Genomic DNA, 144179 nt, shown 5'->3' with positions numbered 1-144179 from the left:
ATTGGAGCAGTGAGTTTGAGATCTTGGTCAAAGGAGGGAGAGGAGAGTTAGTTTTCTAGGCTTGTTGGCAGTTAGTTTCCCCAAGAAAGAGGTCACACAGCTCCATGACATTGGTTGTGGTGGGGAGGTCAGCAAAAGAGCTTGGCCAACCTTGAGAAACAATTGGATAATTTCCTCTTCTTGGGGCAAAGAGTTTAGGGGGGGCTTCTTCAACTAGCCTCCCCCCAAAAACCCGTCTCACACAGTTAACATTTTAAAATCCAAGGCCTGGAGAGAAGAATACAAAAAGCAATATTTTTCATCACATGCCAAAAAATAAGATAGAGAGGAATGGCAGGCCTACACCCCTCCGATTGTCCCTTGGGAGTTACCCCTTAGCCCACCTCAATATGGTGCTGGATAGAGCAGATACCTGGATTCTAACCTCTAAATAAGGGAGACCCCAGCCTCTAGATGGAGGCCCTTTTATTTTATTTTATTTTGACTGAGACAGAGAGAGGGACTGATAGGGACACACAGACAGAAAGGGAGAGAGATGAGAAGCATCAATTCTTCGTTGCGGCTCCTTAGTCACCTTAGTTGTTCATTGACTGCTTTCTCATATGTGCCTTGAGTGGGAGGCTAACAATAGAGTGAGTGGCCCCTTGCTCAAGCCAGCGACCTTTGGGCTCAAGCCAGTGCCATGGGGTCATGTTTATGATCCCACGCTCAAGCCAGCGACCCCGTGCTCAAGCCAGTGACCTCAGGGTTTCGAACCTGGGTCCTCCGTGTCCCAGTCCAGTGCTTTATCCACTGTGCCACCACCTGGTCAGGCAGAGGCCCTTTTGTTTTTTATTCTGATTAGCCATTTTAAACCAACAAGGAATAAAAGGAAACCCTGATCTAATCAGCTCCCCCTGACTTATGTTACCTTGTCTGGTTAAGGTAGGGTGAATCTCTGGTGGGGAGTTACAAAGAAACCTCCTAGGCTTCTCTGGTCCTGACCCATCTTTAGGCAGGACTAGAGTGAAAATAACCACTTAAAACAGCAGGGCCTGGGTTATTTTCTTTTTTCTTTTTCCTGATGATTTAATTCAAAAATTCCTGAAAAAAATTGTTTGCAGCCACTAAAGCTTGTCATCTTGAAGCTTAGGCAACTCTTGACTTGTGTCACACTTGTTCCTTAATACAGAACTGTCTCTGGAAAATAAAGTTCGTTTTGGATGTAGCCAAAGGGGAGACAGGGGATGAGCCAAGTATGAAAACCCTGTTAAAAGTCACCTGTGCATATGGGTGGCAGTTCAATTTGATATCTCTTATTTTCTGTTTGTGAAAGCAAAAGGCTGTGCCCTAATTTTAATAGGCATCCTGAGACACGAAATCTCAGAAAGCTGGCCAGAACTCTTTCTTTTCACTGTCTATAACTTAAGTATATAAGCTCTTGCTCTGAAATTCTAGATTAAAACTGGAGCTAAGTGAGGAGTTTTCCACCTACTACTAATTAGGAACAACCTTGGCTCTTAGTAACAGATTTTAACTGTTCTGTCACATTTAGCTTCCAGTCAGATTACATTAGACTGGGTTTTCTCAGTTACCTGGCCTGCTGCAAAGATTGAAGGGACTTAATTTTACATTTTTTGGTAGGTTAGGCTGCCTTTTTGTTGCTCTTAGAAGTTTTGAATTGTTTTCATATCAGCCAAATATTTTAATTGTCTTGACTGAGGAATGAGGCAGGTTGAAAATTCTTAGTATAAGATAAGAGAAACATTTATCTTTCTTTCCTTGCCAGATACTCCAAAAAAAATCATGGCATTGACCAAGAATCAACCTGTGGAAGAACAATGATGACTGTGGGAGCTTTTTCATTTGGTTATTCTGTTTCAACACAAAATTGAGCTAGAATACAGTTGAGCCCTAACTTGACCAGCACTTCCAGTGGAGCCTGAAAATCATGCAAGTGTCTGGTTCTCAATGCTGTGGATGGGGTGTTAAGTGTCTGCTGTGGAAACATATAACAAGCTCTGCCTAATTTATGGACCACTGTTCCTCAATTTCACTTTGGTTGTTTCCCTGCCTTACTGATGAGACAATGTAACATAAGACCCAAATCCCCCCAGATCTCAGTATGCCTTCGCTTAAACCCTGACTGGTACAGAAAGGCACTTACCTGGTAACAGGCAGCCATACTTCAGCCAGTTTGAGATACAATTTAAAAAAAGAAAGAAAGAAAAGAAAACCCTAACAAATTGGATAAATTCCTAAGTCAGATAAACAAAAGAGATGAAAAGAAAGCTTTCCAGGAAAGAAAGAGATGTCCATGAGAGAGCTGGGCTGAGCCTTACAAAAAGTATGGCCCTTCTCTCTTACAATGCATTACTCTTTTTCATTAATTATTTTTTCTTTCCAGAACCCAATGGCAGCTACCTCAGTGTCTCTCGTGTTCTTAGGAAGACAGGCTAGTTGGCTACAACATTCCTCCTCTTCGGAGGGTTCTCACCTCCTCCCCTGCCCTGCATCCTGTACAGCCATTCTCCACCAAAATCCTCCATTGCAGGCCTCTCGGGCCAGAGCCTGGGCTAATTGTTAATGCGTGCTTTATGTAAAAGCCATACACTGCATTCTCAGAGATCCATCATGTGAGACAATGCATTACTCTTAACTGAGCTCAGTAGGACTGGCTTTTCTGGTGAGCCCAGGAGATGCTCCTAAAGCAGCGTCCACGAGCCAGGCAGGCAGCTCTGACAGCAGGTTCAGTACAGCAGGCAAAGTCATTCTGGCAGAGGCCAGGTGTCACATTAGCAGAGGCTGCTGCTGCTGAGAATTGCCCATATGCCCAAACCAGGGTGGTCTGGATTCTGTCGGTTCTTCTTTTTCTTCTCTTTCTTCTTCCTTTTCCATTCAGAATCCTCTTCTTTTTTCTCTTTTTCTTGGGATCTGAATCAGATGGTGTCTGAGGGGACAGGTTCCTGGGTATGGCTCTGTTTGTGCTTGTGCTTATTCTTCTTCTTGGGAGGCTGAACATGCATCAGAGGGCAGTGCTGGCATTAGGCAGAAGGGGCCACAACCAGCTGCTGACTTGTTGGCACTAGGAGGGGCCATGGCCACAGTGGAGGGTGGAGCTGTGTGGGGTCCCTGCCTGGAGGAGGGGGTGGTAAGGGTGCTGTGTTTCCTGGTCCAAAGTTGAGAAGTTGAGTGCCGTTAGGGGCAGTGGTGGGTCAGCCTGAGCACCAAACAGCGCTGTCAAATTCTCCATCTAAAAGTACCTTCTTGATGGAATTAAAGAAATCCAACCTGGCCAGTGGCTCAGTGGATGGAGCGTCAGCCTGGCATATGGATGTCTCTGGTTCAATTCACAGTCAGGACATACAAGAGAAGGGACCATATGCTTCTCTCTCCCTCCCTCTTCCCCTTCTCTCCCCCTTCCCCTCCTGCAGCCTCTGGCTCAATTGGTTTAAGCAGTTCCTCAGGTGCTAAGGATAGCTCAGTTGTCTGAGTACATCAGCCTCAGGCACTAAAAATAGCTCAGTTGAATCATGCATTAGCCCTAGATGTGGTTGTTGGGTGGATACTGGTTGGGGCACATTTGGGAGTCTGTCTCACTATCTCCCCTTCTTTCACTTGAAAGGAGAAATAAATAAGTAAATCTAAATTAAAACATCATTAAAGTATGTAAAAGATTAATTGTATTGATAGCCCAATTACTGGAATCCTCATATATGCTTTTTGCCCCATAATTTCTTAATGCCTTAACACAGAGTCCAGGTGCAGCCACGTGGCTTGTTTTGGCCAATGGAACAAAAACAAACTTGACACAGACTTTAAAAAGGCTGTGCAGGCCCTGGCCGGTTGGCTCAGTGGTAGAGCATCGGCCTGGCGTGCGGGGGACCCGGTTTCGATTCCCGGCCAGGGCACACAGGAGAAGCGCCCATTTGCTTCTCCAACCTCCCCCCCCCTTCCTCTCTGTCTCTCTCTTCCCCTCCTGCAGCCAAGGCTCCATTGGAGCAAAGATGGCCCGGGTGCTGGGGATGGCTCCTTGGCCTCTGCCCCAGGTGCTAGAGTGGCTCTGGTCGCAGCAGAGCGACGCCCTGGAGGGGCAGAGCATCCCCTCCTGGTGGGCAGAGCCTCGCCCCTGGTGGGCATGTCGGGTGGATCCCGGTCCAGCGCATGCGGGAGTCTGTCTGACTGTCTCTCCCCGTTTCCAGCTTCAGAAAAATACAAAAAAAAAAAAAAAAAGGCTGTGCATTTCTGCTTTTCTTTTGGACCCAGCCACTCCCATGAGAGTATGCCCAGGTTAACCTACTTCAGGAATCTGGGAAAAGAATGTGGGAGATGTGTGAAGTAGTGTAGAATCTCCCCTTCCAGGGTCTTCTGGACTAGTCAGTCCCCAGGCAGCCAGACAAGTAACCACAGATGCATGAGCACATGGGTTCCAGGGAGCTCTGCCCTGGTCAGCCAAATGTCCCTCAACCACTATCCTGTCATGAAATTAATTAATAACTAGTTGGGTTACTTTTTAGTTTTGGCCTTTACCCCAGCTCTATTACCCTGGCCAGGTGCCTCAATGGATAAAGCATCAACCTGGCACACCAGAGGTTGTGGGTTTGACACCAGGTCAGGGCATGTAGAAGTACACAAATAAATGGAACAACTAAGTGAAATAACTAGTTAATTCTTCATTCTCCCCTCTCCCAAACTTCCTCTGAAAAAACCAAAAACCGCCCTGGCCGGTGGCTCAGTGGTAGAGCGTCGGCCTGGCGTGCAGGAGTCCCAGATTTGATTCCCAGCCAGGGCACACAGGAGAAGCACCCATCTGCTTCTCCACCCCTCCCCCTCTCCCCTCTCTGTCTCTCTCTTCCCCTCCCACAGCCAAGGCTCCATTGGAGCAAAGTTGGCCCAGGCGCTGAGGATGGCTCTATGGCCTCTGCCTCAGGCGCTAGAATGGCTCTGATTGCAACGGAACAATGGCCCAGATGGGCAGAGCATCGCTCTCGCTCCCTGGTGGGCATGCCAGGTGGATCCCGGTCAGGCGCATGCAGGAGTCTCTCTGACTGCCTCTCTGTTTCCAACTTCAGAAAAATACAAAAAAAAAACAAAAAAAAAAAACACCAAAAACCATGCTCTTTATTGAGGGTTAACTGACATACAAGAAACTGTACTCATTTAAAGCATATAATTTGATAAGCTTTTACATTGTGTATACACCCAGGAAAGCATCAGCAGTCAAAATACTGAACATGTCCATCACTTGCAAATGTTTCTTCCTAACCCTTTGTAATCTCCCCTCCTATCCCAGATCCTTAATGGACACTTTCTCAGGAAGGCCTCACTCAGTCAGGAAACAGTTGGCATGGCTTTGGGCACTGGGTCAGGGTCTCTGAGGACATACGTGTCATACTTTAAGGATATTCCTTTACCCACAACGAGGTAGGTACATAAAGCCATTGTGAATGTGTCTTTTTAAAATAAAGCCCAGTTACACTACCTAATCCGTCAGACTGTTCATCTTCCCAAAACACTCCAAAGCTGTCAATGGCTTCTCATAGAGAACGAGTCCAAATATCTTAGTCTGGAAGCCTAATCTGCAATCTATGCCCACACTACATTTCTAATCTCACTTCTCTTGTATTATCTCCAAATCAGGCCCTCTGATCCAGTCAACCACTGAGGCCCATCGGAACTCAGCACTGAACACCTCGCACCTGATGTCTGCTCTTGGCTCCCTTCCAAACCTGCTCCACCAGCCTCCCCTGGCACCCTGCCAACACCAGTCCAGGGCACACTGATCTAGTCCTCCCAGAACTCCTGTCTGTGTTATTCACGTGCATATTCCTCTTTACAATGGCAGTTATTTAAAAATGTGATTTTATTTGGTCTTCTGTCTTAGAGGGCTAAGAATTGTACCTATCACAATGACAGAGCTTTGCCCATCATCCACATTCAGAATCTTGTTGGAGATAGGACCTAGGAGATCACCTGCAATAAATAAAATGTAATCAAATAAAAAAATGTTTAAAATAAAAAAAAATGTTTAAAATTACATTGAGTAGCATTCACAAACCACCTGCCAGTGGCCTTAGGCTCCTCTTGGAAAGATTGGTTGGCTCCCTTCCTAGGCAAAAAGCTTTGCATAGTGAAGCTATGTTATAAATAAAAATTGTTATTATGTAATAATAACAATTACTATTAGGTATCAGGGCAATAGGGTCTACCCACTACATTTACATAACTAAAGGAAACTTCTCAAATTATTTGTTACAAAACATAGATGATCCTCTTGGAGGCAATATCTCAATCCCAAAAGATAACTAGAAACTTCTCTCATTCAAAAAGAAATATGTATTAGTTCTCTTTGTTAGTAAATACTAAATAGGAAGATACTAGAAGCAGCAGAGCATAATAATATCAACAAACATATCCTTTTTGTTTTTAGTTCTTCTACTTCCACTATAAAAACATATCTTTGTTTAATTGGAATAAGACCATGAGGACAAGGACTGTTAGCTCTTCTAAGTTCTATTTAATGATAGTACCATTACTTGAATCATAATTGATCCTTTGGAAGTCCTTAATTAGTAAGTCTGTTTTAAATTGGGGGAAATTAACTAATATGGGGAGCACCACAAATCATATAAGCTAATCAAAGATGTTAGTTTTGGCTGACCAGGCAGTGGCACAGTGGATAGAGCCTCGAACTGGGATGCGGAGGACCCAGGTTCGAGACCCCGAAGTCGCCAACTTGAGCACGGGCTCATCTGGTTTGAGCAATGCTCGCCAGCTTGGACCCACAGTCGCTGGCTTGAGCAAGGGGTTACTTGGTCTGCTGTAGCCCCACGGTCAAGGCACATATGAGAAAGCAATCAATGAACTACTAAGGTGTTGCAATGAAAAACTGATGATTGATGCTTCTCATCTCTCTCCGTTCCTGTCTGTCTATCCCCCTCTCTGACTCTAAAAAAAAAAAGAAAGAAAAGGATGTTAGTTTTGTTATCTACTTCTTACTACCAAGAATGTAAAATAGTGGAACTAAATATTCTATACGAGTGAATTTGGTTTGTTGGAATGTTTTAACTAAAATAGTAGTCATCTTTGGTTACTTGATAAAAATTTAAAAAGTATCATATCAAAGAATAGGAAAACAAAGCAAAACCTATTCTCTGAATTTTACATCTATAACTAAAGTATACTTTATAAAGCAAAGGCATAATCAAATACATAAAAGATTTTGCAAACTACCTTCAACAAATATCTTAATATTTTCTAGAAATCAGAGATTTTTGTATACTATTTAATCATACAAAGTCCAGAATATGGTTACCCTGATTTTCAGATATGGAGCTTTCTGATAAAGAGTTTTTTTTGGTTGTTTTTTTTTAAACAGTAGTCGTCTTTTTTTTTTTAATTCTTTTTATTTTATTTATTCATTTCAGAGAAGAGAGAGAGAGAGAGAAGGTAGGGAAGGAGCAGGAGGCATCAACTCCCATATGTGCCTTGACCAGGCAAGCCCAGGGTTTCAAACCGGCAACCTCAGCATTCCAGGTCAAGGCTTTATCCACTGCGCCACCACAGGTCAGGCTGATAAAGAGTTTTTTATTGCAGGGGAGGAAAAATATTTTTTTCCTGTACCCTTAATGTTAAGTTCTTGACTGAGACCCTATAATGAAAGATAAGTTAACAAGAGAAAAGCAAACAAATTTCTTTAATACAAGTTTTATGTGCACATGTGTCAGGGACCGAAAAATCAACAGGGTTTTTCAAGTTTGGATTTCTGGGGGACAGAGGTGTGGGGAACTGGCCTAAGCTGACAGTCTGCCCAACCCTCCACCTTGCTTGCAAAAAGCTGTGCCCTTCCCCACACCTCCATGTTAGCTCTGATGCTCATCCTGCCCCCCACCATGTTCCCTGGAAGGAAAGACTGGCTTCTTTGTGTAAAGTTAGGATGTTTATGTATTCGTGGGGGTTTTCTGCACTTGGTAGAATTCTTGGGTTGCCTTGGAAACTGTAATCATAAAAGTCATTGATTTGCTAATGTCCCACTTTGTCCTGTAAATAAAGGAAGATGGTATTTTGAGGGCGGCCATGTTTTCTGCTAGGAGGGGCGGACTGTTTCTGTCAGCAGTAATTGCAGAACCCTCCCGTCCCCATCTTTTATTCTTTAATTCTTTAAGTGTATTTTTCTTAATTCTGCACCGATCTCGCTCGGGACCTGAATATACTAGTCACGCAGGTTCGCGACACACATGCTCAAAAAGAAATGAAGAGCCTGACCAGACGATGGCAGAGTAGATAGTGTGTTAGCCTGGATGACTTGATGCTTCTCTCTCTCTCTTCCGGTCTGTCCTTGTCTGTCTGTCTCTCTCCCTCTCTCTCTGTCTCTCTTGCTTTAAAAAAAAAAGGGGGGGAAAAGAAATGAAGAATTGAAGAAAGCACCAGTTAAGTAACTGCTGGTTAGAGCATTGTCCCGGGATGCCAAGGTTGTGGGTTCGATTCCTGATCAGGTCACATACAAGATTCAACCAATGAGTGCATTAGCAAGTGGAACAACTTTCTCTCTCTCTCTCTCTCTAAAATCAATCAATAAAGTTTTTTAAAAAGAATTGAAATAATACTTAATCCTAAATGTTTTTATGCTAGATTTGATGAAGAATGGAAAGCTGTGTAAAGATATAACAGGACAGCCTGACCAGGTGGTGGCACAGTGAATAAAGCATTGGACTGGGATGGGGAGGACCCAGGTTCAAAACCCCAAGGTCTCTGTTTAGAGTGTGGGCTCATCTGATCTGAGCAAGGCTCACCAGCTTGAGCCCAAGGTTGCTGGCTTGAGCAAGGGGGTGACTTGGTCTCCTGTAGCCCCCCTGGCCAAGTAACATATAAGAAAGCAATCAGTGAACAATTAAGGTGCCACAACAAAGAATTGATTAAAAAAAAAGATGTAACAGGACAAAGGGTATAAGGTAAGTATAGTAAATTGGGGAAATCTTAGCAAAGCTACAGTTCATTAGGTTTCTGTGTCTTGAGAGATGAGGCTGCTCCTTCCCTTTTGGTATGGGGAGAGGGCGTAAATTTCTCACAAAAGGGTTTTTCGACCTGCTTTGAGGAAGAGCCAGAAAGTTCTTCCTGCACATGCCATCTCTCAAATTCCTCTGCTTGAAATATTCAATATGCCAAGGAGCCATGTTTTGGGGTGGCATGTCCTGCACTCCATTGTTATCATTATTAATTCTTTTCACAGAACTACTTTTATCCTTTGACTATATAATTACCTTTCATACCAACTAGCAGATTTGTGTAAGGGATGTTTATAGCTACTGCCAGGGTCATATTTCGTTCCAGGTCAAATACAGCCCAATATATCTTTCTGTAAATAAAGTTTCATTGCAATACAACCACTTGCATTTGTTTCGGTGTTATCTGTGGCTGCTTTGTACAGCAGACAAGTTGAGAAACACAGATCACATGGCCCTCTGAGCCTAAAATATTTCCTCTCTGGCTCTCTGCAGACAAACTTTGTTGACCCATGATCTACAGAATAAAGAGCAATAAATAGATATGTTAAGGGATTATTACCAAAAAAGTTATCACTTTAAAAGTCTCAAAGGATGTCACCCTAAGCCAATATACCTTTGTACCACAAAGCCAACAGTGTTCTATTCATAAATTCTGTCAGTAAGTCTTTCTGATTGTTAGGGGAGGGTAGCAGATGGGATTATATAATAAAGTGACCATAATCCATTTATATCCATCAATATCATATAAATCAGCCCATATAAATAGACTGTTTAGCAAAGCTTATTCCTTGCTCCAGCCCACCATCATCCCAGCAGCTGTTCAAGAAAACATTAATCAGATAATAAATACATTCATATATAGTACACAAAACTACTAAATAAATGCATAAATAGTAAATCCCTGGTGCTACTTACCCCAGACAGATTACTTAGAAGGGCCCAGGTGAAATGTAACCTAGGCATAAAATTTTGGAACATTCTTCTCTTGTGAATTTCATTTCAAGCTCCAATCTTTTGAAATATGTTATAGTGCAGGGGTCCCCAAACTTTTTACACAGGGGGCCAGTTCACTGTCCCTCAGACCGTTGGAGGGCCGGACTATAAAAAAAAAACTATGGCCCTGGCCGGTTGGCTCAGCGGTAGAGCGTCAGCCTAGCGTGCGGAGGACCCGGGTTTGATTCCCGGCCAGGGCACACAGGAGAAGCGCCCATTTGCTTCTCCACCCCTCCGCCGCGCCTTCCTCTCTGTCTCTCTCTTCCCCTCCCGCAACCAAGGCTCCATTGGAGCAAAGATGGCCCAGGCGCTGGGGATGGCTCCTTGGCCTCTGCCCCAGGCGCTAGAGTGGCTCTGGTTGCGGCAGAGTGACGCCCAGGATGGGCAGACCATCGCCCCTGGTGGGCAGAGCGTGGCCCCATGGTGGGCGTGCCGGGTGGATCCTGGTCAGGCACATGCGGGAGTCTGTCTGACTGTCTCTCCCTGTTTCCAGCTTCAGAAAAATGCAAAAAAAGAAAAAGAAAAAAAAAAAAACTATGAACAAATCCTTATGCACACTGCACGTATCTTATTTTAAAGTAAAAAAACAAAACGGGAACAAATACAATATTTAAAATAAAGAACAAGTAAATTTAAATCAACAAACTGACCAGTATTTCAATGGGAACTATGCTCCTCTCACTGACCACCAATGAAAGAGGTGCCCCTTCTGGAAGTGCAGTGGGGGCCGGATAAATGGCCTCAGGGGGCTGCATGCGGCCCGCGGGCCGTAGTTTGGGGACCGCTGTTATAGTGGAAAGTATTGAAACAGATTTGAAAGAATTTTACAGTGAATTCCCATAAACCCAAATCTATATTCAGACATTTTCATTCTCTTTTAAAATACGGATTAGCCTGACCTGTGGTGGCGCAGTGGATAAAGCGTCGACCTGGAAACACTGCTGAGGTTGCCGATTCAAAACCCTGGGCTTGGCCCTGGCCGGTTGGCTCAGCGGTAGAGCGTCAGCCTGGCGTGCGGGGGACCCGGGTTCGATTCCCGGCCAGGGCACACAGGAGAAGCGCCCATTTGCTTCTCCACCCCCCACCCCCCCTTCCTCTCTGTCTCTTTTCCCCTCCCGCAGCCAAGGCTCCATTGGAGCAAAGATGGCCCGGGCACTGGGGATGGCTCCTTGGCCTCTGCCCCAGGTGCTAGAGTGGCTCTGGTCGCGGCAGAGCGACGCCCCAGAGGGGCAGAGCATCCCCCCCTGGTGGGCAGAGCGTCGCCCCTGGTGGGCGTGCGGGGTGGACCCCGGTCGGGCGCATGTGGGTGTCTGTCTGACTGTCTCTCCCCGTTTCCAGCTTCAGAAAAATACAAAAAAAAAAACAAAAAAAAAACAAAAAAAAAACCCTGGGCTTGCCTGGTCAAGGCACATATGGGAGTTGATGCTTCATGCTCCTCCCCTCTTCTCTCTCTCTCTCTCTCTCTCTCTCCCTTCCCTCTACAGTGAATAAATAAAATCTTTAAAAAAATAAAGTGTGGATTAATGAGGTATAAAATACATAACAGTTTTAGGTGTATAATTTGAAGAGTTTTGACAATTAGGTAACCACCACCACAATCATGATATATACTGTACAGTCTCATCACTCCGAGAAGTTCCCTCATGTCCCTCTGCGGTCAGTCCCTTTCCATATACCCAGTCTTTGGCAACTACTGATCTGCTGTTACTGTGATTTTGCCATTTCTTGACTTTCAGAAAATGGAATCATACAGTATGTAGTCTTTTGTGTATCTGCTTTCATTTAGCAAAATGCTTTTGAGATTCACCCATGGTGTTGCATGAAGAGTAGTTTGTTCCTTTTTATTACTAAATGACATTGTATGAATGTGGTTTATCCTTTCACCAGATGATGGGCTTTTGAGGTATTTCCAATTCTTTTTTTTTTTTTTTTTTGTATTTTTCTAAAGCTGGAAACAGGGAGGCAGTCAGACAGACTCCCGCATGTGCCCAACCGGGATCCACCCGACACACCCACCAGGGGGCAATGCTCTGCCCATCCGGGGCGTTGCTCTGTTGTGACCAGAGCCATTCTAGTGCCTGGGGCAGAGGCCAAGGAGCCATCCCCAGCGCCCGGGCCATCTTTTGCCCCAGTGAAGCCTCAGCTGTGGGAGGGGAAGAGAGAGACAGAGAGGAAGGAGAGGGGGAGGGGTGGAGAAGCAGATGGGCGCCTCTCCTGTGTGCCCTGGCCGGGAATTGAACCCGGGACTTCCGCAAGCCAGGCCGATGCTCTACCACTGAGCCAACCGGCCAGGGTGAGGTATTTCCAATTCTTGACTATTATAAAGTGCTTATAAACATTCATTGACACATTTTTGTGTGGACATGTTTTCATTTCTCTTGGTTAAAATTGAGAAGTGGAATTGCTGGGTCATCAAGTTAGTATAATATTAAGTTTATAAGAAACTGTCAAAACTGTTTTCTAAAGTGGTTGGACCTTTTTACCTTCCCATGAGCACTGTGTGTGTTCTACATTATTAACAACTGTGTGTGCTGCTCCACGTTATTGCTGACAATTGGCAATACCAGTCTATGTAACTTCCATCACTGTAATGAGCTATAGTGGTGTTACAATTTGCATTCCTTAATGAATCATAACTTTGAGCATTGGTGTTAGCTTGCCCCTTGTCTATCTTCCTTGGTGAAATGCTTGTTCAATTTTTCAATATTTTACCTCATCCTAAAATTTGTCTATTATAAATGCAAGTACTTTATCAGATATTTTGCCTAACATTTGCCTATTCATTTTCTTAAGTGTCTTTGAAGAGTAGTAGTTCTTATCTGAGCTTTGCCTCACCCAGGATGACAAAGATTTCCTCCAACGTCTGTATCTAGAAATTTTATAGCCTTCAAGTCTGCGATTCAAGTTTATTTTTGTGTGGCACGAGATAAGAGGGCCAGCTATGCATTCGTTCCAGACCCGTTTGTTGAAAAGACTTTCCTTTCCCCCACTGAACTGTGTCAAGTTTGTGAAAAATCAAAGGACTTGTAGGTGTTAACATACTTGCATTGACTATTCCTAGACCCTCTAGTATGTATACCTGGACACCAAAAGCACATTATCTGAGTTACGGCAGCTTTATAGCAATCCTTGTAATCAGGCAGTGTGAATCCTCCAACTTAATCCTCCTTTATCAATGTCATTTTGAATATCTAGGTCCACTTACCGCAATTCCCCATATATAAGATGCACATTTCCACCGAAAAACTTGGGGTCAAAAAACTGGGTGTGGAGAGAGACAAGATGGTGCTGGAGTAGGCAGACGTACCAACATCTACCTCCCAGAAACAAAGTGGAATACAAACTAATTTTATGAACTATCATCTGGAAAAGCCAACTTTGGACTAAACTAAGAGGACTCTTCAACCAAGGAACACTGAAGAAGCCACACCGAGACTGGTAGGAAAAGCGGAAACGCGGAGAGGGCTGCCCAGCTCCCCGGAGTGAACGGCAGCAAGGAGAGACTCGTGTGGCAGGAAGTAAGTTTAGCAGAGAGGGAAGGGTCCTGATTCCCAGGAACAAAGCCCCAACCTGCAGCCCCAGAGCCCAGAAGAGGAGTAAGGACAGTATTTAGCTGGAAACAAGTCAGGATACTGTTTGTGAGAAAGAGTCTGATTTCTCAGACCCAGGATCCTTCTTAAAGGGACCGCGCAGAACATCTCTCTCACAACCACTCACCCGGGGCTCCTGGGGACAGGGGGAGAGAGGAGAGGACCAGAGTAACAGGAAGAGAATGTAATCTAGGAGGCACAGGAAGAAACGTTTTGGGAGATAGCCACCCTAACCCCTGGGACTAGTCACTCCCCAAAGCTGAAGTGAATATTTCCCCCATAAACAGCAATACCAGCAAAGGGAAGCAGGAGAGCAGCCAAACAAGCTCCCCCACGGCATTCAGAGCAGAGTCGCACAGAAGGAGGGAGCTTTTGGGTCTACAGTAGTGAGTCTTAGGGTCCGAGCTGCAACGCCCCCACCCACGCGGCTGAGGGCGCGCCGGAGGGCGGGCGGCAGTGGGAGACAAAAGCGTGGTTCTGATGGCAGGGGCAGAAGCCAGCTGGCCACCACTGGGCACAGGTGTGAGCTCAATCTTGCCTGGCTGGGGAGAAGGGGGCGTGCAAAAGCGGTCAAGCTCAGCTGCCGGCAGCCTGTAATCCAGCCTGCGGGAGAAGGGCGGGAACCCTGGAAAGGGTGGAAACCAGGCCCTGAGCAAGGGCAGAGGAGCACAGCCTTGCCCCGCCTGTGCAACGCAGGCTTGCAGTCTGACTTGGTAGCCGGCTCCTCCTACGAGGGTGGAGCCAAAAGCCCAGAAGAGGTGGAGTTCCGCTACTGAGCTGAACTTGGGCATGCAGTCCTGCCCGGCGGTAGAGCCAAGGCTAGCAGCCATTCCTTGAGTGGGCTCCTCCTGCAAGGGCAGGGCGAAAGCCCGGAAACAGGCGGAGACCTGAAGCTGAGCAAAGGTGCTCGCCAGTGCCCTCAGGACCAAGTATAACATCACACATGGGGGCGGGGCAAAGGCCAAGGCCACCAACGCTTGTGCACCCGAGCGCGTGATCACAGCCACTCCTGTGAAGAGAAAATGCAGAGGCAGAGAAATACAACACAAATAAACCAAGAGAAATCCCCAGAAAAGGACCTAAGTGAATCAGATATAACCAAATTACCAGATGCAGAGTTTAAAATAATGATTATTAGGATGCTCAAAGATATTAGAACAACCATAGATGGCCATTACGAAAACCTAAATAAAGAGATAACAAATATAAAAAAGGACATTGAAATAATAAAAAAGAATCTGTCAGAAATGACAAATACAATATCTGAAATAAAGAATACAATGGAAGGAATTAAAAGCAGGATGGATGAAGGAGAGAATCGAATCAGTGAGTTAGAGGACACGATAAATAAAGGCACGGAAGCAGAGCAGAAAAAATAAAAGAGACTCAAAAAGTCTGAGGAAACTCTAAGAGTTTCCTGTGACAACATGAAGAGAAATAACATCCACATCATTGGGGTTCCTGAAGAAGAAGAGAAAGAACAAGGGATAGAGACTTTGTTCAAACATATTATAGTGGAAAACTTCCCCCAATTAAGGCAGGAAAACATTTCACATGTTCAAGAAGCACAGAGAACTCCATTAAGGAGAAACCCAAAGAAACCAACACCAAGACACATCATAATTAAAATACCAAAGCTAAATGATAAAGAGAAAATATTAAAAGCTGCTAGAGAAAAAAGACTATCACCTACAAAGGAGCCCCCATAAGGATGACTTCTGACTTCTCAACAGAAACACTTGAGGCCAGAAGGGAATGGCAAGAAATATTCAAAGTAATGCAGAACAAGAACCTACAACCAAGACTACTTTATCCAGCAAGGCTATCATTTAAAATTGAAGGAGAAATAAAAAGCTTTACAGATAAAAAAAACCTCAAGGAATTTACTGCAACCAAACCAAGGCTGCAGAAATGCTAAGGGACCTGTTGTGAACAGATCAAAGGAAAAAAAGAATATAGCAAAAGAGGAATACAGTTTTAAAGAAAAAAAATGGCAATAAACAATTACATATCAGTAATAACCTTAAATGTTAATGGATTAAATGATCCGATCAAGAGACATAGGGTAGCTGCGTGGATAAGAAAACAGGACCCATACATATGCTGTCTTCAAGAGACACACCTTACATCAAAAGATGCACACAGACTGAAGATAAAAGGATGGAAAAAAATATTTCACGCAAATGGAATGAAAAAAAAAGCTGGGGTAGCAATACTTATATCAGACAAAATGGACTTTAAAACAAAGACCATAGTTAGAGATAAAGAAGGTCACTACATAATGATAAAGGGAGCAATCCAAAAGGAAGATATAACCATTATAAATATCTACGCACCTAATATAGGAGAACCTAAATATATAAAGCAGACTTTGATGGACTTAAAGGGTGAGATCAACAGCAATACTATAATAGTAGGGGATTTCAATACCCCATTAACATCATTAGATAGATCCTCAAGAAAGAAAATTAACAAAGAAACAGCAGAATTAAAGGACATATTAGATGAACTCAATTTAATAGATATCTTCAGAACCTTTCACCCTAAAACAGCAGAATATACATTCTTTTCAAGTGCTCATGGTACATTCTCTAGAATAGACCACGTGTTAGGACACAAAAGCGGTCTCAACAAATTTAAGAAGATTGAAATCATATCGAGCACTTTCTCTGATCACAATGGCATTAAACTAGAAACCAACCACAATAGAAAAATTGAAAAACATTCAAACACTTGGAAACTAAATAGCACGTAATTAAATAATGAATGGGTTAACATTGAGATCAAAGAAGAAATTTAAAAATTCCTAGAAACAAACAATAATGAGCATACATCAACTCAAAATTTATGGGACACAGCAAAAGCAGTCCTGAGAGGGAAGTTTATAGCATTACAGGCATACCTCAAGAAGCTAGAAAAAGCTCAAATAAACAACTTAACCCTGCATCTAAAAGAACTAGAAAAAGAACAGCAAGTAAAGCCCAGACATAGTAGAAGGAAGGAAATAATAAAGATCAGAGCAGAAATAAATGACATAGAGGCTAAAGAAACAATACAGAGGATCATGAAACCAGGAGCTGGTTCTTTGAAAAGGTAAACAAGATCGATGAACCTATAACGAGACTCACCAAGAAAAAAAGAGAGAGGACTCAAATAAATAAAATTAGAAACGAGAGTGGAGAAATAACAACTGACACAACAGAAATACAAAATATTGTAAGAAAATACTATGAAGAACTGTACACCAAAAAACTAGACAACCTAGATGAAATGGACAAATTCCTTGAAACATATAATCTTCCCAAAATCAATCTGGAAGAATCACAAAACCTAAACAGACAAATTACAACAAATGAGATTGAAACAGCTATCAAAAAACTCCCAAAAAAGAAAAGTCCTGGGCCTGATGGCTTCACAAGTGAATTCTACCAAATATTCAAAGAAGAACTAACTCCTATCCTTCTCAAGCTATTTCAAAAAATTCAAGAGGAAGGAAGACTTCCAAACTCCTTTTATGAGGCGAGCATAATTCTGATTCCAAAGACAACACAAAAAAATAAAATTATAGGCCAATATCCCTGATGAACTTAGATGCAAAAATCCTCAACAAAATATTAGCAAACTGGATCCAGCAATATATGAAAAAAGTCATACAGCATGATCAAATAGGATTTATTCTTGGGAGGCAAGGCTGGTACAATATTCGCAAATCAATCAATGTGATTCATCACATAAACAAAAGAAAGGAGAAAAACCACATGATAATTTCAATAGATGCAGAAAAAGCATTTGATAAAGTCCAGCACCCATTCATGATCAAAACTCTCAGCAAAGTGGGAATACAGGGAACATACCTCAACATGATAAAGGCCATCTATGACAAACCCATAGCCAACATCATACTCAATGGGCAAAAATTAAAAGCAATCCCCTTAAGATCAGGAACAAGGCAGGGGTGCCCCCATTCACCATTCTTATTCAACATAGTTCTGGAAGTCCTAGCCACAGCAATCAGACAAGAAAAAGAAATAAAAGGCATCCGAATTGGAAAAGAAGAAGTAAAACTATCATTATTTGCAGATTATATGATATTGTATATAGAAAATCCTAAAGTCTCAGTCAAAAAACTACTAGACCTGATAAATGAATTCAGCAAGTTGGCAGGATATAAAATCAATACTCAGAAATCAGAGGCATTTTTATACACTAATAATGAACTGTCAGAAAGAGAAATCAAGGAATCAATCCCCTTTACCATTACAACCAAAAAAATAAAGTACCTAGGAATAAATCTAACCAAGGAGATTAAAGACTTGTACTCGGAAAATTATAAAACATTGATAAAAGAAATCAGGCAAGATACGAATAAGTGAAGGCATATACCGTGCTCATGGTTAGGAAGAATAAACATCATTAAAATGTCTATATTACCCAAAGCAATTTATAAATTCAATGCAATACCGATTAAAATACCAATGACTTACTTCAAAGATATAGAACACATATTCCAAAAATTTATATGGAACCAAAAGAGAACACGAATAGCTTCAGCAATCTTGAAAAGGAAGAATAAAGCGGGAGGTATCACACTTCCAGATATCAAGTTATATTATAAGGCCATTGTACACAAAACAGCATGGTACTGGCATAAGAACAGGCACACAGATCAATGGAACAGAACTGAGAACCCAGAAATAAACCCTCAGCTCTATGGACAACTGATATTTGACAAAGGAGGTAAGAAAATACAATGGAGTAAAGACAGCCTCTTCAACAAATGGTGTTGGGAAAATTGGACAGCTACCTGCAAAAAAAATGAAACTAGACCACCAACTTACAGCACTCACAAAAATAAACTCAAAATGGATAAAAGAATTAAATGTAAGCCATGAAACCATAAGCATCTTAGAAGAAAACATAGGCAGTAAGCTCTCTGACATTTCTCGCAGCAATATATTTGCTGATTTGTCTCCACAGGCAAGTGAAATAAAAGACAGGATAAACAAATGGGACTTTATCAAACTAAAAAGCTTCTGCACAGCTAAAGACAATAAGAACAGAATAAAAAGACAAACTACACAATGGGAGAATATATTTGACATTGCATCTGATAAGGGGTTAATAACCAAAATTTGTAAAGAACTTGCAAAACTTAATACCAGGGAGACAAACAATCCAATCCAAAAATGGGCAAAAGAAATGAATAGACACTTATCCAAAGAGGACACACAGATGGCCAATAGGCATATGAAAAATGTTCAACATCACTAATGATTAGAGAAATGCAAATTAAAACCACAATGAGATATCACCTCACACCAGTCAGAATGGCTCTCATCAATAAAACAACACAGAATAAGTGCTGGCAAGGATGTGGAGAAAAGGGAACCCTCCTGCACTGCTGGTGGGAATGCAGACTGGTGTAGCCACTGTGGAAAACAGTATGGAGATTCCTCAAGAAATTAAAAATCGAACTGCCTTTTGATCCAGCTATACCACTGTTAGGAATATACCCCAAGAACACCATAGCACTGTTTGAAAAGGAGAAATGCACCCCCATGTTTATGGCAGCATTGTTCACAATAGCAAAGATCTGGAAACAGCCCAAGTGTCCATCAGAGGACGAGTGGATTAAAAAACTTTGGTATATATATACTATGGAATACTACTCAGCCATAAGAAATGATGACATAGGATCTTTTACAACAACATGGATGGGCCTTGATAACATTATACTGAGCGAAAGAAGTAAATCAGAAAAAACTAAGAACTATATGATTGCATACATAGGTGGGACATAAAGATGAGACTCAGAGACATGGACAACAGTGTTGGGGTTACAGGGTGGGGGGAAGAGAGGGAGGGGGTTGGGGGAGAGGATGGGCACAAAGATCATGGCTTTTCAGCATTTGCCATATTCCCCCCTTAATCTATAGACAGACAGCAAATATTTACTTATGGTGTTTCCACTATAAAGACTGCTGTCTTAGGGACAAATGCTGATGAACTATTTCAGCAGTTCCTCCTTCTTCAAAGACTTATATGTCAACATAGAGCTCCATGTTTCATAGGACATACTCAAGCTCACTCCATGCTCCCTGGAGCTTTAGCACAAGGGAATGTCCCCCTTTTTTTTCTCTCTCTCTTTTCTTTTTTGTTGTATTTTTTTTCTTTATTTACTTTTTGTATTTTTCTGAAGATGGAAATGGGGAGGCAGTCAGACAGACTCCCGCATGCGCCTGACTGGGATCCACCTGGCATGCCTACCGGGGGGGGGCGGGGAATGCTCTGCCCATCTGGGGTGTTGCTCTGTTGCAACCAGAGCCATTCTAGCGCCTGAGGCAGAGGCAATGGGGCCATCCTTAGTGCCCGGGGTGGCTTTGCTCTGGTGGAGCTTGGCTGCGGGATGGGAAGAGAGAGACAGAGAGGAAAGAGAGGCGGAGGTGTGGAGAAGTAGATGGGCGCTTCTTCTGTGTGCTCTGACTGGGAATCGAACCCGGGAATCCTGCACACCAGGCCAATGCTCTACCACTGAGCCAACCGGCCAGGGCTTAGGAATGCCCTTGTTGAGCAAGCTACCCAAAAGAAAATTATATGGAGCAACCATGACAGACCGAGCAAGTCAGTCTCTTAACTATTCATCACCAGAATGCTGCAGCCCAGTGTAAACAGTTTCAACTTTCTTGGGAAGCAGCACGGCAGATTGGGAAATCCTGTCCAAGGGGTCCTATACTGCCCCTTCATTTGGAGTTAACCCTCAAGGACCCCTACCAGGACAACTTTGGCAGATGGATGTTACTCATATACCTTCATTTGGCAAACAGTTGTATGTCCACATTAGAGTGGTACATATTCCGGATCTATAGTAACCTCTGCCAGAACAGGAGAGGCTGCTAAGCATGTTATAGCTCATTGTCTGTATGCATTGTTCTATTATTGGATTTCCTAAACTGGCTAAACTGAAAATGCTCCTGCATACGGAGCAAAAGCATTTACTGTATTTTGTCATGCTTACAATCTTTAAAGTTAAGGTATTATTAAACTGTACTCAGCAAACATTTTAAGGTCAATTAAAAAAATTTTAAAGGGGTAAGTCATATCCTGGAACTCCTACAGGTCTACCATATCATGCTTCTTACTAAAAAAAATTTTTTTCATTTATTTTGATTGCTGATGAACAGGAGACACCAAATCTTTTTCGCCTGCAAACTACTACCTTCTTTATTAGATCCAGCTAATAACACTGTTTTGTCTTTTTCTAAATAGCTCCAGATATATGGAAAGATTTATATAGGCGGATGGGGATCCTCAAACCCCTCAGCGAGATCTTCTGAGCATGGCTTTTAAGATACCTAGAGGCAGAAAAAGCCCAATAGAGAGATCAGGGGAACTACCAGCTTTTAGGATACACCCTTAAAGGCTCCAACGCCCCAAAGGGGTCTCATAGGATGCCATCTGGGTCCTGTTTCAATAGTGGAAAGGAAGGTCATTGAGCTAAAGCCTGCCAGGCTTACATGCCTCTGCTGTGAGGAAACAGGGACACTGGAAGGTAGGATTCCCCCTCGCTCCTCTAAGGGAGGGTTCAGTCTCTTCCAGCCCTGCTCCAGCCACCTATGACCTAACCTTGCCCAGAATGCTGGGGTTAGCCACTGAAGGCTGAAGGTGCCCAGGGCCATCGGCCCCATCTGTGACACTGTGGACAAGCCTAGGGTATTTCTTCCAAGAAGCAGGTAAACTGATCTCATTTGCACAAGGGCCACTTAACTATGTTTTGCCTGAATAGTCAGGTTTTTTATTCTTCCCTCAAAGATCTCTGTTGTAGGTGTTGATAGTCCTATTTTCTGCTGCTTTGCTTAATATATAGTGTTTCCTTTATCCCTCCTACCTCAATGCCCCACTCATATTTCAGGCCGGGACCTACTCCTAATTTAGAGCTCTCTTTTCCCCTTTTGCCAACTTCTATTATGAATCTACCTTTGCCACCCAGCTTAGTGTATCCCAAGGTTCTCTTTACCATGCCACAGTCGCAGAGCTCCAGGGAAAAGCAACCTGGTCTCATCTCTCCAGGCAGAGGAGAACAGAAGCTCCATATCCACGCATGCTGCAAATGGCCTTTCCAGTATACCTGAATCATTACCAGCTAGAAGCAGCGGTCATTGGGACTTAGACACGAGCTGCAAAGTATAGAATGGTGACAACAATTCCAGTGCCATGAGGACTTTTCCTGGACTCCTGCTCCCTGTGACAGCTCCTAACAGACTGAACTGTGGTTGGGTTGCATTTTTCAGGGATTTGGCATGGTGATGGGGCCAACTTGGACTTGGTGAACATGTTAAGGACACTACTCTTTTATGGATTCTTGCTGTATTGGCCAAGAGTTTGCTTAAAGGCTTTTAATCACTGTAATAAAAAAAAAAAATAGAAGACTGGATAAAGAAGATGGGGCACATATACACCATGGTATACTATTCAGCTAGAAGAAATGATGACATCAGATCACTTACAGCAGAATGGTGGAATCTTGATAACATTATGTGGAGTGAAATAAGTGAATCAGAAAAAAAACAAGAACTGCAGGATTCCATACATTGGTGTGACATAAAAACGAGACTAAGAGACATGGACAGGCGTGGGGTGGTTACGGGGGGTGGGGGGAGGGGAGGAGGGAGAGAGGCAGGGGGAGGGGTACAAAGAAAACTGGACAGAGGATGACGGAGGACAATCTCTCTTTGGGTAATGGGGTATGCAAAAGAACTAAATTACAAGATAACCTGGAAATGTTTTCTTTGAATATATGTACCCTGATTTATTGATGTCACCCCATTAAAATAAAAATTTATTTATATAAAAAAACTAGGTGCGTCTTATACAGTGGTTGTAATTTCTTTACTTGCATTTCCCACTTGAATTGTTGTATAAATTTTATGATGAATAAAACGAGTTCAATAACTTCTATAATTTTTTTTTTCAAATTTCGGACCCTCAAATTAAGGAGCATCTTGGAAATATGGTATACTTCTGTATAAATTTTATATTTTGTCATCTACAAAAAAAATGGCTGCTAAGCATTTTGATTAGGGCTTCATTTAATCTATAAATTGAGACTGATATCCTAACCATATTGAATATTTCACCCAAGAACATAGTATTTTCCTTTATTTATTATTATTTTTATTATTTTTATTTTTTTGCATTTTTCTGAAGCTGGAAACAGGGAGAGACAGTCAGACTCCCGCATGCGCCCGACCGGGACCCACCCAGCATGCCCACCAGGGGGCGACGCTCTGCCCATCCTGGGCGTCGCCATGTTGCGACCAGAGCCACTCTAGCGCCTGGGGCAGAGGCCACAGAGCCATCCCCAGTGCCCGGGCCATCTTTGCTCCAATGGAGCCTTGGCTGCGGGAGGGGAAGAGAGAGACAGAGAGGAAGGCGCGGCGGAGGGGTGGAGAAGCAAATGGGCACTTCTCCTATGTGCCCTGGCCGGAAATCGAACCTGGGTCCTCCGCACGCTAGGCCGACGCTCTACCGCTGAGCCAACCGGCCAGGGTATTTATTTATTTATTATTTTTTTACAGGGACAGAGAGTCAGAGAGAAGGATAGATAGGGACAGACAGGAACGGAGATAGATGAGAAGCATCAATCATCAGTTTTTCGTTGCGGCACCTTAGTTGTTCATTGATTGCTTTCTCATATGTGCCTTGACCGCGGGGCTTGAGCAGACCGAGTAACCCTTTGCTCAAGCCAGCGACCTTGGGTCCAAGCTGGTGAGCTTTTTGCTCAAGCCAGATGAGCCTGCACTAAAGTTGGCGACCTCGGGGTCTCGAACCTGGCTTCTTCCGCATCCCAGTCCGAGGCTCTATCCACTGTGCCACCGCCTGGTCAGGCTCCTCCATTTCTTTAGGCCTTCTTTAATTTCTCTCAAAATGGCTTTATTAAATTTACCTTCGAGTGTTTCATGGTTTTTGATGCTCTTGTAAATGTTAACTTTTTTCCACTTCAATTTTCAATTGTTTTTCCTAGCATATAGAAATGTATTTTGATTTGACTTTGTATCCTTTGACCTTGCTAAGCTCATTTACTAGTTGCATTATCTTATGATTCCTTATCATTTTTGAATTATACAATCATGCTATCTGCAAATGCAGTTTTGTTTCCTTCCACTTTATTTTCAACTTCTTTTGGTCTTGTTGCCCTGGTTAAAACCTTCAGTGAATATTGAAGACAAGTGGTGAGATCAGACATTCTTGTTTAATGTGTTAGAGGGGACATGGTCAGTCCTTTACCATTAAGTGTGATATTAGGTGTTAGAGTTATATCTATCAGATTGAACAAGTTCCCTTTCATTTGTAGTTTGCTGAGAATTTCTATCATAAATGGGTCCTAAATTTTGTCAAGTACTTTTCTTTTAAATTTTTCTGGAGTGAGAAGCAGGGAGGCAGAGAGACAGACTCCCGCATGCGCCCCACGGGGGCCATTGCTCTGCTGCAATTGGAGCCATTCTAGAGCCTGAGGCAGAGGCCACGGAGCCATCCTCAGCGCCGGAACCTACTTTGCTCCAGTGGAGCCTTGGCTGTGGGAGGGGAAGAGAGGAAGTAGAGGGGAAGGGTGGAGAAACAAATGAGCACTTTTCCTGTGTGCCCTGGTCAGAAGTCGAACTCGGGACTTTCACACACTGGGCAGACGCGCTACCGCTGAGCCAACCGGGCAGGGCCAAGTGCTTTTCTTTTTAAATGTAATGAGATGATGTGGGTTTTCTTTTTTACTCCTAGTGTTGAATTCCATTGATTTTCAAGTTTCCCTCAAGGTGTATCATTGGCATAAAATGATTCATAATAATCTTTTTCTGTCTGTTGGATCCATGGTGATATTGATAAATTCTGTTTTCTTCTGATCAGTCTGGTTAGTAGTTTATCAATTTTATCAATATTTGCAAAGGATCAGATTTTGATTTGGTGATTTTTCTATTCTGTTTTCTATTTCATTGGTTTCTGTTCTTATCCTTATTGCTTCCCTCCTTTCTTGCACTTGTAGTAATTCCTAAGTAGGAAAGTTAAATTATTTTGAGACCTTAACTTCTTTCAAATAATAGTGTTTAAAGCTATAAATTTCCCTCTAAGTACTGCCTTAGCTGCAGCCTAAACATTTCCATATGTTGTAATTTTCATTTTCATTCTGTTAAAGATATTTCCTAATTTGTATTATAACTTATTTTTTGGTACATAATTATTTACATATTTGTTTTTCTTATTTTAAAGATTGATTTCTAGGTTAATTCCACCATAGATAGAAAATATGCCTTATATGATTTCAATCTCCCTTAAATTTAGTTATGTTATTAAGAAGCAGGAATATTTTTTTCCTTGCACTTTCCACTTCTGCTGCCTGGACACAGATACATATGGCCCTGGATGATGTTGTACCTACAGATGGAAAAAAGTCTCCGACTTGAATCACCACATGAAATAGAGAAGCAGACTTACCTGGAACACCCATCCTGTTCCATGAGGAAGAAATAAACCTCTATTTTTTGAACCATGATAGGTGTGGTTGTTTGTTGCATCAGTTTATCCTGATTAAAAAGCTGCTTATCTCTTTAAGCCCCTCCCCACACCACCCTGGAAGTGAGTTTCTCATAACCATTTACAATTCTACATTTTAGTTCACACTATCCAAAGCATACTCACCACATCTATTTATTTTCATGTGTTATATTAACAAAAACTTCAAATGAATATAAATATAAAGTTTACTGCATTGGCCATGATTCTTTTTTAAAATAAAATTTTATTGAAGTATAACATACACACAGAGATGTACACAAATATACTATCTATACACACATATAAAATACATGTATCTGCAGAACTTCACAAAGCTCTCTACATCTGGGGTATTTATTGTCTTCCCTCCCATTCTCTTTCTTTCTTGCTATTTTTTCAGCCCTGTTAATTGAGGAAGTCAAGAAAATGAGATAAAAGGGCATCCAGAGTATGTCACTGAGAGATCCTTCAATAAGTCTGAATTTAAGCTAGATGCCAAAGCTGGTCCTTTCCAACTGCCTACATGGGGCCCCATTTCTCCGCCACTCTCCTCCAGTGCCACCCTTTCCCATTTTTAAGAGAAACAGTCTACAATACAGGCAGGGTAGGACGTATAGAGAGGAGCTGCATATTTTCTTTCTCGCAAATGCATGACTCCAGGGCAATTAGTTGCTAATCAACTTGACATTTTTGGTAAATTTTAAAAATTCCTCCAATGGACTCCTTTCTTGAGTCACTTTACTTCTACCTGTCAGATATTTGTTGCAATATAGTTATACTTATTTTATTAGTAAGAACACTTTGCTACCACACTGCTGGAAAGTTGTGACAGCTAAGTCCCATTGCCTATGAGGTGAACTTCATCCTTTGGTGCGTGGCACTGTTCTGCTCTGTCCAGTACACGTGCTGCAGGTGGCCATAGGCTGCCGGCCAAGTTGTGGTTTTTCTTTTTTAATGCATAGGAGTTATTTTATAAAATACTTTACTAGTGAAGAATCATACACATATAGGATAAAATGGGGAGATGTATCAAAAAAGAACAAGAACCAAGAAGAAACCACCATTTCCACAGGAAGAACTGTTAAGTTCAGAATTTCAAAAATGTGTAAGTAGTACAAGAAACACCATAAGAAAAACAAATACCAGATGTTTGCAAGTACATACAGGAATAGGGTTAAAGTGAAAGCTCCAAATAAGTTAAGAAATACACAAGCAATAGGGCCAATAAGAATTTTATTTCCTATTTTTGGCTGATGGAAAACAAAATGATGATACTGGAAATCTAAGACTATTTTGGGGTGGCCCAGTCTTAAGATTTATGGAAGTGTAGAGAGGGGTATCAGCTTCAAACATCAGAAAGGGTAACTGTTGTTCTAATTTTGGGAAGAGATCAAAGATAGCGACAACTTGATACTGATCCAGGAAGGTCCTAGAATAGATCTATTATAATGATAATGATTCTTAAGTCTTTAGAAAACATCATTCACTAGGAATCAGTATGACTTTTAACTTCATAAACTTTTGGGGGCAGTTAATTGACTAACACTTGGGAAATGTAGGTCTTCAGCAAGAAATCCAAGATCCCACGATATCCTTAGAGATAACCTTTGGAGAAATATGGGCTGATCAGTAAAGCACCTAATGGGTGTTGATTAATACATAGGTCAGTCTGTTGTTATACTGAAGAGAAGTTTCTGAAGCCTACTGGAGGCCACTACTTCAGACTTGTTTCATTCAATATAGAAGGTCTATATATCAAATTCTGGAGTGACTGGAAAAAAAACAAAAACAAATATATCTGATGAATCCAAACACACCTCAAAAGATTAATGGCTCTAACATAAGAAAAGTTAAGAATAAATGAAATTTCTGCAAAGTAGGCTAAAAAACAAACCAACTGCAGCAGCGCAGGGTGGAGAAAGAATGCTAAACAGCAATAAAAATAACCACAAAAGATTCCAGTAGTACCATGGGGGTGTCAGCAAAGCTAGTCCAATATTTAGGTGTTAGATAGAACAGTATTAACCAGAACAAAGGACTTGACAGTTCTGCTACCTACAAACGTTCACTTCCACATTGTACACTTTAAGAAATAGATATATAGAAAACTAGAGTCTTTGGAGAAAAGGATATTGGGTGGTAAAGACAATGGAAGCCACAACAGACGGTGAGTGAAATAACTGGAGATAGAAAAGAGAGCCTGACCTGTGGTGACGTAGTGGATAAAGCGTCAACCTGGAATGCTGATGTCACCAGTTTGAAACCCCGGGCTTGCCTCATCAAGGCACATGAGAAACAACTACTCCGAGTTGATGCTCCTGTTCGTATCCCACCTTTCTCTCTCTCCTCTCTTTAAAATCAATAAATAAAATCTTAGAAAAATGAAAGAAAGAAAAGAGATGAGGCTGGAAGTCATCATAATAGCTGTGGCTAAATGTCCAGTCCTAAGAGTTAAGACAAATGAGGGGAAGAAACAGGGAACCACCTAGAACCAGCAGAGCTTCAAATAGATGGATTTAGATTCTGGTCCCTGGAGAGTCAGATCAGAGGCTGCTCAAACACCATCTGTATTAAGGTTTTTTCCAACTTAGTGATTCTATAAATATAATATATATTTAAAGATTTGTCTGGCTATAAAATTTATTACTGTATCTTTGAAGAACATACAAATGACAATTCTTCAGTACTGCTGTAAATTTTTGAGGATGTAAAACTAAGTATCACTGTTTCTTTTTTGGCCAGTCTTTTATCCCTCCAGTGGACAAACATTTATGTGTTGCTCTACCCTCCCCGACCCCCGTTTTATTGAGGTACAATTGAAATGTGTGTTGTTTTTTGGCGTGAAATCAGTCTAGAAAATGTGGTTTGTTTTGCCCCCTTCCCTACCAGTGTTAAAACAATCAGCATTGAAGTGTAAATTTGTGTGTGTGTGTGCACATGCATGAGAGAGACAGGAGAAGGCTCAACTTTAGTTGTACATTGTTTCTCATACATGCCTTGACTGCGGGGCTCAAGCTGAGCCAGTCATCCCTTGCTCCAGCCAACGATCATGGGATCATGTCCACGACCCCACCCTTAAGCTGGTAGCCCGTGCTCAAGCAGGCAACTTCGGGGTTTCAAACCTAGGTCCTCAATGTCCCAGGTCAACGCTCTATCCACTGCACCACTTCCAGTCAGTCTGATGTAAAATTTCTGATGTTGAAAGACATTTCACTAATACAGTGTAGTACAATGTTACACTATCAGAAAGAACACTCTTGTCTGCCAAATTCATGTGTCCCACCCTAAAAAAGCCAAAAGCCCTAAAATAATTATATATAAAGACAATACAAACAGGTTATTAGAAAGAAATTATTCCCTTTTCAAAGATAACTTTATATAGCCAATCTTCTAGGTGCATTTAACTTACGGTTTTATTGGAAATGTGTGGCATGAACCTAATTCTTTTCTTTTTTAATTGAATTTATTGAAATAAATTATAAACAAAATTATATAGGTTGCAAGTGTACAATCCTACAACATATCTCTGTACATTGTATTGTGTGTTCATCACCCCAAGTTGTCTCTGTCCACTAATTCTAATTAATTCCAATTCTGCCTTAGTTTAAGTTATGTCTTAGAACTACCAGCAAGCTCTAGGCACTACTACTATATAGTTCAGATGCCCATAAGTCTATTTCAATATTCATTCTCAGATATTACACAAACGATAAATAAATCCATACCACACTAAAGAAATGTGCTATTCTATATAACTGCATCAGAATTATCCAGAGCTGAAAAAAATAAAAGAAAAACTTTCCTAAAAGAAATTAACTACAATCTAAGACATGGAAACAACCAAAGCATCCTTTGGTGGATGACTGGATAAGGCAGATGTAGAACAAATACACAATGGGATATTACTCAGCAATAAGAAAAGATGAAATACTGCCATTTTTGACAACATGGATGGATCTTAAGAATATCATGCTGCCCGACCAGGTGGTGGTGCAGTGGATAAAGCGTCGGCCTGAGATGTTGAGGAACCAGGTTCAAAACCCAGATGTCACCGGCTTGAGCATGGGATCATAGACATGACCCCATAGTCACTGGCTTGAGCTGAAGGTCACTAGCTTGAGCATGGTGCCACCGGCTCAGCTGAAGCCTCCAGTCAAGGCACATCTGAGAAAACAATCAATGAACTAAGGTGCCACAACTATGAGTTGATACTGCTTCCTATCTGTCTCGGTCTGTCCCTATTTCTCTCTCTGGAAAAAAAAAATCATGCTAAGAAGTGAAATAAATCAGAAAAAGTCAAGAATGATATGATTTCATTCATTAGTAGAATATAAAACTGAAAGCAACAAATGAACAAACAAGACAAACAGTAACTCATAGACACAGACAAAAGTACAGTGGTTACCAGAAGGGAAAGGTGTGAGGGAGGACAGTAATAAAGGGTAAAAGGGGACAAAAATATGGTGACAGAAGATTTGACTTTGGGTGGCAAACACACAATTCAATAGACAGATGATATATCATAGCATTCTATACTTGAAATCTATCTATATAATAAAATGTTATTTTATTAATAAATTTAATAAAATTTTTAAAAATTAAAAGAAATCTGTCAAAATTTTTATTATTACCTTCCAGAATATTTACATCAATCTTCTTTGGAAAACCAAGAATTAACGTTGGTGTATCTTTGTGCTCAAGGGCAAATAGGCTTTCTTTTTTCTTATTGTACTTTTTTGCAAGTTTCAGAGTGGAAATATAATCTCTCAGAAAGAGAATGTACAGTTACTAAGTACTTACAGTCATTTACTATTTCCTGGTCACATAAAAAAGGAAATTAACAATTGGAACCGTAATAGTACAAGAGGGGGAGCTTAACTAGGTGTTGATGTATTGTCCAAAAGTACTATAATTTGGTCTGGGAAATGAGAAAATACGTGAGCTGATCCCTTCTCAATAATCTTAAATGTAGGTCTTTAAAGTCATCTAAATTAAGCCACAAGTGTCTAATTTAAGGAGTTACTAAGACCTGTATTCATGCCTGACCAGTGGTGGCACAGTGAGTAAAGAATCGACCTGGAACACTGATGTCCCTGGTTTGAAACCCTGGGCTTGCCTGGTCAAGGCACATATGGGAGTTGATGCTTCCTTCTCCTCCTCCATTTCTCTCTCTCTCTCTAAAATGGAATAAATAAAATCTTTAAAAAAAAAAAGTAAAGATCTATATTAATGTAGAGTAAGTCACTTAGAAACCTACTTCCCTTTATGTTAATTATAAACACTATCTCTCATTTCAGGAGAAATCGGGCATCATAGAAACTAGACAATAGATGCTCTTACACATTTAGAAATCCAGTAACTTCTGATGTAAATTGTACTTTCAGGAGTAGAAAAACAATAGGAAGATTAACGTTTGCCTATAACCAGGACAGTCCCTGGAATAACACCAAAAGTACTGACAAGAAGCCACAGGTGTTTATTACACAGACAGAGAAAAATATGATATTGAAGGGCACAGTGACAATTCTCTGCCTCCACTAATGGGTTATAAGATTAATGGTTAATACGAACATAAATATTATATTTAGATAATGTTGAGTTTATTTTTCTTTCAGTTTATGAAAAACCTTTTTGTTCTTGTACTTTTTAGGGGCTTGGAAGGTCTGCCAGCCATTCTGCCTTTCTTGTCACCAGAATTCTCAGCAGGTTTACAAATGCACATGTCCAAGACTGCCATCTGGTGGAAATGATAGAAATAAATTTTTTTCATGGGTAAGTGATTAAGTCTCTTGTCTATTAAGGTATGAATTTAAAATATCGTAAGTAAATGTTTCATTCATAACAGTAATAGTATAAAATAACAAGGAATTAACTTAATAAATATGTAGACCATATGGAGAAAACTACAAAATGTTACTCAGGGCATTAAAAAAATACTCAAATAGAATGACACAGCATATTCCTGGAAAAAGTCATCTCTGCTCAAGACATCAGTTATTTACATATTAATCTACACTTACAACAATTCAGCATTAACAGGATTTTTATTGGCAGGGAAATCTTGGCCAAACTACTCAAAAGTTCATCTGGGATAATAAATACTCAATTTTTGTTGAAGTAGGCTAGAAAAGGAAAATTTCCTTACCAGAAAACAAAATGCACAAGGCAGTGAAATAGAATGCTTATAAATATACAAGCATATACAAGAATATATATAGTAAAGGCAGTGATAAAGAAAAATATTACTTTTTGCCCTGTAGCAATACCCCAAATGAGTTCTTTTTGTATTATATAAATTAAAAAATCAAATAAAATGTATGTAAACAGTTACTTACTCAGAATGTGAAAAGATTGTTTATGTATACAACTGAACTGTGAAACTGTTAAAAGAAAATGATACAATTCTGAATCTTTTGAATGTTAAAAAAACCCAAGACACTTCTCAAAACCAAGCAAATTGAACACTTTAAGATCTTTGCAGTTTACTGTATGTCAAGGTTTTCAATTTTTAAAATGAAAACAGTTAAAAACCATGATATTGGACTTAAAATGGTATATGGAAAATAAAAAGGAATTTTTTTACTAAAAAAAGCTATCCAATACTTTTCAGATCAGAGCACCGTAGCCCTCTCTAGTGCCTCTCGAATCACAATGCATAGAAAAAGCTTTTATTCTGCCTGTAAGAAAAGCTGACATAGAAATAAAAAGTTACTGTGTTAAGAAAAAGCACAGAAACAGAGCAGCATGATACGATTTGGGGCAGTAGGGAGAACCTATGCTACTGAGATTGTGGTTTTTCAGGAATGAGGTCATTTCAGTATTAGACAGCTTTGTTCTTAGTCCTACACTTTAATACATTAAAGCAAACAAACAAAAAATAAAAGTTGAAAGGCCAAGTGATGAACTGGGGAGAATAATTCATGGCATATACCAATAGAACAATGGTAAAAATGGTTTATTTCCTAAATACGTAGAGCTCTCACTAATCAATAAAAGAAATGATGTTTATAGAAAGGAACATGTGAACAAGACAGTAATAACCAAAATGAGAAAAATGTTCAATCTCACCAGTAATTAAATACTGAAAATTAAATCAGAAAACATCATAAATTACAGTATTTTACCCACAAAATTGGCAACATGCAACACTGGCAAGAAAGCAGAAACCCTGGGCATTTTTGTATACTGCTGGGATTATAAAATGGTACTCTCTCCCTGGAAGGCAACCCAGGACCACTGAATTCATTCAATTTCTCTATTTTATTTTTTAATTCAAGTTTATTAAAAATTCAAACATACAGAAAATTACAGAAAAGAATTTAAAATACCCTTACCTATTACCCCAGACTTATCATGTTAACATTTCATTATCTTTATTTGGGGGGGGAGGAAGAAAATAAACAATGCTTCTGAAGTCCTAATTAATATGCATTATTCCCAAGTACATTTATACAACTATACTATGTATCTATAAATTATATATTATATTCCAGCAACTCTAAGATTCCATTCTTTTATGTATAAGAAAAAAATGCTTTCAACTAAACTATGAAACAATGCTTTAATAACAGGATTATTTTACACTTACTGTAATAAAATTTTAAGACACATTTAAAAAGTCTTGTTTCTGCCTGGCCTGTGGTGGTGCAGTGGATAAAACATTGGCCGGGAATGCTGAGGTTGCCAGTTCAAACCCCTGGGCTTGCCCAGTCAAGACATACAAGAAACAACTACTACTGAGTTGATGCTTCTTGTTTCTCCCTTTCTACCCCCTCCCCCCGCTCTAAAAATCAATAAAATCTTGTTTCTGGACTTTGCTTATGTGGTAACCTTGCTTCTATCTTTAATCATATGTAACCATTCTGAAGACATTCTAAACAGCATTTACACGTAAGTCCAACAGTGTATAAAAGCCAATTATGGAACTGAAATAGGAATAGCGATGGCCATGTTCGCACAACTGTGCCGTGACAGCTACCCAGCTAGTGGCAATTTTAAGATGCCACTGACCCAAGATGCTTCTCAATTTCAAAGATGTTAAAATAGGGAGAAAGGAGTGCATTTTAGAATAAATTTTAGAGATTTAAAACAAAATTTTGGAACTTGCTGTTTCTCTCAGCATTGTTTTCAAAGCATGAAAATATGGCTCTGAGTCTAAGGAAGCAGAGCCAGGCAGCACCAGTGCTGTGGAGCACAGAATCCTCTTAGCCCATTCTTCAATCCATTTCACTAAGTGCCCCAGAAAAAATTTTTTATGCAAAAGGGTATTAGTCGGTTATGGTATTCCTCCATTGTATCTTCTGCCTTACAGCAGGAAAATAATCTAGAGACAGTCACTTCAAAGGCCCTGGAATTGATAATACAGTATGGTGACAGGATGGAGGTACTTGCATTGGAGATATTTAAGGTGTGCCAAAAAGTTCAGTAATCAAGATAAATCTATATATTTATATTTATTGATTTTAGAGAGAGAGAGCAAGGGAGACAGACAGAAACATCGTTCTAGTTGTGTGCTCTGAGGGGATCGAACTGGCAACCTTTGAATATTGGGATGATGCTCCAACCAACCGAGCTATCAGGCCAGGGCTCAAGATAAAGATTTTAATGCAACATTTAAAAGAATCAAAACTAATGCAAAAACCATAATGTATTATCAGTCTTTAAAGACCAAATCATTATCACTAAATTTTCCTTTTGCCTCAGGCTCCAACAGTGTGGCCAGCACTGTCCCTGACCTAGTCTTACAGGGAAGGGCGCAGAGTGATCAACGTGCTACACTACAGTTTATTTATTTTTATTTATTTTTTTCCATTTTTCTGAAGCTGGAAACAGGGAGACAGTCAGACAGACTCCCGCATGCGCCCGACCGGGATCCACCCGGCACGCCCACCAGGGGCCACGCTCTGCCCACCAGGGGGCGATGCTCTGCCCACCCTGGGCATCGCCATGTTGCGACCAGAGCCACTCTAGCGCCTGGGGCAGAGGTCACAGAGCCATCCCCAGCGCCCGGGTCATCTTTGCTCCAATGGAGCCTTGGCTGCGGGAGGGGAAGAGAGAGACAGAGAGGGAAAGCGCGGCGGAGGGGTGGAGAAGCAAATGGGCGCTTCTCCTGTGTGCCCTGGCCGGGAATCGAACCCGGGTCCTCTGCACGCTAGGCTGACGCTCTACCGCTGAGCCGACGCTCTACTGCTGAGCCAACCGGCCAGGGCTACACTACAGTTTAACGTGCAACAGAAACACACAAAGACATTTTCATTGGTAGGGTGCACAATTTTCAATATTAGATCACAAAATGTATGCAGGCTAAGAATTAGAGAATATGGATTAACTATTTTTATGAAAAGGAACTAAGTTTATATAAGATGAAGACTTGCCAGGTATGCCTGACCTGTGGTGGCGCAGTGGATAAAGCGTCAACCTGGAAATGCTAAGGTCGCCGGTTCGAAACCCTGGGCTTGCCTGGTCAAGGCACATATGGGAGTTGATGCTTCCTGCTCCTCCCCACCTTTTCTGTCTCTCTCCTCTCTCTCTCCCTCTCTCTCTCCTCTCTAAAATGAATAAATAAAATTAAAAAAAAAAAAAAAAGACTTGCCAGGTATCAGCATTCATGAGGCTACAGTAACTAAAACGATGTGATATTTGAACAGGGTTAGACAAAATGGCAACAGATCTGAATTTAGGAACCGGAAATAGATCATACATATAATATATGGGAAGTTGGTATTTGATAGGGTTGGCCTGGTACTGACACAAGTAGCTAGCTATAACAGAGAAAATTAGCTTCCTTATTTCATACTATATATAATAAACTCAAGATGTTAAAAACCTAAATGTGTGTGCCTGGGAAGACTTTAAAAGTCCTGAAATAAAAGAGAATATGCAAACTTGAAATGGTGATTTCTTAAACAAGAAAGACAATGGTATAAACCACAATGAAGACTGACAAGGTTCCATTAAATAAAAAAAAAAAAGACAGGTTTTGCAACACATACAACAAAGGGTTAGAATCCAGAGTAAATAAAAAACTACAACTAAGTGAGAACCAAATAAAAAAATGGACAAAAATATTCAATTCAGAAGAGGAAACCCAAATGACCAACACAAAAAGGCAAAGATGTTCATTTCACATGTAATCAAAAATACAAATTAAATACTATTTCATGTTCATCTGATTGGCAATTTTTTTAAAGATTTTATTTATTCATTTTAGAGAAGGGGGGAGAGAGATCGAGATCGAGAGAGATAGAGAGAAGGCAGGGAGGAGCAGGAAGCATCAACTCCCATATGTGCCCTGACCAGGCAAGCCCAGGGCCCCAAACCAGAGACCTCAGAATTCCAGGTCGACCTTTATCCATTGCGCCACCACAGGTCAGGCTGATTGGCAATTTTAAAGTCTGACAATCAAGTGTTACTGAGAATGGCAAAGGTCAGAGGAATAGGAATCTCTGCACATTCCTTGTGGAACTGCAACTTAGCATCCACCGTTAGTATGTATATAAAATATTAACTTGAAGATATACATATACGCATGCCCTGTAACTGAGCAATATTATTTATATGCAAATACTAGAGAAATACTAGCAGATGTGCGCAAGGGACACATACCAGGATGCCCACTACATCAGCTTAGTAGTAAAAAAGTTGCAAATAACCTATATATTTCTTAATGGGGAAATGAATATATTGTGGTATAGAGACACAAGTGAATACTACACCAATTTAACCATTAGCCTGTTCTATAAAACAGGGAGATGTACAAGTAATAATATGAGCAGATACATTCAAACCTGAGGCTGGAAATAAAATGTTTTCCTCCCCACAATACCCCACCACCACCACCAAATTCAAAACTAACCAAACATGGTGCATGGATGTGGCGAGAAGGGATGATGAGGTGACTGACCTCTTATGATAGGTGATATCTTCTTGGTCAAATCTCACAACCCCATCCACACCAGCTAACCATAACAAAACACCCAATAAAAACCTGTATATATCCTTCACAGCCCAGGTTAACATTGCTCTTAACTGAGTTTCGTATCTTGCAAAAAACGACTATCTAGTTGAATCTGTCATGTTTATAAGCTCTGAGCCTAATGGCTTTCAAACTTTTCAAAGAACCTTTATTCAAATAGTCTTCAGTGGAATAGCAACAAGTTAACACAAAAAAGCAGAACTGCTCTAGAGGTGGAGAGCTGGCACCCTAGTCACTTCCTCTAGTCATGGTAACATTTTTCTTTTTGACAGAGACAGAAAGTCAGAAAGAGGGATAGGGACAGACAGGAAAGGAGAGAAATTAGAAGCATCATTTTTTTTTTCTGCTGTGGCACTTTAGTTGTTCATTGACTGCTTTCTTGTATGTGCCTTGACCCTGGGGCTACAGCGGACCAAGTAACCCCTTGCTCGAGCCAGCGACTTTGGGTTCAAGCTAGTGAGCTTTGCTCAAACCAGATGAACCCGCGATCAAGCTGATGACCTCAGGGGTCTTGAACCTGGGTCCTCCACATCCCAGTTCGACACTCTATCCACTGCGCCACCATCTGGTCAGGCTAGTCATGGTAACATTTTAGGAAGGGTTTGAACTTCCTAAAAATTCTTAATACTATTATTTAGTTTTGAGTATACAATTTTAAAATGTAGACTCTTCATAAAAAGCTTTGTTGCTTGCTAAAGAAGCTGTAACTCCAGAAATTAATAAAATCCAGTCACACTTTCAATTTGAATATATTTTAATAGCATCAAAGTGCTCTAATAACCACAAGACTTGCCTACTAAGATCAGTTTTAATAGCAAATATTAAACGTAGGTATTTAAGATAAGCTTTATACCATATCAATTTACTTATAAGATGGTTATTCACAGGCAAAAGTCTCATGAAAATAAATGCATGGTCCTCTAAATCAAGTTACTGTAGAATTTTGTCAAAATGCCGTATTCTCCCATGTATAAGACGATGCCATGTATAAGACATACCTTAATTTGGGGGCCCGAAATTTGAGAAAAAAAAGAAAGTATTACATAAAGCTATTGAATTCATTTTATTCATCATAAAATTCATACAACTCTTCATCCGTGCAAAAAAGTGGGAAATGCAAAAACCTATAACCACTGTATAAGACACACTGTTTTTAAACCCCAAATTTTTGAAAAAAATGTGTCTTATACATGGGGAAATATGGCAAATTACACTTCATATTTTCAAGAATCAGAAATAAAGCACAAGAATAATTCTTGAAGTGTACTGGTCCTCTTCACCTGAAATACATACCAAAGTATTTTCTTACAAGTAGATATATGAGAAGAATAAAAGAACACATTTGTGGTACAGATTTAATCACTAAAAGAATCACCTGCCAGTATTATAAATTAGGGTTACTAGTTAAGGAAAATATATCCCAAACCTTTCATTCTACCCATATATAGAAGTTACAATTCTTTCGTGCTCCATTAGAGTTTTAGATAGGAAAAGACAGAATAACCACCTAACACCAAGATATGAACCCTATGCCTGAATTATAAGAGCATAGCTACTAGTTATACTTGAGTAGGGAATGATATAGTGAAGAAAGGTGGAATAAAACTGCAACAGAAAATAAAGAGAAGACACCAGAGCCTAAAAAAAAGCTAGCAAGTGAGAACTAGTGGTGATGATGCCTGAAAAGCAGCATATTCTAAGTAGCTGGTTTGGCTTCTAGACCACATTACATCAATCACCAAAACAATGGGCAAAAATAAACACGTGCTTACCATTTTCATCAAGGCTTACAAATTCCTAAAGTTGAATAGTAACTTTCAGAATTGCTTTCAAATAAATTCTAGCCTTAATGAGTACTAACTATAAATACATCAGCATTTGGTTGTCTTACAAATAAAAAGAATTTTCTATACATTGTGCTCCCCCCCCCCCCCAACTTAGAAGCAGGGAGGCAGTCAGACAGGCTCCCCCATGCGCCTGACAGGGATCCACTGGCATGCCCATCTGGGGGCGTTGCTCTGTTGTGGCCAGAACCATTCTAGCACCTGAGATGGAGGCCATGGAGTCATCCTCAGTGCCCGGGCCAACTTTGCTCCAATGGAGCCTTGGCTGCAAGAGGGGAAGAGACAGAGAGGAAGGAGAGGCGGAAGGGTGGAGAAACAGATGGGCGCCTCTCCTGTATGCTCTGACTGGTAATAGAACCTGGGACATCCACAGGCTGGGACAACGCTCTACCACTGAGCTAACCAGCCAGGGCCTGTATATTTTGCATTTTATTAGTATGTAAAAAATACCACAATATGTCTAAGTACTAGTTATTTACCCAAAATAAAATGTTTTATAAATCTTTATCAAATGCTTTTTCCCTTATTACTTATACCACAGTAATTTCAAAGTACAAAGACAAATGAAAAGAAAATGTGAATCTGAAATGCCATTTAAAAACGCAATATAAATTCAAGACAAAGAATGAATGATGTCTGGCTAGCCAAAGAAATTTAATGAACATCTTTCAGGTTAATTTTAAGGACTGAAACTGAATAAAAAAAACACTTGGCCTATGGTGGCGCAGTGGAGTATAAACCTGGGACACTGAGGTCACTGGGTCCCCCCCGCCCCAGCTTTCCAGGTCAAGGGACAAATGAGAAGCAACTAGGAGTAATGCTTCCTGATCCTCCACACCCTGTTCTCTTTCCTCTCTCTAAAATCAACAAATCTTTAAAAATAAACAGAATAAAACTGTTTATTCAAACAATAAAATGAATCTCTGGTTCTATTATATCCTTCCAAAAGTGTTAAAATACACATAATTCTTTTCCCCTGGATGACTAATTTGTTGTTTGGAAACTTGGTTCATGTCAGAATGCTTATTTATGTACAATCTCATTCTACCAAATATTTCAGGTACCTTAGAGTTTGGAATATAAATTAATGACATTCTACTTTCTGGCTTACACATTAGGCTAATATTATAAAAACATTTCTCCTCAACTAACACTATTTCTCATTATGAAAAGCCATTTAAGCTGGCTACAGAAAAGGAATTCAGGGGTATGACAGCATCATCATTTTCATGTAGAAAAATCAATTTATTATAATTTTTATAAATGACAGTACAACTCTCAAAGTATTTCTATATTTAGCATTAAGAAATTGACTCCTGGATATAACCTGTACTACTTACATTAATAAACTAAATGTTAAGAGACTTGGAAGCATTTGTTGCTTAGATTCTTCATTTATCCTTCAAAATGAGATGTTAATTTAAAAATAAACCAAGCCTGGCCTGTGGTGGCACAGTGGATAAAGCACCAACCTGGAAGGCTGAGGTCGCTGGTTGAAACCCTGGGCTTGCCCGGTCAAGGCACATATGACAAGCAATCAATGAACAACTAAACTGAAGCAACTATGAGTTGATACTTCTTGCTCCCCATCCCTTCTCTGTAAAATCAATATAATCTTAAAAACTCAAAAATATGAAAGTTGACATTTCAGTACTCGCTACATTAGATAATAAAGCCCATAGAAAATGAGCTTTTTAAAAGATAGGTAGGTTAATGTTTTATTTTTATATTGGCAATCTTCACCTTAAGTTTTAAATTTTGCTGTTGTTTCTTATGAGGACTAAGTGCCTAATTAGCTTGTTGGAGAGAGCCTGACAGCACCATGAAGACACCAAAACCTAACTGAATCCCACACATCTGAAAATAAAACTGACAAGCTGAAATGAAAGTTGCAGTGACTATCCAAACACAATTAAATCTTAAGTAATATCTTAAGTAAATGTTGCAACGACCAAGCCTCATTATTGGACAAAAAACCAACAAATGACAGAAATTTTAAGTGCTTTTCATTAAAACACCTACAAAACTCTTCCTCACCTTGTTCAATGTTCAGAAAACTGAAAACCTTAATCAAAACAAAAACTACAAACACAAACAAACCCCTTCATCATAAAGTCTTGATCCATTTGTCATTTAAAAAGTCCTGTTTTTATTTGGCCAACCTGGTGCATTATCTCAGCCACAGTAAAATTATTTTATTTAAAATATGGATTTAAAAATTCAGTAAAAAAATACGACCTTAAATCATGAGTTTTCCAAGTTGAAACCCATCAGAGGAACATTCTGGGAGTAAAAGTACAATACTAAAGATTCAACCTTCTTTACTTTGCTTTCTAAGTTTCAGTGTAATAGTAATGATATAGCCCCTCCCCCCCCAAGTAAATTTTGTCATACCTTTATGTCTTAATAACATTCATTTACTGTTACACTGTGACGTTTAGAATAAATGAACATTGTCCCCAACAGGATGAGGGCAGCAATTCTCGAAGTCGGGGGTCCCACAGAACCTTTAAAGAAGGTCTATGAAATCAAAGCTATTTTCTTAATACTAGTACTTATTCTTTTTGGAAAGCATTGACATTCGCACTGATTGGGCAAAAGAAATGGTGGGTAAAACTGCAGACACCTGAGCACAAGTGAGACCGCAGCTCCAAACAAGTGAGTCGTTATTCTCTCTTCACTGCTGCACTCAAATAAGGGAGAAACAAGCCAGTTTCAGTTAACAATGTCTTGATTAAGCACTAAAAATTAATTATAACTCTATCCTTGAATACACATCTTTTAGATAACCTCTATAAAATGGAGAGTACTGGTTCTATCGCATGCTGAGATGTAATGGCTGTTTCATGTTATAATTCAAGATGTGAGCTGAACTAACCAGTTTTCATGGAACACAATTTTCACTTGAAAGAATGATTGACAAACCATGGTTATTCATCATTTATGCTAAAATGAATAAAGTCAGCCTGTCACCTGAAAACCATTGACAATACTTCTTGCCAATAATAAAATTTCATCTTTCAAATGAAAATAGAATTTTGAAAAATTTGTAGCCATCACCGTGTGGCAGCTTCCCCACACTTAAGATTTTTTGGATAAGACCAGTTATATTAAACAAAAAATTCAATCACTGCATAAGAACTATATAATTCAATGAACCAGTATTTTCCAAATGACAAATGAATGTTAATGAATCATGCAAAAAGTAGACAATCCATTCAAACTGCAAGACAGAGCAAATGGATTTTAAGGTAACAGAGTACAAAGTTGAATAATCTCAGATTTCACAATTGCAACTAACCTTCAAGAAACTACCAGTTCCGAATTTTGATAATGTATCAGAGGAATATCCACAATTATCTAAAGCTACTGAAATATTCTTCCAAATACATATATTTGTGAGGCCAGACTTCTTCATATACTTCAAAGCACAACACTGCAACCAACTGAATGCAGAGGCAGATAAAAGAATCCAGATGATTTATAAAACAAAAGCCAGTGCTCTTTAGTTTTGGAAAGTATTTTTTTTGTGAAACAATGCTATTTATGTTAACAGGTAATGGTTTTCTTCTTTAATACCATAAATATCAATAAACATACCCACAAAAGCAAAAGTTTTCTGGGAGCTTCAGCCTTTAAAAATATATGCCTAACCAGGTGGTGCAGTGGTCAAGCGTCAGACTGGAATGCTGAGGACCCAGGATTGAGTCCCAAGGTTGCTGGCTTGAGCGCGGGCTCACAGGTTTGAACAAGGGGTCACTCGTTCTGCTGAAGTCCTCTGGTCAAGGCACATATGAAAAAGCAATCAATGAACAACTAAAGTGCTACAGCAAGGAATTGATGCTTCTCATTTCTCTCATTCCCTGCCTGTCCCTCTGTCTCTTAAAAAAAAAAAAAAAAAGGAATATAAATGGGTCCTGAGACCAAAATATTTGTGAACAGCTGGACTATTCATATTAGTCAATACTGAATGAGGTTTTCTTTTGCTAACTCACACTTTGTGTTTCAAGGGCCAACAAACGTCCAGAGAAAAAAAATTTTAAATGATATAAAAAATGTTTTGGGAGGGGAGAAAGGTTTAAGTAATATTGTCCTATATAGTTTGGTTAATTCTTCCCTGGAATTATAACTGATCTACATATCTGTATGAAACATTTCACAATATTCTAACTATATAAAATGTTTAACATTCAAAACTGAACTTATTTTTTTAATTATACCAAATAGTATGTCACACTGTTTTTATCAATTCTTTATTTAGGTAACAAGTTGGTTATGTTCACTGCACTGTATGAAACATCACAATATCATACTGGAAAGGTACTACGTACGGTACAGGATTGGATCAGAGTGGACAGTTGAACAATAAACCATTTTGCATTCTTCATTCCTTTTTAACACCCTCCCCCCAACCCAGTAAAGAAACAAATAGCTTTTAACATCATGTAAAGCACTTTAACTTACAAAGCTAAAATCTAAAGAATAAATAAAAATATATTGTGGCAATAATTCCTTTTAGACCAAAAATCAGGTACACAATAAATCAAATGATCCAGGAAGCTGTCTGTATTCATATGTGTGGCTCTCCAGAAACAGCTTCAGGAAAATGTTACAGAAAATACCATGAATTCCATTTCACACAAGACCAGATGATGACTCATTTTAACTATACACAAGGGCAATTAACATCCTGCTGAAACACAATTTAAACATACAGGAAAATGTTTACAAAGCATCCACAACATGTAAACCAGGTACAAATGGATACATTCATTGCTTCTCATACCCCAATAGCTTTTAGATAAATATTTCACTCTTCATGTTCACCATTAATTGGATACATGCAAAACTCAAAAAAAATTCAAGGTTATTGTAAAAATAGAATTAAACTAATAATCTTCAAGTACCTTATGTGACAGCCACTCTGTACCGTGCCCAATGTTATAAAATGAAAGGTTACTGAACCCATGAAAATATCTCTGTAATATTTCCTTAGATCTAAAATAGATAATTTTAAATGTATTTATAGTCATTTAAATGTGATAATCTGAGCTTTTAAAATAATGTAACAATTTAAAATTATACCAAATTACACAAAACTTGTATTTTAAAAGCTGAAAAATTAAAACTATAGAAACCCACATGTAAAACAAAACTCACAATTTACATTATAAAGGCAAATCTCTTCATTTAAAAAATTTGCAGCAGTGAGATGTCAAAGCAAATTATAAATAGCCATAAATTAATCCATTTGGTTTCAAAGATTTTCTACTGAGTTGAAGGATGTAGTAGATACATGCATAAATTTTGGAAGGGTTTATATTACTATTGCCAAATACACTAATCTTGAAGCAGGCAACATTACAATTTGGACATTATTGGAGAACCCAGTTGGTAATACAGGTAAAATTGGAAAAAAAATTAAATAACAATTAATAATAAATATATACCCTATAGTAAATTGCTCAAATGAAATTTTAAGCCACAAAAGCTGCAAAAGGCTTTCAACTTGGTGAATTCAGAAAAAGAACATTTCATACAATTCTTTACTCTTACATGCTTATGTTTTGTGTCCTGTTTAAAAAAAACCATAATTTATCTTCAGAGTACAGCTAACTATATTCCCATGCACCTCAGGCACATTGTTATTTGTGGTGAAATAACTCCATTGGTTTCTAGGGCCAAAAGTTCAATACAGATGTAACCAGAATGCCTGAGGTTGGCAAAAATACTGTAGTATACAGGCAATGCTACAAGTGGCAATTATCAGAAAACACAAATATGAACAAATGATGGGAAATGCTAAGGATTTTCTGCTCATATCACAAAACGTTGGGAATCCACAAGAATATTTTTCCCATGTACTGAAGAAAATTGTGATTAAAAGTTTTTCCCCCAATTTTCAGAATCAAAAGCATTTTAGAAGTTTATAAGGCTACCATGGGTCTTCTAGATCTCCAGCACCCTACAGGAAGAGAAAAGGAAGAATATTATTATTCACCTACAGCACTTCCAGGTTGGACTGAATTTCAAAAGAAAACAAAATTAGATGAACAAATTACCTTCCTTTCTTTGTTTGAAAAGGTACTTTTACAGAGAGTTGTGTGTACCGTACATTGTGTGTATACACATGGATCTATCTAATATAGATAGATAACTGGTTGTTTTTTTTCTCCCCTCTCCACCAAATGCCTTCCTTTTAAACCACTTAAAAGTATTCCGACATTGGCAAAATAGATCAAAACATCAGCTACCTCCGAAGATTCCAAAGTTTCAACTTATGGTACCTTAAGCAACTTCAGACACATGATAAATATAAACAAGAAGAAGAAAAGTTAATAATCTACATTCACAAAATAATTGTTTTTAAGCAATAGTTCCCCACGTGACAAAAACAAAACTCATATAACTGCCACTCTTTAAAATACCCCATAATTCTTGCATCTATTAATATCTTATGAACACTTATAGCTAAGTTGATAGTCTTGTGATCTTTAAAATGCTCTTCATGGTAATTTTCTGACATGTCTATGTGTGTCCATTCTGCCCAAAGGTTAATATTTTGAACCACAAAAAGGGAATAACAAACAGACTAGATTTTCTTAAAGCAAGACTTCTCAAATTTTTTTCCTTTTAGTTAATGAAAAACGCTAAGCCATAGTTTTCTAAATTTTACATAATTACAAACAAATTTCTAATTGATATTTTTCCAATGTACCAAACTTGTTTAAAAAAAATTTAAAAATAAGTACAACATGCATAGATTATTCCACATCACATGCTTTATTTGGACTTAAACACTTATTTCATTCTGAACACTTGGTTGACATACATTTTGATGTATGTAGTTAGGCTATACAGAATTACAAACCAATGCTATATGAATAATACACAGGTTTTTCAAAAATTATTTTTTATAAAGAATACAGAGAGAGAAAAAATAATCACACATCCAATAGTTCAGAATTTCTAAAAATAAAACCACAGAGATATAAAATATAAACAAGTCAAAGAACACACAAATTATCATTCTTGGGAAAAAAATTACAGGCCAGCATCTGCCATTCTTTGAAGAACTAAAATTATTAAAGAAAACACAAATTTATTACAAAGCTAACTATGTTATAATAATAAGTAAAATAATGTGAAGCAGTATAATTCTACATTAACAGGGTTTTCCACAATATAGGATAATCTTGCTAATCAGTAATCTTTAATCATATCTAGTATGAATTTAACTACTGACTTTAATAACTGGTAGCCTCATTTATGGCATACAATAGGAAATGACATATAATTTTATTAAATTCAAAATACTATAAATAGTCAATTTTAAACTATCTGATAAAGGTGTATGCAAAAGCCTTCTTAAAAAACAAGGCTATATGAATATAATAAAACTAGTTTACCAAGATTCAAATAACAAAACCGTTATATAAATGCATACATTATACTTTCTAAGTAAAAACCATCAAATCAAAGATCACAAAAGTATCACCACAAAGTCAAATCATACTTTTCCACCACCCATGTTTGCCCCTGCATCTTCATTACAGCTGTCTAAGTCAGCAAGATCACTTTTTGATTCAGTATGGCTTTCCTGCATTGTCACTGGGTTTCCAGCATCACTGTTCGAAGAAGGAGCTGTAGCAGCTGGTTCAGCAGGGCTTTCTTCTCCCTCTACTTTAGCTAGCCTGTAACTAGTCAGCATCTCCTCCAGAAGTTGTCGGTAGTTTCCCCTATGATTAATTCTCATTTGCCTGAGAGCTTCCACCAATTTCCCCTGTGATCCACTTTCCTCTGCTTCATCGGAGGCCTTTTTTTAAGATTTAAGACCCCAGTGTCAGTAGACAAACTAGGATATCACATGTATTTCATAACATATCACAGCAAAACACTCATTTTTCTACCATTAGTAATATAGTCTAAGCATAAAAACATTTCATGAAATAAGTTTCAAGTCCTACTTGTATCAAATAATAAATATTCCCAATCAAAATATCTCATTATTTTTAGCAAATTACCATGAACTAGCTTCCGTCTTATTTCACATGTAATTTGAAGTTTAACCTGAAGTTTATTCTGCTATTAGATAGAATTCAACAGCAACATAAGCATTTCCTGAAACTAACTTACTTAAAAACACATTAATTGGCTATAATGATTTAGTATAAAAGAAAATTAGTGTGTAAAACAATATGAAAGGACAGAAAAACAGGCCATTAGAACATTAGTTTCTCCATCATTTCTGCTAAATGATAGGTAGGAGATACAAAATATTAAACTATAAAAACAAACTAGATTTTTGGGAAATATTAAAGTAAGTGTTCATGGATAAAATTTTTATTTACATTTTTGTCTCTAAAGAGTTTAATAAGACATCTGTAAAAATAGACAAATTATTTAAAACATAAGGTATGATAGCAAACTCCTCATTCCTTTTATATTTCATTAAATTTTGGGAAACTTACAGGTTTCTACAACAGTAGCTACTTAATCTTGTTAGCAGAATAAGCTCTAAACATCCAAACTGAGCACAGTTAAGCAGAAAGAGTAAAAGCCAGACAATCTTACATTATATACCCACTAATGTGAAGAATTAGGGAATACAGAGCCATGTCATGTGTTCTTGCCAAAAATGTTTAATATATATATATATCTAATAAAGCTAGTTCCTAGTTTACAGAAAATAGGGAATAGAGGATAAAGTTAAAGGACATCACAAAGAAATAATCATGATTCTGAATGTAGGACACCCTATAAAAAGCTGGCTTAGATTCTTCATATTCAGTGTCAAAGGGGGAAAAAGTGGGGGCTTGATTAAATATTTGCTTAATATGCTTGAATGGTAACTTAATAACCTGATTAGAACCATGATTCAAAATAACAATTATAATTGTCATTCTAGAGACAACTGGGAACATTTGGACTTGATATTAAATTATATTAAATTTATTATTAATTTTCTTAGGTATAACATTACGCTTATGCAAAAAATAAAAGTCCTCATTCCTAAGAGGTACATACCAAAATAATTAAGAGTTAAAATATATGATGTCTGCAATTTGCTGTCAAAGGTTCAGTCAAAAAAAGAAACAAGCAGTGTATATATGCACACACACAAAGAGAGAAAGTAAATATAGTAAAATGTTTACAACTGATCAAACACAAATTCTTAAACATCTCTGGAACTGTTACTCTATAATTCTATAACAAAGATATACTAATATCTACACAATAAAGAACAGTGTTTATTAGAAAAATGAGAGTACTTGAATGCTTTTTAAAAAAAGTGCCTTTGTGGCCCTGGCCGGTTGGCTCAGTGGTAGAGCGTCGGCCTGGCGTGCAGAAGTCCCGCCCATCTGCTTCTCCACCCCTCCCCCTCTCCTACCTCTCTCTCTCTTCCCCTCCCGCAGCCGAGGCTCCATTGGAGCAAAGATGGCCTGGGCGCTGGCGATGGCTCCTTGGCCTCTGTCCCAGGCACTGGAGTGGCTCTGGTCGTGGCAGAGCGACGCCCCAGAGGGGCAGAGCATCGCCCCCTGGTGGGTGTGCCGGGTGGATCCCGGTCGGGTGCATGCGGGAGTCTGACTGTCTCTCCCCATTTCCAGCTTCAGTAAAATACAAAAAAAAAAAAAAAAAAAAAGTGTTCTTGTGACAAAAATCGAGAGATGATAATTGTGTATCACATGTTTTATTGTGCACCTGTTCATTTTAGGATATTATATAGAAACTCTCTAGATGGAAAAGAAATACAGCAATATACAGGAGTGGGCAAAAGTAGGCTTATAATTGTTCATATGGAAAAAGACCCCTGGCCATTTGGCTCAGCAGTGGAACATCGGCCTGGCGTGTGGAAGTCCCAGGTTTGATTCCTGTTCAGGACACACAGGAGAAGTAACCAACTGCCCCCCCCCCCCAACCATGGCTCAAATTGTTCGAGCAAAGTTTGCCTCAGGAGCTGAGAATAATTCCATGGCCTTGCCTCAGGTGCTGAAATAGCTTGGTTGCTGAGCAACTGAGCAGCAGCCCAGACAAGCAGAATATGTCTGGTAGGGGGGTTGCCAGGTGGATCCTGGTTGGGGCATAAGTAGCAGTCTGTCTCTGCCTCCCTGCCTCTACTTAATGAAAAAGAAAAAGAAAAAAAATTCTATGTAGGTTATGATTATTACAACAGCTTATTAACTCAAAAAATGTCACAAAGGCACAATGCACTTAGGTGCAAACTCTTAAGTGCTCCAATAGCCAGCCTTCATTATTCATACGTTCCTGTAGTCTTTGAACACCAGTAAACAAACCTGAATTTCAGTGACCTTCTTGGATGGCCCCATGGCCTCCGGAAGTAGTTGAATTCAAATCTATATACTTTTGCCCAGCTCTGTACAACTAATAATAACGAGTAATAAAGTTACAGATGCTTTGTTTTCTTTGAATTCTCTAATTTTCAACATCAACCACATTAAATGTCAAAATAACTTATTTTTTAATATGTAAAGTTTATTGTGCAAAGAAAACATACTAAAATGTACTCTCTGTTAAGATTTTTTTGCCTTAGCCAGTTGGCTCAATGGTAGAGTATCAGCCCAGCATGTGGATGTCCTGGGTTCGATTCCCAGTCAGGGCACACAGGAGAAGTACCCATCTGCTTCTCCACCTCTCCTCATCTTGCTTCTCTCTCTTTCTTCCCCCTCCTACAGCCATGGCTCAATTGGAGCGAGTTGGCCTTAGGTGCTGAGGTTGGTTCCATGGCCTCCACCTCAGATGCTAAGAAGAGCTCAGCTGCTGAGCAACAGAGCATCCCCCCCCCCCCCTTGTGGGCTTGCTGGGTGGATCCCTGTCAGGGTGCATGCGGGAGTCTCTCTTCTCAATGAATTTAAAAAAAAAAAAAAAAGATTTTTCATCTTTACCTTCCCTTCTGTAAATCTGCTTCCATTGGGCAGTTGACTTACACATAGAGAAAGTGATTATCAAACCTGGTTTTCACACCAGGATCATCTATGGCACTTTTAAAAATTATACAGACACCAAAATTCCATCCCATGATCCAAATTCAGTAGGATGGGGTGATATTTTTTAAATTAATTTTCATCAAGAGAGGAAGGGGGGGGGACAACAATTTGTTTTTGTATGTGCCCTGGCCAGGGATCAAACCAGTAACCTCTGCACTTTGGGACAATGCTCCAACCAATTGAGCAATCAGCCAGGGTGGGGTAATTTTTTTTTTTTTTTAAGCCTGATAGATGATTCTGATATATACAGCTAAGGTTGAGGACCATAAACAAACTAAAAAATATAACTCTACTTAACTTGAACCTATCAGATCAAAGGTTATTACACTGGTTTTGTTTCAATTTTGGTGGGTTCAAAAGATAAGTGCCTCTCACTCTCCACCTGACACCTTTATTATTACAGTAATCATCTGTACTGTGAACGGTCATAACAGCAATAGTGGGGAAAAAGTAGTTGCTTTGAAAAAAATACATTAAAACCAAATGTAAATTAAGTAGGGATGAATTTATAATGACTGGTATCACAGAACCACTGAATTGAAAAGACCCTGAGCTATGACCACATTTAAAAGTCAATTTATCTTACAGAACATTACATTTCCCTATTGTACTGGATAGATAATGGATGAGTGAAACCCTTAGCTCCCCAGACATTTCATCTGAGTTTTCAAATACTGTTATATAACCCTCTCATGGAGTTTCATTAATTTCAGAAAAGGAACCTATTACATAGCTGTACTTTCTTTACCTGAATTCATACATACATAGCTTATCATGTATACACATCAATTATAGCCACTAATTCACCTTGCATCTCTGTTCACAGTCTATTAGACTATAAACTCAGTGAATTAAAGATAATTCTGTATTACTTTTTGTATTCCCTACCACCTAGGGAAGGAAAACTAATGTTTGTGCTAAAAACATATACATAATTTCATTTAATCTTCACTGTACCCTAAGTAATAGGCACTGCAACCCTAATTTTTGCAAGTGGAGAAACTAAGGCTCAGAGAGATTCAAGCTATTTGTCAGGGTGACAATATTAATAAGTGACAGAGCTCATATTTGTGTACAGGTGCAATTAACTGTAATGTGAAAATGCAACAAGCAGCTATCTTTATTGTAACTGATCTATTTTCATTTATTTTTAAATTTTTATTGATTTTAGTGAGAGAAGGAGGGAGGGAGGGAGAGAGGGGGAGAGGGGGGGAGAGAGAGAGAGAGAGAGAGAGAGAAACAAGAACATCGATCTGTTCCCTGCATGTGCTCTGACCAGGAATTGAACCTGCAACCTCTGTGCTTTGGGACGATGTTCTAACCAACCAAGCTATCTGGCCAGGGCAGTAACTGACATATTTTAAATAAAATAAAAATAATATTGCATATAAGACAATGCAAAACAGAATATGAAGATTCCCTGGGGCTTCTCTCCTGTCATTCCTCTCCTTCTCAAAAAACCACGCCTTAAAAAGGTTTTGGATCAGCATAAATAAAAACGTGTATTTAAATGAAAAATAATGGTTTAATGAGCAGGGCTTGACTGCTTACTTTCAACAACTTTATAAAATATTCTTCATCAAAAACAGTATCTTATGATTATTACACATGAGATTCACAAAAGAATGGAAAATGATTTGTCTTGGATGATTCAGAGAGGTGGGGGTACAGACACATATTTCAAAATAGCTTAGAGACAGCATGAAAGGTGTAAAGAGAACAGTTTTCAGAGTTAGATTCAAACCTGGTTGCATGATTTATTTAGCTTGGCAACTTAGGCAAGCTACTTCTTAGTGTTACCTATATGAGAAGGGTGTTTAGATTACTATATCTCACATATATGTATATATGCATATGGTTTGGCACAATAGAGTTGCGTAAATACAAGTTCCCACCTTATTCTTAGAAAATTATCAACTTAAATAGCTATTTGATCTGTGGTAAACTAATTCAAAGCATTGTAAGTCTTCTTTGAAAGATTTTTGCATGGAAATAAAAAGCTCTGAAAATATACTTTCATACCAATTAGCAATCTCAAGTATCTTAAAATATATGACTTAAGAGTAGTTTTAGAAAATTCCTACAGGAATTAATACAAATCCTTCTTATTTAACAAGTATTTTTTGAGCCCTCACATTTGTTGTCTGTAGGTGCTAGGACTACAGTCATAAATAAATCAGATGAGATCCTAATTCTCATAGAATTTATTTTCTAGTTATAAAACACAAACTAGCATTTTAGAAGAAAAGGAGGGGGATCTCAGAGCTCAGCCTGAAATAAGAACAACTCATAGCCAAAATGCAGCCTGACTCACTTTAGTCCTATAGGTCAGTGGTCCCCAACCTTTTTGGGGCCACGGACCAGCCTTTAGGGTGGGATGGATAAATGCACAAAATAAAATTATGCGACTGGCGTAAAAACTACAGTATTTTTAAATATAACTGTCGAACTTTTGAGACAAGTGTCAAGAATGAGTCTTAGACGGATGTAACAGAGGGAATCTGGTCATTTTTAAAAAATAAAACATCGTTCAGACTTAAAACGGAAATAATGTAAGTTATTTATTCTTTCTCTGCGGACCGGTACCAAATGGCCCACGGACCGGTACCAGTCTGCGGCCCGGGGGGTTGGGGACCACTGCTATAGGTGATTGTTCTTTCAGGGTCACAGACTCCTCTCAGGCAGGGACTCATGAAAATCACAGATATAGTCATCATTAAAGATATACTTGCAAAAACTTTAGGGAGAATCATAAAATCCTTGATTAAGAATTCCTCCTAGATTCTTTTCCACAGATTTTGATTTATAAAAATCAAAATATCGACATTGGGCAAATATGAATTTGATTGCATGTGTTCCAAAAAGCTGAACTAAGAAACAAATTTAGTAAATAAATAAGATTAACCTAAAAAGTGAACTTTCTGAATGTTTTTAATTATTTAATTTCTTATTTACATTCAACTCAGCTTTCTGAAATATTAACCAAAAGTTTTTAATATAAGAAAAATGAATGACTCCTTATAAACATTTACAGCACAGCAATTATCACCTCTGATAGATAATAAAGTAAAAATTTTAGGAATCTAAATGAATCTGATTCACTCTGACTAGCATTCTTTTTTCAAGTTATCTTTGGTATTTAAAAAAGGTTTATTTTTAGAATACCTCCCAACTGTCATCTCCTTTGAATTTCTGACACACTTTAGTTTTTCCCATCTCCAAGTTAACTCCTGGTTCCTGACACACTCTACTTCCTGGTAACATCCTCCACATGGCACAGATGTAATTAAGATGGGAAGCATTTATGGACCATGTCCATGCCCATTTCACTTCTATAGTAGGTCAGGAGCTAATACCTTAATAAAACATCTATTTTTCTGCTTATTTTGTATTTTTCAGTGCATTTCTGCTCCTTGTGATTATGGTTCAACACTCTTCTAAGGTCATGATTATTCTGAAAGGATAAAGTAAAGTAAGATTCTGGGCTGCAAGTTAATTTTATAATAAAGAAGGAACTCTCTAATCCAAATATCTATCTACTAATAATGACATTATACTTATCATCTGATCTCTACAATATTTTACAACTACTTAACATCCAGTATCTCTCTAACCTGTGATTTTCAACCTGTGTGCCATGGCATGCACACTGGTGTGCTGCAAGAATTTTTAAAGCACGCAAGACCTGATATTTAGTCAGGGGCACTGACCTCTTTTCCCTTTGACAGTCAAATAAAAAAGTGACAACAGCCACCTAGCGTGCGGAGGACCCGGGTTTGATTCCCGGCCAGGGCACACAGGAGAAGCGCCCATTTGCTTCTCCACCCCTCCGCCGCGCTTTCCTCTCTGTCTCTCTCTTCCCCTCCCGCAGCTAAGGCTCCATTGGAGCAGAGATGGCCCGGGCGCTGGGGATGGCTCTGTGGCCTCTGCCTCAGGCGCTAGAGTGGCTCTGGTCGCAATATGGCGACGCCCAGGATGGGCAGAGCATCGCCCCCTGGTGGGCAGAGCATGGCCCCTGGTGGGCGTGCCGGGTGGATCCCGGTCGGGCGCATGCGGGAGTCTGTCTGACTGTCTCTCCCCGTTTCCAGCTTCAGAAAAATGAAAAAATGAAAAAAAAAAAAAAAAAAAAAAAAGTGACAACAGCCAATAATTGTCCAGTGTGAATTAATCAAAATTATACCTTTTGGGGGGGGGGGGTCAGATTTGCAAAAAAAAAAAAATAAATAAATTTTTTTTGGTGTGCTGCAGAATTTTAGTAGTTTACGTGTGCCATGAGATGAGAAAGGTTGAAAAACACTCCTTTAACCTAAGACTGCATGTTTCCAAGAGTTTACAATACCAGATATTTCTCTATCATTCTTATGCTCCAAACATAAGATTGGCTTATCAATCTAAAATATAAAAATCTAAAAAGTTCTCTCCAAGTCTCTTCAAAAATACTTCTGATATCCTAAATTCTTTTTACCACAGTTCTCTGTTCCACACAAAATTATGTCATATCCTTCAATCATAGTTTATACTTTGATCTTGGCTCCCCCATCTACTTGAACTATCACCTCATTTCCTTTTTGCCATCAAATCATTCTTCAATCCTACCTTTTCTCTGAAAATCTGATTTTCCCAGCAATCACTGTGCAAGTCACATGGCAATTAACCACATTCTAGATTGTCATTTCTTTTTATTATTTACTAAATGATGTGAAACATTTTTATTATTTAACTTGTGTGTTCACATCTATATTGCAAACTGCATTTAGAATAGAGATGGGACCATGTCTTATGTTTTGTAGTCTCCTCCCTACATCAATTCACTAAGTGGTGAACTTGTTAGAGGTTGATCTGCTGATATTAACAGGAAGCTTATACTAAAGGTAATTAAGTCTGTATCTCCTTAATTTATACAGTCATATAATAGTCATACTTTGGGCAATTTTTATATCCTAAACATTTCCCTTAAGCTTCATGGTTTTTAGGGGGGGTTTTTTGGTGAGAGAGGGAGGAGGGATAGACAGGGACAGACAGGAAGGAAGAAAGATGAGAAGCATCAATTATTTGTTGTGGCACTTTAGTTTGTTCCTCGATTGCCTTCTCATATGTGCCTTGATTGGGGGGGGGGGGGGCTACAGCAGACCGAGTGACCCCTTGGCTCAAGCCAGCGACCTTGAGTTCAAGCTGGTGAGCCTTGCTCAAACCAGTCGCACTCAAGCTAGCAACTTTGGAGTTTTGAACCCAGGTCCTCTGTGTCCCAGTTCGACACTCTATACACTGCGCCACCACTTGGTCAGGCAGTTTTATGGTTTTGTTGCTTATTTATATCCACTGTCTATAAAGCTACAATATGTGTAAGTATTTTCTATCTTTAAAAAAGTTTTAAAATGATCCTTGGTATACAGAAATTTAGGATTATAAAACATTTTTAAAATCTTGTTTGGAGAAAAAGCAGCCAAATTTTGAGGGACCAAGAAATTCAGCAAGGTATAATGAAATAAAATTTTTAAGATTACACATTGATGCTACATTTCAAATACATGAGTACACAAAGTATTTATATGGCTAATAAATGCATCAATAAATAACTTTTGAGGGCTTCCTCTAACTGTGGTGGTGGGTGCTATGTGGAACCTATAATCTAGCAACTACAATCTAGAGGTACAACTCTCTTCACTCTGTACCCCCAATTATGTCAACATCATATACCCAATTGTCTGATATAGAATTCTCTAAATGTACCACATGACATCTTTATTTTCAAGTTATTTTTCACAGCTTTGAATATAATTCTAAGTATTTTGAGGTAACTGCCACAAAAGACACAGAATGACTGCTCTAGCCCAAGACATAAACTGCTATTATTTATATATAGTATCATTTATATTCAACTCACTAAATTGTATTAATTGAAAATTTTCCACAACAGGAAAAAAAGTTTATGAAACTGTTGTATAATAATGAATCCTGGAAAACAATGTAACTGAGATGCTACATAATTTCTACCAGAGTAGCTGGAGACTTGAAAGGTGAATCTACTGCTTCTCTACAAGTTTTGTGACTAGGTTTGGCTCTCATAATTTTTTTGTTTTGTTTTGTTTTGTTTTTCAGAGACAGAGAGTCAGAGAGAGGGATAGACAGGGACAAATAGACAGGAACAGAGAGATGAGAAGCATCAATCATTAGTTTTTCATTGCGCATTGCGACACCTTAGTTGTTCATTGATTGCTTTCTCATATGTGCCTTGACCGTGGGCCTTCAGCAGACCGAGTAACCCCTTGCCTGAGCCAGCGACCTTGGGCTCAAGCTGGTGAGCTTTGCTCAAACCAGATGAGCCCGCGCTCAAGCTGGTGACCTCGGGGTTTCAAACCTGGGTCTTCCGCATCCCAGTTCGACACTCTATCCACTGTGCCACCGCCTGGTCAGGCTCTTAAATTTTTGAAGCATACATTGTTAAAAATTAAGTTATTCATTTTTAGATGTCCAAAAACTTTAAAATCCTATAAAAAAATACTTATTGGTATTATTGACTTTAATGTTTAAGGCAATTAAAAAAAAAAAGAAATAAAGACAGATACTGTTTTGTTTTCTGGTACTAGTCCTAAAAACAAAATACTACAGAATTAACAAGAAGCAGTGGACAGTTAAGGGACAGATTTGCTCGGATGAGGCATAGCATGGTACAGCAAAAATGGTTATCTTAGTTCAACACATAGACGCACAAACAATAAGATTAGGAAGAAATTATTCTCAGGTATTCAACTGGGCACACAGAGTCACTGAAAGGTCTGGTAATTAAAATAACAACTCATTCACTACCACTAACTTCCATTGATGGTAGAAGTCTACCTACTAAAGGAGAAACTGAGATATTTAAAAGCACACACTTTGCCTCAAAATTAAGATTTAAGGGAGAAGAAGAAGAAAAGGAAGACATATAGGGAGGAAATAATTATATCTCAAACAAAAAGGTATTTGATACCCATTAACAACAAATCTATGTACAAAATAGAACTTCACCTCTACCACCATTTTAATACATTTCCTTAAACTTTAACTCCTTAAAATCAAAAGCAGTAATAATTTATTACACATTTCAATATGTGAAATATTCATATCTAGTAATTTTACATTCTAAAATTAAATTAAATGCTTAAGAAATAAAATAAAACTTACCCCATCACTTTCTCTATGTGGATTCAGCCTACTATAAACAGCTTCAATAACATTGCGCCTAAAAAAAATTATGCTTTAGTTTTATTAAATTACAATAAGCTTTTAAGTATTTAAAATAATACTTCATCTTGAGTATGTGACACATAAATTAACTGCCACACAAAACAGTTTCCAAGAACAGTTTCTACATATTACTCAGAATTTGATCCTATATAATATATTTCCTCTCAATTACCAATGAAAGAAAGACCTTCATCCTCAGAATATGGTAAATAATTCCTTTAAGAAAATTTCTTTGGATCAAATTTTAGAGTTCTTCTCTAGTATAAGAACCATCAACCCATTGCACTTTTAGATTAACTGATGTACTTCTTACCCCAAATTAATTATTAATTGTAAACAAACCCCAAACAAGTTTTTGTTCAACTTACTTGCCAGCAAGACCTCCTCCAGGAGGCAAATTTGGGATGTTTTCTGCAGACAAGATGCGCATGACATGGGCAAGATCAGGCATTCCTTCCTCACCAGACTTCTCCATAATTTCTGTAGATTAAAAAAAAAGTTTCTAAATTAATGAGATAATTCAATATTCACTACAGAGTGAAATGAGATACTATTTAGTAGTACCTATGTTAAAATATAAAATGAAAACATTACCTGGCTATCACATGAAAACAAAAATAGGCAATATAAATTTGCACATAAATGCTCATTCCTGCATTATCCATAGGAAAAAAAAACTGGAACAAATTAAATGTCCAACAGTAAAGGAAAAATTTTGGTATAGCCAGCCACTAGTAAAATGCTTTATAATCACTAAAAAGTATCCCTATGAACATAGTAAGCTACATGGAAAAACACCTTTGATCTAGTTTTACTAAGTATAACATAAAATTTATTAATATTATAACTACAGAAAAATAAAAACAATGAAGGGGGAAAATTAAAAATTGAGCCTGACCAGGTGGTGGCGCAGTGGATAGATCATCAAACTGGGATGCAGAGGACCCAGGTTTGAAACCACAAAGTTGCCACTTTGAACATGGGATCATAGATATGACCCCATGATCGTTGGCTTGAGCCCAAAGGTCATGGCTTGAGTCCAAGGTTGCTGGCTTAAGCAAGCAGTCACCTGCTCTGCTGGAACTTCTCTCCCCATCAAGGTATATATGAGAAAGCAATCAATGAACAACTAAGGTGCCACAACTAAGAAATGGTGCTTCTTTTCTCTTTCTCTTCCCGTCTGTCCCTATCTGTCCCTCTCTATCAAGAAAAAAAAGAAACCTGCCCCACCTAATAGCCAAAAGAATGTAGTTTTCCTATGGGAATTACACATTTGAAAACCTTCACCAATTACTACAACTACCATATACAAAATATGATTCAAAATAGGTCAAATCCAATCAGCCTATCACATCATAATCATTATCATTCAAATGTATTTACTATTTTTAAAAAAGTCAAGTCATAAAAGTGTTGAGAAAATACAGGTCAATATGTAACCCTGAATTGAGGAAAAAAATTTGTAAGAATGACATCAAGGCAAAAAAAAAAATAAGGTTGATATAACTTCATAAAAGACAATTTTTTGTATCTAAAAAACAGCACATATAAAATCAAAATGAAATATTAAGTTGGGGATCCTGTCATAATCTCTAATATTATCAGAGTAACCACTAATTAATTTTTTAAAAGAATGTAATACTAATAAGGAAAAGCAGGAATGATTCAGAACAGAAAATGCTGATTAATCCAAAAGGCAAGAAAGGAGAAAACAGAAATAGATGTAACATACAGAAACAAATAAGATGGCGGATTTAAACACTATCAGCAATTGTATTAAAGGTAAAGCTTCTCCCCTTCCTCATTCCTACATAATAATGAATTTTTAGCTCAAAAAACTTCAGGTAAGGCCAAGCAAGGTATGTCTTTCATTTTTTCTTTTTTTCGCAAGACAGATGGAGATCAACAGACAGAAAGGAAAGGGATGAGAAGCATCACTTGTAGTTTCATTGCTTTAGTTGTTCATTGATTGCTTCTCATACGTTCTTTTGGGCGGGGGGTGCTCAAGCCAGGACAGCGACCTTGGTATCATGTTGACGATCTGGCACTCAAGCCAGAGGCCCTGTGCTCTCAGGTTTTCGAACCGGGGACCTCAGCATCCCAAGTCAACGCCCTATCCGCTGTGCCACCACTGGTCAGGTAAGCAAGGTGAGTCTTAAAGGGGGTACAGAGGACAGTGGTGAAAGCAGCAGGGTCCAACATGGGCTATCCAAGCCTGAGCACAGAGTAGGCAAAGCCTAGCACTGGTGGGGATGTGACCTAGAATGGGGTTCAAAGCCTATGTATGTGGATGGAGTAAGGAAGGGATCTATACAAAGGTTAGCTGTGACAGAAGATTTGATTCATAGAAGCAGCCAGGTTTCTCACTGTAGAAGAGAATTAGAAATATGAAGAAAGAAAACTAGAATGAACTCTGCAATTCATCACTCTTATCAGCATGATAAAAATATATGGTAATGAATTCCTATAATTAACTTGGTAGAGAAGAATTAGTGGAATTGGAGCACTTGGTGCTCATAACTTGAAGCAAATTTTACTGGATTCTTTACTTACCACTAACAATGTAATCAGAGAAAGAAAAATAAAATGAAAGCTTTAAGAAACTATTTTCGGATTATATTTCTCCTTGGTGGTATAACAGACATATTTGTTTTCTCTGTGCCAATAAATCTCCACACACTGGTCCAAGATTAAAAGAACTATTTGATAAACCAGGAAGAATACTTTTCCCTTCTTTCTAAATTAAAGTAAAATAGATAGATAAATAAATAAATGCATCTTTCCTACCTTCAACCCGTGATTCCAAGTACTTATCCAACTCTGAATCTTTTCTGACTGCTTCAGCTGAGACCTTGGGGGCATTTGAAAAGCAAACTAGTACAATACTCATGTTATCTCGACTTCCCTGTATATGCGGGGGAAAAAAAGAAAGAAAAAATATTTTATTATTATAGCCTACTACCCACTTCAAAACAGTTAATTACATTAATCAATTACAGTTCATTTAATCACCCAGAATGCACACATTCAACATATTCATTTTCATTCCAAACACCAATTTAAACCCCCTTCTCCCGACTTCTATTCACTACTCTAAAAGAATCAAGCCAATGTAGGCAGTAGGCTACTTTGGTAGTGGGGTTGGCCAACTCAAGAAAGCCAAGGTCACACCCATTCTAGTCTATTCAGTCAGTACAACAAGAATTTAGGCAGGCAATTTGGTTTAGACTTGCCAACTTTTTGGGACCCACATGACACAGCCAAAAAGACAAGCAGGCCTTAAAAAACTTCTGCCACCACCTCCTAAAAATCAATGGAGCAAAGTTTTAAAGGCAGGAGAGGTCAGGTATTAGAGAGACTTCAAAAAGTGTAAATTCCCTCTATAGACTCTCATGATTTAGTAGTACAAAGAACCATCCTAAGCATATTACCAGATTCTCAATATCAGGGGGTGAAGCAGTCAAGATTTCCAAATTGGCCCAAACTACTTTCATTCCTTAATGAAACCCATCAAAACTTTCATAATGATTAATACTAGAAATACTGAATTGGCTGTATTAATACACACATACTATGGTTTCAAATAGCAAAAAATAAAAAAGCAGTCAATACGTTCTTTCACAAGAATCAGGATTTACTGTAGAAGTTGAGATAAGGCAAAAACTTTATACAATAGATATTCAAGTTCAAGATTCACTTGAATACTAATGATTTTTAAAGCAATTTTATGAATACACAATATATAATTATTTTTAGAAATCCTACTTTCTTCTAACCATTTTCTATTTTGGTAACAAAAACATGAGCATTGCTTAGCTGCCATTCCTTATCCATCCATCCATCCATCCATCCATATATAAGTTATACATCCCATCAATTGTAAAATAACTGATAGTTTCAAGAAGTTTAAATGTTGTAAGATATTTAAATGAAATAATTTACATGTATGATTTCAATGCTCCTCCTATAAAGACAAATTTCTGCTAAACACAAAGTAGAAATGTATTTCAGTAATTTGTATATAGCAACTGAAAAAGATTCTTCCCTTTTTGGTTTTATGCAAATCATAAAACATAATCATAATTTTCCAACTTGCATAGTCAAGTTAATTTTCCAACTGATAGGAATGTGTGCATTCATTCTACATTTATAGCTTCATATTGTAAAATGGCAATGTTGAGAAATGATTATTAAAAACAATAATAAGGCTACCTACCTTTAATGGTTGTGAAAATTAAGTGAGTTTTAAAAGTGTAAAGTGCTTAGAACAGCATTTGGCTCATGGAAAGCAATAATTTATTGATACAATTGTGATTACAATGATTATCACAATCTCCCAAGATGTCATGAATTAACATAAAAATGCTTGTAAACTATTAGGGTATGACAAGTGTTAGAAAATATTAACATTTCATTTAAATCTATTATCAGGGAAACAGCTACTTAAAAACTGGATTACTACTAAGCAACTAACAACCACTTGGCAATTGCTAAGTGCTTTCCATGGATTTTAAAATTTGTATTCAATCTTTCAAACTAAATTTGAAGCAATCATTCTATATTATTTTATAATATTGCTAAGCCTTGGTTTTACAATACAAATAAGTGGAGTGACAAAATTACGTAGTTAGAAAAATAGAAATGGATAAGAGGTTTACTTAACTCCACATATAAAAACAGTGTGGTTCACAAATCTGTTCTGTTTCAGCACAAAAGAACTAACGAAGTTTCTCAAAACTGATTTCAATTTGAATGCAGCTTCATTCAAAGGAACTATGATGGTCAACTTCCCACTAAATTTGAGTCATGCATTCCAACCTCTTGTCCCTATTACTATCATTTCTGATTTCTGATATTCTAGAACTCTGCCTAGAATCTTTTAACACTACCAACAGGCATATGCAATCACTTTAAACTAAAAACTATCATGTGAAATATGTCCCCAGAATCATTTAAATCCCATATTCTGAAGGACAGGGTTAAAATTCCTGAAAGTCAATTTCCTTTCAATGGAAAAGAGAGTACAGTTGGTTTATCCACAATACAAACTTCTTCCTTTCAAAGTACAGATCTCACAGATTCTTGGTTATTCTCTCAAAACTACATGTCATTCATTCAACGCTGTGCAAACATGAAAAATGATTTAGATAAATACTTATGAAAACCTCAATATATTGTTGAATAAAAAAGTATATTGTTATAAAATAACAAGTATAATGAGCTCATTTTTATAAAAATATACACTCACAGGCAGGAAAGATACACAACAATACAAGTAGCCAACTTAGGTGGGTAGCAAAATTTTGTTTTTCTTTATATATTCTGTATCATCTGGATTTTTTTTCTAAGTAAAAAGCATATACTCTTTTTACAATCAAGGAAAATGCTGTTTCCATTTGTTAGGCAAAAACATGCTTGCTTTTGTCTCAAAAATTACATGTCAGAGCCTCTCCATTTCAAGTCCAAGAAGAAAGACATTTTTAGAGCTACTTACTATTTGATCACTGACAACTATCAATAAACACTCTACACTTAACTTATCCAGAAAAATTAAAATGCTACCATGTGCTTAAAAAAATAAAATCAGAAGAGCTAGAGGTACCATCATTAAAATCCTTTCAGAAAAAAGCTCCAACTAGAAATAACAGCAGGTAAACTCTTCTTTTTGAAGTTGATTCTTCCCTTTCTATGGAAAAAAAGTAGATACTTTGCAAAAACCTGAGCATTTCCATAAACTTAAGAGATCCTTCTTGAGAAACCCTCTGGTTATGCCTATACCTTCTAAGCAACTATAGTGGGGAAATAGAAAGGTTCTGACCTAGACAAAATAAGTAAGTCAGTACCTTTATTTCATATAACCAAAACTTTAGGTTTATCTTGATATCTTTTTAATCAGCCATGGAACACTTGTATATTCCAGACACTGACTAGATCATCAAAATTTTAATTGACTACAATATAGAAACTGTCAAGCACCCACTTGGAATTACTTAATATTTTAAAGATGTCCAAAGGAATTATTATGTGTTTGCCTGGATTTCTTTCTTCTATTACTGTATTAAGTTAAGATTCAAAGACTTCTACAAATCTAAATCACAGAAATTCTTCACAGGATTGCATTTTCTATAAGCATTTTTTTTAAAATCAGTGATGATAAAAAATGTCTATGTATATGAAAAAAATTTGATATCTACAAATGTAAGCTATTAACCACCATGCCATACAATACTTACTTAGAGTCACTTGTAAACTCCTTTAGATTTTATTGCTAGCAAAAGTTTCTTTTACTAGACAATAAGAAACATACAGCTCATATTTTACTAGTTTTTACTTTACCTGCTAGGAGAGGCTCAATGCTAAATTACAAAATTTTACCTAGCCTAGGTTTCTGGTATATTCTGGTATACCTTCCAATATTTTATGTGGCTCTTGAGCTCTGTATATATATCTAGTACAGAAGTATACTTTATACTTATTTTAAAATATCACACTGCTTCATAATCAGGCTTAAGACAGCTACTGTCAATGTTGAGAAATTGAATTAAAAAGTCACATTCTGTATAGATACTCTGTCAGAGCAACAAGCCATACAGTACTTAAATGACAACAAATACAACAGAAACTTGTAATTTAATTTTCAAATTAGAAGGTTGAGGCAAACAAGAATGGCAAAAAAAAAAAAAAAAAAAAGGTTTCACTTCTAGTGAAGAAAATACACAGGTCTTCCCTAATAAAATAAATGTTAAGTTTTTAAATTTTAAGTTTGTGCCCTGGCTGGTTGGCTCAGTGGATAAAATGCTGGTCCAGCATATGGATGTCCTGGTTTAATTCCCGGTCAGGGCACACAGGGGAAGTGACCATCTGCTCCACCACCCCTCCCCGCCCCACACACACTGTCTTCTCCTGAAGCCATGGCTAGATTGGTTTGTGCAAGATGGCCATGGGCACTGAGGATGGCTCTGTGGTTCTGCCTCAGAAGCTAAAATAAATAATTAAAAAAAAAAAAAAAAAAAAGGCTTGTTTGCTGAGCAACGGAGCAATGGCCTAAGATGGGCAGAGCATGGGGCATGCCAGATGGATCCCAGTCAGGGCACAAGTGGGAATCTGTCTCTCTGCCTCCCCTCCTCTCACTAAAAACAAAAAAATCAAGTTTACTTACTTACCTTGTCTTTCCAAAATAATAGAGTATTTTAATTATAATAAAAAGACTTACGTACCTTATGTAAACAAGTGTCCACTACCCAATTGCACACATTTTCCAGGTCATCAGATACCTCAAGCCTAGATTTAACATATTCACAGAGCTCCTCATTACTCATTACATCCCAGATCCCATCACAAGCCAAGATGATGAATTCATCCTCTTGCGCTCTTAAAAGTTCATAAACCTCAGGCTCTGGAGAAACTAGTTGTTCCGTTGGGCCCTTGCCATCAACACACTTGTAATCATAGTCCCCCAGAGCACGAGACACTGCTAATGAACCATTAACACGCTGTATCATTACGCTGCCTCCTGCATTTTGGATTCGCTCCTTCTCCCTTGGATTGCAAGGTTTGTGATCCTGGGTGGAAAAGCAGACTTGTCCATTCCTATACAGAACAGCACGTGAATCACCACAGTTGATAAAGTAGACATGCTTAGGTGAAATCATAACTCCAACTGCAGTGGAGCCACTCCTGTCCATTCCATTTCTGAGGTCTGAAAAGTTACGCATGTATTCATCAATTTTCAAAAAGCCAGTTCTGATACCATTCTTGACATTTTCCACTGAAGGCTCAAGAGCAGATCCTGATTTTCCAGCTGCCCTAAAGTCTTCATTATTAGTGATGTGTTCTAATAAATGTGTTGAGCAGTAATTTGCCACTCGGGATCCAGCATGACCATCATAAACTGCAAAAAATGACCAGTCTTCCAAGCCGTGAGGAATACCTACAACAGCTGTGTGTGCATCTTCCATTTCCACTCTCCATCCTTGCATGCTGCTCAGGCCATAACGTAAACCATTCCCAGCACCATGAGCATTATGTTTCTCAGTTTTGGGTTTATCCAAAAATGCACCCATGTTTAGTAATGAATCTGAAAGAATAAAAAAAGTTATAGGTGTTTTATGTTTACATTTGTTAGAGTTCACCTCTAACATCCTGTTCATTCTCTAGTAACTCCTATCCAAGTGTATTTTTCAGTATTATCTGAATTTACTAGAACAGAGAAAAAAAAGAAAATGTCCCTGAATATCATTTTCCTAGAACAATGGTTTCTCTATCCTTGCACATTACAATCATCAAACCAATTAAATCGGAATCTCTAGGGGTGGATCCCAGAAAGCAATATTTTTTTAAAGCCTCACTGGTACTTCATATGTGCAGCAGGTTGAGAACCACTATTCTAAAAGGAAAACCAAAAAGCAAAACCCAGTTAATTCTTTTTATTTAAATCCAACTTATAACTTTAGGATTCAATATATAAAACTGAATTCAGAACGGTCCAACATTAATAAAAAGTATGGCAATATATTAATGTATATCAAATTAAAAAATTTACTTGGATGGACTGAAATCCATTATTTGGAATCTGTTAAAAACAAATATAACTTTTATGATGTACTAAAGAACGTACTTACATTGCAGAGTTTTATAATCCATGAAGTAGTCTTAGGACCAGCTCAGTGCTGGCTGATAAAGACTTAAAACCCATAGATAGAACTAACTGTAAAGCACTACTTGCATCACTCCCCCTCCCCCAAGTTTATTATTTTAGAATAAAGCTTTTCCGATTTCATATGGCTTGAAGTACAGCAGTGGTTCTCCAAACCACTACATTCATGCCCTGGTATGTTTCCCACATATAATCCTGGTCTAACACTGGCTAGGTGTGTGACCCCAAGTAAGTTTCTTAGTCAATTATACCTCAAATTCCTCCCCTGTCATGTGGGAATAACAATAGCACCTTCACTTCACAGAGCTGCAGAAAAGAATGAGTTAACATATAGTCCTTGGAATAGTACTTGAAACAGTAATAAGCAACATTAAATGTTAGCTGTTATTATTTACTCAAAATGCACATTCCATAGTCCCATCCCCATATCCAAAGTCTTTTTCCCAGTAGATCTCAAATGGAACCTTCAAAAAAGTATTCTGGAGACTGAAAAATCATATTTTGAGAGAATCTAGTCTAGATTAATTTACTTACATTTGGATTAGGTATCTCTGTGAGGTACCTTTTCCAGTTATCATTATTACCTAACTTTACAATTATACTGTATATCCCTATTTGCAAAGCCCCGATAACTACCCTATATGCAGAATATTTACAAATTAAAGAAATTTTAAGCCTATTCAGGTGGTGGCACAATGGATAGAGCATCAGCCTGGGATGCTGAGGACCCAGGTTTGAAACGCTGAGGTCGCTGGCTCGAGTGTGGGCTCACCAGCTTGAGCACGAGGTTGCTGGTTCAGCTGGAGCCCCCCTATCCCCGTCAAGGCACAAACGAGAAAGTAATTAATGAAGAACTAAGGAGCTGCAATGAAGAACTGATGCTTCTCATCTCTCCCTGTATGTCTGTTCCTATCTGTCCCTCTCTCTGTCACACACACAGAGAAAGAAGGGGGGGGGGGGGAAACTAGGCTGAAAAGAAAAGGGAGGAAGCAAGCTTGCAAACAAACTCCTTTCAAATAGTTAAGATTTTGACTCCATAAAATAACAGGATGTTGTTAAAAGAAAAAATAGAACATTCAGAGATACAAAAGAGGTCCTGTAAAGTAAAAACATAATAATAGAAGAGAAAACTGGGAAGATAAAAGTTGTAGGAAACTCCTAGAAATTAGAGCATAAGACAGAGATGGTGAAACAGAATAGAGGATCAGTCCAAGAGTTCTAAGAGCCAAGAAACAGATAGGAGAACACAGAAAATTAAAAAGAAATTGTTTTTTAAAAATACAAGAATATTTCAAACAAAATGGCATAAATTTCAGGATTGAAATGGCCTAGCCTGTGCCAAGCAAGATGATAAGAATAGACATTTATAAAGGCACACTATCAAAAATTTCAGAACACTGGAGATAAGGATAAGAGCCTGTAGGCTTTCAGAGAAAGAAAAGTTTTCATACAAAACACGAGAGAATGACAGCTGAGGGAAAATTTTGGGTTGAATTAATGATTAGTACATCAAACACTAAACAAAACTTTAACTCCAAGGAAAAAAAGAAACTGTACAGGAAACAAACAAAAAAAAAATCAAGAAGCACATGAATTAAGAAATTTGAAGATAAATTCCACCAGAAGGAGGAATGAAACAGTTCGAAATAGATGGTTTGGTGAATCTTCTCCAAGAAGAGGAACTTGTAGAACTATTTTGTTATTTACCATGCTCATGTTCATTTTAATTTAAAAAACTACATTAAAGAAGCCTAAAGTAAAACAATAGCAAACTACATAAGATTTAAGAAACTGCATTTCAGCCTGACCAGGCGGTGGCGCAATGGATAGAGCGTCGGACTAGGATGCATATGACCCAGGTTCGAGACCCCGAGGTTGCCAGCTTGAGCGCGGGCTCATCAGGCTTGAGCAAAGCTCACCAGCTTGGACCAAAGGTCTCTGGCTAGAGCAAGGGGTTACTCGGTCTCTGTACCCCCCCGCCCCCATCAAGGCACATATGAGAAAGCAATCAACGAACAACTAAGGTGTTGCAACAATAAACTAATGATTGATGCTTCTCATCTCTCTCCGTTCCTGTCTGTCTGTCTCTCTTTCTCTCTCTCTGGAAAAAAACAAACAAAACAAAACCCTGCATTTCATATAAGCTAATTTCCCTAATATATAAAAAGATCTTAGAAATCAGTAAGAAAATTACCAAGATAATAGAAAAATGGACCAAAACACCCCCCACAAATGGATTTTAAACTGTGACCAACCTCACATTTCTAAGAGAAATGAAAATTAGACCACACATATCAGACTGGCCAAGATCAAAGGTCTGGTAATCATTTTCTACACGACAGTATGGAGAAACATATTACTTATACCAATATTGTGGTACAATCTGAGTGGAAGGAAATTTAATGAAATCTATATCCAAAAATTGAATTGCACAGATTGTTCAACCAAATTCTAAGAATTTATCTACAGGTTTACTCTTATATATATACAAAATCATTATTCACTGAAGCACTGTTATAAAAAGTAAAATACATAAAATCATCTTATTACTCATTTGAGAACTGATTAATAGGATAAATCAAAATACATAATGATAGAATATGAAAAAACATAATACCCTACAATGTTTTTTAAAAACAGTATCTATGCCCTGGCCAGATAGCTCGGTTGGTTAGAGCATCATCCAAAGTGCAGAGGCTGCCAGTCAGATTCAGAGTTAGGGCACATATGGGAATGGATTGATGTTCCTGTCTCTCATCCCACTTCCTCTCTCGCTAAAATCAATAAATTAAAACAATATTTTTTAAGCAATATATATGTGTGTGTGCGCGCGCTCAAGCATGTACATAGATACACATATTCATTTTCTAGAAGCATACACAGAACTGGAAACTCTGGGGAAAAGATATCAAGATGTTAAATGACAGTAATAAAAGAAATGTTCTCCATTGTATATCACATTGTATCTTTTCCATTTAAACATGCAGCTGTAATAAAGATCACTTAAATTTAATACCATTTAATGAATGTTATTTCAAGTAGAAAAATTCCTTTAAAATGAGCCCTTTTTTAGCAATCAAAAGCTATAATCAATAAAAATGTAAAATAAATATTAATATATTGATACCCAAAGATTTTTTCTCTGTAACCAAATTAAAAAATCACCTACATTAACATAGTAAACCATTAAGACCCAGCATTTTTTAGTTTGTCATTTCCTTGAAAAAGTTCTAGAAACTTCTTTAAAGAATTGCTATAAAATTGAAGTTCACAGCAATTTAAAAATACTGGCTCTGTCAATAATCATTGCAGTAGGGTAGGTAGTAGGTACATGAGGGCTCAATATATACTACTATTATATTATTTTAACCTTTATGTATACCTAAATTCTCAATAACCAGAGTTAAAAAAAAAAACCTCTATAATTTTGTCTCTCCAGGTTCTGCCAAAACTAGGCACACTTCTACCTGAGCAACTGTACTTGGATACTTTTAATGGCAGTGCAATTTAAATGTGTTTTTTTTAATTGATTTTATAGAGAGAAAGGGAGAGAGCAGGAGAGAGACAAAAATATCGATCTGTTCCTGTATGTGCCCTGACCAGGGATCAAACTGGCAACGTCTGCACTTCTGGACGATGCTCTAAGCCACCGAACTATCCAGCCAGGGCAGCAATGCAATTTAAATTGCAGGACATACAGAGAATAAACTGCCTAAACAGTTTCCTTTACTATTGGTGCTTTTACCAGCCCTACAGTCAAAGGTAAGCTTTAGCTGCAGGAATCCATCTCAAGAGCACAAAGAAAAAGACTGCCGAAGTTTGGTCAGAAACTAAGCCCCTTCAGGGACAACCAAGTGACTAATCTGAGAGAGCAAATGGTTCTCTCACCTCTTATTATTTCAATTAATTTTGGCTCCAGGGGATCACTGTAACAGTAATCAAAATATGCTTTTATTGTGTTTGAGGCACTGAGAAATAAGCAAATAATTCCACAATGCTGATTCTGTGGCAGGCTATTTAAATACTTCACAAATATTAACTCTTTTAAATTCTAGGCTTTAGAAAAACAAAATTCTCAAAGCAACCTTAAGCCAACATCTTTATGGACAAAGCAAATCATAAAATTTCAACAAAGGACATTCAGATACTGCAAAATTCCTCCTTTCCTTCCTACAGTTGGCATACTTTTTTGGAGGGGCCACATAGACATTGGCAAAACTTGCTTAAAGAGAGCACGATCTGTCAATCCCATCCACTTCCTATCAAAAGGGTGAGGTGGTGTCAGGGATGATTTAGACTCATGGACATTTTTTCCCAAGGGTTTCTGTTCTTTTGACTAAAAAATAATATAAAGAGGCCCTGGCCGGTTGGCTCAGTGGTAGAGCATCGGTCTGGCATGCAGGAGTCCTGGGTTCGATTCCTGGCCAGGGCACACAGGAGAAGCGCCCACCTGCTTCTCCACCCCTCCCCCTCTCCCTCCTCTCTGTCCCTCTCTTCCCCTCCCGCAGCCAAGGCTCCATTGGAGCAAAGTTGGCCAGGGCGCTGAGGATGGCTCTGTGGCCTCTGCCTCAGGCGCTAGAATGGCTCTGGTTGCAATAGAGCAACACCCCAGATGGGTAGAGCATCGCCCCCTAGTGGGCATGCCGGGTGGATCCTGGTCAGGCACATGTGGGAGTCTATCTGACTGCCTCCCTGTTTCCAACTTCAGAAAAATACAAAAAATTAAAAAATATATATATATATAAACACCAATAATAATGCTTAGTGGTTTTTTTGTAAGCTCTGTATGCCAGATTTATACTAAGAAATTGGTGTGCACTATATCATTTACATCAAATAGCAATTTAGTAAAGTTAGTACTACTGATTTTCTTTTTTTTTTTAATGAGAGAGACAGACAGACAGACAGGAAGGGAGAGAAATTAGAAATAGCGACCTTTGGGCTCAAGCCAGCGACCATGGGGTTGTATCTATGACCCCACACTCAAGCTGAATGAGCCTGTGCTCAAGCTGGTGATGTTGAAGTTTCGAACCTGGGTCCTCAGCATCCCAGGCTGATGCTCTATCCATTGCACCACAACCTGGTCAGGCCATGTCTGTAAATTAAAATATATTTATTTTCTCTGTGAGAGTTAGAAACTCTGTTCTTGAATCTGAACTGGCCTAGTGACTTGGCTTGTAACTAACAGACTGCAGTACTGGTGACATTCAGAAAAGGCCAGGTATGTCTGACTGGTTTCCCTGGGACAATCCTTCTAAGGAAGCCAGGTGCCATGTAAGAAGTCTGACTATGCTGAGGTAGGTACACTGGAGAGAAGAACACATGCAGGCACTCGTCAGCTGAATAAAGTCCTACCTGAAATCTAGGAAACAGCTACCATCTACTGCCAATCAATTAAGTTTTCAGGTGAATATTTCCCCAGCTAAAATCTGAGGGATGCCAAGTGAGAAACTGCCCAGTTTAGCCCTTAAAAAGAGGATCTGGTTATTATTAACTAAAGCCCACTCTTATTCAGATTTCATTATTTTTTACCTAATGTCTTTTTTTCTCTTCCAGGATCCTGTTTAGATACTACATTACATGAAATTATTATGTCTCTTTAGGCCCCTTATGGATGTGGGAGTTGCCCAAACTTCCTTGCTTTTTAGGACCTTGATTTTTAAGGAGTACTGGTCAGGTATTTTATGCATTCTTTGGTTGATTCTTTTATGTGTGTGCCCTAACTATGGATTGAACCCACAACTTTGGCTCAACCTTGGCATATGGCAACAATGCTCTAACTAACTGAGCCACCCAGCCAATGCCTGGTCAGATATAACTGTCTCTACTGGGATATGTCGAATGCTTTCCTTAGGATCAGACTGGCATAAGAGGTTTGGGGTAGAACACCACAGAGATGAAATGCTATTTTCATCATTTATATCAAGAGAACACACTGTGAACATGATTATGACTGTTGATGTTGACTCTGATTATGTGTTGAGATCATGTGTGTCTGGTTTCTCCACTGTGAAGTTACTCCCCCCTCCCTTTTCTTTTTCCCTATTTGTACTTTTTGGAAAGGAAGTCTCTAGGCGCAATCTAGGGGTAGGAAGTTATGGTCCATCTATTTGAGTGTGGAGTATCTACATAAATTATTTGGAATTTTTATGTGTCTGTTTTCACCCATTTATTCAGTCATTTATTTTAATTCATGTGAATTCATGGATATTTGATTTACACTTTGGTTTATAGTTCAATACTATTTTATTTTGTTGCTTTATTTATTATGTTGTTGTTTTTGATCTAACATAGGCCGAGTCACAAATTAGTTTTGTTCCTTTTTAGTTTGTTCTTCTTTTCTTACATGTAATTTATAGTTACGTATTTTGGCATTGTGTTATTTGGTTTATCACTGCTCTTAAATTTTATTTATGGTTATATTCCTAATCTTTTTGTTTTTTAATTTTTTTTACAGAGACAGAGAGAGAGAGTCAGAGTGACAGATAAACAGGAATAGACAGGCAGGAATGGAGAGATGAGAAGCATCAATCATTAGTTTTTCGTTGTGCATTGTGACACCTTAGTTGTTCATTGATTGCTTTCTCATATGTGCCTTGACCATGGGCCTTCAGCAGACTGAGTAACCCCTTGCTTGAGCCAGCGACCTTGGGTCCAAGCTGGTGAATTTTTGCTCAAACCAGATGAGCCCATGCTCAAACTGGCGACCTCGGGGTCTTGAACCTGGGTCTTCCACATCCCAGTCCAATGCTTTATCCACTGCGCCACCGCCTGGTCAGGCATTCCTAATCTTTTAAATGGATTTTTTCCCCCTGAATATGATCTAAATTACTATTATTTGCCATGATTTCTATTTTATTGCATTGGTTGCCCTTATCTTTTTATCTTTTATTTTAAACATTTTTGGGTCTCTTAATTGTGGGTGAGGTTTTAAAATATAGCTTGTAGGCCCTGGCCAGTTGGCTCAGTGGTAGAGCATCGGCCTGGCGTGCAGGAGTCCCAGGTTTGATTCCCGGCCAGGGCACACAGGAGAAGCGCCCATCTACTTCTCCACCCCTTCCCTTCTCCTTCCTCTCTGTCTCTCTCTTCCCCTCCTGCAGCCAGGGCTCCATTGGAGCAGGGTTGGCCTGGGCGCTGAGGATGGCTCTGTGGCCTCTGCTTCAGGTGCTAGAATGGCTGATTGCGGCAGAGCGACGCCCCAGATGGGCAGAGCATCGCCCCCTGGTGGGCATGCGGGTGGATCCTGGTCGGGCACATGCGGGAGTCTGTCTGATTGCCTCCCCATTTCCAGCTTCAGAAAAATACAAAAAAATAAAAAAATAAAAAATAAAATAAAATATAGCATGTAGATAGGTAAGTTTTGTTTTGGAAATCCTTTTTTTTTTTAAATAGGTGAGTTTATATTTATTAACATGACTGGCTTTGTTCTGAGTTCTTTGTTTGCTTTCTCTTTTTAATGTTTGAAAACAAAATACTTGTTGGCTCAGCAGTAGAGCGTCGGCCTAGCGTGCGGAGGACCCGGGTTCGATTCCCGGCCAGGGCACATAGGAGAAGCGCCCATTTGCTTCTCCACCCCTCTGCCGCGCTTTCCTCTCTGTCTCTCTCTTCCCCTCCCACAGCCAAGGCTCCATTGGAGCAAAGATGGCCCTGGCGCTGGGCATGGCTCTGTGGCCTCTGCCTCAGGCGCTAGAATGGCTCTGGTCGCAATATGGTGACGCCCAGGATGGGCAGAGCATCGCCCCCTGGGGGGCAGAGCACCGCCCCTGGTGGGCATGCCGGGTGGATCCCGGTTGGGCGCATGCGGGAGTCTGTCTGACTGTCTCTCCCTGTTTCCAGCTTCAGAAAATTGAAAAAAAAATGAAAAAAATGAAAAAAAAAAAGAAAAAAAAAAAAAGAAAACAAAAAAAAAATGAAAAAAAAATACTTAACTCTCCTTTTGGACATGTTATTTCTTTCTATAACTTAGACATTTTATAATATCTGTATTTCTTCAATGGGCATTTTTATAATTATGTAAAAAAATGAAATGCTATCTTAATGATACCTGAAATATGTAGCAATTAGTTTACTTATAGTATTTCCTACTTTATCTCTGTCACCATCTTTTGATTTTTTAATTATCTATCTTTAGTTAAGTAACAATACAATATTTACGAACTATCTGGGTTATTTCATATAACTTTTCAGAAGTAGAATACTAGGTCAGAGTTCTAATTATTATATAACCTTGGTATTCTTAGGATACAGTGCTAAGCTATCCTAGCATGCCTGCCAAATCACAGATGGAAAGAGATTTTCCATAGCTAGTTTATAATGCTTGAAACACACTGGTTGGTATAGTGTTCTACTTAACTGAGGCTTACCTATTTAATTTTTTTAATCAACTTTTAGTTTTGAAATAATTTTAACTTGTGAAAAGATACAAGCATCTACAAAACTCCCAAATACCCCTCTAAACTAGTTTTCTTACATTATTATGGTGTATTTGTCTAATCTAAGAAACCAACATTAGTACTATTCTATTAACTAAACTCCAGACTCTATTTGAATTTCATCAGTTTTCTATTCTTTTTCTGTGCCAGGACTCAATTCAGGAACATTACATTTAATACCATTGCTTTTTGAGTCTCCAAACATTTCTTTCCTCTTTCTTTTCATTTTTTTAGTGAGAGAGACAAAGAGAGGGGCAGACAGGAAGAGCAGGAAGAGAGAGAGATGAGAAGCATCAATTCTTCATTGCGGCACCTTAGTTGTTCATTGATTGCTTTCTCATAAGCCTTGATCCGGGGGTTCCAGCAGAGCAAGTAACCCCTTGATCAAGCCAGTGACTATGGGGTCGTGTCTATGATTCCACACTCAAGCCAGTGACCTTGTGCTTAAGCTAGATAAGCCAGTGCTCAAGCTAGATGAGCCAGCACTCAAGCCGGATGAGCCCACGCTCAAGCCAGCGACCTCGGGATTTTGAACCTGGGTCCTCTGCATCCCAGGCTGACCCTCTATCCACTGTGCCATTGCGTGGTCAGGCAATATAGCTATTTTGACTTTTAAAAAGAAAGTTTTTAATGCATTAACCAAGTAAGCCTTGAGATGAGAATGTCAGTTCTAGGCTGGTCTGCTTTGATTTGAATCCTGACTTGCCACTTAAGTTGTGTTATCTGGGTATATTACATATTTCTATTTTCTCAATTGAAAAATAAGAATATTGATAGTACTGCCTGGCCAGGCGGTGGTAGTGGATAGAGCATTGACCTGGAATGCTGAGGACCCAGGTTTGAAATCCGGAAGTCGTCAGCTTGAGCACAGGCTCACCAGGCTTGAGTGCAGAATCACAGACATGATCCCATGATCGCTGGCTTGAGCCCAAATGTTCCTGGCTTGATTGAGCAAGGGGTCACTGGCTCTGCTGGAGCCCCTCAGTCAAGGCACATATGAGAAAGCAATCAGTGAACAACTAAGGTGCCGCAATGAAGAACTGATGCTTCTCATCTCTCTCCCTTCCTGTCTGTCTGTCTTTCTCTAAGAAAACAACCTTGCAGACATGTTTTAAGACTATCACACATAGGCCCTGGCCGGTTGGCTCAGTGGTAGATCATCGGCCTGGTGTGCAGGGGTCCCGGGTTTGATTCCCAGCCAGGGCACACAGGAGAAGCGCCCATCTGCTTCTCTACCCCTCCCCTTCTCCTTCCTCTCTCTCTCTTCCCCTCCTGCAGCCAAGGCTCCACTGGAGCCAAGTTGGCCTGGGCGCTGAGGATGGCTCTGTGGCCTTCTGCCTCAGGCGCTAGAATGGCTCTGGTTGCAATAGAGCAATGCCCCAGATGGGCAGAGCATCGCCCCGTGGTGGGCATGCCGGGTGGATCCCAGTCGGGTGCATGAGGGAGTCTGTCTGACTGCCTCCCTGTTTCCAACTTCAGAAAAATACAAAAACTACCACACATAGCAAAAAGATTGGAAATTTACTTTGAAGTAGCTGAAATACACAAAGGCCCTGGATTTAGAGACAGCAGATTTAGTTGAGAGCCAGGACAAGAAAGAAGCCTTACTAAAAACCAAGAGTTAAGCTATAAACTTGCATAATGAATGCTGAAGCCCTCAGTCTTCTTTCCCACTCAACTTTCAGATATTTTATAAACCTTAAGCAGGCAACACTTCTACTGCTCTCTGAGGAAATTCAGTAATACCAGAGAAACTACTTTCAGATTACTTACATACAGGAATACTCAACAAAATAGTTAAGTCCTTGTCCATTCACACAAGGCTTACAAACAAAAATGAAGAATCATCCAAAGATTTACCAGACAATGAAAAAAAACATCTAACATGAAAAGCATGTATTCAAAAGAAATAAAAAACAAGTCAGAAAGAAAAACAGTGCAGGTTGTAAAAAAAGGTTTTAGGATCAGTCCAGAGTAGAACATCCAACTATTAAGTATTTCAGAAAGAACAAGAAAAGCAAAGAGAAGAAATTTATCAAAGAAATAATTTTTAAAAGTTTCTAGCACCAAAACAAAGTGATTGAAAGTGCCTAGAAAAACTGAAGTAGAACCACAACAACAAAAAAGGTAACTGAAATTTCAAAATACTGCTAAGATAAAAACTCTGAAAATTCCCAGATGGGAAAAAAAAAGGTCACACACAGAGAATCAGGAACCAGAACACTATCAGAAAACTCAAGAGTAATATCTAGTAAAGATGCATATAATTCCTGTGGAAATGTCCGGTTATACAGAGTACACACCCTACAAAAATTCCCATCTAAACTAATTGTAAATTTTGTAATTTTACATAAATAGACAATCCCATTTTCACCAGCTAACTTTGTTTTTGAGATTTATTAATGGTGGTAAATGTGGTCATAACCCATACAAATACTGATCGACTTACGACCTATGCAACTTATGACCATTTGACTTTACGACCACAATCGCTAGCCTCGACTGCTCCGCGTCTGGCAGCGCAAGCGTTGCCCAGCTGGGCGTACGACAGTGCGTACCAGCTTCCGGCAGCACTACCATCTCCACGTGCACCATTTCAACTGTTATCCCAGACCTGGTACAGCAATTTGTGTTTTGTGTATTGGCTATTTTTCATCAAACCCCTCCCAAGATGTCTACCAAGAGGAAATTGTCTTTGCAAATATTAAAACCAGTTGTACTGGTAATGCAGTGTTTTACTTAAACCTGACGAATGTAAAAATAAGAAACAAAATGGTGTAGAGATGATACAAATGACATAAAATGAACAAAGAAAATTATGATATATAATAATAAAAGAAAATTATGATAAAATATGACTTAAAGATTTTTATATCATTTCACAGTACTGTACATATAGCCTACTCAACTTACGACCAAATCGTGTTACGACCGGTCTGTCAGAACCAATCGTGGTCGTAAGTTGAGCACTAGCCGTACTTCTATCGTCTGCAGTATCATTGTGTGCTTCTCCTTGAGGGCTATAACAGCAATCAACTTATTTTCATGCTGTAGAAAAACTGTCATTCAGTCAAAAAGCTGCAAACACTGATATAAAATTTTTGTCTCTGCACTAACTTCTCTTATTATTTAGTAGTCATTAATACCCATTTCCTTGACAAATCTTACAGTAAAATTTAGTCAAAGTGAAAAAAAGGATGAGTACTTCTTCTGTTCAATTTATGGAGTGTGAAAAAGCTATGTTAAACACATATGCAGAACAGAAACTGTTTAGCCAAAATAAATGTTACTTCTGTTTTAACAGACGCCTGGTCTAACTTACAAACAAAAAAAATCAATGCATTTAAATTTATTTGACTACTAAATTGAGAGTTCTTTAACATTACTTAAAAAAAGAAAGAATGCTTTTAAAAATAGGACCAAGTAAAGGGTAGAAAACCTTCAAAAATGCTATAAAAAAAAGACATGAAATTTAAAGTTTCAATATTTTCTCAAAACCCAATATATTTAAATTACTACCCAATAATAATCTGTACACAAATGCCCTATAGTATCTAATTCTTTGGTGAAATATTTTATAATGACCATTCATATGGATATATTAACCCATATGGTAAAAGACTTTCTAGTTTAAAACAAATTTAACAGCCATTTATCACTCATCCTTCCCAATACACCATCAAAATTTAATTGAGAAAATTTAGTTGTTTGTATAAAACAAACAACAATGAAAATTTAGGAGGGAGACGAAGGAAATAGGTGGTACACCATCAGTGAATAGAGATATCAAAATTCTTTGGAAGGTGTAAAACAGATAGAAGCATGGTGATTAACAAAACAAAATGGAAGGATACGCAGTTTAGAATATACAAGTAGCAAATCAGAAGTGGGGAGAGACTCCTAGACAAGTTCAAAATCAGCTACTAAGGACAATACAGTGATTCCTCAAAAAATTAAAACTAGAACTACCATATAATCTAGCAATTTCATTCCCAAAAGAATTGAAAGGTCTAGAAGAGATATTCATTCATTTACACCCATTTTCATGTCAGCATTATTCACAACAGCCAAAACAAGGATATTACAAAATATGAAGCATGATTTTCTAAATGAAAAAAAAGCCCTAACCCGGCGGTGGCGCAGTGGATAGAGCATCAGCCTGGGATGCAGAGGACCCAGGCTGGACGTTGCTGGTTTGAGCGTGGGTTCGTAGACATAACCCATGGTCACTGGCTTGATCAAGAGGTCACACGCTCAGCTGGAGCCACACCAGTCACCGCACATATGAAAAAGTAATCAATGAACAACTAAGGTGCAGCAACTATGAGCTGATGCGTCTCATCTCTCTCCCTTCCTGTCTGTCTGTCCTCTCTCTCTCACTTAAAAAAAAAAAAAAAAAAAAAAAAAAAAAAAAAAAAAGAAAGAAAAAAGAAACAGCATACAATGTGATTAATTTTGTGCTGTAGATTGTAGCCTTAGATCCCTGACTAACCACCCTAAACTCTGAAACACTTCACTCTGAGGTTAATTACTGACCTTTCTGAGTCAGATGATGCATGTTTCCTCAAATATGGAAAATTCTCAGCAATTATCTTTCTTTTTAAAATTGATTTTAGAGAGAGAGGAATAAAGACAGGAACATTGATCTATTCCTGTATGTGCCCTGACTGGGGGGGGGGGGGGGGGATCAAACCAGCAACCTCTGCACATCAGGACAATACTCTACCCAACCAAGCTAATCTGGCCAGGGCTCAGCTATTATCTCTTAATATAATGTATTTCCTCAATGCACTTCAGTCTATTTACTTACTTAAAAGCAAAGACTCTAGAGCCACACTGTCTGGATTTGCATTTATCTATATTCTAAGTGACTTTAGTCAAGTTAATCTTTCTGTGCCTTGGTTGCTATAAAATATGGAGAACAATATCTACCCTTAGAGAGTTATGAAAATTTAAAAAGCAAATGCACGTGAAATGCTTACATAAAACAGTACATTTTTCAATTTTCAAATTTTAATTGAAGCCACATATTTTCCTAAGGGTTTATCAAGAAATGTTTCTAAGATATAGCCAAATACTCTTTAACTACCAGCCTGTTGCTAGATACAATGCCTAGATTAACAGCATTTACCAGTATAACATGTCACTAAAATTAATGATAGTATCAATAGTAATAAAATCCATACCGAGAATGCTTGAAATGGTACATGAAAAGCCACACAGTACTAATAGCCTCCAGAGTTATACAGAGCATACATATGTTTCACAAAAATCTGCATCAAATCCTAAACACTAGTCTAGGCCTGACTGAGAAGCAAGGGAAGAATACTCTTCCCCTTCACTAGGCTCACAGAAACAGAACATTTTGGCTTTCATTTTGCCCCCCAATCCTTAATGCCTTCAGTATTAAATCAAAAGTTCTCTCTTCTTCCAAAATCAACTCTTGATGTATCACAGTATCAGTGGCATCTACTTAAGATATTTGAAATAATAGCTAAGAAACAATTTCAAGAGGGTTGAATAATTGTTAAATTGACACTTTCAACACTTTTTATTATCACAGTTGGATTAACTAGGCATTGACCACACCCAGCTACAGAAATGAAGAGATGTTACTGATGGGAATATGCTAAGAATTTTTAAGAATCCTCCAGAAATCGAAAATTATAGCTGTAGATTAGATGATGAAACAAATCAAGTCACAGATTTTGAGAAATTAATTTGTGATAAATAAGGCTTACCAGATACGAGAATAATTTAGAAGTTCTCGTTCTAACTAACTCAAAAGTGTGTCTAGAGCCTGACCTGTGGTGGCACAGTAGATAAGGCGTCAACCTCGAGTGCTGAGGTTGCCAGTTCGAAACCTTGGGCTTGTCTAGTGAAGGCACACATGGGAAGCTAATGAGTTGATGTTTCCTGTTCCTCCCTTCTCCCTGCCTTTCTCTTACTCTCATCTCTCTAAAATCAATAAATAAAATCTAAAAAAAGGGGGAGAACTGAAAAACAAATGTAGCTAGAAATTTCAAATTTAGGACAACAATATCACTTCGATAAGAAAAAGGTAGGTCATAAAATGGAGATACCTTTGTCAACAGTGGCATTTTGCTTTAGCTGCAAATTTAATGAGAAAAACAAAAACCTATTATATCAGTTTGGTTATGTATATTATGTTAGAAAAATTAAGACTACATGCATATCTGAACTGTGACGCATTCAGGATCTATCAGACTTGTCAAACTCTGACAGTAATGCTTTATTTCCAAAAACAATGGGTATTTAAGATATGCAAGGAAAGAAAACAGTTATCTTAAATTTTATATCCAGCAAAACTGACTTTCAAGAATAAGAGTATAGCCTGACCGGGTGGTGGCGCAGTGGACAGAGCATCAGACCGGAATGCAGAAGGACCAGGTTTGAGACGCCGAGGTCGCCAGCTTGAGCGTGGGCTCATCTGGCTTGAGCAAAAAGCTCACCAGCTTGGACCCAAGGTCGCTGGCTCAAGCAAGGGGTTACACGGTCTGCTGAAGACCCGCGTCAAGGCACATATGAGAAAGCAATCAATGAACAGCTACGGTGTTGCAACGAAAAACTGATGACTGGTGCTTCTCATCTCTCTCCGTTCCCATCTGTCTGTCCCTATCTATCCCTCTCTCTATAAATTAAAATAATTAATTAATTTTTAAAAAAAGAATGAGACTATAAACTCTAAGAACATGCAAAATCTCAGGGAATACTGTTCCCATGAGTCCTTCCAGAGGAACGTGACTTGAGACAATGCCATAGGATGTTAGGATGAGGAAGAAAACAAGGAAGAGTCTCCTAAGGATAGAGAGTGAGAATGTTGAAGGAATGATTTAGGGAATGACAGAAACCTCATTCCGAATGGCCATTAGGGCCACTGGCTCAGATCCATCACAGACTGTCAAAAGCTAGAAACAACAGACTTTTTTTTTTTAAGCAAGAGAGATAGAGACGAATAGAAACAAACAGGCAAAAAGGGAGAGAGATAAGAAGCATCAATTCTTCATTGTGGCACCTCAGTTGTTCATTGATTGATTTCTCATATGTGCCTTGCCGGGGGAGGGGGGGCTACAGCAGATTGAGTATCCCCCCCCAACTCCCCACTCAAGCCAGCAACCTTTGGGCTCAAGCCAGCGACCCTGCCTTCAAGCCAGATAAGCCTGCGCACAAGCCAGCGACCTTGGTACTCAAATCCGGGTCCTCTGTGTCCCAGTCCAACGCTGTATCCACTGCACCACCGCCTGGTCAGACAGAAACAACAGACTCTTGAGCATCAAAGATCCATTCAGCATGGTTAACAAAATTTCCAGAAACCCCAAGTCATACCCTCTCTTTTAAATCACTGCTCTCCCTCTCAAGACTGCTACATTTTTTTTAAAGGTAAAGGCTTTAGCAGGAAATAGATCTGAAATCAAATGCCAGCTTGACCACTTACTGTGTGACCCTGACCTAATTATTTCTAAAAGATAGAGTAATAAAAGCACCCATATCAAAGTTGTTATAGTAAATAATTGAGATAATGCAGATTAATTGTGTAGGTCAGTGGTTGGCATAAAGTGCTTTAAAAGTATTAGCTATCATACCATTATTATAACCCACAAAGCAATTCCTTAGTCTATCATAACCAACCTACTACTTTAATAAAATCCAATATACTCAAACAGAAAAAAAAAATAATTATAGTTTATGTCCCAGGATCAACTATCCATTTAAGTTGATAGATCTGAGTTATATTGAGTGGGACACTTGAATCCATGTTAACACAATAAAATTTAAAAAAAAGAATGACCTGCACTACAAAACCATCCAGTAAGCTTTGTGGCACCGTGTTTATTCAAGCAAAATATAGCTCTACAGAAAGCCAAAAAAAAAGTTGAGAGATGAGAAAATATCTGATGTTTAAAGAATGATTGTCCTATGGATAACATCCTGAACTCTCAAGTTTTTCCAACTAACTAGGCTCAACTATATTTAAATATTCTTTAATAGCTTTTTCATTTCTGAAATCCTTTCAATGGCTCTGAAACCAGCAAACCAGAAAAAAAATGTAGATATTATCAGAACATTTTAGTTGATTTTAAATATATTTGCTTATATTTCAAATGTGGTAAAAAAAAAATCACTGCATTTATCTAAATTACTATCTCTGATTTATAACTCCGTATCAGACACATCAAAGAGTACCACCAGTGTTAGCTTTACTGCGAGAAAAGGCCAATTCACTGTGAAAACCTCAGATTAGAGAGAATCCAATCCAGAAAGTTCCACGTGTTGAAGATCCTTGACTGTTGTTTTACATATAATAAAATGCACACATTTTATTTGTACAGTTTGATCAGTTCTGACAATATATACAATTGTGTGATCACCATAATAAAAAATACAGAACATTCTTTATTCTGTCACTAGGAAAATTCCCTCATGCCCCTTTGAATTCCATCTCACCATCACCTCCAGACTTAGGCAACCATTGATGTGCTGTCAATAGAAGAGTTTTGCCTTTTCTAGAATTTCCTGTAAATGGAGTCATAGAGTATGTACTCCTTCCTTTGTGTCTGGCTTCTTTCACTTAGCATGTTTCTGAGATCCAACCATGTTATGTGTATTAATCACTTTGTTCCTTTTTATTACTTCCATGGCTTTTAAAAACTTCAATTCCCCATGGATTTTGAAAAAGGATGAGGTAAAACCTAAACAAAATATGATAGGCCTGTGTAAACAACATGTCACCAGCTACTGGCTCATGTCCATTAAAACTTAATATTCTGCCCTGGCAGGTTGGCTCAGTGGTAGAGCATCAGCCCAGCATGTGACTGTCCCAAGTTCAATTCCTGGCCAGGGCTCACAGGAGAAGTGCTTCTCTAACCCTCTCCCCTCTCGCTTCTCTCTCTCTTCTCCTCTCCTCCTGCAGCAATGGCTCAGTTGGAGAGAGTTGGCCCCGGGCGCTGAGGATGGCTCCATGGCTTCCACCTCAGGTGCTAAAACATGGCTCTGGCTGCAATGGAGCAAGGTCCCCAGACGGGCAGAGCATCACCCCCTAGTGGATTTGCCGGATGGATCCCAGTCAGAGTACATGTAGGATGCCTCCCCTCTTCTCACTAAGTAGGAGGAAAAAAAAGTTAAAAGAAACAAAACAAAACCATACTTAACATTCTAAGGTAAAAGAATATCCTAGACCCAACAATGAATTTTTCAGATAATGTTGCTGAAATCAGAAGGCATTCATGTCTTGTCTGTACCAGATTACCTGGATGATGAAAATCAAAGGGCTAAAGAGACCCTGGACTTTAGTCATAATTCTATGCTTAAATTTTTGTTTTTATTTTATTTATTGATTTTATGATTTTATTTTATTGATTTTAGAGACAGAAAATTTTATTGATTTTAGAAGAGAAAAGGGGGTAAGGAGTAGAGAAGCATCAACTGGCAGCAGCTGCTTCTTGTATGTGCCCTGAGGAGGCAAGCCCGGGATTTCAAACCCGCAACCTCAGCATTACAGGTCAATGTCCAATCCACTTTGCAACCACAGACCAGGTGTTATGCTTGATTGTTTTACCGTAGACTGATTTCAAACATATTGACAGAAAACACCTTTTTAAGTTCAACGAAGAACCTCAGAAATAAAAAAACTGCTATTTCTAATCCCAATAGTTTTCCAATTAGCTATAATAAAATAAGTTCTTTCCTCTCCATCCTCCTAAATGATTCCAGATTACAAAAAGCAAATTGAGAAAAATATCAGACAGCAAAGGTTTTATGAGACTTTCAAAAGAATTTTATTTATAGGTCTGAGTGCCTAATCATTTTAGTGCTATGTTTATGAGCAGTTAGTAAAGTGGAACAAAACATGACTTTAATGTAGTTATAGCCCTATTATCCACAGGTGAATTACCCTGGAGCATGGCTGTAATATGACCAACATATATAGAATGTTTTTTATATATTGAATGGTTGTCATGATATAATATATAACCCTATCAATATTCAATAGTCATGATATAATATAAGGTCTATCAGAAAGTTCTGTCCGTTTCAATCACAAGTTCGACATGTAAGCACGTTTATTTGGCGCATGTGTGCCTCTCTATTTTTATCACTTAATGTATACATACTGATGTAGCAAATTAACTAAAACAAAGTTTAGAAAAGAGGCTGGTGATGTTCAACAGGAAGAACATCAGCCTGACCTGTGGTGGCGCAGTGGATAAAGCTTCGACCTGGAACGCTGAGGTCACTGGTTCAAAACCCTGGGCTTGCCTGATCAAGGCACATATGGGAGTTGATGCTTTCTGCTCCTCCCTTCTCTCTCTCTCTCCTCCCTCTCTAAAATGAATAAATAAAGTTTAAAAAAAAAAAAAAAGAACATCATACTGCATCATGATAATGCCAGGCCACATGCTGCTTTGGGGACTTGTCAAAAAATTGCAGAACTAGGCTGGGAAATTCTGTCACATTCACCATATTACCCGGGTTTAGCACCCTCCGACTATCACTTGTTTTTGTCCTTACAAAATTTTTTGAAGGGCAAAAAATTCAAAAATGAAGAAGATATCAAACAAGCACTGGTTCAATTTTTCGCATCAAAAGATAAAACATTTTTCAAAAATGGGATATACAAATTGCCCTCATGTTGGCAAGAAATCCATTAATAATAATGGCAATTATATTATTTAATAGTTTATTGATGGCAAGAAAAATTTGTATTTTGTTTTATTCCAAAAACGGACAGAACTTTCCGGTAGAATATAACCCCAAAAACATCAATATTCCTGGCAAACAACTCAAACACTCATGTCTTGCTTGGTATACATAATTAGCTCCTACTTGACAGAATTAGCTCATACATCAGACTGGTCCTAAAAAGCAGGATTCTCAAGATAAGGTACCTTGTGGTATTTCACAATGTTGATAACTCCTCCCTTACTGAAACTCCACACTTGTGTTGACTTTCAAAACTCTAGCAATTAAAACATTCACACTCACATTCTTTTTCCTTTAGCCTCCTTTATTCAAGAGGGAAGTAGGCCCTTCAAAAACAGTAATTAGTCTTCAACCAAAAACAGTATCTGCCCTCTGATCCAATCTCACTGTTTCAGCACACACTTCCAGTACTGAACACCTTTATATGCCAACCTATCTGTGTTAACTATCTATTAATCTACCTACTCATAATACCTCTTCTAGTAATTTGGGCTAGAAACATAAATCTTTTATATACAATATAAATCCAACATCTACACACCAGTCACTATTTCCATCAACTCTTCCTTTTAAGTGTCTCTCTTACCTTTCATCCTAATCTTGAGCATTATCTCGTACTGTCTGGATTATCTAATGGCCTCATTATTTGGGTTTAACTGACTTCAACTCCTGTTCCTTCAAACCAGTCTGAAGACTACTACCAGCTTGACTTCCCTAAAACATAATTTTTTCTTAATTTTTATTTTTTATTTACAGAGACAAAGAGAGAGAGTCAGAGAGAGGGATAGATAGGGACAAATAAACAGGAACGGAGAGAGATGAGAAGCATCAATCATTAGTTTTTTGTTGCAAACCAGTTCATTGACTGCTTTCTCATATGTGCCTTGACCATGGGCCTTCAGAGGACTGAGTAACCCCTTGCTCGAGCCAGCAACCTTGGGTCTAAGCTGGTGAGCTTTGCCCAAGCCAGATGAGCCCGCGCTCAAGCCGGTGACCGGGGTCTCGAACCTGGGTCCTCTACATCCCAGTCCGACGCTCTATCCACTGCGTACCGCCTGGTCAGACACCTAAAACATACTTTGTCCCAAAAAGATGTAGTGGCTTCCTAGTCCCCAAATGCCACTAGCACAAAATATCCAGTCTGGAATTTTCCTAATCTGCTTTGCGTAGACTTTACTGGCCAAATAAAACATGCTCATTTCCTGCCTCATAGTCCGTTTGTCCTATTTTTATTTGAGCTAATCTATGAAATAATAGCTCCTTCTTGATTCCATCCCCAACCCTTATCCCACCCTCTCATCACTCCTATACAATTATCCACATTCCTTTTAACACTTTTGCTTTCCTTATCCCCTCCTACCCTAACTTGTAACACTGGCACTTAGTAGATATTGAGTAAAATACACATTAAGTAAAAGATACTTAAGAAAGGATACCCTAATCAGCCATTCCAACATTCACAAAAAAATATTAAACTGGCAGAGAACCAAAAATCTACTGAACAGCCTCCATCGTCTACTGTAACATTTAAGTACAAACAGTTCTTGATTTCTAGCAATTTCACTTTTGGTGTTTCACATTTAAAGCACCCAGCCAATTACACCTACAACAGACAGGAAACACTAATGAATTATCACTTGGTTTGTCCAGATGTTCCACATAAAGCATCCCCAACTTCCCAACCCTATAGACCTTTTTGCAAACTTCTTTGGCCCTGGGTCACAATCCATTCAGTCTAGTTCTTCCTAAGGGTCCTTGGGCTTACAGTTAAGGAAAGGAGGAGAAAGAATAAGCTGAAAAAAATGGAGGAACATATGGAGGGAAAAAATAAATATACAAAGAATTGTTTATCTTAAGTATAAAGCAATCACCCTGTCCTTCCATCCCCATATTATTATTCAAGTCCTACACTTCCAAGAATTCACTTCAAATTATTTTTGGAGTTATTTTAAAACTGCTTTTAGGTTAACCTGTATAATGTAATCCCACAGGTACATCATCGAATTAACATTTTTTTTTTTACAGAGACAGAGAGTCAGAGAGAGGGATAGATAGGGACAGACAGACAGGAACGGAGAGAGATGAGAAGCATCAATCATAAGTTTTTTGTTGCGATACCTTAGTTGTTCATTGATTGCTTTCTCATATGTGCCTTGACCGTGGGGCTACAGCAGACCAAGTAACCCCCTTGCTCGATCCAGCGACCTTGGGTCCAAGTTGGTGAGCTTTGCTCAAACCAGATGAGCCCACGTCAAGCTGGCGACCTCAGGGTCCTTCCACATCCTAATCCGACGCTCTATCCACTGCGCCACCACCTGGTCAGGCTCGAATTAACTCTTAAAACTCAAACAATTAACAGAAACACCAGCATCCTAATGGCAAAATAAACCTATATGCCTGTAAGATTTTGTCAAGAAAAAAACCCAACAGAAGATAGGGCAAATGATAATAGCAAATACACAAAAAGAGAAATTCAAATGGCTAAATAACATGAGAATGTTCAGCCTTCTCATTAGTTATAGAAAAAAGCAAATTTCCCAACAGGAAAACTAATATGAAGATACAAAATTAAAGTCACAATGGAATAGTATTTCTCATTAGACTGAAGGAGAAAAAAAGATTCTCAATACCAAATGTTTGCAAGGCCCTAGAGCTGTGTTGTTTCAGTCTTACTAGTCACATATGGCTAGTAAGAAACTGAAAATGCCTAATCCAAATCTAAATTTACTGTTAAGTATAAATTACAAACACTATTTCAAAGATTTACCAACTAAGCTATCTCCCACCAGAGCTTGAGATCCATCTTTAAAAAAGAAATAAATAACTCGATGAAGTGAAAGTCTGAAGGAGAAATGGATTTGCATAGTAACAAAACATGCCATGAATAACCTGGTAATTACAAAGGAGAAAAATGTTCCTTGTACACCGAGACATCTACCCTTAACCCAGTGATCGAACTGAGTACTGCGTCAGCATTTTAATAAGAGATAAATATGGCTATAAAAATAGAGTAAATGTGCCTGGCTCATGGTGGCATAGTGGATGGAGCATCAATCTAGAGTGCTGAGGTCACTGATTCGAAACCCTGGGCTTGCCCAGTCAAGGTTCATATGGAAAGCTGTCAAAAACCAACTAAAGTGATGTAACTCCAGTAATACCTCGGTTTTCGGTTTTCATCTGTTTCAGTTTCGTCGGTTTTACCCCCAGGGAAAATTTGTCGGGGTGGGGGGTTTGCATTTTTCTGAAGCTGGAAACAGGGAGAGACAGTCAGACAGACTCCCGCATGCGCCCGATCGGGATCCACCCGGCACGCCCACCATGGGGCGATGCTCTGCCCATCCTGGGTGTCACCATTTTGCGACCAGAGCCACTCTAGCGCCTGGGGCAGAGGCCACAGAGCCATCCCCAGTGCCCCGGGTCATCTTTGCTCCAATGGAGCCTTGGCTGCGGGAGGGGAAGAGAGAGACTGAGAGGAAGGCGCAGCGGAGGGGTGGAGAAGCAAATGGGTGCTTCTCCTGTGTGCCCTGGCCAGGAATCGAACCCGGGTCCTCAGCACGCTAGGCTGACGCTCTACCGCTGAGCCAACCGGCCAAGGCCTCTTGTCTCGGTTTTTGTCAGTTGCCTTGGATTTCTTTTTTGTTTGTTTTTTCTTTTTTTCTGAAGCTGGAAACGGGGAGAGACAGTCAAACAGACTCCCGCATGCGCCCGACCGGGATCCACCCGGCACGCCCACCAGGGGGCGATGCTCTGCCCATCCTGGGCATCACCATGTTGCTACCAGAGCCACTCTAGCGCCTGAGGCAGAGGCCACAGAGCCATCCCCAGCGCCCGGGCCATCTTTGCTCCAATGGAGCCTTGGCTGCGGGAGGGGAAGAGAGAGACAGAGAGGAAAGCGCGGCGGAGGGGTGGAGAAGCAAATGGGCGCTTCTCCTGTGTGCCCTGGCCGGGAATTGAACCCGGGTCCTCCGCACGCTAGGCCGATGGTCTACCGCTGAGCCAACCGGCCAGGGTAAGCAAGGGGTTTTGACTCAAACTTTAGGGACATAGCAAAAAGGGTTTTGACTCAAACTTTAGGGCCATAGCGCAGGCCTATTGCTTACCTCTCTAAGCAGCTGGACCTTGTTGCATCTAGATGGCCAAACTGTCTTAGAGCCATAGCAGCCACTGCCATACTAGTAAGAGGAGCAGATTTGGCTCTACCGCTGAGCCAAATGGCCAGGGCGGTTGCCTTGGATTTCATCGGCAGGCATGTCCACATGATATCACTGCTAATTTTGCTAAAACAAAGGGCAACCCACGTGTTCTGCTCAGTGTGGGGTTTTTTCTCATATGAGCATCACCCTGCGCATCTAGTCAAACAATTCCACTGCGTCCCGTGTTTTTGTGTTTTTATTGATTGCAAATGCTTATACTACAATTACATGTACAGCATATACAGTATTTGGTGTAATGCTTATTTTGCATGTTTCCATTTACCAAGAAGAGTCTTCAGAAAGGTAAATGCATGTTCATTTATTCTTTACATTAGTCTTTTTATTCATGTTATATTAATTTCTAATTATTTTTAGTATTAAAAACTACATTTATTCTCGCCCTGGCCGGTTGGCTCAGCGGTAGAGCGTCGGCCTAGCGTGCGGAGGACCCGGGTCAATTCCCGGCCAGGGCACACAGGAGAAGCGCCCATTTGCTTCTCCACCCCTCCGCCGCGCTTTCCTCTCTGTCTCTCTCTTCCCCTCCCGCAGCCAAGGCTCCATTGGAGCAAAGATGGCCTGGGCGCTGGGGATGGCTCTGTGGCCTCTGCCTCAGGCGCTAGAGTGGCTCTGGTTGCAACATGGTGATGCCCAGGATGGGCAGAGCGTCGCCCCATGGTGGGTGTGCCGGGTGGATCCCAGTTGGGTGCATGCGGGAGTCTGTCTGACTGTCTCTCCGTTTCCAGCTTCAGAAAAATGAAAAAAAAAAAAAAAAAACTACATTTATTCTCTATAAAATGTGTTTTTGGTATGTATTTTGGAGTGTCTATAATGAATTAATTGGATTTACATTGATTCATATGGAAATAATTGCCTTGATTTTCGTTGATTTTGCTGATTGGTTTCAGATGGATTATCAATGAAAACCGAGGTATCACTGTATGAGTTAATACTTTTCGTTCCCCCCTACACCACCTCTTTATAAAATCAATATATAAAATCTTTTTTTTTTTTTTTTTTGTATTATTCTGAAGCTGGAAACGGGGAGGCAGTCAGACAGACTCCAGCATATGCCCTACCGGGATCCACCCGGCACGCCCACCAGGGGGCGATGCCCTGCCCTTCCGGGGTGTCGCTCTATCGGGACCAGAGCCACTCTAGTGCCTGGGGCAGAGGCCAAGGAGCCATCCTCAGCGCCCGAGGCCATCTTTTGCTCCAATGGAGCCTCGGCTGCAGGAGGGGAAGAGAGAGACAGAGAGGAAGGAGGGGGGCGTGGTGGAGAAGCAGATGGGCGCCTCTCCTGTGTGCCCTGGCCGGGAATCGAACCCGGGACTTCCGCACGCCAGGCTGACGCTCTACCACTGAGCCAAACGGCCAGGGCCAATATATAAAATCTTTAAATATAATATATAAAATGTGAAAATAGTAATTTGAAGGCTTCTTTAGGTGCTATGAGGTCACTTAGGCCATGAATGGAATGTGTTCATTTTTACAGTGGGGCACCGAAATAAACACAAGTTGATTTGCTTTAAAATAAAAAACTTAGTTCACTGTAACAAGCAAGTTCACATGAGACTGACTCAATGACTCACAAATGAAACCAAAAAGACATGTATTAAAATAAAAACAAAGATCAAAGATCTCTCATACTTATCTTAAGTGTGCAATGTTTGTGTGAACTCAGGGGGAGACATCTTTATCAAACTAGACCATCACTAAGAAAGGCTATAAGACAGTAAGAAGAAAATTAAGTACCTGCTTTATAACTAATTGCAATAGGACATCCTCAAGAAAAATTTTACAATGCAGGGAAATAAAAGCACAACTTTTTTATAACAGCTATGGAATTATTTGTATGTGACAAATATACAGACAGACCAATTTGAGCACAAAAGACTAAAGAGTTACATTGGCTCCATCAGCTATCTTCAACAGAACTATCAAATTACCAGAGAACACAAGTAGCAGTCACAAATGAGTGACAGTATTTTCAGACACTGTTGATCATTAATCTTTCAGCAATACAGTATTCATAAAGAACAAAAACAGTCTTTTCCAAACACAAATCACAACATATATTTTAGAGGCACGTCCCAAGTTATTTAAGCCAGATTTGTTAAAAGTCTTGTTTGTCCTGCTGCCATTCGTTTCTCCCATTCTCCTATCCAGGAACACATCCACTGAAGATTAAACAGTAAATGGAAACACCTGAAGCCCCCCGCTTTCCTCATGCCTAATGTAGAGACCTCTTTCTTATCTTTGGCTTACAGTATTTTTCATCTTAGGTACAATATTTCCGCCTTCTTACTTCCTCTTTCCATAGTCCAGTTTTTGTCGTTATAGAAACTCTCCCTCCCTCTCTCATTAAAAATAGTGAAATTCTAATCCAGCTTTTAAGCAACGTAGAAAACACCACAGGCCCTGGCTGATTGGCTCAGTGGTAGAGCGTATGCCTGGAGTGTGGATGTCCCAGGTTCAATTCCTGGTCAGGGCACAAAAGAGAAATGACTACCTGCTTTTTAACCCTTTCCCCGCCCCTTCTGTCCCTTCTCCTCCCCAGCTGTGGCTCAACTGGTGTGAGCTCATCAACCCTGGATGCTGAAGATGTCTCTGTGAAGCCTCTGCCCCAGACACTAAAAATAGCTCAGTTGCTAGCATGGACCCAGATGGGGGTTGAGGGGTGGATCCCAGCCAGGGCACATGAGGGAGTCTGTCTCTATCTCCTCTCCTCTCAATTGGAAAAAGAAACAAAGGAAAACACCAGAGATCCCAAATCTTCCAATAATTTAAGCTTTCCACAAAGGAAACAGAGTTGTAATGTAAATTAAGAAAGTTTGTTATCAAATGGAAAATCTATGAGGGCAGGTTTTTCCTGTTTTGACCAAATTTGGAAAATGCCTTGCATATCAGAAGGCACTAAGTAAATGTAAGAATAATGACTGAGCTGCCTGACCTGTGGTGGCACAGTGGATAAAGTGTCAACCTGGAATGCTGAGGTTGCTGATTCAAAACCTCAGGCTTATCCAGTCAAGGCACACATAGGAAGCTAACATGAGTTGATACTTCCTGTTCCTCCCACCTTCTCTCTCCAACATGAATAAATAAAATCTAAAAAAGAAAAAAGAAGAATGACAAAAGGTGGGCTTACTTACAGACCAAATATTATTAAACTGTACTGAATTCTTTACTCTTCTGTAGGTTGGTAGCCTCTCATATCTAAATTTGGTCTCCCCTCCCACAGTCTATCATTTTAGAGTTGCTTTGAGTTATTTTCTCTTTGTAAGGGACTAAGGAGGAGAAAAGCAAAACTCTTTGCCAAGAAAGGCTAAGCACCCACGAAAGCAAAACTCTGCCAAGAAAGGTTAAGCACCCATGAGCAGTATAAACACTCCTAGATTCTCCTACTCATAGGAACATCTATTAACTGTCCCTCTCAATGTTAGAAGTATACTTACAACTGCATAAAATAAAATTCAATTAGATCTAAGAATCAGTGACATTACTCTCAAGCTTTAAAGTGCTTTGAAATCTTTCAGAACTTCTTAAATTATATACCCTTTACCAAACCTGCTTCTTCTCAGGTACAGTCTCCTCTGATCCGTGGAGGACACGCTCTAGATCCCCAGTGGATGCCTGAAGCCGCAGCTAGTACTGATTGCTATGTATGTGTTTTTTCTTATACACACATACCTATTTTAAAGTTTAACTTACAAACTAGACATTGTAAGAGATTAAAAATAATAGTAAAATAGAAAAATTATAATATACCATAATGAAAGTTATGTGAGTGTGGTCTCTATCAAAATATCTTGCCTGACCAGGCGGTGGCGCAGGGGATAGAGCGTCAGACTGGGATGCAGAGGACCCAGGTTCGAGACCCTGAGGTCGCCAGCTTGAGCACAGGCTCATCTGGTTTGAGCAAAGCTCACCAGCTTGGACCCAAGGTCGCTGGATCGAGCAAGGGGTTACTCGGTCTGCTTGCTGTCAAGGCACATATGAGAAAGAAATCAATGAACAACTAAGGTGTTGCAACGAAAAACTGATGATTGATGCTTCTCATCTCTCTCCGTTCCTGTCTGTCTGTCCCTCTCTCTGTCTCTGTAAAAAAAAAAAAAAATCTTATTTTACTGTGCTCACCTTCCACATGAAGATGTGAGATACAGTGCTTACATCATAAGATAAAGTGAGGTAGACAGACTAGACAAAAGAATGATTTACATACCAGGAAAGAGTTCTAGCTTTCACACTACTCAGAATGATGCACAATTTAAAACTCATAAATTGTTTATTTTTGGAATTTTACATTTAATACACTTTTGGGTATTTTCCATTTATTATGACTACGAGTAACTGAAACTGCAAAAAACAGAACTGTGAATATGAGGGGACTACTGTAAGTAATACTGATCAAACAAAATCTTTTTAGGGCCCACAATTTGAAAAAAATATATTACATAAAGTTATTGAACTCATGTTTTACTCATAAAATTCATACAATTCCTCATCACTGTCAAAAATTCCATTCACTAGCTTGTCCTCATCTGTGTCTGATGACGAATCACTATCTTCAATAATGAGCACAAAAACAAGTGCAAGCCGGACCTGTGGTGGCGCAGTGGATAAAGCGTTGACCTGGAATACTGAGGTTGCCGGTTCAAAACCCTGGGCTTGCCCGGTCAAGGCACATATGGGAGTTGAAGCTTCCTGCTCCTCCCCCCTTCTCTCTCTCAATCTCTCTCCTCTAAAATGAATAAATAAATAAAAATTAAAAAAAAACAAAAACAAAAACAAGTGCAAAAAAGCGGAAATGCAAATTAAAAAACCTACAACCACTGTATAAGACGTACCCAGTTTTTAGACCCCAAAATTTTCAGAAAATAGTGTCTTATACATGGGCAAATATGGTGTACCTGATAACAAGATCACTATTAAATTTTCCATGAAAAAGTTTTTCATGTTTCTATCATACAACTACACTTTCCAATATCAACCTATTTTGAAGTAGAGAACTTTCTACATAAACAAAGCCTAGCAATACTATCAACGCGTCTTATCCTCCCTACATCACTGCCAATGGTCCCCATCTTTAAGAGATGTTCCTTAATATCCAATAGAAGTCTGCTAGTGTTTGTCTCTCTCCTTTTAATATCAGACCTCATTATAGTGGATCTTCTTTTGTTCAGAAGGATCCAAAACTGTTATGTTTCTAAACTTTAATTAAGATCTCTAATTTTTAAGAAACAAATCAATTTAAAGCCAATAAATATAATCTTGATATACAACATACCCCTAAAGAAAACTTTTTATTTTTCTTATGGAAGAGACAGAGAGAGGCAGAGAGAGGGACAGACAGGAACCGAGAGAGATAAGAAACATCAATTCTTTGTTGCGGTTCCTTAGTTGTTCATTGATTGATTTCTCATATGTGCCTTGAAGGGGGGGGGGCTACAGTAGACCAAGTGACCCCTTGCTCGAACCAGCGACCTTGCGCTCAAGCTGGCGAACTTGGGGTCTTGAACCTGGGCCCTCCACATCCCAATCCAACGCTCTATCCACTGCGCCACCACCTGGTCAGGCTAAAGAAAACTTTTAATCCATTTTTTATTAGCAAATGAATATTAAACTATTCTGAAAGTCATAAAAGCTTTAAATGAATAAACTGTGCTTTAAGTATTACAAACCACATTAATTGTCTAAATATATCATACTAACAAGTTAGGCCCTGGCCAGTAGCTCAGTGGATAGAGTGTCAGCCCCTGCATATGGATGCCCTGGGTCCAATTTCCAATTAGGGCACACAGGAGAACTGCTTCTCTCCGTCTTCCCCCTCCTGCAGCCAGTGGCTCGATTTGTTCAAGTGTGGCCTGGGGCACTGAGGATAGCTCCATTGGAGTGCCATCAGCCTCAGGTGCTAAAAATAGCTCAGTAGTCGAGCATCATCCCAGGTGGGGTTGCCAGGTAGATCTCAGTCAAAGCAAATGTAGGAGTCTGACTCGCTGTCTCTACTCCTCTCACCTTAAAAAACAAAACAAAACAACTACAAGTAAGAAAACTCTGGGCCCTGGCCGGTTGGCTCAGTGGTAGAGCGTCAGCCTGGCGTGCGGGGCACCCGGGTTCGATTCCCAGCCAGGGCACATAGGAGAAGCGCCCATTTGCTTTTCCACCCCGCCCCCCTCCTTCCTCTCTGTCTCTCTCTTCCCCTTCCGCAGCCAAGGCTCCATTGGAGCAAAGATGGCCCGGGCGCTGGGGATGGCTCCTTGGCCTCTGCCCCAGGCACTAGAGTGGCTCTGGTCTCGGCAGAGCGACGCCCCGGAGGGGCAGAGCATCGCCCCCTGGTGGGCATGCCGGGTGGATCCTGGTCGGGCGCATGTGGGAGTCTGTCTGACTGCCTCCCCGTTTCCAGCTTCAGAAATTAGAAAAGAAAAAAAAAAAAAGAAAACTCTGTAATTTAGTTAATTACAAAGGGCAGCATTATAAAAGGTATGTTATGTCATACCATGACCCGGCGGTGGCGCAGTGGATAGAGCATCAGACTGGGATGCGGAAAACCCAGGTTCAAGGTTGCCAGCTTGAGCGCAGGCTCATCTGGTTTGGGCAAAGCTCACCAGCTTGGACCCAAGGTCGCTGGCTTGAGCAAGGGGTTACTCGGTCTGCTGTAGCCCCATGGTCAAGGCACATATGAGAAAGCAATCAGTGAACAACTAAGGTGCCACAACAAAAAACTAACAATTGATGCTTCTCATCTCTTTCTGTTCCTGTCTGTCTGTCCCTATCTATTCCTCTCTCTGTCAAAAAAAAACAACACACACAAAAAAACAAATAAAAACACAAAAGAATAAAAGGTATGTTATGTCAAGATATAAGATACTGTAGATGTAGGCACTAGTTATAATAAATAAAAATTTACTGGAGAACTCCTGTGTCATGGCTTACCACAATTTAGAGCAAAATATTTATCCGTTATTAACATTAAATTGGAGGGGAGAAAAAAACCCTAAAATTTAAACAATAATGTAAAAATAAAGTGTAGGTTATCATGGGGTATTTGTTTCCTATGTTGTTAGAGGATACTAAAAACTAAATCTCAAAATCTTTATATAATCTAAGAAATGAAACTGCAGTATACAGACAACACTTTTAACTTAACATTATCAAGAATTGAGTAAAGAGCCTGACCAGGCAGTAGCACAGTGGATTGAGCACTGGCCAGGTTCAAAACTCTGATCTCGCTGGCTTGAGCACTCCCCACCCCCCACCCTGTTAGGGCACATATGAGAAAGCAATCAATGAACAACTAATAAGGTGCCGCAACAAAGAACTGATGCTTCTCATCTCTCTCCCTTCCTGTCTGTCTCTATTTGTCCCTCAGTCTGTCACTTAAAAATAAAGAATTCAGTAAAGTCTTTTGTTTTTTTGAGAGAGAGAGAGAGAGAGAGAGAGAGAGCGCGCGCGCACATACTCCAGATACAGACAAGAAGGGAAAAAGATGAGAAGTATCAACTCAGAGTTGAGTCACTTCAGTTGTTCATCAATTGCTTCTCATATGTGCCTTGATGGGGGGGGGGGGAGTTCCAGCTGAGCCAGTGACCTTCGGGCTCCGGCTGGTGACCCCAGATTTTTTTTTTTTATTCATTTTAGAGAGGAGAGAGAGAAGGGGGGGGGGGAGGAGCTGGAAGCATCAACTCCCATATGTGCCTTGACCAGGCAAGCCCAGGGCTTTGAACCGGTGACCTCAGCATTCCAGATCAACGTTTTATCCACTGAGCCACCACAGGTCAGGCAAGTGACCCCAGATTTTGAACCTGGGTCCTCAGCATACCAGGTCAAAGTTCCATCCACTGTGCCACCACCAGTCAGGCTTAGTCAAGTCTTTTCATCATAACACTTGATTCAACTACCTGATCAAATCACTTAAGTAGTCTAAATGGTCATTTTCTTTGGTGAGGGTAGTAGGAATATAGATGGAATGGTGAAAAGTGTACCCATGTCAAATCTACACAAAAAAGGTAAATCACATTAGATATGTTTTATTTAAAAAAGACTCCAAAATGGCTATTAAGAAATATTAGCATACTTAATCTAAAAGACTCAAAGTTATTTTAATTCAATGTTTCTATATAAACCCATATTACCAACAAAAACAAAGATTATGAAGTCATGTAGTACCCTTTTCTTTACCTATACTTGTTAGATCTGCTGCTAGAAGCAACTCTTTAATTTTAGAAATTTGATGACAAAACTACAAAAACCATTATTTCCAAAATCTACCTTATTTTACTTTCTTTTTTTAAGTGAGAAGAGGGGAGATAGACAGACTCCTGCATGTGTCCCGACCCTCAGAATCCACCTAGCAACCCCCCTCTGGGACTGATGCTTGAATTAACAGAGTTATCCTCAGCCTCAGCGCCTTGGGTGATGCTCAAACCAGTTGAATCACTGGCTGTGAGAGAAGAGAGAGATGAGGGATAGGGTGGGAAAGAGAAGCATATGGTCACTTCTCATGTGTGCCGGGAAGTTCACATACCGGGCCCACACATTTTACTTTCAGTGTTTAGTGTGAATACAGGATAGTGAGAGGGGAAGTATCCTAGGTTATAATTCCAGAGTTATCTCATAATGCCCAATCGGTTCTCATAATCCACAATTCTGCTCATACTATATATGCATATGTGTGTACATACACACGTACTTTCTACAATAAAACTTTAAAGCTAACATAAATAGCAGCATTGTTTCATTACAAATCCTAAAATTAGTTCACTTAAGGAAAAAATAAAGAATCAAATACAATGTGAAAAATCACTGAAAACCCAGAAATAACTGTATTTCTCCAAATTCCTTTAATACTAATTATAATTTTTTATACATTTATTTTTTTACTGATTGACTTTAGAGAGGGAAGGAGGGAGGGAGGGAGGGATGAAGGGAGGGAGAGGGAGAGAGAAACATTGATTTACTGTTCCATTTACGCATTCATTGGTTGATTCTTGTATGTGCCCTGACTGGGGACAGAACTTGCAAATTTAGTGTATAGGAATAATGCTCTAACCAACTCAGTTAACTGGCCAGGGCATAATTTTACATTTTGGAACTTAAAAAAAACTCGACTGTAATTCTCATACTATCACTTGTTTCCCAACTAATTTTTGCTTAAAAACCATGAACTTGTGAAAGGTGTATTTCACAGGAAAAGTAAAATATCACGTCATATTTTAATAAGTTGATTTTATTCACCTATTATCTTATGAAGGACCACTGTAGAGTTAGAATTATACAATTTTACTATTTTCTATGCTAGGTAATGTCAGAAAATACTTCAGTTATATATAATATACAAATATTAATATAATGTGGATAATAAAATATGTAACTAACACCAATGAATGTGGGGGTAAGAATTTCACTCTCAGTATGATGTGCAATAAAAGAAATGTTTATCCAACCCATTTACAAGGGTATGCTTACAATCCTTCCACTATTGGCTCAGCCACTGTTTAATAACTTTCCAAATCACTACCCCATGGCAAATCCTTCTTACAAGAGTGCCAAGACAGTCTATCAGCATCACACTTTAATTCAAGACTCCATTAAAAATGTATATTATAGGAAAATAAACTTCTATCAAGTGCTACTCTTTCTGACCATGTCAACTTATGAATCAGGTGTTCTTAGAAGCACAGCTATTTAGACACTACAACATTCCTTCAGATGATGTAATCTTAAGGAATTTGCTAATTATGTGAATTACTAACATGAAATAGTATTTACTAATACGACTATCAGGTAAACTGAAAAGGCTTTCACCTATTCCTGGAGTCTTCTATAGAAATTAGAATACACCCAGTATTAAGAAAAGAAGTGTCGAAAGCTCTGCTGGTCACCTCTAAAGGGATAATCACAACATGAACAAATCCAAAGGTTAATGTACAAGAAACTAAGACATTTTAACTAATGAGTATGAAAGACTAAGGAAAAATACTACTCCGTGCTGATAATGCAACCACAAAGAACCACTGGAGAAACTAGTAAGACTTTATGAGAACAAAAATAAATGAAAAGGAGAAAACACAAACAAGCATCAAAAAAGGGACAAAGAAGACACTAAGAGAAGGTAAGAAGCTCAGTAAAATCAGGATTATCCCTGAAAGAAAATCTGTTGACTGAAAAAATATGTATGTTCTAAATACTTTTGAAAGTACTACTGAAACCTATTCAAGAGGACTCAAAAAATATTTTTAAAAATTACCATTTTAATGGTATAACTTTATCTGTATATATAAAAAAAACCTGTACACTTAGAAAGAACCATTATAATAATTAGAATGACTTCTTTCACTATTTACTTAGAAATGCTCTATTTAAAACTAGGCCAAAAACAGGACTCTGCTATTGCACAACAGAGAAAGTAAATGAAATAATGTCTATTAACATTCAGCGTCCACAGCATGTTTCTCCATACTGACTTACACTGCCTACCCTGAACAACTTACCACTTCTACATCCATGCAGTAGCTCAAATAAAATGAGTTCCTGTGTTAATCCCACAGTAAACCTCAGTAATTCTCACATCACAGGAGTTGTAAACGTTTGTTAACAGAAAAAGAATGTTTTTCCCAAAATAGCTACATAACACTGACTACTCAAATTCCTAAATAATCCTTTTACAAGACTCCTGCCAACTTTATTTTGATACATTAAACATGTGGAGCCTATTTTAAAAGGTCTTTAACTGTGACTTCATCAAAACAGCTTCCTGGCTGTTCTTATTCTGTCTTGTTTTTAAAGTTTTCAAGTTGTTTTTAAGCCAACTTGAATACTGATGAGTCTGAGACGCTATCAAATGCTTAAGAAACATTTTTGCCAAATAAGATGGGCAAATGTTGTAGTTCTGCTAATTCTGATAATAGAGATCATGCAACTCAAAAAAATGAAATAACTATTTTCAGCATTCACTAAGCCCTTCATTTTAAATATTACTTCAGTGTTATTTTCCCACTCTACGTCTGACAATATAACTTTTAAGGATGGCTGGCTCGGTTAAATTATTTAAAAAACTGATCTACCACATAAAGCTAGCGAGTCTACTCAGTCTACTCTTACCGGACCTCTGGTAGATTTGGGGTACTGACGATAGCAACCTCATTTAAAAGGCTGGTAAAAAAGAAAGACGTCCGAAGAGGATTGCTAGGGAAGGCAGGGAAGAGAAGCCTAGAGTCTGCTGAGAAAGAGAAACGATTTAAAGCCACTAAGGGGAAGGAGGTGGTGAGACGCAGAAAGATATAAAAGAACGAGACAATTTAACAAGGAAGTGAAGTGGAGCGCAAAGTAGGGCAGAAGCTGATGAGCAAACAAATGGGAAAAGGTGGTGTTTTCAGATAGGCATGCACCAGGCAGGGATTGAGTTAAGGCCTGAGGCTGCCCCAGTGCTTTCACCAACACCAGATGCTCGCAGTCTGAAGCAGAGAACAGGGAAAGCAGTTTAGTTCCAGGCGCTGGAGCAAACTAAATTCCCTACCACAAGCCTCTCCACCCTCGGCAGGGCGCGGAGGCGGCGGCTTGGGGAAGGGGCCTACAGGAGCCAGGCCCGGCGTTCCGCTCCCCCCGGCTCCGCGGCCCAGGAAAAGAAGCGATTAGGCAGGCAGAGGCCGCGGCCGTAACTCGGGTCACCCCGAAAACTGTCCGGGGCCAAGGCGGTGCCCTCGAGCAGTTTGCTCTGCGACGGAGCGCCGAGCGGCCTTACCTGGAGCGAGGGAGGGAGGCGAGGTCTAGGGCGTCCGCTCACGCCTCCGCAGAGCCCCCTCTGCTGCACTCAGCCTAGATTTCCAACGGAGGCGCGACCTTGCCTCAGCCGCCGCTTCCCCCTCGGGGTCTCGGCCACCGCCTCCGCCACCTCCGGGGCTGTTTACACCGTCGGGCTCCGCACGCCGCCGCCGCCGCCGCTGCTGCCGCCTTCTCTCCACCCTAGCGCCGTTGCCGACTCGGCCGCCGCCACCTCCTCCGCCGCAGCCTCGTCTCTCTGGAGCATTTTCCAGCCACCAAACCTTGAGAAACAGAGACTCCAACCGCGCCAGTAGGAAACTCCCCCGCAAGTGCTAGGGGTACTAGACGGTCAGAGCGCCGGCGGCTCTTCCGCCATTGAGCAGCAGCCGCTCCGCTCCTTCTGCAACCCCCTCCCCGCACCTCGTCCTTCCCCGCCCCTCGGCGGGCCCCGCCCCCCGAGTTCCGTCCCATTGGGACGACGCGTGGCCTCTCGCTGTCTTCGGTTTGTTGAGCGAGACGTCAATCACCGCTCTACCGCCCACTCCGGCTGCCCCTGTACCTTGGTACCGAGTTTTCCCCGCCCACAATATTTCCATTGGGCATCGGTAACCACCTTCAATTGGCAAGGTCAACTATCCATCAAACACCGCCCACTGAGTGAGATCCAACCTTTCATTACCATTTACTTCATTCAACTCCGCCTTTATCATGCCTCCGGGACCTCAGGAACCAACCCACCCTATCAACCATAAGTAGAAACTGCCGTCAGTCTAGTAACACCCACCTGCGCTCCACCTCGCAAAGCCGAGCCAGAGCAATCCTCTTTTCTTATTGGTCGAAAGGGTGGCCCGAGCCCTCAGTCATTGGCTTTCTATATGTGTCCGTCAATGAGCCAATTTCCAAGTCCGTCACACCGGCTTTTTTTAAATGAACGTTCAAAAGGCGGGGAAGTATCCGAAAGCGATTGGCTAGTCTTCGAAAGTGGTCAAACCCTTTGAATCTGTGCAGATCTTAACAGTTCTATGAGGACCATGTCTCTCAATTTTTGAACTTTAAGCCTTAAGTAAAACAAGCTCCATAATAGGAGCCAAAGGGCTACTTATAACTGTGGAGGCCTAGTCCCACCCGGATTTGCAGGGAGTTGGCTGCTGATTGGCTAATAAGTCTGCTAGGCCCTCATTGGAGATTATAAACGCTTTTCTCAAGCGCAGAGTTGAGAAAGGATGGCGCAGGGGAGGACAAGGAGCGGTCTGGGGAGTGACGGTTGTTTTGCTTCGGCAAGCGGGCGGGGTGCACGTGAAAGAGGGAAACTCCGAAGGCAGGGCTCTGGGGGAGGTGTTGCGGGGAGGGGAAAAGCCCGGATGTGCTCTAACAATGAAATCATCGCGGGCCAATCAGAACAGCTGAGCTGGGATACCTGCGGACCTGATCGCAGAAAGGGAAGAGAATCAAGTGAGCGGGAAATTGGGATGTCAGGAGAGGCCAAAAAGCGACGTAAGAAAATGGGATCGGTGATCCCTTCAGAATTCTCTGATGTTAGTGGTGATCTTTTTTCCTTCTAGTCCCGCACTGCCTGACATTTAGCCCTTGCCATTTCCGTGTTTCGTTTCTCTGTCAACATTGATTTTACAAACTTGCAGCCTATTCTTTGATATTCACTCGTTCATTCTACAGTTATTTAACGTCTGATATTTGCCAGGCACTGCACATAGAGCTAGAGACACAAAAATAAGCAATCTCAAAACAAGATGATAGGCGCTATAATTGAAACGTGCAAGGGATGATGATGATGACAAAAAGATCGGCCCTCTGGATAGGTATACCGAGGAAGGCTTCACACAGACACAGGATGAGTCTAGAATGAATGATTGACTATGCAGATAAGGGAACTAGACATGATCCCTCCAGCAATCGAATTAGACTAAAAGGTACTGCCAGGTCAATCCCCTCCAACCCAAGAAAAATAATAATAAAATGTACTGAAGACATTTTAATAGTTTAGGTTTTTATGTTTGTTTTAAATGAAAAACCGCTGAAAGAGGATTTTAACCTTATTTATTTGTGTAAATTGACTTGGGCAAACAATTTAAGCTAAGATCCAAGAGAGTACCATTCAGCTTAGGGGATATGTATGTTTTGGGGAAAAGGGCAAATTTAGGAATAGGAAGGACATTTGCCCAGGCCATGGGGACAATGGCAGAAATAGAAACTTAATGATTCAGATTTTTTTAACCTACTCAAGTTTGCTTAAGAATAGTGTTTCTGCCTGGCCTGTGGTGGCGCAGTGGATAAAGTGTCGACCTGGAAATGATGAGGTCACCGGTTCGAAACCCTGGGCTTACCTGGTCAGGGCACATATGGGAGTTGATGCTTCCAGCTCCTCCCCCCTTCTCTCTCTCTCTGTCTCTCTCTCTCCCTCTCTCTGTCTTCTCTAAAAATGAATAAATAAAATAAAATAAAAAAAGAATAGTCTTTCTAACAGCATGATACCTAAACCATCAGTGTCAAGATCACCTGGGTCGACTCACACCTATAATATTAGGAATTCTGGCGACAAGTTAGAAAAGTGAATTTTTAAATAATTCTCTAGATGGTTTTGTGTACACCAATTATTGAGATCTCTGGTATAGTTTATAGAGGCACCATAAACCAAAATTCAGTGTCCGTACTACTGAGTGTCAGAAAGAAATAAAGCAGGAAAAGAAGTAGGCCCATTTAGATTTTGTTTCCCAGTCTTCTTTTTTATGACTATTGGATCATATAGTTCTCAGGAAATATTTCTTAAATGATCTATAGAAAAAAATGTCTTAAATCACATTCCTTTGCCTAACACACTTTATCTAGGGGGAAGAGAGTCTGGGACTATAGCCTCCAAAACAGGAACTGAAATATAAAAACAAGACATCTGGGGACCCTTGTTTTGAGAATCCACCCAACCTCAGAAGGGCATCAAGAGAAGCTTCTTGATCTAGGTTTCCTTCTCACTTTCCCTTGGTTGATCTCAAAACTAACACAAAATACAATCATTTAATTGGACTAATTGTAAGGTATTTTTCCCCGCCGAGAAGGAAGGAAGAGGGCCAAAGCCGCAAAGTGTGGAATAATAAACGGCTTTATTGAGTACAGAGCGCACACCCCGCCGGGCAAGGTTCCCTGGCCCCGAAGAAAGAAAGATGGAGGCTAGGGAAGTTGCATGGATTAAACCCTGTGGGAGATATTTAAAGGGTCCCTCTAGGGAAGTGGAGCTACTATGACGTAGTAAAATTTCATTGGCTGGCAGCCGATTGCTTCTTTCCAAATGGTTCCTGGGAAGCTTCCTTTGGCGGGCTTGATTGTGGGCGGTCCTAGCCAAAGTGGGCGGGCCTGAGTTCCCCACGTGACCATCCCTCATCCACCGACCTTACACTAATAATTGCACTGCATTCTTTTAATCACTAAAAATAAAAATATTGAACCTTGTTGTAGATGCTGAGAATACAACATGGATCAAAACATATTTAGATGAACTTTGTTTTATGCTTTATTTGATTAAAACACTAAACCATTCAAGAAGGCTATAAAGCCAGTAGCCACGGCCACCATCACAGCCTCCTGGCCATTCAGGTTCACATTTGATTTGGACAAAAGGCAATGAAACAACGAAACCAAGAACTGGTGGGCCATTATCTTTAATCCTAGCTCGCACCTGGCAGGCAAGTAAAAACACACACTGGGCTCCGGAACCCAATCATTCAGCGCTCACAAAGCTCCTGACTTATCTGAGTTTCCTAGAATCAAAGGTTTCTAGCTCACCAGTCTTATTTGCCTCTGTTCCCCATTTCCTTCTCCCTGCACAAACTGGCTTCTCCCTCAGCACTCCACCATCATGGCTGCTTCTCCTGGCCTCCTCCACGTGGCCTTTCTCTGTTCTCCTACAGCATGAGCTACTCCTAGAATGTAATCACTCTTCCCCGGGAACAACAACAACGTGATCTCTCTTCCTTTTAAAACCTTTTGGCTCGAAAGCTTTCCCCCAACACATAACCACACCCATCCCAAAAAAAACAGGCAACAAAGATTATCACCTGGGCAACAGGCTTTCACATGGGCAGCGCCATCTTTAACAAAGCGAGCATAATATATTTTATCTGCCCAACAAAGGCCCAATAAGATTTACAACTTTAAAAGAAAAATTAGTATGTACCCCCATAAATACAGGGATGGGCAAAAGTTGGTTTATAGTTGTTTGTATGGAAAAAGACATGCAGTTTATGATTATTATAATTGCTTTATTAATTCAAAAGAATGTCACAATGGCAAAATAAACCTACTTTTGCCCACCTCTATATATAATATAAGCATTGAATTACATCATAGTAGGCTCTGCTACTAACTAGATGTGTGACGTGGGCTGGTAACTAAGCTCTCTGAACCTTTAGTTTGTTGTTCTTCAAAACTGGAATTGTAACATCATAATGAAGTAGGAGAAACCAGAAGAATGGAGAGGGGGGCCTGCAATGTCTGGGGTCTTACACTCCAGCCTGTGACCTTAGTGTTCTTTTTTTTTTTTTTTTTTTTCATTTTTCTGAAGCTGGAAACAGGGAAAGACAGACAGACTCCCGCATGCGCCCGACTGGGATCCACCCGGCACGCCCACCAGGGGCAATGCTCTGCCCACCAGGGGGCAATGCTCTGCCCATCCTGGGCGTCGCCATGTTGTGACCAGAGCCACTCTAGCGCCTGGGGCAGAGGCCACAGAGCCATCCCCAGCGCCCAGGCCATCTTTGCTCCAATGGAGCCTTGGCTGCGGGAGGGGAAGAGAGAGACAGAGAGGAAAGCGTGGCGGAGGGGTGGAAAAGCAAATGGGCGCTTCTCCGATGTGCCCTGGCCGGGAATCGAACCCTGGTCCTCTGCACGCTAGGCCGACGCTCTACCGCTGAGCCAACCGGTCAGGGTGACCTCAGTGTTCTTGACTGAGGGAACAAGGGCAGACAGAAAAGTTTGAAAAATAACAAACCATGGGTGTGGACCTTGCTTGTTATCAGTTCCTTGAAATGAAGTTGTGATAGGATTATCAAAGATAGACCCTCTGGCCTCCTCTCCCCTTCCCCTCCTTAAGACACAAAAGTCACGTAGGCCTGCAAACAAAGAAGTCATAGAAAGCAGGCATTTGTCACGTGACAGCTAAAGCTGTAAAAGGTATATAAGATGTAAGAAATCTAACTTCAAGGAGCATGTGCTTTGGTGCCTCTTTTGGGGTCACGCAGCTCCACCAGCTAAATAAATCCTATTTTCTTCATCAAGTTGTCTGGGCATTTTTGTCCTCCTTTGATTCCTGCAATAATATTCTGAAGCCAGATAAAGAGCACTAGATGCTCTTAGTAATGCAAAGCACTTCCCAATATGTAATTTAAAATGAGAAGACACTATAATGTAGAAAAACGTTCTGATTTTTCCAAAGTTGGCTACAGTACTCTGATGTTCTTTTTTAAATAAGATATCAAATATCAATTTTGTCCAAACAAATTAGGGTGCCCTATTTTGCTGGTGCACTAAGCCCACACTGAATCACTAGTAATTCAGTACTGCCTACTTCACACAGTTATTTCAAAGATTGAATGGTATATAATAGCACCTAATACAGTACCTGTCACAGTTGAACAGAATCTTTATACGTGTTGGTCAAATAAGTTTGTAAATATGATATATAGGTTTCCTCGCTTATAGTTTGCATTGGGTGTGAGGGACAGGCTCTAAGCAGGCAGGGTTGTTATACCCTAAGGCTTAGTTTTATGACTATGCCTTTCCCACCCTAAGTGACTTTGTATCAGAGACTTCCTTGTTTGTATATTGAATTAAAGGTTTTGATTTCTACACTGTAAATTGGGGCAGACCCGGAGCTTGCTCTCTCTCGGTTCCTGAGATTAGCATTAGAAGAGAGAGCAGAGAAAGGAGAGCAGAGAAAGGCCATGTGGAGGAGAGGAGAAGCAGCTAAGATGGCAGAGTGCTGAAGGAGAAGCCAATTTGTGCAGAGTTTGTGCAGAGAGAAAGAGATGGGGAACAGAGGTGAATAAGGCTGGTGAGGTACAAAGGTGGCTGTGCTGGTAGCCGTGGCTACTGGCTTTACAATATGTCACATACAATAAATTTTATTTGGCCTGATCAGGCGGTGGCGCAGTGGATAGAGTGTCGGACTGGGATGTAGAGGACCCAGGTTTGAGACCCTGAGGTCGCCAGCTTGAGCACGGGCTCATCTGGTTTGAGCAAAAGCTCACCAGCTTGGACCCAAGGTTGCTGGCTCGAGCAAGGAGTTACTTGGTCTGCTGAAGGCCCATGGTCAAGGCACATATGAGAAAGCAATCAATGAACAACTAAGGTGTTGCAACGCACAATGAAAAACTAATGATTGATGCTTCTCATCTCTCTGTTCCCATCTGTCTGTCCCTGTCTATCCCTCTCGCTGACTCTCTCTCTGTCTCTGTAAAGAAAAAAAATTTTTTTTTAAATTTTTATTTGGTCAGCAAATTTATGTGCCTGTTATATGCAGATCACTGTGCTCTCTCTAATAAGGAGTTTCCGAGCCAAACTGCAAGTAGTCTAATTTGTGTAGATTGATCCATTCCCTTTTTTACCACTTGAAATGTTCTGCTAATAAGCCTGTGTTGGTCAAATAAGTTTGTAAATATGATATATAGGTTTGTTCGCTTATAGTTTGCATTTGGTGTGGGGGAAAGGCTATAAGCAGGCAGGGTTGTTATACCCAAAGGCTTAGTTTTTGTATATTGAATTAAAGGTTTTGATTTCTACACTGTAAAATGGGGCAGACCGGGAGCTTGCTCTCTCTCGGTTCCTGAGATTTGCATTAGAGGGGAGAGCAGAGAAAGCCACGTGGAGGAAAGGAGAAGCAGCTAAGATGGCAGAGTGTTGAAGGAGAAGCCAGTTTGTGCAGAAAGAAGAAGATGGGGAACAGAGGTGAATAAGGCTGGTGAAGTTAGAAACCTTTGATTCTAGGAAACTCAGATAAGTCAGTGGCTTTGGGAGCCCTGAATGGAAAGGGAAGTGTCTTCCCACTGTGTATATTTCTTGCCCGCCAGATGCAAGCTAGGATTAAAAGGTAATGGCCCACCAGTTCTTGGCTCCGTTGTTTCATTACCGTCTGTCCAAATCAAGTGTGAACCTGCACAAGCCAGGTGGCTGTCCTTTTGACCATGGCTACTGAGGCCCTACAGCCTGTTTTCATTTTTAAAAAATTCAACAGTTCCATTCTACAAATATTTATTAAGCATTCACTGTGAATCAGGTACTATGATAGACAATAGGCACTGCTGTCTTTAAAATTAATTGTGATATTGAAGTGTGGAAAAGAAAGGCTCTTAACATGAATAATATTTGGCAAAAATTTACTTTCTCTAAAACAGGGGTAGTCAACCTTTTTATACCTACCACCCACTTTTGTATCTCTGTTAGTAGTAAAATTTTCTAACCTCCCACCAGTTCCACAGTAATGGTGATTTATAAAGTAGGGAAATAAGTTTACTTTACAAAATTTATAAAGCAGAGTTACAGCAAGTTAAAGCATATAATAATAATTACTTACCGCCTGACCTGTGGTGACGCAGTGGATAAAGCGTTGACCTGGAAATGCTGAGGTTGCCGGTTCGAAACCCTGGGCTTGCCTGGTCAAGGCACATATGGGAGTTGATGCTTCCAGCTCCTCCCCTCTTCTCTCTCTGTCTCTCCTCTCTCTCTCTCCCTTTCTCTGTCTCTCCCTCTCCTCTCTAAAAAATGAATAAATAAAAAATTTAAAAACTAATAATAATAATTATTTACCAAGTACTTTATGTAGGATTTTCGCTAAGTTTGGCAGAATAAATCTTTATTAAACAACTGACTATAGTTAAATCTATCTTTTTATTTACACTTTGGTTGCTCCGCTACCACCCACCATGAAAGCTGGAATGCCCACTAGTGGGCAGTAGGGACCAGGTTGACTACTGGTCCCTTATACCACTGCTCTAAAACAAAGAGTTTTTTTGTTTTTTTTTTTTTTCTGAAGCTGGAAACAGGGAGAGACAGTCAGACTCCCGCATGCGCCCGACCGGGATCCACCCGGCATGCCCACCAGGGGGCGACGCTCTGCCCATCCTGGGCGTCGCCATGTTGCGACCCTCCTGGGTGTCGTCATGTTGCGACCAGAGCCACTCTAGCACCTGGGGCAGAGGCCACAGAGCCATCCCCAGCGCCCGGGCCATCTTTGCTCCAATGGAGCCTTGGCTGCAGGAGGGGAAGAGAGAGACAGAGAGGAAGGCGCGGCGGAGGGGTGGAGAAGCAAATGGGCGTTTCTCCTATGTGCCCTGGCCGGGAATCGAACCCGGGTCCTCCGCACGCTAGGCTGACGCTCTACCGCTGAGCCAACCGGCCAGGGCAACAAAGAGAATTTTAGCAGAACTTATTTCTTCTGAAAAGACTCTTCTATTCCTGGCCTAGAGGCGGGTCTCTAGACTGTATCCGTGGGCTAGCTTTGCAAGGTCTTAGGTGTTCTCAGAATGTTTCTCCCTGAATGTAAGGCCAGGGGCCATCATCGTGGCCATTCACATACAGGTTCTCATTGAGTTCAGGCAGATGGTAAAGAATTGCTGGAGTCAGAGGGTGGTGGGCCATTCTGTTTATTGGTGTCTTACCAAGACAGGCAAGCCACATAAAAGGCAAGGGATCAAGGAGGCTTCTGCAATGCTGATAGCAGGAACTGAGAGAACGTGAGCGTCCCTGGTCTGCTTCATTTTATAGTGTAGAAAATTAAAGCCTTTAAGTCAATATACAAATAAGGAAGTCTCTGATACAAAACCACTTATCTGAGGCATAAATGGGATTCCTCATAAGAATGCACCACCCCCTATCATGCAACAGTCAAGGATGTGGGGAAAAGCTTAGTTTTGAGAAGACCTTAGTATTAGAAGGGAGAGAAAGGCTTAGTCTTAAAATTAAGCCTTAGGCTATAATGACTTTGTCAGTTTATAGCCTGTCTCCCACACCCAAAGCCAGCAAACATATACATCATATTTACAAACTTATTTGACCAACACTGAATTAACCCTATAGATAAACATTGTAACAAAGCTTGCTTCACTGCTTGGTTTTACTACTGTGCTTTCTCCTCTCCCTATTCCTCACTCAGCATGTAATTCCACCTATGAAACCTAACTGCTTGGTTTTACTACTGTGCTTTCTCCTCTCCCCATTCTTCACTCAGCATGTAATTCTACCTATGAAACCTAGTCGGGACTGCATTGATTTGAAGGGCTTTAGCCTCCGTGTGGTCTGTGTGCATAGCTAGCTAATAAAGGCTCCCTAATTACCTAATATGGCTTCATGATTGTGTGGCAACATGTCTGTTATCTTGCAGTTCCATCACAACATATGGAGGCCCCAGAAAGATAAAGAGTCCTTTGGACTCATTTGTCTTTTTGTCTTTGCAACACAAGCAGGCTGGCTGACCTCCTCGACCTGACTGCCAGGAGCAGAAACCCAGCAGGAGAGGTGCCACCTGAGACGTTCCAGGGCCCTGCTGGTCTTTTCTGTCTGACCAATAGTCAGCCGCAGATAATCAGCATGCCCATCCACCCATTTGGAGTCATCAAGAAAGGCTGCAGAGGTAAGCAGAGCAGATTTGCAATCTGCTCAATATGTAGTCTGTTTGTCTGTGGCTAGCTGTCTGTACTATTGTGATCTAGTGTCAGACATGACCAAACTCACACAATAGGCTCTCCAGTGCCAAGACATTGGCAGAGAGTTATCTGGAAGAAGAATTTGTGAGCTCTTGGGAGGACAGTTGCTGGGTCTGAGTTCCAGCTCAAGCTTCCCAGGACACGTTTGGATTTGCTTCCATATGTCTGCCCTCTGTCTGTTTTGCTGCTTTTGTTTATTTTTACAGGGTATCCTAAGAGACATCTCCTGGTTTGGCCCCTCTTCGGGATCTCCTTCCAGCATTCTTCTCTGGATAGAGGATCTTTACTTTCAAGGGTCCCTCTCTGATTTTATTCCTACTGAGATCTCGTTCTTCGCTTTTGTTTTGTTATTCTGTCTCTGTGTTGAAAACCCGTGAGTGAATGTGTAAATAAGGAGCTCAGGTACCTGAGCCTGAGTTTCCAGTTTGTAGCTCTTCAGGGGCACCCTCTTCCTTTTTTGTCTGAAGTTCTTTGTCCTTTGGTTCACCAGGATATGATCCAAATGGGGGACATTTTAGTAAACTGGCACAAACCTCAGTTCATGATCCCTTTTGTGATCTTCGGAAGCTCATTTGTACTCATATGGTTTGTAACATTAGGGGTAGGGCAAAAAAGAGTCAAACTCCTCTTGAGTGTATGCTTAAGAATTTCAAAATTAGATTTTCTGATGATTATAGTGTAAAACTAAGCAAGGGGAGACTTTGTACTCTTTGTGAACTAGAATGGCCATCCTTTGGGGTAAAACGGACAAAACAGAACTCATTAGATTCTAGAGATGTCAGAGCTGTATGGAATTTAATAGTTAAGCCTCCGGGCCACCGGACCAGTTCTCATATATAGATCAGCGGAGGGCTCTAGTAGAGAATCCCCCTACCTGGATGAAAGGCTGTGCTGTCACAGACAGCCATCATGTTTGCTAGCAACAGCCCCGAATTCAGAGAAGAAGGTCCCTGTTTTACAAGCTGTTCAGAAAGGTTCAGGATTGCCCCCTCCATATCTTCCTCCTCCCACGGCTCCATTTACCTCGGAGAAGCCTCAGGCTCTAACAGGACTGTTAGAATCTGTGCTGTACATACATTGCCCCACCTGGGACTACTACCAGCAGCTTTTAGTTACTTTGGTTATTACTGAAGAGAGAGAAAGAATCAAATCAGAGGCAAGAAAAGCAGTGATGCTGGGGAGAAATGGCTCTAAGGAGGACAATTAGGACCACCTTGATAAGGTGTTCCCCATTGTCCGGCCTAAATGGGACCCTAACACTACTGTGGGGACGGGAGGCTTTGAACACTTTTCACCAGTTTCTGTTAGCTGGGATCAGGGGAGCTGCTAAGAAACCCATGAATTTGTCTAAAGTGTCGGAGGTTATCCAGGGCCCCCAGGAAACTCCCTCAGCTTTCTTAGAGAGACTGTAAGAAGCTTACAGGGTCTACGCACCTCTAGACCCTGAAGCACCAGAGAATGCTAGGTCAGCTAACTTAACTTTTGTGTCACAGTCCACTCCAGGTATCAGGAGGAAGCTACAAAAATTAGATGGTTTCCTGGGGATAGTAATTTTCCAATTGTTAGAAATAGCTCAGAAAGTTTATACTAACAGAGACACCCTTGAGGAAGAACAGACTAAGAAAATGACAAAAGTAGTTGTAGCTGTTTTAGAACACCAGAATAAGAAGAAAGGGAAGCCTGAGTTAAGCAGAAATCAGTGTGCTTACTGTAAAGAAGAAGGACATTTGAGGAAAGACTGTCCAAAGCTGAAAGGAAAGTCACAGCAGACCCCAAGAAGCCTTAACTTAAAGGAGGACTGATGGGGCCAGGGCTCCATACCTGTTAGCCCCCAGGAGCCCAAGGTAACTTTACAGGTAGGGGGCTACCCGGTAGACTTCCTCATTGACACTGGAGCTTCTCTGTTCTCACTGCCCCCCTCAGACCGCTCTCAGGGGAGCAGGTGCCCGTACAAGGTGCTACCGGGAATTCAATTCTTTGTCCACGCACTCCCTGGTGGACTGCCAATTTAGGAGATAATACTGTCACCCATTCCTTCTTGGTTATTTCGGACTATCCTTATCCTTTACTTGGGAGAGACTTGTTAAGAAAACTAAAGGCTACTATCTCTTTTAGTCATAACTCTGCTGAGTTCCATGCTGAGGCTGTTAGCCAGGTGCAGCTTATGTTTACTTGCCCTTTGTCAGAAGAATATCTTTTAAATATAGATACTAAGGAAGAACAAGGAGTTTCAAATGACTATTTAACAGACCTACAGCATAGATTCTCTTCAGTTTGGGCAGAAAGCAACCCACCTGGGCTTGCAAAGAATCAAACCCCAGTAGTTGTTCAAGTTACTGCAATGCCATCCCCATATGGGTGAAGCAATACCCTATGTCAAGGGAAGCTAAAAAGGAAATAACCTCCCATATTAAGAGACTGGTAGAAGCTGGTATTCTTGTTCCTTGCCAATCCCAATAGAATGCTCCTTTACTGCCTGTCCATAAGCCAGGCACCAAAGACTATCATCCAGTCCAGGACTTATGGGAGGTAAATAAACAGGTTGAGACAATACACCCAACTGTGCCTAACCCCTACACACTTTTAAGCCTGTTGTCACCGGACTTAAAACTTTACACAGTCTTAGATTTGAAAGATGCTTTCTTCAGTATTCCCCTGGTCCCTGCAAGTCAGCCCATCTTTGCCTTCGAGTAGAATGACCCAGAGGCAGGCATTTCAGGACAACTAACCTAGACCAGATTACCACAGGACTTCAAGAATTCACCAACCCTCTTTGATGAGGCATTACATCAGGACCTGCTTGCCTTCCACCAGGAACATCCAGAATGCACACTGCTATAGTACGTAGATGATTTGCTTCTAGCTGTGGAAATGGAGGTAAGCTGCTAACAGCCACTGAGGGACTTTTATAAACACTGCAGCCTAACCAGGCGGTGGCGCAGTGGATAGAGCGTCGGACTGGGATGCTGAGGACCCAGGTTTGAGACCCAGAGGTTGCCAGCTTGAGCGCGAGCTCATCTGGCTTGAGCAAAAAGCTCACCAGCTTGGACCCAAGGTCGCTGGCTCAAGCAAGGGGTCACTTGGTCTGCTGAAGGCCCGTGGTCAAGGCACATATGAGAAAGCAATCAATAAACAACTAAGGTGTTGCAACGAGAAACTGATGATTGATGCTTCTCATCTCTCTCCGTTCCTGTCTGTCTGTCCCTATCTATCCCTCTCTCTCTGTGTCCCTCTAAAAAAAAAAAAAAACACCACAGAGTATGGGGTACCAGGTGTCAGCTAAGAAGGCACAACTCTGCACCTCTAAGGTGACCTATCAAGGCTACCACACTGAGGCGGGGAAGCGCACTCTCTCTTCCAGTCGTGTAGAAGCAATTCTTCGAATTCCAACCCCCACTAGCAAGAGACAAGAATTTGTCTAGCAAAATTCAAGAATTTCTCAAGGCAATTAGATATTCCAGGTTGTGGATCTCTAGGTTTGCAGAGATAGCCAAGCCTTTATACTCCTGTACAGCAGGAACCCAAGAGTCAATTTAGACCAGGGGTCAGGAACCTTTTTGGCTGAGAGAGCCATAAACGCCACATTTTAAAATGTAATTCCGTGAGAGCCATACAATATGTTTAACACTAAATACAAGTAAATGTGTGCATTTTATGTAAGACCAACACTTTTAAAGTTCAATAAGTCTCTGAATTCTTTTTAATAACGTTGTTATGCTGTTGCTAACCAATGATGAATAAAGTACTTCTTACCATTAATGCGACTTCTGGTTCTGCATGGTTTTGCTGATGGCTTTGTAGTCTGGTTGATACGTGGTGAGGTTAAGCTTCATGCATGCGTTGAGACTTCCATCCGTTAAACGTGATCATAGCTTGGTCTTAACGTTCTTTAGATGTGAGAAAGACTGCTCACATGCATACGTAGAGCCAAACATCAATACAACAATACTCACATGCCGCAGTGTGTGGTATGTGACTGGAAGCACGTTCCAAGTTTTGACAATCAGCTGGTCCATGAGTTGAATTTTTTCATTTCTCCCCACTTGTGTTTGCTCACCAACTCTGCTTGCTGTCGTGCAAGTCTTTCCAAATCTTTATTCAGTGACGTTAACTTATTCACCCACATGTCTGAGGCCTTCAGGTCAGCAGCTTGTAGCTCAAAATCTCTGATGGAGACACCGGGGATGTAACTCAGGTTGGCACTGTCCACTGCACACTCATATGGATGCATGATGAACTTAAAAAGACAAGTGCGCTCATGAAATTCTCCAAAACGCACTTTGAATGACTGCAGGAGATTAGATGTGAAGCCCAATAGCTTCTGGAGATCAAGATGTTGAACAGGGTCACTTGCTGTGCATGTATCTTTAAACTCTCCCAATTTTTCAAAGTGTACTCAATGACCTGTTTCAATGTCGGTGAAGAAGAGTCCCAGCTTGTTTTCAAATGCAAACACTGCTTGTTGAAGGGATAAGACTGTATTTCCAATGCATTGCATTTTCACATTGAGCTGGTTCAGATGTTCAGTCTTGTCCATGAGATAGTAGAACTTCAGGAGCCACTCAGTGTTAGCTAACTCAGGATGCTCGACGTTTTTCATTTCAAGGAAAATCCAGATTTCGCTCAGACAAGCCGCGAAATGGCTGAGCACCTTCCCTCTTGACAACCAATGCACATTGCTGTGCAGTAGCAGACCAGGATAATTATTCCCAACTTCACCCAGCAGTGTTTTAAACTGGTGATCATTTAAAGCTCGGGCAACAATAAAGTTGACCACCCAGAATGACCAGCGACATCACCTCACCCAGCTGCTCACCACACATCTGAACACAAAGCGCCTCCTGATGTAGGATGCAGTGAAAAGTTAGGATGAGTCTCTTTTCATGTTCATTGAAGCAGCTCTAGGAATCCTCTGTTTTTCCCCACCATGCACGGAGCACCATCAGTACACACCAAAATAAGTTTATCCATCGGTAGATTTTTTTCTTTAGCGAACTCAGTGGAAGACTTGAATAAATCCTCCCCTCTTGTTGTCTCTTTCATAGGCAAAACAGCAAGACTTTCCTCACGTAGTGTGTCACCCACAGCATACCTTGCAATCACGCTGAACTGGGATAAATGGCTTACGTCTGTTGACTCATCTAAAGTGACAGAAAAGAATGGTGCTGCATTTATGTCCTTCACTTGTGTTGCCTCTATTTGATTTGCCATCATGATGATACAATCGTGAACAGTTCTTGTCCGACAGAGGCATGTCTTTTATTCATTTGATTATCTTGTCTTTATCCGAAAAGTCGTCAAAAAGTTCATTGGCAACATCAAGCATGAATGTTTTGGCATACTCCCCATCTGTGAATGGCTTTTCATTTCTCACAATTGCTAAAGCACCAGCAAAGCTAGCCAATTCCAGTCACCTTGCTGGGTCCAAACACAGAGTTGCTGCTGACTAGCTTGCACTCTGCACAGTAGCTCTTGACATACTTTCTTCCTTCTGTCCCCCGCTGGATATTTCGATGCAAATGTAGTATGGCGTATGTCGAAGTGCTGCTTTATATTTGAACGTTTCATCGATGCAGTTTTATCATTGTTATTAGACACACTGCAGAAACTGCTCTCTCCACAAAGGCGAATTCCTCTGTCCATTCCTGCTGAAAAATATGATACTCCTCATCTTTTTTCTTTTAGCCATCTTCTTCGTCAAAGGGGTTTCTGCAATTAGCTAGGTGACTACTTGATTAAAAGGAGGAAAGTTTACTTCCTGACCTCACAACGACCCATGTACATTATGCATTATCCAATAAAAATTTGGTGTTGTCCTGGAGAACAGCTGTGATTGGCTCCAGCCACCCGCAACCATGAGCATGAGCGGTAGGAAATGAATGGATTGTAATACGTGAGAATGTTTTATATTTTTAACATTATCTTTTTTTTATTAAAGATTTGTCTGCGAGCCAGATGCAGCCATCAAAAGACCACATCTGGCTCGTGAGTCATAGGTTCCCAACCCCTGATTTAGACAGATAAGGAACAAGAAGCTTTTGAAACCCTCAAGAAGGCCCTTACTGAGTTTCCCTGCCCTGGCTTTGCCAGACATTACCTTGCCTTTCCAGCTCTTTGTTCACGAAAGCAAGGTTTTTTTTTGTTTGTTTGTTTTTCATTTTTCTGAAGCTGGAAACAGGGAGAGACAGTCAGACAGACTCCCGCATGCGCCCGACCGGGATCCACCCGGCACGCCCACCAGGGGCCACGCTCTGCCCACCAGGGGGCGATGCTCTGCCCATCCTGGGCATCGCCATGTTGCTACCAGAGCCACTCTAGCGCCTGAGGCAGAGGCCACAGAGCCATCCCCAGCGCCCGGGCCATCTTTGCTCCAATGGAGCCTTGGCTGCGGGAGGGGAAGAGAGAGACAGAGAGGAAAGCGCGGCGGAGGGGTGGAGAAGCAAATGGGCGCTTCTCCTGTGTGCCCTGGCCGGGAATTGAACCCGGGTCCTCCGCACGCTAGGCCGACGCTCTACCGCTGAGCCAACCGGCCAGGGCAAGCAAGGGGTTTTGACTCAAACTTTAGGGCCATAGCAAAAAGGGTTTTGACTCAAACTTTAGGGCCATAGCGCAGGCCTATTGCTTACCTCTCTAAGCAGCTGGACCTTGTTGCATCTAGATGGCCAAACTGTCTTAGAGCCATAGCAGCCACTGCCATACTAGTAAGAGGAGCAGATAAACTAACCATGGGGCAAGAATTGTTCCTGTCAGCTCCACATGCAGTATAGACTTTGCTTAGGTAAAAATCTAATGTCAGGATCACACAGTATCAAGCCCTGCTCATAGATCAGCCTCACATTAAGTTTGTTCAGACACAGGTTATCAACCCAGCAAGCCTGATGCCTGATGAAGAACCAAGTATCCCCTTGCATAACTGCTCTGAAGTGTTAGACTCTGTTCAAACTGCAAAACCAGACCTTACTGATGTACCTCTATTTAATGCAGAAGTATAGCTATTCACTGATGGCAGCAGTTTTGTCCTAGATGGGATTCGATATGCTGGAGCAGCTGTAGTAACTACTGATAAGACCATATAGGCCCAAGCCTTTCCCCACAGGACCTCAGCTCAGTGGGCAGAACTTATCGCTCCCACCCTGGCGTTGAGGTGGGCCAAAAGAAAGAAGGTCAACATTTACACTGATAGTTGGTATGCTTTTGCTACTGCCCATGTTCATGCAGCAATCTATAAGGAGAGAGGATTCCTGACATCTGCCAGTAAGGACATTAAAAACAAAGAAGAGATTTTAGCTTTACTAGAAGCTATTTGGTTGCTGGAAACTGTAGCACTTATTCATTGCCCAGGACACCAGAAAGGGGATTCAACAGAGGCTAAAGGAAATCGGGCAGCAGATAAGGCAGCCAAAGAAGTTGCTTTAAAACCAGTAGGGCCTCTAGAAACCTTAGTGACCTTACCAGAACGCTTATTGCCAGAGACGCCATTTTATAACCAACTAGAGGAGGATTTTGCTGTAAGAAAAAGAATGTCTAAAAATACAGAAGAGTAGTTAGAGTTACCAGACAGCTACATCAGTCAGCTACATCAAGCTACTTATTTAGGCCAAACTAAGCTAATAGAATTATATAAGAAAATTACTACTTGCCAGGCTTAGAAGTTATTGCAGAAGGCATAGTGACCAAGTGTCTAATTTGTGCCCAAGTAAACGCTAAACAAACTAGAGAAGTTGTAAAGAGAAATAGGGATAGAAGAGCTTTCCCAGGAAAACATTAGGAGATAGATAAAGCCTCCAGCACAGGGTTATAAGTATCTATTAGTTTTTACTGACACCTTTTCAGGATAGGTAGAAGCTTTTCCTGCTAGAAATGAGACTGCAATAACAGTTGTTAAGATGTTGCCATATAAAATTATTCCACATTTAGCTTGCCCATTAATATTGGGTCTGATAATGGGCCTGCATTTGTATCTAGTAGGAAAGGCACTCAACACTTATTAGAAATTACATTGTGTTTACAGGCCTCAGAATTCAGTTCATTCTTTCAACTTGTCCTGAGCTCTGAAGTCCTAAATTCATTTTAGAAACTGATGAAAACTGGGCTGACTTACTCTCCCTAGTTTTGCTAAAAGCTAAGTATACCCCCTACTGCAGTGGTCCCCAACCTTTTTTGGGCCACAGACCGGTTTAATGTCAGAAAATATTTTTACGGACCTGCCTTTAGGGTGGAACGGATAAATGTATGACATGACCAAGACAAGCGTCAAGAGTGAGTCTTAGACAGATGTAACAGAGGGAATCTGGTCATTTTTTTAAAATAAAACATTGTTCAGACTTAAATATAAATAAAACAGAAATAATGTAAGTTTTTATTCTCTCTCTGTGGACCGGTACCAAATGGCCCACAGACCGGTACCGGTCTGCGGCCCGGAGGTTGGGGACCACTGCCCTACTGGGAAAAATTCATCGCACATAGAATTGTATTAGGCAGGGTGATACCTCTTCTCCCTAGGCTTCCTTGAAGACCCTCGGAGATGGAGACGGTGCAAATGGATCCCACCAACCCCTGTAAGTTGACCCTGAGAAGGACGACATGCCCTGCTCTAGCCACAAACTGGAAGCTGGCTGGTCTTTGTATGAGAGAAGCTTGAGGAACCTTGCTGGGGAACTTCTTTATAATTGAACTTTGGGAAGGGGGGGAACTCGGGTTGGTGGAAGGCCAGAGCGAGTCATCTTAAGATTTAATACATGTGCTGCTATGAGTCATAAAGAAGGGGGGGTATAAGTCCCTTCACTAAGAAAAAAACTACACGGTAAATAAAAAATATATATGTACTCATAGCTACCCCTGTAAAATAACCTATAAATATTAATCATATGTCTGACAAGCTACTTAGAGGGAGGACACCTCCAAAAAGAAGCATATTTTAAAAGAAAATTGCTTATTACTAAGTTGTCACTGAAGGTTAAGATCTTTAAAATTAAGAGGTCTGATTAAAAAGGGATTGTATACTTTTGATAATAGAAGGTATAAGGTATAAATGTACTTTTAAGAAAAGAAAAGAAAATAGAAAAAGTAAGTTGTTATAAAAGCTAGTTATTTCTTAAGAAAGTTCATGAAAGCTAAGGGTTTATATAAGTTGCAGAAGGTTTGTGCAGGTTGTAAGTGGTTTGTACCAAAAGAAAAAAACAGGTTTAGGGAACAGAATAAACTTCTATTATATATTCTAGTAAATGTTATGCCCCAAGTTTATTTGTATACAAAATAAAAGAGGCTTAGATTTACTTTTCCTTAAACAAGGTAGCTTATATGTAGCATTAAGAGAAATGTGTTGTTTCTATGCTAATAATTCTAGTGCAATTAAAGAAAGCCTATCTTTAGTTAGGGCAAACATAGACAAAAGAAGAAAGGAATTTGAACATTCAGAAAACTGGTTCCAAAGAATATTTAATTGGTCACCATGGCTCACTACCCTTGTCTGCAGTAGTTGGTCCTCTTACTTTAATTTTAACTTGTTTGATAGTAGGACCATGTTTAATCAATTTTATAACAAGGTTTGTTTGAGAAAGTATAGACTCTATCAAATTAATGGTAATCAGAAATCAATACACACCAATACAAGAGGATAGCAACAAAAACGACAATGAATCAATAATTTGATTAAAATTTAATTAAAACCAGTAGGGAATGAAGTGTGGAAAAGAAAGACTCAACATGAATAATTTTTGGCAAAAATTTACTTTCTCTAAAACAAAGAAACTTTTAGAAGAACTTACTTTTTCTGAAAAGACTTTCTATTCCTGGCCTGGAGGTGGGTCTCCCAGACTGTGGCCTTGGGCTAGCTTTGCAAGGATGCAGGAGTTCTCAGAATGTTTCTCCCTGAATTAACCCTATAGATAAACATTGTAACAAAGCTTGTTTCAGTGCTTTGTTTTCCTGCTATCCCTTCTCCCCTCCCTATTCCTCAATCAGTATGTAATTCCACCTGTAAAACCTAACTCCAAAATGCAGTCGGGGCTGCATTGATTTGAAGGGCTTTGGCCTCCATGTGGTCCGTGTGCATGGCTAGCTAATAAAGGCTCCCTAATTAGCTAATTTGGCTTCATGATTGTGTGGCAAGACATCTGTTATCTCACTGTTCCATCATAACAATATAATAACAAATATATATTTGGTTTTTATCCCTGATTCCTGGCACATAGCTCATAAAACTCTTGTACTTCCTCAACTGACAGGAGTGAGAGGAATATTTTTTGCTACTCATAATAAGCCCATTTGAACCATACCTGAATATATGCTAATGAGGTAACACTTAGAGGATGGGAGTTGGTTGCCAGAGGAATCAACCATGTAATGAGACAGAAATTTCAGCCCCATTCCCAGCTTCTCAGGAGGGGAGAGGCGGCAAATGAGTTCAATCACTAATCCTAATAATTAAATCAATTGTGCCTACTTATTGAAGCCCCCCATAAAAACCCTAAATGACTGGGTTTGGAGAACTCCTGATTTAGTGAACTTATGGAGTCGCTGAGTGGATGGTAAGCCCAGAGAGGGGATGGAAACTCTAAGCCCCTCCATACCTATGTATCTCTCCCGTTTAGCTCTTCCTAAACTGAGCCCTTTGTAATAAACTGGTAATAGTAAAGTGCTTTCTGAATTCTGCGAGCTGTTCTAGCAAACTGTTGAATGAAGGGGGGAGTTGTGATAAATTTAAAGCTGATTGGTCAGAAGTATAGGCTACAACCTAGTCATTGGTCTTTGATGTTGGGGGCAATCTTGTGGGACTGAGGTTTTACACCTATGGGGTCTGTGCAAACTCCAGGTAGTGTCAGAATTGTTTAATGTGAGAAAAGCCCCCCTGGAATTTGTTTTCAGAAGTGTTATGAATACAGTAGGAAACAAGTTTTTCCTTTATTGACCATTACTACTTTCTCAGAAATAACACTGACTTTCATGAAACCACACATAATTTCTCCTAAAAGTGCTTCTCAGACATGCTCTCCTTGGACCTGAGGCCCTTTCATCACTAAGTGTCTGGGGATTTAGCAAGAATTGGACAACACTTGCTAAAAATTATCTTTAAAATCCATAATAATTGTTTCCTCCTCCATTTTAAATACTTATTTCAATATTAAAATATTGTTTAAAGTTTATATCATCATGAGGGGACAAGTCTTTTCTTAAAAAAACCCACCATGTTATATATTAGTTAGAAATATGTTTGGCTACAACAAACAGAGAACCTAAAGAACTGGCTTAACTGGAGGGTGTGGGATGGCATTTTTTACCTAACAAGGCATGTCGAGGTCAGTGCTTTTACAATGATCTTGTTGCCCCAAGGTTGCAGGATCTTTACTGCAGCTTCAGATAAGATGTCCAAATTGACAATAGAAGGGGGTGAAGGATCACGTGAGCACTTCTAGCTGCAAGGTAGGCCAGAAAACTGGGAATTGTGATGTGAGTTACTTAGAGTAAAATGTCTCAAACTACCAAGCTATCAGAATCTTCTGGAGGGTTTGTTAAAACACAGATTGCTAGGCCCCACCCCCTGATTTTCTGGTTCAATAAGTCTCAGTTGGGGCCTGGACACTTGCTAGATATGCAAGTTCCCAGGTGCTGCTGCTGGTCCAGGGACCACACTTTAGGAACCACTGACTTATACCAATCATGTTTAATTTTCTGGTATTGATTGGCACACTCCTGCCAAGAAATATGGCCACGTTAGCATTTATAAATACTTTTACAGCTACATTTCTGTGTCATTTATGCACAAATGAAAATAAACTCAAGTAGTGGCAAAACCAAGAAGTCTTTGCAGACACCAGTAGGTCTTCAATGCGCCCACTTCTTCTTTTCCTGAGCCATAAAGACCTCAGACTGAAACACCAAGGCTTTACAGCTTTCTAATTTCCATTAAAATCAAGTGGATCTGATGGCATGGAGAATACTTTAACTGACTTTTATCCCTTAACATCATATACCTCTCACATTTGCATTAGAGTCAGCAAGAGATAAATGGTGCACTCAAATTAGGAATTTTGAAAAGAGTGTAATAAAGGGACTATTTCCAAAGGTACAGACAGGGTAGAGCTAAATCTTAATGTCTAATCCCTGTGGGTTAGTAAAAGGGAGGTACATTATCACCCCTATGCCTAAAGGGAAGATGGTAGGAAAGGTTTGCAGAAACCTGTAGAAAGAGAGGATTGTGTACAGAGGGTCTCATGACAAGAACTCTGACTCTTGGTGAAGGACATATAAGGAGCCTGCAGCAAGTAGGCAATAAATACCCAAACCTCATTCTGCTCCCTCCCTTTGATCTCCTGTGAGTGCTTCTCATTGGCCAAACCCAATTAGAGCCTGTTAATATTATTCACATAGGTCACAGAACATGATGGAGAAAGGTAAAAGGAAAATGAGAGCTTCCCAGCACACACATATTTCAATTTTATACCATTTATTTCTAGTATTAGAATTATTCTTTTCCTGTAGTTGAAGAAAATTCAAATCATAAAACAAAGAAGAAAAATATTAGAAGAAATTCCTAAATCAACAGTTCTCAAAGTATGGTCTGAGGACCCCTGAGACTCCACAAGGTCAAAACTAGTTTCACAATGTGACTAAGACATTATTTGTCTATTTTACTCTCATTCTTTCAGAAGAACACAGTGGAGTTTTCCAGAGGCTATATAAAACATTGCAAAAGCAGGTACAGATTTCAACTGTTCTATTAAGCCAGAGATTAAAGAGTTTTGTAAACATACAGACAGTGTCTCTCTCCTCACTAATATTGTGTTGTTTTAGAAAGTATAGTTCTATTTCACCCCCCAAAATGCTATTTATATAAACACATACTGGGTTTTTATTTAATGAATTAACATATGTTTTTTAATTTCTCAATTTTATTTTATTTTATTTTTTAATTATTTTTTTAATTTTTAAATTCATTTTAGAGAGGAGAGAGAAAGGGAGAGAGAGAGACAGAGAGAGAGGAGAGAGAGACAGAGAGAGAAGGTGGGGAGGAGCTGGAAGCATCAACTCCCATATGTGCCTTGACCAGGCAAGCCCAGGGTTTCGAACCGGCGACCTCAGCATTTCCAGGTCGACGCTTTATCCACTGCGCCACCACAGGTCAGGCCTAATTTCTCAATTTTAATTTATAGTATAATAAATGTTTATAGATATAACCCACACAAACAAAAACTCTTTGGACACTCAATAATTTGTGAGAGTGCACAGGGATCCTGAGACCAAACTGTTTGAGAACTGCTCAGAATCATACTCTACCTAAGGCTAGCTCCAGAGATAAGCCAGCTTTAGTCAATTTAATGAGCTGGGCAGGAGGATGGGAAGAAAAGAATGACCTGGAAGGTAAAATGCCTGTCTTTCCTTACTTCCTTTTCTTCCCTTTTACATTTTCTGATTTCCTCTCCCCACTGAATTGCTACCAGTGCTTTCCTGCCCCAATTCTAGAATAGAATACTTATTCTATTCTGCCTCATATTTTAATTATTTAGGTAATATATTGTTCTAACATTCTACCCTCTTTGAAGGACATGTATATGAGCACATTTGCACACATAGGCACACGAGTGAGCACATGCATGCACACCACTGGATGAGAACTTCTTACTTACCCTGAGGTCTACAGAGTCCAAGAGAATTAAATTCACAAGTTCATGAACTTGAATGGGGAAAATATTACACATTTATTTTTACTAACCTCTAACTGAAATGTAGCATTTCTTTCTTATGAATGTAGACAACAAACCACAGCAGCATTGTTACAGGACTAAAGGGATCAGTTTGCCTGCGTATGTCAAAGCCTAGTAAAACCCGAACAGGAGTTTGCAGCAAAGAAAGTAGAGGTTTATTTAAGGAAATGACACCAAGCCTAAAGTCACAGGTGAGTTAATGCTCTAAGGCAGGGGTCCCCAAACTACGCCGCATGCGGCCCCCTGAGGCCATTTATCCAGCCCCGCCGCACTTCTGGAAGGGGCACCTCTTTCATTGGTGGACAGTGAGAGGAGCATAGTTCCCATTGAAATACTCGTCAGTTTGTTGATTTAAATTTACTTGTTCTTTATTTTAAATATTGTATTTGTTCCCGTTTTGTTTTCTTACTTTAAAATAAGATATGTGCAGTGTGCATAGGGATTTGTTCATAGTTTTTTTTATAGTCCGGCCCTCCAACAGTCTGAGGGACAGTGAACTGGCCCCCTGTGTAAAAAGTTTGGGGACCCCTGCTCTAAGGTTTGGTTCCCTGATGGCCTGCACTGGGATAGATTCTACACAAGAAAAATGACTAATCATGGTAACTGAGGGAGTTGTGGTCAGGGACTGGTCGGCTGGGGCCAGGATAGTGAATAGTTGATCATTGTATGAGGTCCTGATGCCAGCCTTGGCATTGTTCTGTCTGGTTTTGTGAGGATGTGGTTCCATTTTCATGGGCCTGGGGCTGAAACACAGCTGAAGTCAAGATGTTATCTTTAGTTTGAAGAAACTATTTCTGGTTAACAGACCTGAGGCTTTGTTCCTAAAACTGATGCTGACCTGGATCTGATATGCTAAGGGCTTAATGATGAAGGAAAGGAGTGCATATGCAAGGAAGAGGGAGGCAGGTGAGTCATGGTGCTATCAGACCAGACAGGGCCAATCTGGATCAAGAAGAAAAGGAGAAAAGTTCAACATTAAAGAAATGAAGTTTTTGTATGGTTACAGCACTAAGCAGTACCTGCGACTTTATCACCAACCGAAAATACTGATATTTTCATATCACATTAGAGTTGTTACAGATCTCTTGAGATACCATTTACACACAACACTATTTGAAATTACAGGGACTATTAGACGCGCCACTAGATCTTATTTAAAGTATTCATAAATAAGCATATTACATTACTTTATTACAAATTTACTTGTTTTTTAAAGTTTAATGACTATTTCAATATAATTGGTTTCCTTTGAAATCTTATGAACTTAATTTTATGTGTTTATTTATTTTTTATTATTATTATTATTTTGTATTTTTCCAAAGCGAGAAACAGGGAGGCAGTCAGACAGACTCCCGCATGCGCCGGACTGGGATCCACCCTGCATGCCCACCAGGGGGCGATGCTCTGCCCATCTGGGGCGTCGCTCTGTTGCAACCAGAGCCATTCTAGCGCCTGAGGCAGATGCCACAGAGCCATCCTCAGCACCCGGGCCAACTTTGCTCCAATGGAACCTTGGCTGCAGAAGGGGAAGAGAGAGACAGAGAGGAAGGAGAAGGGGAGGGGTGGAGAAGCACATGGGCGCTTCTCCTGTGTGCCCTGGCCAGGAATCAAACCCAGGTCTCCTGCACACCAGGCTGACGCTCTACCACTGAGCAAACCGGCCAGGGCCAATTTTATGTGTTTAAAAACACTATTTTGAGAAGAAATCCACAGGATTCACCAAAGAAACTCTTCATTAAAAGAAAAAAATATATGGGGAGTAATAACCCCTGCTAAGACAGTAATCTTCAACTCACAAGGACACTCTTTCTTTTGTTGTGAATTGTACACCAGTAGCCATGGCCACCATCACAGCCAGCCAGCTCAAGCAGGTTCACATTTGATTCGGACAGATGGTAATGAAACAACAGAGCCAAGAACTGGTGGGCCATTACCTTTAATCCTAGCTCGTACTCGGTGGGTGAGAAAATACACACAGCTGGAAAACACTTCCCTTTCCATTCAGGGCTCCCAAAGCCACTGACTCATCTGAGTTTTCTAGAATCAAAGGTTTCTACCTCACCAGCCTATTCACCTCTATTCCCCGTCTCCTTCTCTTTGCACAAACTCTGCACAAGCTGGCTTCTCCTTCAGCACTCCACCATCTTGTCTGCCTCTCCTTAGCAATGTTGATGGCTGTATCTGAGCAAGAGAGCCCCTGGTCTGCTTTATTTTATAGCGTAGAAAATTAAAGCCTTTAAGCCAATATATAAATAAGGAAGTCTCTGATACAAAGCCACTTATCTGAGGCATAAATGAGATTCCTCATAAGAGTGAACCATCCCCCATCATGCAACAGTCAAGGGTGTGAGGAAAAGCTTAGTTTTGAGAAGATCTTAGTATTAAAAGAGTGGGAAAGGCTTAGTCTTAAAACTAAGCCTTAGACTATAATGACTTTGCCAGCTTATAGCCTGTCTCCCACACCCAATGCAAACTATTTATATAAGCAAGCAAACATATATGTCATATTTACAAACTTATTTGGCCAACAGTGCTCAATAAGTATCTATTGAATTGAATTTAGGATTTCTCAAGTAGTTCAGTTTCCTCAGTGCCACCCCACCAATGCTGGGCGGGCCCTCATATCCCACTTCCTCCTAAGAGAGGAAGTTGATGAAGCTATCACCATCCTGCAGGCAATCCCCATAGCCTTGGAAACCAACTCTGGCTGCCTCAGAGCCAGATGTTTCTTTGTGTTTTAAAGTATATGATATACACATGATATGATTGAGATTATGGTTATAACACAGTGGGTGGTATCAGAAACACTTTTCACTTGGAGCCCAACTGTATAAATGCTGCAAAACTACAAAATGTTTCAATAGGTTTGGCTGTGGAAAACTCTAATAATCAGCCATTTATGTAAACAGTGTAGCATTTCAGCCCAAGTTCATTTACATTATCCATTTGCTTTGTTATGTTTTGTTTTCTTTTTACAATAAACTATACATTTCTGCCAGCTCTTCAGTTTTGCTTCTTAGTAGCACTGCCATTTGCTTATGCAATATGGTGGTTTGCAAATGCTTCAAAAACCTAAAGGAAACATCGGGCTACTTTTCCCTGTTTTCCTTCTACATCTGCAACTACTTCTTTCCTCTTTACTTGCCTGAAAGTTATTTTTCTCCTGCTATTAAAACTGTGTTTGAGTGCTAATTTTAAGAATCTAAGAAGACTATGAGGATGGAGCAGACATCAAGGAGATGAACAAGCCTGACCAGGCGGTGGCGCAGTGGATAGAGTGTCTAACTGGGATGTGGAGGACCCAGGTTCGAGACCCAGAGGTTGCCAGCTTGAGCGCGAGCTCATCTGGTTTAAGCAAAGCTCACTAGCTTGGACCCAAGGTCACTGGCTCGAGCAAGGGGTCACTCGGTCTGATGTAGCCCCCCAGTCAAGGCACATATGAGAAAGTAATCAATGAACAACTAAAGTGTCGCAACGAAAAACTGATGATTGATGCTTCTCTCTCTGTTCCTGTCTGTCCCTATCTATCCCTCTCTCTGGAAAAAAAAAAAAAAGAAGATAAACAAAAGAGAAAAGCCACAGGCTTGTTATTCTAAGAACAAGTGTTCAGGGAAATAGCTGTAAGACTATTTTCAAATGAAAAATTCATGGTGAAAGGGACATGTAGGACTTGAGTGCTATTAGTTTAAAAGGTTTTATAATAAGACCCTCATTTAATGTCCTTTAGATAAAGGCCTTACATTTCTGGAAGATAGCAGAGTTCCCAGAAGTTAGATAAGTGATCTAGAGGTAGGTATCTTATCAGAACCTGTCCACAGAAAGATTGGAGATCAAGGTTGAGAAATTCAGGCTCTGAAGCCAAGCAGAAATGGTTCCGGAAGTGGAAGCCAGAGATTTCCATAACAGCTAGCACAGACCAACAGCAGAAAGGACTGGAAATTGAACCAGCAAGGGCCTTATATAGGCTCCTTGCTTGTTACCAGAACTTGTCTCAAAGTATGGGAGTGGGTTCAAACCTTAGATAAGGGTTAATGTATAAGGCTGCAGAGGGGTGAAGCAAGGACAGGAAGCTTTTTCACGGTGAAAGAGAGTTTCTGAAGTTTTGTGGTTGGTTTTTGTTTTGTTTTTTATTTTATTATTATTATTATTATTTTACAGACACAGAGAGAGAGTCACAGAGAGGGATAGATAGGGACAGACAGACAGGAATGGAGAGAGATAAAGAAGCATCAATCATCAGTTTTTCGTTGAGACACCTTAGTTGTTCATTGATTGCTTTCTCATATGTGCCTTGACCATGGCCTTCAGCAGACCGAGTGACCCCTTGCTCAAGCTAGCGACCTTGGGTCCAAGCTGGTGAGCTTTGCTCAAACCAGATGAGCCTGCGCTCAAGCTGGCAAACTCGGGGTCTCGAACCTGAGTCTTCCGCATCCCAGTCTGATGCTCTATCCACTGCGCCACCGCCTGATCAGGCTTGTTTTGTTTTTTAAACAATTATGATTTGGGAAATTTTCAGACCCACACAAAAAATAGACAGTAATATTATATAATAAACCCATGTACCTATCACACAGCTTAAATAATTCTCAACCTCAAGAGGGGACTCCACTATTGGGTGCTACCCAAGCTTAGTTGATCAGAGAGGTGTTTGTTCTCCAGTCACCATTCCACAGAACATAGCTAGAGAAATGCTAAGGCAATATATTTTTAGATGAGCAGCATCTCATTAGCTAACAAATGAAATTAGAGTTGAATTAAAATCATCATTAGTTGAGTTTTTTTTAAATATATAGAGGCAGGATACTGAAATTGGAACTCCCTCCCACTGTCATATGGGACTGAGTCCACATTCCATAAATATCTCAAGGTCTCTGTAAGTTAACTCAGATATTATATATACACTTAAATGCCTACAGAGGCCAGGAAGCAAAGGAGTGAAGAAAGTGAGTATAAAAACCATACAGTACTAGCATATTAAATGGGAATTAATCCTCAGGACCAGTGTCAGGAATAACAGGTACCCTGGTAAAGAGCTAGCTGACTCAACAATTTGTCTGAGTAGTAAATATAGACCCAATAAGGTAAAAGCGTTCCTGCCCCTCACCTCAAAAAAACCCCACACATCTGGATTTTTACATAAATTTCCCAGCTTTTCAATATTAAGAATTAATTCAATACTTCAAAAAAATGTTGCATGGGCCACCCATGTTGCTGGGCTACATATTTTAGACCAATCGACCTATTAATAGTATCTTCTAAGGTCCATCCTTATAACCATATGAACAGTTGTAAAGTCAGATTACACAGAACAGTGAATAATCACTCATTCTAAATTTTTGAAACCTAACATGTTCCTGAACAAAGAATTTTCTAGAGTTTAGGTATCTTAAAATGCATAATGAAAGAAAAAAAAAGACATTTTACCCATTATATACATATACTGAATAGTTAATATTCATATAATTTTATATATTTATGTAACATACATGTATAAATATAAAATTGTAATTTAACACTTTTAAACAATCATTACTCAGAAAAATTAAGCCATCTTTTGCACCCTAATTATATCACATTGTCACTTCTAATTGTGACCGTAGCAAATAATTCTGACATTACTTCAATGGGTTGATTTTTTTAGTGGTTGATCATTAAAATAAACCCTTTAGAAAAATTCTATTGTCAGAATTTCATCAGTATCTTGCTTCTCAGATAAATAATCTTATATTCTACTGAAGAAATGTAGACAGATGAATTATTAATAGATCATAGTATTTGTCAAATTTTCCTTATATAATTCAGACCACTATTCTGTCCAAAAAAGGAAAATGCTCGAGCTTTTATTAATAGCAAGTAATTAGAATATAGCAGCTGGTCTCGAACTATTTTTTGCCAATGACAACTTTAGGCAGAAGAGAAAACTCTAGAAAAATCTATACCCTATACCTGCTTTCCTATGTCCTCATTCTCATTGTCCAATTGAAAAAGAGTTGGGGGTAACAATGAAATGTCATTCTATGGGAAAATGTGGGGAAATTATGTACACATCTATTTTTGCACTTCTAGTATGGCTTATTTATTGTTTGAACAGTGTATCCATATCCTAATGTATAAATATTGGAAAATTCCATGCTAAGGCACTATTGATACAAATATATACTACTGCATGCTATAAATTAATGAAAACCCCAGAACAAACTGATAATTATAAAACTGAACTGAACATGGAATGTAAGAATAGCAACTTTTAAAAACCATAAGCAACCTAACACAATACTGATGAAGCACTGATAACAAGTGTCCTTCCTGAAAATTATTGGATTTTCTACCAACCATATATATGGGCACATGTGCTATAGAGTTATGCATGCATCTTGTCTTCCTAGAACATTGAATTAGTCCTCACTGAACTCTAACAAATCACAAATTTTACTTTAGGAATATCAGAACTTTGTAACCCTTAATAAGTCAACAGGTTTCAAGTAAGCTTTAGTTTTATGTGAAAATGAATGTCTTTGAAATTGACTGAGATTCTTTTTAGAAACCAAGGACCATACTTTTGAGAATGACTTCAAAGAGGTCATGGCCTACCTAGATTCACACAATGTACAAAGAGATCATTTGCTTATCTTTCTCTAAATTTGAAACCCCTCACAGAGGGGCCCCGATTAACTTTTGCATCACGACTATTTTATTAGCAGCCACTAGTTACTTTCTAGCATATTAGTCCCAGATCATCATCCCTTCACACCTAAAGGACCCAATACCATTAACAATAAAAGTTACCAGTCCCTATATTAGTAGCTAGCAGTTTAAGGTCTTTCCACATTGAATGGTGCTCAAAACTGATTAAGGGAACCTGAGAGCTATTTTCAATATTTCAAAAACCTAAAGGAAATATCATGCTTTCATTTGTAATGTAGTTAGTTGCATTGGTCATGTCTTACTTTCAGTCTGGAATTATATCAACCCAGTTATCTCTTAGTGATCTGAAGTTTAGAATGACAGTTTTATATCTTTGATTTATAAAACATACAGTAGACAATTTTATATCTTTGATTTATAAAACATATGATATTAAAGTCATTCTCACTTCCATGTCTTCACTCATTTTGATCCTTTCAACTGTAATTTTTTACTTCTTCCTATTCAAATCCTCCCTATTTCTAAAGGATAGGCTTAAATTAAGACTTCCATTTACTATAGTCCTCAGACTCTCTTGTTACTCAAATTCCTCAGCACTTGTTGATTCATTATTTTAATTTCTTAACACGCACTAATCCTAATTTCAAATGCTGGAGCCTTGTCTTCTACATCACTTTGGAGTCAGAATTGCACAAAAAGAATATTCTCAACCGGGTAGGTACTCAACAAATGAATGAAACTTTTTGAACGAAACTAATTTGAATTTGTAGGACAATTGACAGAAGTTTGACTATTTAATTCACATTACTTGTAGTGGCCTTTAAAAAACTGAGCTTAAGTCAAAGCTTACAGGCTACTGTTTAATCTCTCCAAACTATTTTGAACATATTCATACATGGAGAGAAAATGAAAGAAAATTACAATGAACATCTATATACTCGCCACCTAGATCTAACAATTATCATTTTACCATGTTTATTTTATCACTCTCCAATGATCTATCTATACATATTTTATATTGTTAATGAATTATTTAAAACTAAGTTGCAGATATTATAACACTTAACCCTTAAATACTTCAGTATGCATCCCTAAGAAAAGGAAGCTTTTCCTACATAACCATACCATTACTGTACCCAATAAAATGAATAACTAATTCAATAATGTTATCCAATATCTAGTTCTTTTTCAGTTTTCCCCAAAACTTCCCAAGAATCTCTTTTTTTGTGTGTGTGTGACAGAGACAGAGAGAGACAGAGAGAGGGACAGATAGAAACAGACAGGAAGGCAAAGAGATGAGAAGCATCAATGCTTTGTTGCACACCTTAGTTGTTCATTGATTGCTTTCTCATATGTGCCTTGACCGGGGGGGTACAGCAGACCCAGTGACCCCTTGCTCAAGCCAGCGACCTTGGGCTCAAGCTGGTGAGCCTTGCTTAAACCAGATGAGCCCGCACTCAAGCCGGCAACCTTGGGGTTTTGAACCTGGGTCCTCCGTGTCCCAGTCTGATGCTCTATCCACTGTACCACTACCTGGTCAGGCAAGAATATGTCTTATATATGTCTTTTTTCTAACCAGGGTCCAAAAACTGTTTTACACATTTCATTAGGTTTTTACATTTTGTAAGGGAAGAAAAAATTTTTCATATTTGGATGTAGTGTGTCTTGGTCCTCATTAATCTCTTTATATGGTTTTAATCTGAAACAGTCTCCTTTTTTTTTTTTTTTTTTTTTTTGTTGTTGTTGTTGTTGTTCCACTTATTTATGCATTCATTGGTTGATTCTTATATATATCCTTACCGGGGATCAAACCTTCAAGCTTGGTTTATCATGATGACACTCTAACCAATTAAACTACCCAGCCAGGACCCCCCATTCATATTTTAAGAATAATTTTTTAAAAAGAGGCAGTTGTAGAAACAGTTTTTAAAATATTAAATAACTCTGCCTGACCTGTGGTGGCGCAGTGGATAAAGCGTCAACCTGGAACGCTGAGGTCACCGGTTCGAAATCCTGGGCTTCCCTGGTCATGGCACATACAGGAGTTGATGCTTTCTGCTCCTCCCCCCCTTTCTCTCTCTCTCTTTCTCTGTACTCTCTAAAAATGAATAGATAAATAAAAAAAATATTTAAAAAATATTAAATAACTCTAATGGAAAAACATTTTTCAGTTTTCTTTGTTTACAAAATAAATTTCCTGTTCTAAAATTCTGAAATTTTGAAATGTAAGCAAATCACCTGTTGATATAGTTCCAGATAAGACAGGCAATGAAGGGAGAAAAGCAAGGTGTGGCCTGACCTGTGGTGGGTAAAGTGTCGACCTGGAACACTGAGGTTGCCTGTTCAAAATCCTGGGCTTCCCTGGTCAAGGAACATATCGGAGTTGATGCTTCCTGCTCCTCCCCCTTCTCTCTCTCTCTCCTGTCTCTCTAAAAATGAATAAATAAAATCTAAAAAAAAGAAAAAGAAAAAGTGTGAATTTACAATATAATAAATGGATTACAGCAATCACTAGTTAGGACCTCTTAAGCAAGTTGTTTAGCTGCTATGCTATTTATTTTCTGCTACATAAGAAGGAGATCATACCTACTTTGTACAGTAAGGATTACTGTGAGATAATTATGTGAATGCCTCACATAGCACAGAAGCTTAATAAATGTTAATTTTTTTCCTCCCTAAGTCCCTATTTTTTGTCTAAAAGTAGGGTATTTCCAGACTGGTAAATTTCCCAAGTATGATTCTTTCTTTGTACATTTTGTTGTCAAGTGGCTTGCAAAATATAAAGTCCAAACTGAAGTTTTACACTATATTTTAGCTTGCTTTGCTTTTGGATTGTGTTCTGAAAAGTACACCTGTGCACCTTAATATTGAGTTTATTATGTAAAATGATTTCTAAAAGGCACCTCTAAAAGTAATTTAAGATAAAATCATTACTATAATAAATTAACATTTTAATCTATGCATGTTTTTAGTTTTCTTTAGGTTGTATTTTGCCAACATTATATTTTTAAAATAAGCAATTAAAAAATAATAGGATATATTTCAAATGACTTGCATGAGGAATGGACACAGCTCTAATAGAACTACTTTTTAAATTAAAGAGATACATTTTGAACAAGCTTTAAATCTTACTGGTTCTCTTATTAATGAATCAATAAATCTTGATATGTGTTCATTCAAACAATTAAAATAGATACATAGTACATATGATTATCATTTTTATTTATTTATTTATTTAAAAAATATTTATTCATTTTTAGAGAAGAGAGAGAGAGGGAGAAAGAGAGAGACAGAGAGGGAGAGAGAGGAGAGAGAGAGGAGAGAGAGAAGGGGGGAGGAGCTGGAAGCATCAATTCCCATATGTGCCTTGACCAGGCAAGCCCAGGATTTTGACCGGCGACCTCAGCATTCCAGGTCGACGCTTTATCCACTGTGCCACCACAGGTCAGGCAGATTATAATTTTCTAAAAAAGTAATTAAAAGAAAAGCCTAATTATTTTTGAAGTGGCAAGAGCAAATAAGTCACTAATGTTTTTAAAAAAAACATTATTCTTATAGACCACATGTTGGCACACAAAACAAGTCTCAATAAGTGTAAGAGGACTGAAATCTTTTCAAGCATCTTCTCTGACCCTAATGGTATAACACTAGAAATCAATCGCAAGAAAAAAATGAAACACACAAAGACACAAAGATTAAACATGTTACTAAACAAAGAATGGGTTAACTATGAGATCACAGAAGAAATCAAAAGATACCTTGAAACAAATGAAAATGAGAACACAACAACCCAATATCTGTGGGACACAGTGAAGCAATCGTAAGTGGTAAATTCATAGCAATACAGGCCTATATCAAGAAACAAAAGCCTGACCTGTGGTGGTGTAGTGGATAGAGCATTGACTTGGAATGCTGAGGTCATGGGTTTGAACCCTGGGCTTGCCCAGTTAAAGCATATACAACAAGAAACAAGGAAGCAAGGAACAACCAAAGTGAAGCAACTATACTTCTCACTTTCTCCTTTTTCCATCTTCTCTTTGTAAAATAAATAATAAAATCCTTTAAAAAAAACAACAAGAAAAATCTTGGCCCTGGCCAGGTAGTTCAGTCAGTTAGTGTCATCTGAACATGCTGTGGTTTACAGGTTTGATCCCCAATTAGGGCAAATACAAGAATCAGCCAATGCCAGCATGAATAAGGGGAGCAACAAATCAGTGTTTCTCTCTCTCCCGTCTCTCTCTAAAAATCAATAAATTAAAAAAAAAAACAAATATCTCAAATAATCCAATTTTACACTTAAAGGAACTTGAAAAAGAAAAACAATGTCAAAGTGAGTTAAAGAGGCCCTGGCCCGTTGGCTCAGCGGTAGAGCGTCGGCCCGGTGTGTGGAAGTCCTGGGTTCGATTCCCAGCCAGGGCACACAGGAGACGCAACCATCTGCTTCTCTACCCTTCCCCCCTCTCCTTTCTCTGTATCTCTCTCTTCCCTTCCCGCAGCCAAAGCTCCACTGGAGCAAGTTGGCCCAGATGCTGAGGATGGCTTCATGGCCTCTGCCTCAGGTGCTAGAATGGCTCCAGTTACAATGGAGCAATGACCCAAATGGGCAGAGCATCACTCCCTGGTGGGCATGCTGGGTGGATCCCGATCAGGTGCATGTGAGAGTCTATCTCTCTGCCTTCTTGCTTCTCATTTCAGAAAAAAAAAATGAGTAAAAGAAAGGAAAAAATAAAGATCAGAGAAGAAATAAATAAAATCTAAAAAAAGAAATACAAAAGATTAATGAAACCAAGAGTCAGTTCTTTGAAAAGATAAACAAGATTAATAACCTATAACCAGACTCATCAAGAAAGGGAAAAAAAAAAGAGCACTCAAATAAATATAATCAGAAATGAAAGAGAAGTAACAACTGACACCAAAGAAATACAAAAGATTGTTAAGAAAATATTATGGACTATGGACAATGATATGCCAACGAATTGGACAATTTGGACAAATGAATAAATTCCTAGAAGCATACAATCTTCCAAAACTGAATCAGGAAGAATTAGAGAATCTGGACAGATTACAACCAGTGAGACTGAAGTAATAATAAAAAACTCCCAAGACATATTGGCGAATATATTCTCCCATTGTGTGAGTTGTTTTTTTATTTTGTTCATGGAGTCTTTAGCTGTGCAAAAGCTTTTTAGTTTGATATAGTTCCATTTGTTTATTTTGTCATTTATTTCACTTGCTCGTGGAGCTAAATGAAGTAAGCCAGGCAGAGAAAGACAAATGTCATTTGATCTCACTTATATATGGAATCTAATGAACAAAGTGAACTGAAGAATGGAATAGAGGCAGAGGCAGGGTCACAGGGAGCAGAAGGACAGCTGTCAGAGGGAAGGGAGATGAAGGGATGGGGTTAGAGAAGGTGAAGGGATTAGTGAAATTATATATACATAACACATAGATATGTACAGATAACAGGATAGCAAATCCCAACGGGAAGGGGGAAGGGAGTTAGGGGAAGGGCAAAGGGGGGATAATGGGAGACAAGGGGGTGCAGTGGGGGAGTTATATTGAGTGGGACACTTGAATCTATGTGAACACAATCAATTAAAATAAAATTAAAGAAAACTCCCAAGAAACAAAAATCCTGAATCAGGTGGCTTCAAGAGGAGGGAAGACTCCCAAGCTCATTTTTATTTGGCCAGCATTATCCTAATTTCAAATCAGATAAAAACACTACAAAGAAAGAAAATCACTGTTGAACATAGATGCTAAAATTATCAACAAAATATTAGCAAACCAGTTCCAGCAATACATTAAAAAGATCATACACCATAATCGAGTGGAATTTATTCCTAGAATGCAAGGTTGGTACAATATCTACAAATCAATAAATATGATATACCATATAAACAAAATAAATGATAAAAATCACATGATTATATCAGTAGATACAGAATAAGCATTTGATAAAATCTAGTACCCATTAATGAAAAAAAATTCTCAGCAAGGTGGGAATAGAGGAAACATACTTAACATAACAAATGCCATATATAACAAACCCAAAGTCAATATCATACTTCATGGGCAAAAGCTACAAGTGTTTCCCTTGAGATGTGAAACAAGACAGAGATGTCTGCTTTCACCACTCTTATTCAACATTGTACTGGAATTCCTAGCCACTGCAATTAGACAATAAGAAGAAATAAAAGGCATCCAAATTGGAAAGAAAAAAGTAATGCTGTCATTATTTGCAGATGACATGATACTGTATATAGAGAACCTTAATGATTTTACCAAAAAACTACTGGAACTAATAAATGAATTCAGTAAAGTAGAAGGATATAAAATAAATATCCAGAAATCTGTTGCATTTTTTTAATTTATTTTTTATTTTATTTATTTATTTATTTTGTATTTTTTGGAAGCCGGAAATGAGGAAGACAGTCAGACAGACTCCCGCATGCGCCCGACCGGGATCCACCCGGCACACCCACCAGGGGGCGACGCTCTGCCCCTCTGGGGCGTCGCTCTGTTGCAACCAGAGCCACTCCAGCGCCTGGGGCAGAGGCCAAGGAGCCATCCCCAGCGCCCGGGCCATCTTTGCTCCAATGGAGCCTCGGCTGTGGGAGGGGAAGAGAGAGACAGAGAGGAAGGATAGGGGGAGGGGTGGAGAAGCAGATGGGCGCTTCTCCTGTGTGCCCTGGCCGGGAATGTACCCAGGACTTCCACACGCCAGGCCGACGCTCTACCACTGAGCCAACCGGCCAGGGCCTCTGTTGCATTTTTATACACCAATAATAAACTATCAGAAAGAGAAACTAAGAAAACAATCCCCTTTACAATTGCATAAAATAAAATACCTAGGAATAAATTTAATCTAGGATGTAAAAGACCTGTACTCAAAAAATTGTAAGACAATGAAGAGAGAAACTGAAGAAGATACAAATAAGTGGAAGCACAGACCATGTTCATTGATAGGAAGAATTAACAGCATTAATAGCTGTTACTATTAATAGCTATACTATTCAAACCCATCTATATATTCAACACAATTCCCATCAAGATACCAATAATGTATTTCACAGAACTAGAACAAATATTTCAAAAATTTATATGGAATGACAAAAGATCCTGAATATCACAGCTATCCTGAGAAAGAAGACCAAATTGGTAGGAATCACACTACCTGATTTCAAAGTATACTACAAAGCCCTAGTAATCAAAACAGCATAGTACTGGCATAAAAACAGACCTATAGATCAATAGAACAGAATAGACAGCCCAAAAATAAACCCACACCTTTATAGTCAATTAATATTTAACAAAGGAGGCAAAAAATATATAATGGGTAAGGATAGTCTATTCAATAAATGATGTAGAGAAACTTGGACAGATACATTTAAAAACTGTGAAACTAGGACCTGGCTGGTTGGCTCAGTGGTAGAGCATCTGCCTGGCGTGCAGGAGTCCCAGGTTCGATTCCGGTCAGGGCACACAGGAGAAGCGCCCATCTGCTTCTCCACCCCTCCCCCTCTCCTTCCTCTCTGTCTCTCTCTTCCCCTCCCGCAGCCAAGGCTCCATTGGAGCAGCGTTTGCTCGGGCACTGAGGATGGCTCTGTGGCCTCTGCCTCAGGTGCTAGAATGGTTCTGATTGTGGCAGACCGACGCCCCAAGATGGATAGAGCATCGCCCCCTGGTGGGCCTGTTGGGTGGATCCTGGTCGGGCACATGCGGGAGTCTGTCTGCCTCCCCGTTTTCAACTTCAGAGAAATACAAAAAAAAAAAAAATTAAACAAACAAACAAACAAACAAAAACTGTGAAACTAGACCACCTTCTTACACCATACACATGAATAAATTCAAAATGGATTAAAGACTTAAATATTAAACTCAAAACCAGAAAAATCTTAAAGAAAAACATAGGTAGTAAAATATTGGACATTCCTCACAGTAATATTTTTTCTGATATATCACCTCAGACAAGAGAAACAAACAAAAAAATAAGCCAATGAGATTATATCAAACTAAAAACATTTTAACCTGGCCTGTGGTGGTGCAGTAGATAAAGTGTCAACCTGGAACACTGAGGTTCCGGTTCGAAACCCTGGGCTTTCCTGATTGAGGCACATATGGGAGTTGATGCTTCCTGCTCCTCCTCCCCCTTCTCCTTCTCTCTCATCTCTAAAATGAATAAATAAAATCTTTAAAAAAAAAACCTAAAAATATTTTGCACAGTAAAGGTAATGACAACTCACTGAATGAAAGAGCATATTCACCAATGATACATCTGACAAAGGGTTAACATTCAAAATTTATAAAGAACTTATAAAACTCAATACACACACACACACTAACAAACAATTCAATTTAAAAATGGGCAAAGGACTTGAAGACAGCTCTCCAAGAGGACATACAGCTGGCCAATAGACATATGAAAAGATGCTCAATGTCACTAATCATCAGAGAAATGCAAATGAAAAGCACAATGTGATATCACCTCACACCTGTCAGAATGGCTAACATCAATAAATCAACAAACAAATGTTGATAAGGACTTGGAGAAAAGGGAACTCTCATGCACTGTTGGTGGAAATGCTGGTGGGTTTAGCCCCTGTGGAAAGTAGTATGGAGTTAACTCAAAATATGAAAAATAGAATTGCCTTATAACCCAGTGATTCCACTTCTAGGAATTTAGCCAAAGAAATCTGAAATGCTAATTGGAAAGAATATGTACACCCCTATGTTTATTTCAGTATTATTTACAATAGCCAAGATCTTGAAGCAGCTCAAGTGTCCATCAGAAGAGGAGTGGATAAAAAAGCAGTGGTACATTTACACAATGGAATACTACCTGGCCATAAAAAAAAAAAGAAGGAATTTTTACTTTTTGTGGCAGTATGATGGACCCAGAAAGCATTATGCTAAGTGAAATAAGCCAATAAGAGAAAGACAAGCACCACATGATTTCACTCATATGTGGAATCTAATGAAAAAAAATAAACTAACAAAATAGAAACAGTCTCACAGATAGAGAATGGACTGACGGTTGTCAGAGGGTAGGGTGTTGCAGGGCTGGGTGAAAAAGGTTAAGGGATTAAGCAAAACAAAACAAAACAAACCTCATAGACACAGGCAACAGTATGGTCATTACCAGAAAGAAAGAGGGGTGGGAGGAGATTGAAGAGGGTATGGCAGGGGGAATAGTGATGGAAGGAGACTTGACTTGGGTGGTCAACACACAATACAATGCTGTATACAGATGATATATGATAGAATTGTGCACCTGAAACCTATATAATTTTATTAACCAATGTCACCCTAATAAATTCAATAAAAAAGTTAAAGGGAAAAATTATTATCCTTTTTAGAGTACTAGTTTTAAAAAGACATATAATGGACAGAATGTATTATGAAAAATTTTATACTTACATTTGTCTTACATTCATCACTATACTTGAAAATTAAATTTGACACAGTAAATAGCTATAGAGTAAAATAAATAATTATCTTTTAAAGTACTGTATTATTTTGGTATACAATTGGTCATCAACAATAAATTAAATATAATTTTCAAACTGTGTCATAGTCATCTACTCATATAGAACAACCATATACTTGGTGATTTTAACACAAATTTCAAGAAATCTATGACAAGGTAGCACAAAGAAAAAGTCATTATTCATTAATTATATATAGATCAAGTCTAGAATTATAATAGTTTCATAATAATCAGTAATATCAGTATGTATACCTTTGTTTCTTTCTCCTGGCTATGTATTTTTTGTGTTTAAGAAGATTATATACATCTACTGTAACAATTTTCTTTTACTGCAACTTCTTAGCATTACTTCTATTTACTTACTGTAGGGTGATTACATTATAAAGTAAAGCATTTAGTAAATTTCAATTGTTACATGAATATGCACATGTTTGTTCATATTTATACAATTGTATTAAGGTTTGTTTGCTATTAATCGCCATCACACAGGCCAAAATACAATAACCAACTTGAGGTTTTAGACATGATTGTTAATGTTACAAAATACTTCATTGAGTAGGACAAATAGCTGATTGGCCCTAGGAAATCTCATCTCCTTATATCAAGCTGAAGTGAGTGAAAGTAGACTGTGTATTGAAAATGCTACAAGATTATAGGGCAGACAACTTCAATTAAAGCTGTGTGCTTTTATAATCTCCTGACATTACTACAGAACTCACCACCAACTAGAAGCTAGTAATCAGAAATAAGAGTTATTTTTAAGTAAATTTCCTACCAATTAGCAATATGAACCCTCTTCTGTCCTGCTGGTTTGCAAAGTATGGAACTCTTTAACCTTCTCTCTCATCTTTGCCCCTAATAGACTCAAGGATCTTGCTCTTTCTCTTTCCTGTGTAGTAGAAATGTTTCTGTGCTATGCAATTTAATACTTAATGATATACTGTTTTGTGCTAGTCTCTAATTGTTTTAGGTGTGCTATGTATTCTCTTCTCAACTAGATTGTATTCCCTGAGGCTAGAACCCTGTGTCATATTTCTTTGTTAATGCTTTTTATGCTAAACATGGTAGGCACTAAGTAATGTCTTATTGGAAAATCTAAAAATAGCCATTGGTTTTGTACAACTGTGACCAAAGCTCAAAGCAAAAACACTTCATGTCTGTGTGGGGTAGAATGGACAGTCACTAGGTACTAATGTTTGCAAATTTATTTGGATCCTCTGATTACAACTGACAAAAACCCACTCAAGTTACGTTAGCTTAGATAGGTATCTATAATAAGAAGACAGAATGATTTCATAAACCCAATAGCAGATCAGTAATTTAGACTGCACAGGACTGAACCTGAGATTTGGAATGTCAGAAACCATTCAGTGTCTTTTTCTAAAAGCCAGCATGGTCTTTTTTCTGTTTCTCCATCCAGCTGCTTATATCTCACTCACTGTATAGGTATAGTCATGGCACATCAACCTGCCATGGTCTTACAAGACTGGCGCCCATGAGTTATTGACCCAGCCTTCACATTTTATTTCCAAATTTCTGACAGAAAACTATGACTGGCCTGTAATGGATCAAATAGTAATCCCTAGTCCAATCAGCTGTCCTAGATAGTAAAGGTCATGTGATTCGATAACCATTTTCAGTAGGATTGGGAGAACAACTCTCAAAGAAAAGACGTAAAACAGGCAACTTGATTGATGCGACAACCGCAGGTTGGCTCAGTGGTAGAGTGTCGACCTGGTGTGCAGGAGTCCCAGGGTCAATTCCCGGCCAGGGCACACAGGAGAAGCGCCCATCTGCTTCTCCACCCCTCCCCCTCTCCTTCCTCTCTGTCTCTCTCTTCCCCTCCCGCAGCTGAGGCTCCATTGGAGCAAAGATGGCCCGGGCACTGGGGATGGCTCTATGGCCTCTGCCTCACGTGCTAGAATGGCTCTGGTTGCAACAGAGCAACGCCCCAGATGGGCAGAGCATCGTCCCCTGGTGGGCATGCTGGGTGGATCCCGGTCGGGCACATGCGGGAGTCTGTCTGCCTCCCTGTTTCCAACTTCAGAAAAATACAAAAAAATAAAATCTATAGGAAATTTCAACAAAAGCTTTCATGAGTGTCTTTCCAGTTCTTAGTCCCCTTCCTCTTAGAATTTTATCCCTGATCCACTGGGTGGGCCCCAAATTGACACACTTGCACCAAATGACACTGTATCTCTGGCCAGCTACCCAAACAAGGGCCATCACTCTTCCCAAGCCAAGTTAAACTAGTTTTTCTTCTGGGAAATTTAATTTGAGGCCAAGAAATTGCCCATCAGGCTAGCCTAGTCTTTCGAAAAAAAAAGGCTATCGCCTGACCAGGCGGTGGCACAGTGGATAGAGCATCGGACTAGGACGCCGAGGACCCAGGTTCGAGACCCTGAGGTCACCAGCTTGAGTGCGAGCTCATCTGATTTTAGCAAAAACTCACCAGCTTGGACCCAAGGTCGCTGGCTCGAGCATGGGGTTACTTGGTCTGCTGAAGGCCTGCAGTCAAGGCACATATGAGAAAGCAATCAATGAACAACTAAGGTGTCACAATGCGCAACGAAAAACTAATGATTGATGCTTCTCATATCTTTGTTCCTGTCTGTCTCTCCCTGTCTATCCTTCTCTGACTTTCTCTCTGTCTCTGTAAAAAAAAAAAAAAAAAAGAAAAGAAAAGAAAAGAAAAGAAAAGAAAAGGCTATCAACTCAGAACTGTTTTAGGCCATACTTACTTCCTAATTCTGTTCCCAGGGAAGAAAAGATAGACTGTTTGCTGTGAGAGAAGAATGATGTAGATATTCTTAAAGAAGCAGGGCTGAGACAAGGGAATAAGCTCTATCTGGTTCTTCAAGACAGAATAATTTCTGATTTTAGAAGCCCAACTACTTTACTGCCCTCGAGTTCTGTGAGACATTTCCACATTCTTTTTTGCTTAAGTTATCTTGAGTTGGTGTCTGTTATTTGCAACCTAAATAGTTGTAACTGAGACATCCAGATTAAAAGTAAGAAAGAGTCTTTCCTACGCTTGTCCACTGAGACAAGTCAGTCATATTAAGAGGTCAATATTTTGTTGCCATGAAAAGCTTCTAAATTTATCTTGTAGACTCATATATCTGTGTGGCTATACAGTGCATCTGTTGGTGACTCATGAGGATTAAATTGTATGGGAGGCCTGTTACCTGATTCTCTGTTGGGTATTATATGATTTCTTTTTTCTTTTTTTTTGGTTTTTTTAATTTTAATTTTTTATTTTATCTACTCATTTTAGAGAAGGGAGAGAGAGAGAGAGAGAGAGAGAGAGAGAGAGAGAGAAGAGAGAGAGAGACGGGGGGGAGGAGCTGGAAGCATCAACTCCCATATGTGCCTTGACCAGGCAAGCCCAGGGTTTCAAACCGGTGACCTCAGCATTTCCAGGTCAACGCTTTATCCACTGCGCCACCACAGGTCTATATGATTTCTTAAAAGAGAACAATTTGGCCCTGGCCGGTTGGCTCAGCGGTTGAGCGTCGGCCTAGCGTGCGGAGGACCCGGGTTCGATTCCCGGCCAGGGCACACAGGAGAAGCGCACATTTGCTTCTCCACCCCTCCGCCGCGCCTTCCTCTCTGTCTCTCTCTTCCCCTCCCACAGCCAAGGCTCCATTGGAGCAAAGATGGCCCGGGCGCTGGGGATGGCTCTGTGGCCTCTGCCCCAGGCGCTGGAGTGGCTCTGGTCGCAACATGGCGACGCCCAGGATGGGCAGAGCATCGCCCCCTGGTGGGCAGAGCGTCGCCCCTGGTGGGCGTGCCGGGTGAATCCCGGTCGGGCGCATGCGGGAGTCTGTCTGACTGTCTCTCCCTGTTTCCAGCTTCAGAAAAAAAAAAAAAAAAAAAGAGAACAATTTATGAAGAAAAATTGGCCTTGAAATTTTTTATCATTCAATGTGTCTGTTATTATAACTGATGCTTGTAACCATTTTCAAAGCACATTTACACAATTCTCTCATTTAACATTCACAACAATCCTTTGAGGAAATATTATTACATCATTCCTGAAGCTCAAAGAGATCAGATGGTCTGCTCAGTATCATCTAGTGAGAAGACAATACAGACACAAAATCAGTGCTTTTTTTAATACATTTCTGACCCACATTTTGTCTTTGTCTTCTTTTAGCTAGTTTTTAAAATTGTATTGTTTTTCCTTTTTTTTTTTTTTTTTTACAGAGACAGAGAGAGAGTCAGAGAGAGGGATAGATAGGGACAGACAGATAGGAACAGAGAGAGATGAGAAGCATCAATCATCAGTTTTTTGTTGCAACACCTTAGTTATTCATTGATTGCTTTCTCATATGTGCCTTGACTGTGGGCCTTCAGCAGATTGAGTGACCCCTTGCTCGAGCCAGAGACTTTGAGCTCAAGCTGGTGAGCCTTGCTCAAACCATATGAGCCTGCTCTCAAGCTGGCGACCTCACAGTCTCAAACCTGAGTCCTCCACATCCCAGTCCAATGCTCTATCCACTGCGCCACCACCTGGTCAGGCTTGTTTTCCCTTTAAAAACTCCCATGCACACTGAAAAGTGTACAAGTCATAAATGTATAGCTCACTGAATTACCACAAAATGGACATACCATGTACTACCAATGGAGCATGGAATTGGATATAACCTGCACCTCAGAGCACTGTTTATCCTCCTTCCCCATTCCTATTCCATCCTTCTTCCCCCCAATC

At 39.7% G+C, this 144179-nt stretch overlaps 1 protein-coding gene across 4 annotated transcripts; it reads right to left on the bottom strand.

The window, feature by feature from the left end:
* Positions 1-29706: 29706 nt before the first annotated feature.
* PPM1B (protein phosphatase, Mg2+/Mn2+ dependent 1B) lies at positions 29707-100348 on the bottom strand. Of its 4 annotated transcripts, none has more exons than XM_066267031.1 (6): positions 99901-100347; positions 63378-64237; positions 58948-59065; positions 56529-56640; positions 56098-56155; positions 29707-30845 (listed from the first exon to the last, which is right to left on the bottom strand). In XM_066267031.1, exons 2-6 carry the CDS (start codon positions 64221-64223, stop codon positions 30720-30722), a joined length of 1260 nt encoding a protein of 419 aa, XP_066123128.1. In that variant the 5' UTR covers positions 64224-64237; positions 99901-100347; the 3' UTR covers positions 29707-30719. The 4 variants fall into 4 exon arrangements, with proteins under 4 accessions (XP_066123128.1, XP_066123129.1, XP_066123126.1 ...); XM_066267032.1 differs by lacking the exon at positions 29707-30845 and adding an exon at positions 39164-43892; XM_066267029.1 differs by lacking the exon at positions 29707-30845 and adding an exon at positions 43827-45743.
* Positions 100349-144179: the final 43831 nt, after the last annotated feature.

This window comes from Saccopteryx bilineata, chromosome 3 (assembly GCF_036850765.1).
Source record: "Saccopteryx bilineata isolate mSacBil1 chromosome 3, mSacBil1_pri_phased_curated, whole genome shotgun sequence".
In the NCBI taxonomy this organism is placed as follows: domain Eukaryota; kingdom Metazoa; phylum Chordata; class Mammalia; order Chiroptera; family Emballonuridae; genus Saccopteryx; species Saccopteryx bilineata.
Note: the sequence above shows the minus strand (reverse complement) of the source record. Positions and strands in the feature narration are given on the sequence as shown.

Coding starts and splice junctions, on each gene's coding strand:
- PPM1B (XM_066267028.1), bottom strand. CDS start 64,223: ATGGGTGCATTTTTGGATAAACCCAAAACTGAGAAACATAATGCTCAT. Junction 56,641..58,947: donor CTTGGAATCACGGGTTGAAG/GTAGGAAAGATG, acceptor TTTAATCTACAG/AAATTATGGAGAAGTCTGGT. Junction 47,536..56,097: donor CACATAGAGAAAGTGATGGG/GTAAGTTTTATT, acceptor ATTTTACTGAAG/CTGGAAATGGGGAGAGACAG.